Source organism: Bacillus rossius, chromosome 16, assembly GCF_032445375.1.
Source record: "Bacillus rossius redtenbacheri isolate Brsri chromosome 16, Brsri_v3, whole genome shotgun sequence".
Lineage (NCBI taxonomy): Eukaryota > Metazoa > Arthropoda > Insecta > Phasmatodea > Bacillidae > Bacillus > Bacillus rossius.
Window position 1 is genome coordinate 6,348,193 of NC_086343.1, and position 141,083 is coordinate 6,489,275.

A 141,083-nucleotide genomic window follows, 5' to 3' on the forward strand; every position below is an offset into this window, starting at 1 on the left:
AGTTTTTTTTCTAATTTCAGTTTTAAAGAAAGAAATATGTATCAAGTGTGAGAACTTATATAAGAGAATTAGTGATAATTTCAGGTTCGAAAAAAACACATAAATGAAAACCTCCAAAACTGACCATGAAACAATAAGTCAGGAAATATATTATGACCATAAATATTTGTCTGTCATGCAAAAGCAGACAACTTGTACAATATATTTAATGGTAGCCTAGATGGTTTAAATCTAGAAGTTAAAATAAAAAAATTAAATGCTTATTTTTGAATAGAATATCTTAATAAATTTTAGTGAAAGGCCTACTTTCACTCTACTAACAATATTTTGCTCATTAATGTTTCTTGTAATTTACAGAAATGAATAATTATGTACTAATCAAGATCTTATCAATTAAATTATCTGAATAAAATGTCAATTATATCCAGTGAAAATTAAATTAATTAGTAAATTGTAGTCAAAAGTGTAAAAAAGGGGAAATAAATTTATTATTTAAAAAAAAAAAATAGATTTTGTGGGACATCCCTGACGGTACTGTAAATTCCCTTTCTGTGGGAAACAGTCATTCATTGGAGAATCCTCTTCCTGTGGGGAAATACTCTTCGTGTGGTGAAGTTCCAGTCACATGTGCAGATTTGCCGAACTTCAGTTCTTTGATGTTATAACTTTTCTGGTTCAACATGGGTGGCAGAAAGCAGGATGTTGTATGGCTTTCATTTGAACATGCCGAGAACCAAATTAACTAATGTAATAAAAAAACTGGTTAAACAAAAAAAAATGGTTTAAACCAAAAACTATCATTTAAAAAAAATGTTCCACCCCCCCCCCCCCCAAACCATAATTATAAGTTATCACTACTGCTGTAACACCGCTATGATAAGTATATAAACCTACAGTTAACATACTTAAAACGCAAATATGTAAACGGAACATGTCTTGTGGTCATTCGAAATCCCATCCCGTTTAGCCTATTTTTATCTATTTTTTTTTATGATTTCCCAAAACCAAAGCAAGCTTACAACAGGCCACTAGCAATTTCTGTCTCTCATAAGGTTACCATGGTTGAATGTTACCAAATATAATAACATAATTACTATCAAAGTGACACCCAAAAATAAACGTACGATAGCAACTGAGTCTAGACTAAAAAAAAACTTTTAGTGCAGTTTATAGGCATTGATAGATTTTGAAGTACCTATTTCTTTAGAAATATTTTGAAACTTTGGAGCTGATGGTTTTGGAGTATATGGACCATAAAACAAAAAACTACAAAATAAAATTCGGAAGTCGCACCATGGTAATGGTTACAATAGGTAGCATTTCTTTGAAATCTACCTAAAAGATACATCATAAACTACTTTAAGGTAAATTTTTGTGGTTGATCGAACTTGAAAAGTCAATGCAGACAAAACTAGGAGAGCATTTGTCAAGTTTATAGAGATTATCTAGGAGTAGGGCTGCATCTAATAAAATAGAAAATAAATATAATAAAATAAGGTACACATTTAATTTTACTTCCTGAAAATTTTTCCAGTAGATTTTCTTGAGAGGATTTCCACCATGTTTAATACTTGGAACAAGACGTTCTAATGCCGCGACCAGTTGTAAGTCACAGCGGATGTGGGTTATTTAATGTTTCTTCAAATTTTGTAGTAAGTAGTGTTGATTGTTTGATTACATATTTAATATGTAATAAATACAATAAATAAATAAATAGAGCCTACATAATTTATGGACCTAACCTAACCAAATTGTTCTCACATATTACCTAACAGTATTTTTAATGTAGCTAACCTAAACTCATTTATGTATTTCTAACATTCATAACAATAACTTAATAATAACTTAATCACATGTTAAACCTGTTAACTATTTGAAGTATCACAAAGCCCAATTACAGAATGATTAGCAAATATGTCATGAAGTAATGTATTATTTATTATTATTATTATTATTATTATATATGTTACTCTGCTCCAGAATTACCTTGTTTTTCAAGTAAAGCCTGAAACAATGTATCCTTTATGGTAAATAAGAGCTTTTAAGATTAACTAATCAATTTTTAACATGCATATTGAATTGTGCTGGTTTTATATAGGCCTACATTTTTTTTATATCAACATATATGTCTACATATATCTACATATGTATAAGATATTGTCTATAATTCATGTATATATTGTATATGTTTTTAAGTGTTATTTACTTATTGTAATGTTTATCAAACTGACAAGCCCTATATTCTGTGAACATACTGTTCAAAAATTAATCAGTTGGGTGCAAATAAAATAAATAAATAAAAAATTATAAAACATTGGGAAGTAAAAAAACGCTTTTCGTTTGTCCTTTTTTTTTTCTTCAGATGCAGCACTCACCTAGATAAATAATAAGTATTTGTAAAACTGTATTAGCTGTTAAATTTGCTACAGTGCAGAGAAAAAATTTAATTTAAATCAATCTTACCCACTAATCAAAAAGTCGTGGGGGCCAATAAAGCGAGTTCTTTTTTTTTTCTGTCAAGAACACTCCCACTTGCTTACTTGCTAAATTAAGATGTCTAAATTCTCTTGACGTAAGAATTAAAACTTGTAGGGAAAAAAATCCTGACAACTGACATGCAAAAGTGTTTAAAAAAATTTTGTTCCTTGCGTTAAAGCACCAATGCTGTTTCTTATAATCGCCTCACAGAGAAAATAACAGATATCAATAGTTAAAAATTTTCCCAGCAAAGATTTTATTCAAACTAACAACACTATTGGAAAATAACGATCCGGGCGCCAATCAATTATCAGTTACTTTTGGCGCCACCGTGATACTGATCAATATAGTACTACCATTGACACATGTACCTAATAATTTGCTACCATATATTAAACAATCAATAAAAGTAAAGGAAGACTAATTTCTCACCACTTCTCTGCATCTTCTCAACCGGTAAACGTCAAAAATTCACATTACTACTTCGCTGCCTCGGAATCACCAACTTCACTTCGCACAATTCAACTGTTTTGTGTTTACACCGTTCGTGTTGACTTTTGCAGGCCTTCAGTCAGAAAGTTGAGTCGACAAACTACAAAAAAAAAAATAAAAAGATAGCAATACAAATTAGAGTACGAGTAAAAATTTTATCAGTAGCCAAGATTCAAGTATAAATTAAAATATTCTATTTCCTACAAAATAAATACCAGATTTAATATCTTTAAAGGACAAAGGTTCACATTAGTCAAGCACAGACTATTAACTCATGCAGAACATATTAAATATAAATAAAGACTCACAATAACACACTAGCAAAAGCAGCTGTGAAAAGTCATAGTATGCCAGATTATCAATTAGTTCTCTGTCAACAAAATAAGTGATTATTCTAAACAGTTTTAAGTTCAGAGTAAGGAAATATAATCCTTCGTACCAAATACCTTAACATTTTGAAAAGAAGACTATCGCAAGTCCGTTGAAAAAACCTGTGTTTATTCGAAATAACTGATCCAGTAGAAGTGTATTCCAATTTAAATTTAAACTAAAAAGACGACATCTTGGTTTCAACGGTTTACCCGTCGCGCTCAGGCCTAACCCCGGCTGTAAGTCATCAGGGATGCCGATCACAATATTAAATACTCACACAGGATTTTGGCAAGAAAATTATTCAGCCAATCACAACACACTCCTATATGCACTATTACAGTTCCTACCAAAGTTTTACGAAATAATTATAACAGATTTTAATTTATGCAAACAGTGATATTTTACATGTCTTTGCTTATGGCCTAAACGAACTAGATTTATAACTAAAACTAAAAATCCAAAGAAATAGCAGGACATGTTCGCTGCATTGCAAAAAATATACTGGAATGCACTGATATTGTGGAGCGATGTTCCATAGCTGCCTCAAAGAATATTGAATTGAATTTACATTTTTAATGTCATCGTTCTTCTTGAAATTTACACATAACCAAAGTGAGCAATCCTTATTTCTCACCATAATGATTCAGAAATTTATATACTTTCACTAAGCTCTATATGATGTCATCTTTCAGTATCTCGACCACCTTGTCATGGGTTGGTCGACTAGTCCCTGACAGTGCTGCTGTTCTGTCGGCTACTCAGGGTTCGGTAGGGGGGGGTTCGGGCCGCGTGGCCGAGGGACTTAGACTCCAGAGATGAAATGAGAACAACTCGAATAAAGTTTGATGGTCCTTTATACTCAAGACGCTGAACACTTTACATGGGGCTGCCACGTTTCCGCCTGTGACTATTTCTATGTGGGTCGAAACCCGGTTCCGCGCACTAATCTGGTTAAGAAAATTACGGGACGTCCCGCCCGTGACGACTATTACTCCCACAGTAAGGAATAGAATTCTTATGACCCGCATGCGATAGGATGTCTGTCTGACTGTACACCACCCTGGCCAGGAAGAGATGAGAAGCACAGAACCTATGACGGCGAATGACCAGTTTGCAAAAATGAACCGCGACTCGCCAGAATAGAGAGCAGAACACACATACGTGAAAATAATACGATAAGAGCTCGCGACTGAATAGCAAATTAACAAGCTCGACTGCAAAGTAAAAAAAAAACGTCTCCGCACGGCAAAGTCTAGAACCACTGTTAATACCGCGCCCGTTTTTCTCACCGTCCCGGAGCGGCGTCACTAACACGTCCATCGCCTCTCGTGCCGGGTCCACGACTGCCCTCCCACTAGCGCGGAGCGATGACACTCGCGTGACCGCTGTCTGCCGAGTCCTGGCGATGACTAACTCCCTCCCCCGCCTGGCGTGCCGGAGCGCCCGCGTCTCCCCCACTCTGCGAGCCCGCGAAACACGCTGATTGGTCACAGGCGGAAGCCATGGCCTTGGTGCCCGGTGAACAATTAAAACTTACAATACATAAAATTTCAATACAAAATTAATTATAATAAAATATAAGCAAAATATATACAAAAAACGTAAAACAAAAATATATTTACAATAAAATTATACGTCAAATCCTGTAAGGAAACAAAAGTCGCACGTCACCGTCACTTGCGTCGCACTACACACGCAAGAGATGGCGCTGGCGAGGCATAACGGCCTGAAGGAGCCGGGGAGACACTTGGGTCGACGTAAACCTTTGTACAGATCCACTCCTCCTTTGGCCAGATCCATGCGGTTTTTGATAAATGGGTTCATGGGAGATAGTGTCGATGTAAGTTCTGTCATTGTGATAGGGCATAAGTCTGCCACTGTAAACACTGAAGGTTGCTGCACCAGCACTGCCTCACCCTCCACCTGATGTGCCTGTGGAACATAATGTCTGAACTGGGCAAATTATACTCTCTTGTCTGGCACCTGTATTCGTGGGGAGCTTGGTTTGTACATTGTTCGTTTGCCATTGGTACCGACGTGCACCTTTTCTCCCTCGATGGTTGCATAATTCCAGCCCAGCCAGGGAAGTCTGAGGATCAGCTCGCATCTCAGTCGTAGTACTACAAACACAGTTGTGGTATTCACCAAGTCCTTTATCCAGATCGTCAACTTGGCCTGACCCTGACCTACTGCGGTGCCGACTGCCAGTTTTGGCCAGCTGCAAGGTCCCCTGGCTTTTTAATGTTTGTAAGTTTCCAGCCGGTGTAGGCTTGATATTAATAAAAATATCTAACCCCCTGGAATCGGCCTGACCTGTAAGTTCAGTATTCTGCAGTGCAGTTGGGTGGCAGAGTTAAGTTGATGTGGCAGGGTTGGGCACTACAATAAAAAAAATCGGCCCAGGGATGAATAGGTAATAAGGTTAAAAAAAACTATATGGGTAAAGTGACAGTAATAATTAGAAGTACCTACATTCAATGATGCCAAAGTTGAAGATTCCTGACGAAATTGTGCATCTGCCCTGGACCACGACGTTTGATAGTCTGTCGGGTGAAGCTGGTGTGGTGTACCAGGGGAGGAGGGAAAATCTTCTGCCAAATTACATGATTACTAAAAGTTCGACATTTTTAACTTACCTTACATAAAATAATGTATTGTCAGCATGTGACTAATGGCCAAAATTTATTTTTAATTTTAAAATAAATGATTAGGTAAAAATAATTACATAAATGAAAATCTTTTATATCTGTATATTTCAGGTTGGACACTGTTTGTTATTTGCTCGAACTACTGAATCTGTTTTGTTTGACATGATTATGGTTATGCGATACACTCAGCTGACTCTATGAATTAATTTAGGCCCATAGTAATAAGTACTACCCTTAAGGGGCCAGCATCAAGGTTAGTGGTTGCTGCCCGAGAATTAAACTGGACTTAAATGATGTCCGTTACATCCATCCGTCAACAAGCCGGGCGATTCACTTTGATCCGCACGTCCGTCATGATATTTTTACACTTTGTTGCTGCCAACCAACTGTTAAAGCTTATTTTTTTTTTTCCACAAAATTTCTCTTTGAATGTTTACCAGTCTGACTATCATGTACACTAAGCACTTATAAATCTTTAAACAAACTCTAAAATTTTATTTAAATATATTTTTTAATTAACATGCATTATTCATTATTTTTGTGTCTCAAAATTTTTGTATCAAATATCAAACTCATAATAGGTTTTCTTTGTATATATATATATATATATATATATATATATATATTTCATGTTGGCATTTATCAACCGCACAAAACGTTTAGTGGCCCCATACAGACTGTTCATTTGCGCCCCATGTTACAGCCACGCCTAGAACATTGTATCCGGACATACACTTGACTTGCTGGCAGTTAATACGGCCTTAACTCGTATATAAACCGTGCTTCAATTTTCAAAGTTTTTTTTCCCTCAAAATTGACTGACCTATGCGTTTATGATTTTAAGGGGTGAACACCCTAAAGGTATTTACCACAAATACACTGAGTCTCATCCTGAAGTGAATCCTCCAAGTAGTACACCCTCCCCAGGGGCGCAACAACTAAATTTTTTAAGGGGGGGGGGGCAATATACCTTTTTATAAAGAATCATCGATACCCCCTATTGAAGCAGGGGGGCGGAGGTCCTCCCCTGGGAAAATTTGTATTTCAAGGTGGAAAATAGTGCTATTTAAGCAGTTTTATTATCTCAAAATTGATTACACAGCACTTTATTTGCCCCCATTTGCCCCCGCTTCAAGGTTTAGGAGGGGGGGGGGCAAAATACCCTTGCTGCCCCTGTTGTTACGCCCCTGACCCTCCCCCCTCACAATTGCAAGTTCCTATAATTGTGTTATTCTGTCTTAGATTGTTTTTTTTTTTAATCTTGAAAAGAAGGGAACTTGCCCCTGGCTACACTGTCAGAAATTACAGTGAATCAACGGACTTTTAAACTCTAACCAAACGAAGACGTCTTCTTCGTAATTTCAAATAAAATGAATCTTTGATGGAAACCACTCCGTATGTTGTATGTTTCGTCCTCAACAAAGGCGGACACAAAAAAAAAAGAGCGTTCCTACTTTAGACTCCGCCAGTTTCTGAAAGTTTTGCTAACACGCCGAGAATATTCTTTTCGGACAAGCGTTCAAGTCAACTCGTGTCCGTAAATGCACGATGTTCCCTGGATAGTTTGCAGGCATTATTTTTTTTTTTTTTTGTAGGGTAATTGAAGGCGGGTGATTCCGAACAGCGCACGCGCAGTTTGGTTCGGTGGGTTGGGGGGGGGGGGAACATGTTGTGTGGGGGCGGGGCGTGGCGGTTGTTATCTGGGAGGGGCGTCGCTGCCCGGGGGATCCAGTCCACCAGCGCCGTCAGACATGGGCGTCCGACTCCTGCTGGCCTTGTGCGCGGTCCACGCGGTCCACCTGGTCCACCCGGCCGTCGGCGGTGAGTCCACTCCCCGTCTCCTCGGCGGGGCCTCGCGTCTGGCGACAAGAAAGTAGTCTCCCACTCTTCAAAACTCCTTTTTTGACAGACGTCTCTCGTACCTGGTGTCGCTGCAGGCCATGCCGAGTTGATGCCGTCACTCGACGTATCCCATCAATCTGGGGCAGTGGCGGATACAGTAAAATCTCAAGGGGGGGGGGGGGAGCAGGTCTACCTCTTCCACACACTCCCTTGTTAAGTCACCTTGGTTGCTTGGATGCAGCCATAGATCTTTTTTCCAAGCTCTAACCGTTTCATTTATGTTTCGCCCGAATATTTGCTGTTGTTGGTGCATAAGTGTGTGCTATATGTAGTTAAAATGGCCAATTGTGCAGTATACAAATGTCAAAATCACTACAGAAAAACTAAAGATTCTAGTCACACGCAAAGCTTGATAAAACTTTATTCAAACTGTTTTCAAGACATGAAGTCGTTAAAGGTAAGTGTATGAATGTGTATTGTATAACATCGGCGGCCGGGTGCGCGCCCTCCCCTTGCCAAGAAACATGCTTGGTGCTGGGCTGCCCTGGGTAAGGGGGGGGGGGCGCCCCCTGCGCCACCCCTATGAATCCGCCACTGATCTGGGGACACTACGATGCTTGCTCGTCCAAACGAAGCATAACCCAACCCCACCTCCAACCCATCCTCTTTTCATAAACCCACTCGAATTTTTATTTTTTGACGTGATAACGTCTTTATAAATCGATAAACGCCGGCTGCACGCACGAAAAAAAAAGCATGACTCATTGTCACGTTCCGCCTGAGCCGAGCGTGCAAGAACCGGCCAACCACCGTGCGAGAAAATCTTCTGTAATATCAAACACAGGTTAAGGCGGGCTTTTTAAAAGCAGCTGTTTAAAAAAAAAAATATTTTATTTGTCCAATTTCGTCATTTCAAATTAACAATTTATTGACATTGATTTTTATTTCAGTTTATTTGTATAACTGATTGTTCGTGATTATATTTAAACAAATTATTTAAATTAAATTGGCAAAAAACTGTAAATAATATTTGAAAATTAAGAAGTATGCAATTTTTCATCAATGTCTTTATATGACATTATCACGTAAAATTATCGCCCGTAAACCGACTTTACAGACAAACCCCCTTTTTTGTAATATGATGTAGATACAAGTAGATGCATGACTATTTTCAAAAGAATTCCTTTTTAAATAATAAAAAATAAAAGAGGTACATTAAGTGCCGACCTCCGTAGCGTCAGTACGAGTGTTCTGTGTTCGGGTACCGAGGAAGGTGGCGTTCGAATTCATAAACAAAATACAAATTCGAAAAAAAAATGTCCTGCCCAAAAAAAAAGTCCATTAATGTTAATAAAAAAAGTCATAAAGGAGTTGTGTTACCATAGAGCCTTTACATTGTAGAAGACAATTGACAAACCTCTGTAAGGACGTTATATGGGATCACCTTATTCGGAACTAAGCAATAGAACACGTCATCAGCAGTGGCGTACACAGAATTTTATTTTGGTGATTGGGGTCGGGAATGAAGTTAAGAGGGGGGGGGGGTTATTCCCGCCTCGAAGATTATTTTTTATCCCTTTTATATTTTAAATTTTCATTTTACTAGAGATATTCGACCACATTTTCCCGATGTTTTCCATGGCAACAACTATTGCATTGTTTATGCTTTATTAAATCCTTTCTTTGATAATCTCGCCCATAAAATTTGAAACCAGTATTGGTTAAATATATGTAAATTTTAAAGATTAATAAAAAAAAACGTTGAATACAATACGGCTGATATTGGTTTACATTTCTTCCTGTTATCTCAGGTCAAACAATTTTTTTTTTGTTCCATAAGTTGGAATTCGAAATTCCAATAAGATATCCCCTCCCCCTCCCCGCTTCCTGTACAATGCATGGCCGAGGCTTCCCCGGGGGGGGGGGACAGTGTTACCAACCACCTGCTAACAATCAATCGAATAATTTTTGACGTGACAACGTCTAATAAATCGATGAACGCCGGCTGCACGCACGAAAAATGTTTCCCGTAACGCACATTGTTCCGTTACGCTGTGTCCTGTTACGCTCATTGTACGCTTGCGCCGCATCGATCTCTCTTCCACTCGATTGGAACAACCATCGATTTGACTTTTTCGAGGCACATTAAACTTGAAACACTCCCATTCGTTTCCTACTTTTCCTATTATCGTCCTATCCTTAACAGAATAACACAGATTGGAAGAAGTTCAATAGCAAACATGTATAAAAGTTATAGTTGAAATAATCTCTTCGTTAAAGTAATAAACATATTTGAATAAATGAGTGCAAATAAAAGTAAATTTCTCAATTAAATTGTAGATTTCATTTCACTCCTTCTTTGTATCCATACAAAATAGTGATAATTTAATAAAAATGATTCAATTTTATTCATAAAAGTATGCAATCATTTCATTTATGTTTTGTTATGACGTCACGTTAAACTATCGTCCGTAAACCGACTTTACAGACAACCAATTTTTTGAAGTGAAAACTTCTATAGGAAGGTTTGGATAGGGAGTAAATCCATGTAAGTCGTCATCGATATGGTCACGTGACGTGTTAATTTTTTTTTATATTTCAAGGATAAAACTTAATTTATTCTATTTTTAAAGATACAAAATTTTATCTTTATTTTCCAAGGAAATTTTAACGTTATTTTGTGGTATTATATTGCGTGCATTGGATATTTTTTAGTAGGTAGTTAAGTTGAAGTTATTTTTTTCTTTTGTTTATTTACGATGTGAATTTCTTCAAATGTCAGGTTATTGATTTATTAGAGATAAAGATGATTATTTGTAGATTTAAGTTAATAATTTTTTATTCTTTCAATGAAAAAACTTCATTTCTTCTAGTTTTAAAGTTATTATTTGTAGGGGCAAAACTTATGAGTTCGCGTCACCGACATGCCAGTGATATACTAATACCAAAATAATTTTCTTGTGTACATTTGACGTAGAAATGATTTCATATTACACATTTAAAAACAAAATTTTTAAGTTTTCACTTCTGTCGACAGTCCCCATGACTGACTTTATTTTTCTTTTCAGCAGACTCGTGTGATTCAAAACTTCGCCCCAGATCGCCCCAGAACGAGTTGAGAGATCATCTGCTGTGCAACTACGATTTCAACAGAGCTGCTTTGTCAACTTACGAAAAGAACGTTACTTCTGCGTCTCAATTTGTAGTGCTCAATAGCATAGACTACGTGAGTGATTGAATTCTTCACATATCTGGTTATAAAATATCCTGAAAACAAATATATATATAGTATATAAGTACCACATATCATTTAGATAGGTACCACGAATATAATTCATATATATATACTTAAATACACTGGCTCGATTCAGATGCAAGAAATTGTGATTTTATACCCATACATTTTAAAACATGCTTCATTTTGATACGTCAACTTCATGATGAAATGAGAAACTCATATTTTACGAACAGATAATTAAAAAAAAAAAATCCAAATATATAACTAGCTATTAGTAATGTTATTAAGTCATTTGCAAAAATCTATGCTAATGCAAACATGTGGATTTTTTTTTTTAGCATAGTATATATTAAAAATTAAACAAAACGTTTTTTCCCCCCCAAATTTTAGATGGAGCTTAAAATATAGACTTAAAATTATTGAAATATATAAATGTTTGTTTCTTTTTATAGATTGAGTGGGGCAGTCGAAAAGAAGCGATAATAAATACGTTACAAAATTGGGTGAGTATAATTTTTAATGATTTTAATGCAATACTTTTACATACAAGCAATATATTTTTTTTAAAGTTTGAACCAAACGAATATAATTCATATTTCAAGTGGTGATCGAGATATGTGTACATTATCTTTGTGTTGAATTAGAGTACAAACGTTCTTGGAAAAATACAAACAACGAAACTTCATAAAAAAAATTTGTACTCGCTGATTTTCAAAACGTTAAAATAATTTTGTCACAATTCACATTAGGGGGCGTCCATTAATTACGTAAGGCGATTTTGGCGATTTTTCTACCCCCATTTGTGAGATTTCGCGAGATTTGGCTCCACCCCCTCCCTCCCTCCCATAATCTCACGAGAGATTTTTCAAAATGCGTATTTTTAGTGTGAATACGTTAATTTGTACTTTATTGGGTTGGATTTATTAAAAAAAAAAAAACATTATTTACTTAATTTTATTAAGATATAACGTAGTCTAGAATCACAGTGAGAAAATCTAACAATAAAATACTTAAAAAATTTGTCTGTAAAGTCGGTTTACGGACGATAGTTTAACGTGACAACGTCATATCAAAACATTGATGAAATGATTGCATACTTTTATGAATAAAATTGATTCATTTTTATTGAATTATCACTATTTTGTATGGATACAATGAAGGAGTGAAATGAAATCTACAATTTAATTGATAAATTTACTTTTATATGCACTCATTAATTCAAATATGTTTAATACTTTAACGAAGAGATTATTTTAACTATAACATTTATACATGTTTGCTATTTAACTTCTTCCAATCTGTGTTATTCTGTTAAGGATAGGACGATGATAGGAAAAGTAGGAAACGAATGGGAGTGTTTCAGGTTTAATGTGCCTCGAAAAAGTCAAATCGATGGTTGTTCCAATCGAGTGGAAGAGAGATAGATGCGGCGCAAGCGTACAATGAGCGTAACGGGACAATCAGTGTAACGGGACAGTTTTTCGTGCGTGCAACCGGCGTTCATCGATTTATTACACGTTGTCACGTCAAAAGGAACTACCTAAATTCGTAAAATAATATTCATTCTAATTCAGTCCACGGGGAGTCGAGAGTGTCGTCTCGAGAGTGACTTTCTGGCGTTGGCACAACCGCGATAGACATTATTGTGTAGGATTTAGCCATATTTCAGGGGAGAAATATGTTTTACTTAATTTAACACAGTTTTCTCGCAATTTTACACAGTTTCTTGCGGACAAAAAAAAAATTACGCGATAGTTCGACCTCCTATTACCCCCTCCCCCCCCCCCCCAAACCCCACACGTAATTTATGGACGTCCCCTTAATGTTTGTTATCGATATTTACACCCGAGGTTTTTTTTTTAAAATATACACACACACATATATATATGTATATATATATTTTTTTTAGACTTGGTATGACGTACGTCTGATTTGGAATCCCAACTCGTACCATGGAATCAGCTCTATCTGGTTGGACCCACAACGTATTTGGACGCCAGACGCCATGTTCGTCGACTTGTACGTATGGGGAAGTTAAACACTTTGGTTCTTGTTTAGGCTAGTACCACTTTACTTTGTTTTTTACCTTTAAAACAGCAATTTTTTAGTGGGGAATCCTTGATACGGCCGTTAAGCCGAAGCGATACTATATAATAATCATCATATATGTAATTATATTAATACAGTAAGAACTAAAATGTATCATTTTGAGCAAAAACCACGCAGTTAATCCATATAAATTTGGTATCATTACATAGATAGTTTTTTTTATCATGGAGTTAAAAATAGTTTGAATCAAAATATTTTATTAATGAATTATTTTTTATTGAATTTCTGTATTATTATTAAATATTTGTCTGTTTGTTTGTTTGTTCGTTCGAGTATCGCGCGAAAACTGCTGGAACAATTTTGATTTAACTTCTAACTTTTAAAAGATTAGTTTTTATATTTAAAAAACTGAAGTATATTTGATCGTTTTACGATGTCGAGAGCTGGAGACATAACAATAAAACCATGTAAACAAAACCTTAAAAATATATGGATAATAATGGAGTTAACAATGTAACTGTTTAGTCATCTTTTGGTAACAAAATTCTGACACGGATTTCCGTGACGCCGCCCTAGCGACGAGCCGGAAATAGGAAAACAAATTCTACTTGGAAATTCTGTCGCGTACGCAATATTGTTCGCGGTGACATCTTAAATGTGTCGAACGTGATTGGTTAGAAACAGGGATGGACAAATCAAATCCTTTTGTATTCGAAGGATTCGATATTCGAGGGGGGGGGGTGAGTTTTGAAGAAAAATATTAAAGGAAACAAAGAAAATTAAAAAAAAAAACACGTCCGGTTGTTTCAAACTGCCTATACCATTGGCGATTTTTTTTTTTGCCGCACGGGGGATCCACCGATTAAACTTTTAAACGAAACAACTCCCGTTGAACTGGAGTTACAGGTTCACTCTTGGCAAATTTCAGAATACTAAAACGCTTTACGCTCAGGGAGTCGCAATTTGGCGCTGCAAGAGCGAGAGAAAACGACAAAGCCAGTACTCACTCGTACATGCGCTCATCCAAAAACTGTTTTTTTTTTGGGTTACTCTTCGGTCGAGACTTTCGAACACAACAAACACTCCGCAACCCTTTGCAGTTGGTACCATTGCAGTTTACAACTGGGAGGGGGTTCTTCCGCGGATGTGATTGTATCGGCAACGGTGATGTCTCCTCCTCAGGAAGGAGTCCCTTGGAGGGGGGGTGGGGGAAGCCGGTTCTTACACGGACGCGATTGTATCGGCAACGGCGACATACCCCCCCTCTCCCAGGATGTAGTCCCTTTGGGGGGGGGGGGGGGAAGCCAGTTCTTACACGTACGCGATTGTATCGGCAACGGCCTACCCCCCCGCCCTCTAGATGGAGTCCCTTTGGTGGTGGGGGGTGGGAAGCCGGTTCTTACACGGACGCGATTGTATTGGCAAGGGCGACCCCCCCCCCCCTCTCCCAGGATGGAGTCCCTTTGGGGTGGGGGGGGAAATCCGGTTCTTCCACGGACGCGATTGTATCGGCAAGGGCGACCCCCCCCCCCCCTCAGGATGTAGTCCCTTGGGGGGGGGGGGTGGGAAGCCAATTCTTACACGGACGCGATTGTATCGGCAACGGCGACCTCCCTCCCCCAGGATGGAGTCCCTGGAATTCGCCGGCGGCAGGTGCCGGGTGACGTCGGCGGGCCACGTGACCTGCTCGGCGACGTCGGCGCCGCGGGTGGCCTGCGAGGCGCACCTCGCCTCCTGGCCGCATGACGGCGCCACGTGCACCCTGTACCAGGTGGCGGGCGACATGGCGCTGGAGAAGCTGGACCTCAACCTGGACTCGGAGGACGCCGCGTCCAAGGCAAGACACGCCTTCCCGCCGGGCATCCCCGACAAAACCGCAACGCTGCACACACATGAAACACGTTTTCGCGAACCAACACTCGCTATCCCTCACATAAAAAAAATTCGTGCGTAATTTTACGATTTTAATTTTATATTTCATTCGGTAATTTTTTTTGTTAAAGTGAAAAATATTATATTGAATAATTAAATAATTCGATTTTTTTTTTTTTGGTTTTGTTATCGTCCACACTTAAGGGGCCCGCCTCGCCAGGGTTGTATGTGTGTTAGTGAGGCGGGATGATAAGCGCGACGCTCGCTGGAATTTCTAGCGCGTTATCGCCTCTAAGCGCAAGGCTCTGAACTGACGCGCAGTCTTCTCGTCGTCAAAGGACAACTGTGAAATCTGAGCGGTGACCGTAACATTATATGGCCGAGAAATGAAGACAAAGGTGTAATGCAAGTCCCTAAAGTGCTTTCAAGAATCTGTGCTGGTTGTTTTACGCCTAAAAATTACTCTGAAAACATGCGTTTTAGCCATTATAACTCTTCTAAAAATACGGATTAGAAACTTAATCCGATATCAAAAGTACTTTTAGGCCCTCAGCGAACTCTTAAATGCTTTTCTGTTAGCAGACCTCACTCGGATATCTTGAGTAGTTTTGAAATCGCATGTGATTTGAAGTGACTTGATGCACTCACATACCTAGCTTGCTTTCGTGAGTGCTTAAATTTCCTGGTTTATTAGTAGAGACCAGAAAAAATTCGCAGATTCATTTCGCGATAGTCTGAAATTCATATACTTATACCTTTAAGCTGCTTTTCCTATGGTCTCACTGTTCGTTTGGGCAACTCTGAGCCAATAAGAAACCCTTTACCAAAAAAGTAACGAATCTCGGGGCAAACCAGTTGAGACGACTCACAAATCAGCAGCCAACGAACTGGCGTTATTTGCCCGAGTGTACAGATGACCGTGTAGACTATCCTGGAGGTCATCGAAACCGCGAATTTTTCAGGTCCCTATTATTTAGGTGAATATTGTTACCAAAGTGTAAAAAAAATTGGAAATAAATTATTATTGTTATTATTATTAGTTCAGCTCGGCGGGGTACAGGCCGAACCGCATGTGGAAGCTGCTGAAGGTGGACATCGAAGTCTTGGCGAGGGGCGACGACAGGCGGATATCATCGGTGTTGTTCCTCTTCAGGCTGCAGAGGCGGTCCGCTCTGTACGGCGTCATCTTTCTCCTCCCGGCACTGGGTGAGGCGCGAGCACTGTCCGCCATCCGGGCATCCGACACACCACCACTTGTCCAAACGTCTGAAATATCAATTTATTTGGTGTCAGATATAAAATAATATCCTCAGCGATAAACACGAGGTTTTATCCCTGCCCAATTAAAAAAAAAAAAAAATCTTAATTTTGACAAAAGATAAATTTGGAAACCAGTTGCCAAGAAATAATTTGTAATACTGAGTACATAAAGTTCCAAAGATTCTTCACGGATGGAAGATGTAGGGCTACCATGCCATGTAACACTCCCCAGTGGGGGTGAGAGGGTGTGTTGCGATGCTATATCGGCATGTGAGGACAAACCACGCTCACATTTGCCATAGTGTGTGTGTGTCAATGTGTGCATTCTTCTTCCCTTGGCAGTGCTCCCTGTTCTCACCCTGGCCACGTACTGGGTCGACCCGGGGAGCCCGGCGCGCATGCGCATCTGCTGCGTGGACATCTTCACCCACGTCTACCAGCTGCAGGCCCTGGGCTACGAGCTGCCGACCGGCGCGGAGTGCCCCAGGATAAGTACGAGGAAATTCCTCAAAGGGGGATTCCACCCCTCTAGAGTTCCACGAACTCGCCCGTGGTTTTCAAAAACAACCACACGAAATTGGCTAGGGACCGGAAAAAAAAATTCGCAGATTCATTTCGCGATAGTCTGAAATACATACACACTTGCTCTTGCTATTGGCTCGCTGTTCGTCTGGGCGACTCCGAGACAATGAGAAACCCCTCAACCAAAGAAGTGACGAATCTCGGGGCAAACACCAGTCGAGACGACTCACAAGTCAACAGCCAAACGAACTGGCGTTATTTGCCCGAGTGTACAGAGGACTGTGTAGACTATCGTGAAGGTCATCGAAACCGCGAATTTTTCAAGGTCCCTAGACATTTCCATCGGCGATTACTAGGGCCATGCAATTTTTCGCGGAAAGATTCCGCGATCAGAAGGCTTGTTGAACACCATCGTTACTCGTTAGAATTGGGTTTGAAAGGTTTTTTTGAAGTCAGCATCTAAAGGCTTGGTAATAACCATTGTAAGAATTGGGTTTGAAATTTTTTTTTTTGATGTGATAACATCTTATAAATCGATGAACACCTAGTGCGCGCACAAAAAAGCATGACTCCTTGTCACATTCCGTCTGAGCCGAGCGTGCAAGAACCGGCCAACCACCGTGCGAGAAAATCTTCTATAATAGCAAACAGGTTAAGGCGGACTTTTTAACTAATTGTTCGTGATTATATTTGTACAAATTATTTAAATTAAATTTGCAAAAACTGTAAATAATATTAGAAAATTAAAAAGTATCCAATTTTTCATCAATGTTTCCTTATGACGTTATCACGTAACATTATCGTCCGTAAACCGACTTTACAGACAACCTAATTTTTTAAATAGTCTGAATGTTAAGGCTTGTTAATGACCATTGCTTCGCAGTTCTGTACTACCGGGACTCGATGCTGGCGGCCGGGTTCACGATGCTTGTGGCGGTGGTGCTGCAGTGGCTTTCCTCCGAGGCGGGCGACCCGCCATCTTGGTGTGCGCGCGCCGCCTCGTGGCTCGCGGACAGGCGCTACATGCGGGCCCTGCTGCTGGTCTCGGTGAGTTGGTGAGCCTGACGGGCGACCCGCCATCTTGGTGTGTTCGCGCCGCCTCGTGGCTCGCGGACAGGCGCTACGTGCGGGCCCTGCTGCTGGTCTCGGTGAGTTGGTGAGCCTGACGGGCGACCCGCCATCTTGGTGTGCGCGCGCTGCCTCGTGGCTCGCGGACAGGCACTACGTCGGGCTCTGCTGCTGGTCTCGGTGAGTTGGTGAGCCTGACGGGCGACCCGCCATCTTGGTGTGTTCGCGCAGCCTCGTGGCTCGCGGACAGCCGCTACGTGCGGGCCCTGCTGCTGGTCTCGGTGAGTTGGTGAGCCTGACGGGCGACCCGCCATCTTGGTGTGTTCGCGCCGCCTCGTGGCTCGCGGACAGGCGCTACGTGCGGGCCCTGCTGCTGGTCTCGGTGAGTTGGCGAGCCTGACGGGCGAACCGCCATCTTGGTGTGTTCGCGCCGCCTCGTGGCTCGCGGACAGCCGCTACGTGCGGGCCCTGCTGCTGGTCTCGGTGAGTTGGTGAGCCTGACGGGCGACCCGCCATCTTGGTGTGCGCGCGCTGCCTCGTGGCTCGCGGACAGGCGCTACGTGCGGGCTCTGCTGCTGGTCTCGGTGAGTTGGTGAGCCTGACGGGCGACCCGCCATCTTGGTGTGCGCGCGCCGCCTCGTGGCTCGCGGACAGGCGCTACGTGCGGGCCCTGCTGCTGGTCTCGGTGAGTTGGTGAGCCTGACGGGCGACCCGCCATCTTGGTGTGCGCGCGCTGCCTCGTGGCTCGCGGACAGGCGCTACGTGCGGGCCCTGCTGCTGGTCTCGGTGAGTTGGTGAGCTTGACGGGCGACCCGCCATCTTGGTGTGCGCGCGCCGCCTCGTGGCTCGCGGACAGGCCCTACGTGCGGGCCCTGCTGCTGGTCTCGGTGAGTTGGCGAGCCTGACGGGCGACCCGCCATCTTGGTGTGCGCGCGCCGCCTCGTGGCTCGCGGACAGGCGCTACGTGCGGGCCCTGCTGCTGGTCTCGGTGAGTTGGTGAGCCTGACGGGCGACCCGCCATCTTGGTGTGCGCGCGCCGCCTCGTGGCTCGCGGACAGGCGCTACGTGCGGGCCCTGCTGCTGGTCTCGGTGAGTTGGCGAGCCTGAGTGGCATGGCAGAGCGTCTCCCTGAGTTCACAGCGTGATGCTGGTCTGGAGGCGAGGGAAGCTGTTGCACGGTATTAAAAAAAAGAACAATTATTGTGTTGTTTTTTTGCTTGTAAGAAATCATTAAAGGGAAATTATGACCACTATATTGGTGTGTCTTTCTTTTTTGATTTGCTTGGATTCCCTTTCGTTAGAATATTATCAATCTGGAATTTTACAATATCTTTCTGAGTTTGGATATGAAGTGGGCAGGAAGCGGGTTATATACACACACGTGTGTGTATATATTTATATATATATATATATATATATATATATATATATATATATATATATAAAATATGAAACCCACAAAGTATTTTGTGTAGCCAACAAAACGGGTTTATCAGCGAGTTGAGCTCCAACCAATGTGAAACATTACAAAGGCCATAGCTAAAATTTTTTTGGCGTATGACAATTGGCCAGGGCTTTGAAATAAAAATGATTATTTTTTTAAAATAATAAACTTAATTAGCTACACAGTATTTAAGTATAAAAATATAACTAAAGCAACTATTTTCAAGGGTAAATTTGCAATTCTTATGTAACAATAAATCACGGGTGTTCTTTTTTTTTTGCTTTGACTTCCTACGCAAAACGATGTTAAGAATTTTTTGACGTGACAACGTCTAATAAATCAATGAACGCCGGCTGCACGCACGAAAAAGTGTCCCGTAACGGAAATTGTCCCGTTACACTGTGTCCCGTTACGCTCATTGTACGCTTGCGCTGCACCTATCTCTCTTCCACTCGATTGGAACAACCATCGATTTGACTTTTTCGAGGCACATTAAACTTGAAACACTCCCATTCGTTTCCTACTTTTCCTATCATCGTCCTATTCTTAACAGAATAACACAGATTAGAAGAAGTTAAATAGCAAACATGTATAAAAGTTATAATTAAATTAATCTGTTCGTTAAAGTAATTAATATATTTGAATTTATGAGTGCAAATAAAAGTAAATTTATCAATTAAATTGTAGATTTCATTTCACTCCTTCTTTGTATCCATACAAAATAGTGATAATTCAATAAAAGTTATTCAATTTTATTCATAAAAATATGCAATAATTACATCAATGTTTTGTTATGACGTTGTCACGTTAAACTACCGTCCGTAAACCGAATTTACAGACAACCACTTTTTTTTTTTTTTTTTAACGACGTGATCTGATGCTGGTACTCATGGAAATGATCCTGTTGCGCGATAAAATGGTTCCCTGTGTTTTATCTCAGGGAGGGGATCGAAGCAGTCCACTCGAGGGTCGTGAAGACGTCTCGCCTGGAGAGATCGCCGCAGCAGACAGAAGCGCAGATGCAAATCCACACGCCTGGAAGCTCGTGATACACATCGCGGACCGAATATTGTTTCTCGCATTTGCTTCTGTATATTCCATTCTGCTGTTAGTTCGTGTTCTGTGACTAAGATGAAAATTTCTTGTACACAAATTTGGTCGTGCAAAAATGATGTTAAGATTACAATATGATTTTATTTCTTCAAGATTCATTTAAAAAAAATAATAATTACATTATTTTTAAAACATGTTTAAACGAATAAATTCTGAAACAAGTTACCATTAACTGAAATGTTTATATTTTTGTTTGTATATTAAAATGGAAATTTGAGCAGCTATGGCATAGTTTTTTTTTTTTTTTCTGTTTCAATATTTCGTTTGACAGTAAAATGTGGAGTGCTAAAAAAAAAAAAAAAAAAAAAAAGCGACAAGTGACTCGTTCGAGTGTTATGCCTCACCCTTCGTGTTGGATACGCCGATTTCGTAACGTTATAAACCAATTATTGCGATGTTCCAAAACATTCGAAGATATATAGCATATTCCCTCTACTTTACCATAACTACGCCGAAGAATTTAGATCTTTTTACTTCTACTTCTCGAAAATATGTTTTAGCATATGGGTTTTCATCAAAATATTTTGTAACAATACAAAAATTGTTTTTCTATAAAAAGAGAATTTAGTTTAATTTTCTCGCAACTAACGACGTTTCCTCTGCAGTTTGAAATCATAGGTTAGTACTCTGTTATACTGTAACTTTTTTTTTGTTGTAAATGGAAAATTAATGTTCTTTTAAAATTACAAATATTTTGTAAATCTGTACATATATAAATGCTAACAACTTTACAAATGAAAAAAAAGAAATTGTGTTCGCAGTAATACTGGGAATTATTCGCAGAAATTTTCCTTGAATAACTTCCTATTATTAACTGAGCACATTAATGCACATAAAAGTGCAATTATTAAATATTAAATTATCTTTTTCCGAGTTTTTTTTAAAAATTATGCTCTGATGAAACATGAACTAAAATATAACATTATGCTCCAATTTTCGTAAGAAAAGCTCAGTGTTATCTCGGGGAAAAAAAAAACGTTATTTCACGTAGCCGTGTGTTGTACAAGGAATCTTTTTGTAAAAGTACAAGGGAAAAAAAAAAACATGAAGCAGCTTGGCTTCCGGGGTTGTAGCAGCTTCCTCGGCGAGTAATTCACCGACGTTTCGGCCGACATTGCAGTCGCCGTCATCAAGGAGCAGTAATGATGGCGACTGCAATGTCGAACCCGAAACGTCGGTGAATTACTCGCCAAGGAAGCGGCTACAACGAAAAGCCTAAGGTGTCCATCAAGTTCTGTCCCTGCCCGAACACGCCCGAATATTCACCTCGGGATTTGTTTTATTTTTGCGCAGGAAAAATGAATTCAAATATTAAAAGTGGTCGGTTAGGTTAGCTACATTAAAACACTTTAAAAAACTATGGACGGTTAGTTAGGTTAGTACAGCTACATTAAAATAAACAGAGAAATATACATATATATATAAATAAACCCGAGATTGGCCGAAGGTGAATATTCGGGCGTGTTCGGGCAGAGACAGAAATTGATGCACATCTTAGGCTTCCCCGGCTACAACCCCGGAAGCCAAGCTACTTCAGACAATGGCCGTGAAAGCCTGCGAACTGTTTTTTGGCTGGGTTGGTGTCAAGCTAGCATGACACTGTTGGCGCTCGGGAGAGAGAGAGAGTGTGTGTAGGGGGGTGGGGAGGGAGGGAGGTGGGAGGGTCCTTGTTATCAGTGGTTATCCGCGCGCCGGCGGGCGTGTCCGGACATGTGTCGACGCCCTTCGGGTCCGGCACCAACCAGACACGTCTCCGTCGTCGAGCGAAGATGAGGCCCCGCGACCTGGCTTCTCTCCTCGCGCTCTTCGCGACGGGTCTCCGGGCTGCAGCCGGTGAGACCACTAATTAACTTACAACGTCGGGGACGCACCACAACGCCGAACGTACAATAACACCGAATGCCAAATTGACTACAACGCCGACAGCTAGAAAACTGCTGTGTACCACAACGCCGAATTACCACAACGCCGAAATACATTAACGCCGAAAAATGTCTTGCAGGACTGCCACAAAGGTTAGGTTAGGTAAGGTTAGCACATAAATTCATTCTGTTGTTTTTCATTTTGCTCCTTTGCCCCCCCCCCTCCCCCTCCCCGCAGCAACATTTTTCGGAGTTACTGTATTTCGGTGTTGTGGTACACAGAAGTTTTCTAACTGTCGGCGTTGCGGTCAATTTGGCATTCGACGTTATGATATTCGGCGTTATTGTACGTTCGGCGTTGTGGTATTTCGGCGTTGTGGTAACGACCCTGCACACATAACGTCCATATTGTTAGGTTTTGTGTCAGGACGGTTGCCTGTACCTGGCACAGATTGTTCCCACCTACGGCCGGCATCCTCATGTTCCCCTCCCACATATGCGCCCTATCAGGGTAGGGTGGGAGAAACTTCCAGTTCGTTTTATATACATTCCAGACCTTATTTAAAACAGAACTGCTAGGGATCACTCCCTGTTGTTTGATCGGGAAGGTATTACAGCTTCGGCAATGACCAGCGGCTGGGGCCACCAACCCAGCATAGTCACCGCCTCAGCCCCTCTACCGCGCTCAGCTGACCAGACAGTTGTCTGTGTCCTGAGCCCTAAGACTTTATCAGCACTGCTGGCACCTATCACACTGGGACCCCTCAAAACACCCCGTGAACCCGTGGTCCAGTGGAGGCCTGCTAGCTGTCCAGGCTAGTACCGGAGCTGTGTCGTCGCTCACCACGTCGACTCCGCACAGGGATAGGGAACGCTCGGAGCCTGCTCCAAGCGATCGGAGCACCACCACCAAGTACGAGTGCTACCCAATCAGAATCCAGGGCCTTGGAGGAAACATCAGCGGGACACCATTCAATCTTTCATGGATTCTTCCCGTACTACTACCAACTTGGCGTCGATTCGGCAGACCATTCGCCAACAAGCTATCCGACCGCCTCTCTTCAGGGTCACTCAACAGGATGTCCTCGTCTCCTCGGACTACCCTCCGACCTGACGTACCTCGGCCCGGCAGATTTACAGCCGGTTAAGACCCGGAGCTGGCCAGACAGATTATTCCGACCTTACGGCCGGCGTTCTCACGTTCTCCTCCCACATATGCACCCTAATAGGGTAGGGTGGGAGTAGCTTCCAGTTATTTCCAGACATGTAATTTAGGTTCACACCTCATAGAATTCACCAATACTCCCCCAGGCATATGATCCCGTTAGGGTGTGGTCCTGGTTAGGAGAAAGATGGGTCTTTTACATGCCTGACACTGTTACCAGTGCCAAACATGGGATCTAAGAACCGGGAAATAGATTCGCCATTTCCAATCGCGGCATGTTACAAGTGAGCGCACGGCTTGGTCGAGAGGTTGAGGAGACCCATCCCAACTTCGGCCCCACCGACCCGCCCCCAGCTCCGCCGTTAAACCCCCAAACCGCCTACAGAGCCAGCCCCCTCTGTGGAATATGAGTAGCACCGTCATGCAACCACACCTCTCACCTCTCTAGGACCCCTCGGTCACCCAGTTGCTCGTGATCCAGCCGAGGCCTATCCAACCTCTACTAGCTCAGCAGGCTAGTAGCTCAACACTTCCACTCGTCAGCAGGGCGGGGACCCCTCGGAGTGTTCTCCAAGCATAGGAGGACCACTACCACCACGTTTCCTTCTCCAATCCTGATCCTGAGCCATTAGAGGAAACCTCAGCAGGGAACTATCACAGTAAAGGATCAGTCCCATGGCACCCTTCATCTTCAGGTATAGTGCTTTCCCGGGCAGCCCCACGGCGGCAGAGCACCCCCGAATCAGGACATGGATGTCCTTGGGTACTTCAATATCAGCATATCTCCCGCCCGAAGGTTACAACTGTGCTAGAGCCCGGGTAGGTAAGGTAACACCAGACCAAAGACTGCCTTAATTACCGACCCTTAAACTATCCCCCGCCCAAGGGTTACAGCCTTGCCAGAGCCCGGGTGCCCGGACCGGGAGCGAACCCCCGCCGCGGAACCGCCCTTCGCTATTCCATATGCATTATGGATTCTTCACGTTTAATCCGATGCTTTGAGACACCACCTTGGGTTTGGGGGTCCAAAACCCCCCAGTGGATTTTCTGCAGGAGCAAGGCGTAGTCACCTACCCACAGCTTACTAATACAGAATTCCCATTCCGACATACCGAGGAAGTCTGAGGAGTGGGCACCTCCGGCATTTCCCATATTTGTTTAAACACTGGCGCCACGAGAAGGCTATGGGTTGCCGTAAGCGGGAGAGGCTATATATTCGCATCACACGCCCTTTTTGGATCTTGCTGAGAGCATCACTCAGATACTAGAGCCGACTACAGCTCCGACACGTCATATATCCGCTCTTCATCCCATAGGGTCGACGGGAAACCCTATGGGACGCAAGACCCTTAAGCCAGCAGTTAGTTCCAGACAGTTGGCTGTGTCCTGAGCCATAAGACTTCACCAGAACTGCCGGCGCCTTCCTCACAGGGACCGAGCAGTGTGACGGGCCGGCCCGCCAGCCGCAGCCGACGACGGTGCTCAGGAAGTCGCTGCTCTGCAACTACGACCGGCTCGAGAGGCCCGCCAAGGACCTCGCCAACGCCACCACCGTCGCCGTGCTGCTGTGGCTCAAGAGCTTCGACGTGGTGAGCGCCCCGGTCCACGAGGACTCTCCGCCGGTCCACAGTCCTCCGCAGAGCGTGGACCGGACACTGGAGCAGGCCGCGCTGGGACGGAACAGGAATATCCACGTCCGCAGTGATTCCCTTGGGGCATTCATGCTTTCCGTTGTCCCAGCACCTCCATCGACGTGATGAGCGCCCGGTCCACGAGGACTCTCCGCTGGTCCGCAGAGCGTGGACCAGTCACAGGAGCAGGCCGCACTGGGTCGGAACAGGAATATCCACGTCCGCAGTAATTTCCCCGGGGCATTCACGCTTTGCGTCGTGCCAGCACCTCCAATAGTTAAAAGTTACAGTAAACTCCCTATTATCCGCGCATGCTACGAAAAAAATACAGCACATATGTAAATCTGTATTTCATTAAAAGTGAGCAAATTTGAACTCTACTGACGATTGTATTGTGTGCAGTGTACAGTAAAATGCCGCATGCCTTCTCGGAACTCACGCAGTGTCTAATGAAGTCTCTGAGTACGTACAGTACTGTATCCTTGTTCCGAAGCAAGTACCGAGCACTCTTTATGTTTACATTAACTGAAATGTGTTGTATGTTAATAATTCAGTAAAATACTAAAATTTTAGCATCATTTAAACATTTTTACTGTTAATTGTAACTTTTACTGTACATACATTTTTAAATTTTTAAGTTGAAATATTAATGTTTCCTTTTTTTTGTTTCCCATTTTCGGCTCTTTTGCGGATTATCCGCGATTTTCACTATCCGCGGTGGCTCTGCCACTTAATTTCGCGGATAATCGGGAGTGTACTGTATTTGTAAACAGTTCCCTGAACAGCTTTCCAACATTAACTGTGCACGTTAATGGACACGATAAAACCAAATAAAAGTCAATATATATTTTTTTTAAATATTCGACTATCTTTTTCAATGTTTGAAAAAAAAATCCATGAATTGAGTTACATTTAAAATATAAAATTGCTCGTCAATTTATCGTAATAAATACTCAAAACATTGTCATATGTTTTGCATATTTATCGACATCTTTCTTGCGGTAGTACAAGCTATTTCTTGGCAACTGGTTTCATAAGGAATCTTTCTTAAAATGTTCAGAAATTCTTTTTTTCCCTGTGGAAAGGCAACTTAGTTAGAATTTCAGCCTGACACAATTTTTTTTTTTCACGGATTCACTGGGTATGAAAGTAGACTTGAAGCACATATACATCTCCTTAACGTTGATGATTGGATCACAGTGCTCTTGACATGCATTTGACGATCTTGGGCCAGTTTTAAAAAAAGCGAAGAAGTGTGTTACCCAATGACCTGCAATCCGCCAAAGATTTGTTACCTTCTTACCGACAAATGAGCACTCCAAAAATAAGCTTGATTATGAATAAGCCAATCGAATCTAGCATTAGAGCGCAAATTTTACAAAGGAAATAATCGTGGTACTATTTATCGAACTTCCGTTAACAAATAACAAATGAATATCGTGTAGTTTTGTATCTAAATGAGTAGGGACTGTAAAAAAAAATTCGTCCTGTGTATACTCGGAAAAAATAACGCCATTTCATTGGCTGCTGACTTGTGAGACGCCTTCAACTGGTTTTGCGTGTGATTCGATACTTCTTTCGCAGGCGTGTAAAGAAGACTGTGATCCAATCATCAACGTTAAGGAGATGTAGGTATATGTGCTTCAAGTCTACTTTTATACCCAGTGAATAGGTGGGGAAAAAAATCGTGTCAGGCTGAAATTCTAACTATGTTGCCTTTCCACAGGAAAAAAAATTTCTGAACATTCACGAAAGATTCCTTATGAAACCAGTTGCCAATAAATAGCCTGTACTAATGCAAGAAAGATATCGTACATATGCACAGCACATGACTATGGTTTGAGTATTTATTACGAAAAATTGACGCGTAATTTTATTTTTTAAATGATGCTTCATTCAAGGAATTTTTTTCCTTCAAACATTGGAAAAGATAGTCGAATATTAAAAAAATAATAATAACTTTATTTGGTTGTGCCATGTCTATTAATTGGTAGACGGTTTCTCATTGGCGCAAGGTCGTCCAGAGTAACAGTGAGCCAATAGCAAAAAAGAGCTTAAAGGTATACGCATTTGAATTTTGGTCCATCGCGAAATGAATCCGTGAATGTTTTTTTTTTCTTTCGGTCTCTATTAATGAGTGTTGTCCTTACTTTCAGAACGAGATGAGTCATGGACACAGCATCGATATCCACACTTGGACCGCTTGGGTAAGTCTCTTTGCCCATGGAGGTAAGAAGTCATGGAGTGGTTGCAAGCGATCTTCGCCATGTTGGTAAATGAAGTCGAAATGAGAACGAACCCTTTCGAACCTCTTTAATGTTTAGTTAGTTTTGATGGGTTTTTGACGGTGATAACGTCTTATAAATCGATGAACGCCGGCTGCACGCACGGAAAAGCAAGACTCATTTGTCACGTTCCACCTGAGCCGAGCGTGCAAGAACCGGCCAACCACCGTGCGAGAAAATCTTGTATAATATCAAACAAGTTAAGGCGGGGTTTTTAACTAGTTGTTCGTGATTATATTTAAACAAATTATTTAAATTAAATTTGCAAAAACTGTAAATAATATTTGAAAATTAAAAAGTATACAATTTTTCATCATGACGTTATCACGTAAAATATTCGACCGTAAACCGACTTTACAGACAACCCCCTTTTAAGCTGCTTTATTTTAAAAATACTCACTTCTTGATAGTATTTTTTTTGCGCTTATTCCTAGCGAGTTCTTTTTTAAACTATTAAGCAAAAAATAACATTAACTTCTAACCTTTTCACTACGGTTCATTTTTCAAATCAACTTCTACTCAGGATGACTTCAACACTAGAACTAACACCCATTCCAATGACTAATACCTCCATGTGATTTTAACTTGGGTTTTATTGACAGATGATTATAAGTATTACATGTTGGTTCCTCCGAGGACTGGTGTAGACAGAGGTACGAAGAGCCGACCGACATCAAATTTTGCTAAAAATTTGCCAAAAAAAAACTTAAAATATGCCAAAAATTAGCAAACATTTCCTGTTTATAAAAAAATCTACAAAAAATTATCAAAAAAAAAAAAAAATTTCATATAACAAGGTAGTCCTCAAAAAACGACAAAGACTTGAAAAGTCTGCTTTTAAAGTCCACATCTACAAGCCACACATAAGCCGCTAAAGTCATGACCTTGACAATTAGGATCCCATGGCCACCATTGCAGGGATACGATCTCATCGCCCGGATACTGTATTATACGATAAGCTGATACGACTGGTGGGTTACTACTGGTAGAATACGATATGTTACTACGAGAACTCAGCCTTAGTTAGAAATCAGATTAAAAGAAATAAAACAATAAAGTTTGTAATCCAAAAAAATTTATTTATTTTTTAATATTAAAGTAAAATAAGTGATTATTGTATGTAGCCAGCTTCCCTTAGTTCTTTAATTACGGAGACTACTTCATCGATGTGCGAGTAGTTTCCTCCACGAACCGATATCAACATTCTCAGACCTTCGACCAATATGCCCATCTTCGACCATGACTTGTAATCAATCTCTTCTGCTGCTGCTTCCATCTTCCATGCATGTTTATTATTTTTAAGATTTTTGAGGTCTTTGAAGACTAAAACGAGAAATTTTCACTCGAAACGGGAATTTTTCCCTCGAAACGGAAAAACTTCCCTTAATAGGGATTTTTTTTCTTCATATTTTTGAGATCTTTTAGTGGAATTTTTTTTCCCTAAAAGCTGGAAAATTTGCTTGAATTTTGGGCAATTTTTTTTTAGTATTTTTGGCAATTTTTGGTAATATTAAAGTTTAATGTCAAAGGTCAAGGTCATACAAGATGGCCGCTGTGACATCATAACCTAAGACAGTGGCCGGTTACTCGCTCCTCTGCCCAGCTCCAGTCCTCGAAGGAACCAATATATACCTACTATTGTAACATAAATCGTTAGATTTTCAAAGCAAAAAAAAATGCATTTTTAATTAATACAAAACAAATAAAAAAGAAGTTATTATTTGGAAAACAAGTGAATTTGACTATTATTGCAGACTCGGAGCCTGTAATTTTTAAATGAAATTTTCATTCGGCGAAAGTGAAAATACCCTTCTTACACTTAGCAAAACATTCCTAAACAGCAAAACATGCTGGCCTTACAATTGACATGATCTTTAAATGATTCATGCGATTGGGAATTTTAATTCTATACAATTTCTTGGACATACTCCATTGCAATTTTGCACTGTTTGTCATAAAAAAAATAATCAAGAACGCAAATTAAGAAATTAAAAAAAAACTCATAAAGAACAAGCCTAAATCAGCTAACGTCAAACAGATAAACCCAATGATGAACCTAGACAGGTGTTATGGACTACAAATCGACGACAGCACAGACAAACACATTAAAACTCAAACAGCAGACAGCACAAGAATTCCGTGAAGGGAATTTAGTCATGAAAAAAAGAATAACAACACAGAAGAACACAGTGGGCTAACAACGACTAGACAGTTTCAAAAATAACATTTTAAACGCAGGCAGACAACTAAACCTGAACAATGCAGCAAATATACGAACACAACGATGAAGATAAACAGATATTATGGACAACAAAACGACAACATTAACGAACACAATATGTTTCCTATGAGATGACAAAACAGTTGCGACGTTTCGGGAACTGGCATCTGATGACGGAATATATGTATAGAATAAACTTGTAAAAACAAAACCACTAAAATTTGAGTTCAAAACCCCGGGAATCGAATCAGTTTAGCCATGGTGGGAGGTAAGTGAGTTCACAGCTTTGTTTTAAATTAGATCATTGAATACCAACGTACCAACCATATTTCAACTATTGATTATCGAAGAGGTTCGTCTTCATGTTGATGATATAACTGACTGTGACAATAATCGAGTCGTATTTAGGGAAAATACAAATCTACACCCATGACGTACCTTTGCCGGGACTCGAAAGTCCTCCCATAGAGAGCTGACGCGCATCTGACTGCGTCACTCGACCATTATGAATCGAGTATAACTAAGCTGTTGTGTCATAGAACCTTGGAGATTAGATCTAAAATAACTATACCATGTTATACTATATAAACTATACCATTTTTAGGCTAGAATTAAAAAAAAAACTTTTTTTTTTTTTCACGGTACCGCCGATTGCGGCCAATTTTTGGGTCTTTTTTGAGATTCCTCGTAAAACAGAACTCCTCTTCTTCTTCTTCTTCTTCTTGATAATAAGAAGCGTCTAGTGTTGAGAAAACGGCCAATACTCCAATTTTTGGTCTTTTTTGAGATTCCGCGTAAACAGAACTCTTCTTCTCAATAAGAAGAAGCGTCTGGCGTCGAGAAAAACGGTCAAAACCCGAATCAGGTCATAATTAAGGTGAAACGAGTGATTCTGTCTGTGTCCGAACTACTGGGAATTCTGTGACCGACTGTTTTTGCTTCGCAGAGTTGGATGGACGATTATCTGACCTGGGACCCAAAACAACACAACGGCATAGAATTCTTGCACTTCAGAAGCTACGAAATCTGGATCCCTGAACTCGTTCTTCAGAGCCCGTAAGTCAAGTCGAAACTTAAGTTTTTATCTTCCTGCTTGCAGGAAACCAGTAACAGGAGCAGCAATGCTTCACTTCATACTTACCCTCTCTAGGCTAGAGTCAGCTTTTACATTCATGGCCTAACCCAAGACTCTTTATTGTGCTCATTGTGGACGATGCCAAGATCAGAGGCTGACATCTTGTGGGCTGGTAGCCACCTGTCCGAGTGTCAAACTACCTGGAATAAATTATTTTTGCAAAACCAATTATATAACTATATAGTTAACTTAAATATGTAAAATTTATTTACTGATAAACACACATAAAAATGTTTTCACTGTTCACATGGTGGGATTAATAACATTCAATGATGAGGACACTCTACCAGTGGATCACTCGAACAGTAGGATAATCAAACAGTTGTACCCACGAACAGTAACAGCGGGATGCTCGAACAGTTGGACGTTCGAACGGTTTTTTGGGCGTTTCTTCACGTATTTCAGTAGTAATGGGGTTTTGCACATTTTGATGAATTTTTATTCGCGTGTTTCACTAGTGATGGGCAGGGACTGTAAAACTTCCCAGATTCAAAGACCTCCAAGATAGATTCCACAATCCTGTGCATACTTGGGCAAACGTAGTCTGTTCATTGGCTGTTAATTTGTGAGGGTTCTCATCAGGGTAGCTTGTAATTCGACACTTATTTGATTGATTTTCTTGAATTGACGAAAAGTCCTCCTGATTAACAGAGTACCAATAGCAGAAGCAGCACGAAGATAATATTATTTACATTTTAGCATATTATTAAATTAACCCACGAATTCTTCCGGTGTCTAGTGATGGGGGTTTCTACTTAAAAAGTATGGTTTTCTTTGGGTGAGTGTTCAATTGTTTCACTAGTGATGGAGGTTTCCATTTAAAAAGTTGGGTTTACTTTGGGTGTTTGATGTGTTTCACTAGTGATGGGTGTTTCCACTTTACAAGTTGGGTTTACTTTGGGTGTTTAATCACGTGTTTCACTAGTGATGGGGGTTTCCACTTAAAAAGTTAGGTGTTTGATCACATGTTTCATAGTGATGGGGGATTCCACTTAAAAAGTTGGGTGTTTGATCATGTGTTTCACTAGTTATGGGGGTTTCCACCTTACAAGTTGGGTATTTGATCACGTGTTTCACTAGTGATGGGGGATTCCACTTAACAAGTTGGGTGTTTGAAAATATGTTTCACTAGTGAAGAGGGTTTCCACTTAACAAGTTTGGTGGTTTATCACGTGTTTCTTTAGTGAAGGGGGTTTCCATTTAACAAGTTTGGTATTTGATCACGTGTTTCATTAGTGATGGGGGTTTCCATTCAACAGGTTTGGTGTTTGATCACGTGTTCCACTAGTGATGGAAGTTTCCCACCTAACAAGTTGGGTTCACGTCGGATGTTGGTTGACGTGTTTCGGTTGCGCTGATGGATCTGTTTCCACCCCCGCGCAGCGCCGAGTTCCAGTCGCTGGCCAACTTCTTCTCGGACGGCAAGTGCGTGGTGCGCCACGTCGGCCACGTGGTGTGCATAGCCAGCAGTGCCTACCACGCGCAGTGCGACGGCGACCTCGCCTCGTGGCCCTTCGACTCGCACCGCTGCGAGCTGGTGCTCACTGCGCTCGAGGACAAGGAGAACAGCGTCAACCTCACCGTCATGGACACCGGCGTGAGTCCACCCGTCCTGCCCTGCCTCGACGCTCAGTTCGGGGTCCATTTCCTGGATAGGTAGGGACCTGAAAAATTTCGCGGTTTCGATGACCTTCAGGATAGTCTACACAGTCATCTGTATACTCGGGCAAATAACGCCAGTTCTTTGGCTGTTGACTTGTGAGTCGTCTCAACTGTTATTGCCCGAGATTCGTCACTTCTTTGGTTAAGGGTTTCTTATTGAGAGTTGCCCAGACTAACAGTGAGCCAATAGGAAAAGCAGCTTAAAGGTATAAGTATATGAATTTCAGACTATCGCGAGATGAATCTGCGAATTTTTCCGGTCTCTACTGATAGGTTTACCTCTTTGCTGCCTCGGTGATCGGACCACAGTCTGTCGCAGTTTTCCGGGCACATATTTGACGGTCGGACACGTTCAGTGGGTGGCATTACGCTACCAGTCAGTGGTCAGGCGTGTGTATTCAGTGATCAGACGTGTATTTAGCTTGCAGCCACATTCAGCAGAATGTTGGCTAGGCAGGTACAGTTGGTGATCAGGCGCTACCAGATTGAGGTCAGGTCAACACGATCAGTTAGTGTTGAGCCAGGGACGAATAGCCATGGAGGAGTCCTTTGGGGGTCCGGATCACTCCCTTCCAGGATTAAAATAATAATAATAATAAGCCAAGATGTAGCTTGGCTTCTGGGTTGTAGCCGCGTCGTTGGTGAATAATTCACCCGACGTTTTCGGTCGAAATTGCAGTCGCCATCATCAGTGAGCAGTTACCTACTAAAACTCATTTCATGTTTCTTGAGAATTTTGAAATTCCAGGTAAAATTAATTAATATTTTCTGGAAGAAATTCAAATCATTTCTTGAAGTAACCAGTGGCATTGCAGTTAATCATAAAAAGTTTCATTTCTGCAATAAATTAAATTCTGCCTTATTTGTACAACCCAAAAACGTTCAAAATGTAACTTTGGCAGATAATTGTGCAAAAAGTATGCGCTGTATATATATTTTTCATTTCGTGTAAGTTAAAAAATTGAAAAAAAAATGTCTACACATTTATCTGTAATTACTGTAAATATAAAATTAAATCTTGACCTGAAATGGGAGGCACCCCCTTAAGAGTTTACAGGTTTTTTTTTTTTTTTTTTTAGATTCTAATATGTAGTTTTGTATTCAAAGACGTGAAATGCATGCGTGTGTGTGGGAAAGCCTACGATTCATGCCGAGTATTCGACATGCCCGAACATTACCGAATACTTGCCTTCGGGTATCTTCGGTATTCTTTTTTTTTTAGGTGAAAAAACGTCTGTTTTAAATGCCGGAAATGTGAATGCTAACTTCTCCAATGCTAGCAATGAGAAAATCTAGTCAATGAGAGTGTTACATATACTGGAAAGTTATGTATGCATGAAAAAAGAAATAAAACACTATTTACGTTTGTTCTTCTGAAATAATAAATTTGTAATTATTAAGGTGAGTGATTTTTATAAAAGGGAAAATAATAATAATAACTACTTTTTGACAAGGTTTTTCTGACATTGTGATATAAGTAATAGTTCACCATTTTAACAAATGATTTCGTTAAGTTTATGTATTACAAATCTGTGATATAGAGAATGAAAAGGGTCAGTTGGGTTAGGTTGCGTGGACAGTGGGTTATGATAGGTTAGGTCCGTTTAATATCCGTTAAAATTAGGATGACTGGTTAGGATAAGTTAACTACATAGTTAGACGAAAGAATTCCAAAAAGTCACCCGAAGTCAGGCATTCGGTAATGTTCGGGCATGTCGAATACTCGGCGTGAATCGTAGGCTTCCCGTTTGTGTGTGTGTGTGTGTGTGCTATGAATATATATACTGTATAGAAGTCGCGAGTGGATAGGATTTACTCTACGTTTTTCAGAAGCGTATGATGAGCAGCTTGGGAACTTCGCCACTGCAGTGCGCTGCCGTAACGCCCTGTATCATCTTAGTTGTTATTTACCCGTTAGAGCGCAGCACTGTCGCCCGCTGTCATTCCCCGCACCCCTCAGCCATCATTCACTGCAGCTCAAGGTCGTTCAACGGGAGGGGGAAGGGGTGTTTGAAGAGTTCGAAACTTGTCCGCTAGGGACCACCACAAGTCGATGCCCTAGAGATGGTGGCGATTGCGGCGGTGAATTAACCAACTGCCTCAAAACCGTATTAGAAATTTTAACCTGGGCTGGCGACTTCTATACAGTATATATATATTCAAAGGTGTGTGTGATGGCGACGTTGCCAGATCTCCACGCTGGACCTGGTGCCGAACCGCGACTGGGAGCTGGTCGCGGTGAACGCCAGCGTGTCGACGGAGCACGCGCTGTTCGGCGGCCAAGAGCTCTCCGTGCTCTACGAGTTCACCATCAGGAGGCACTCGTCGCTCTACATGGCTGTGATCCTCGCACCGCTCCTGGGTGAGTGGGAAAACCTTCTTTTCACAGACGAGAGAGCCGAACGCCCGATAGTGCATCTTCGGTTGTTTTTTTTTTTTGACGTGACACCTAATAAATCGATGAACGCCTGCCTGCACGCACGAAAAAAAAGTGTCCCGTGTCGAACATCGTCCCGTTACGCACATTGTCCCGTTACGCTCGTTGTATGCTTGCGCCGCATCTATCTCTCTTCCGCTCGATTAGAACAACCATCGATTTGACTTTTTTCGAGCCACATTAAACTTGATGAAAAACTCCCATTCGTTTCCTACTTTTCCCATCATCGTCCTATCCTTGACAGAATAACACAGATTGGAAGAAGTTAAAATAGCAAACATGTATGAAAGTTATAGTTAAAATAATCTGTTCGTTAAAATAATAAACATATTTGAATTAATGAGTGCAAATAAAAAGTAAATTTATCAATTAAATTGTATATTTCATTTAACTCCATCTTTGTATCCATACAAAATAGTGATAATTCAATAAAAATGATTCAATTTTATTCATAAAAGTATGCAATCATTTCATCAATGTTTTTGTTATGACGTTACGTTAAACTATCGTCCGTAAACCGACTTTACAGACAACCAAATTTTTTTATTATTTCAGTTGTTTATTGTTGCAATTTTTATTATAATTTTGAGTTCATTGTTACATTATTGTTTAATTTAATCATCCAAGTGAATTATTGTTAGGGCCAAGTATTTTGCTCACTAGACTACCTGTGCCAGCAAGTTTACTCGTTGTGATTGGTCACGATTTATTCCACTCTGAATGGCTGGGATTTGTGCGTCAACTATTAAGGTGGTATCTGGAATGAACACAAAACCAATCACTAATCACAGACGATGCTACGGCGTCTCATACTCTCAGCTGGTCTCGAAACCATTTCGCGAAAAATGCATGGACCAGGTTATTAAACATTTTCAAATGAAACTTTTTACTGACGCTAATAATATTATTTTTTTGTGAGTAACATCTTAGCTCTCGGTATACGGCATTTTCGTAGGAGTAATTTAGTGAATGGAAGGGAAGTCACATAGAACGGAAATGTGTAACTACGGTGCTGCTATCTGTGGCGGATTGCGCAAACCAGATTTCACAAAGACAAAGGCAAACATTATAATATTAACTGGTTAGTGAATTTCAACAATATGGGCAGTATTTAAAAAAAATTACTGTCGAAAATCCGCTATGAACTGGGGTTTTTCATTCTTATGAAGCAAATACAAAAATTTTCAAGTGGTTGATGCTGTTTCATTTATTTATTTATTTATTTATTTATTTTCAGTGTTAGCGGTGATGACTGCGGTGTCGTTCTGGATAAGCCCCGACAACACGGCGCGAGTGACTCTGTGCTGCTTGAACCTGGTCATCCACTGCCTGTGCCTGCAGAATCTGATGTACGTCATCGGATCCAACGGGGAGACCTGTCCCAGAATAGGTATGAAACCTCTACTTGCTTTTTTGACGTAACAACGTCTAATAAATTGATGGACGCCGGCTGCACGCACGAAAAAGTGTCCCGTTACGCACATTGCTCCGTTACGCTGTGTCCCGTTACGCTCTTTGTTCCGTTACCTGTGTCCCCTTACGATCATTGTTCCGTTACGCTGTCGGCGAGTGCATAATAATAGGTTATGTTACAATTAACTAAAAGATTTAGTTATTCATATAATTGATGATAGATATTTGATTACAGTTAATTTATATGAAAACTTGTTCATAATTATATTTAAACTTTATAACTAAACGCCAGTTTTAAAAAATTAATTACAAGTCATCTACACGTGAACTGTTTCGTCGACTGTTTATAAAGTGAAGTGAAAAGTTAATGTGGTATTCATTGCTTATTACAACAACAATTTTGGCAATAAAGGTTAATTATTCTTGCATTTTAAAATCTGATTACTAATATAATTTAAAGTATTTATTCTTTTATTATTAAAAGAAAAATTATTCAATTTTATTCATAAAAGTATGCAATCATTACATCAATGTTTTGTTATGACGTTGTCACGTTAAACTATCGTTCGTAAACCGACTTTACAGACAACCAATTTTTTTTTTCAATTTTCCTTTATTCCCCTCGTTAGTCAAACTGGTTTTTTTTTATTTCGTATACGGAACAGAAATATTCATGTACTTATACTTTACAGATATTTTGTAAAAAATTTTAACATTCAAGTGAAAACAACTGTACCACTACAAATTAGTGCTCGCCGTAAACACTGGGTTCGGATTCCTACTCGGGTGTTTATTCTCTGTGTTGTCCGAGTACCTCCGATATTTAAAGTTGTTTGTAAGTCGTTCTCCGAATAGCTTTACAGTATTAACTGCGCACATTAATATGCACGATAAAACAAAATAAATTCAAATTGTTGAATTTTGGTTTATATTTTCTATGTTTTTTTTAAATATATATATATATATATGTAAGAATGAAACATCATTTAAAATATAAAATAAGGCAGCAATTTTCGTAGGAAAAAAATAAATCATCAAAATCGGTTCATAAACAAAAAGGTTATGCCCGAACATATATATAACAAACATATATACAGACGAATTTAGAACCTCCTTTTTTTTTAAAAACTGTTGAAAAAAAATTAGCATGTAAGATACACATGAGCTAACTAAAGTATAATATATTAAAGGCATACCTAATTTAAAAGGCTTTTTTTAGGTGAAAACTTCTTTAGCCGCGTTGAGCGAATTTTTGGTAGGGGCAAAACTTATGGGTTCACGCCACCGACATGCTAGTGACGTGTTGCGCCAGACTGGCGAATCGCAGTGGCCTGTGTACATATACACGCATATATACACTAATACATTGTATATACTCGACTGTATCATGTGCGTGATGGACTCTTTTTTTTTTTTGGATGGGTAAAATCTTGTGAGCTCGCATTACCGACATGCTGTAGTAGTAAGTGAAGTTAATTTGACCACGTGAATACATGACCCAGGTCTGACATCACTGGTAAGTCATTGCTAGGTAACGAATTTCTACGTAATTTTGACACACCACTGACATCTGTTGTAACTAAAATAAATGACGTAAGGATAAATGATGTCATGCTGACATCGTTCTTATATGATACCAAAATCATTTTCCTTACGTACGTTTGACGTAGAAATGATGTCATATTACACATTTAAAAACAAAATTTTAAGTTTTCACTTCTTTTGACAGTCCCCATGACTGGCTATTTTGTTTTTAAATTAATAACGTAAAGACATGCATGTTTCGCGAAAAGATTCCGAGACTAGCTGAAAGTTAAAACACTGTAGCACCGTCTGTGTTTCGTGAATGGGTGAAATTCTTTCAGGTGCATGACGATTGTTAAAACACCAATCACAGTGATTCAGTGCGGCAGCAAATGCGTCCTGAGTGGCTCAGCGAAATAAGGCAACTACTTCTCTCGCAGGCGGCCGCCAATCACAAGGAAGAAACCGCTGGTGCGTGTATACCTTGTTGCAGTCTACCAGGCGTTCAGATTTATTCGCGAAAAAAATGCCTGCCCCTACTGATAAGTAGAGACCTGCAAAAAAACGCGGATTGATTAACCTCTAGGATAGACTTCACAGTCCTTTAAATACTCGCGGAAATGACACCTGTTCATTGGCTACTGACGCGTGAGACGTCTCAACTAGGCTGTCCGAAATTCGGCACTTTCCTTGGTTTAGTGTTTCCAGGGGCGCCACAACAGGGGGGGGGGGCAAGGGTACTTTGCCCCCCTCCCCCCTTCTAAACCTTGAAGTGGGGACAAACGGGGGCAAAGAAAGTGCTGTGCAATCAATTTTTAGATAATAAAACTGCTTAAATAGCACCATTTTCCACCTTAAAATACAAATTTTACCGGGGGAGGACCCCCAGACCCCCCGCTTCAATAGGGGGATCGATGATTCTTTATAAAAAGGTATATTGCCCCCCCTTTGGAAATTTAGTTGTTGCGCCCCTGAGTGTTTCCCATTGGCTCACAGTTCCCCCGGATGAAATGCGGGCCAATCGCAAGAAGCGGTACGAAGGTATTGACGCTAGCCTATGTCGCGAGATGAATCCGCGAATGTAGCGTGTTTCTACTGACGAGTGATGTAAGAGCTGCTGTGTGTGTGTGCAGTGCTGCTGTACCGGGACTCGCTGGTGCTGGTGCTGGCGGCGCTGGGGACGGCGGTGCTCGCCATGAGGGCGTCCCGCCCCCGGGCCGCCGCCGCCGCCCCGCCGCCACCCTGGCTCGGCGCCGCCGCACTGCTGCTGGTGGACAACCCCCTGGGCAGACCGCTGCTCGCCGGCAGACTCGGACCCCAGGTCTGCGCTCCTTCCCCCCTTTCCCCTCGACCGACACCCCGCACCCTCGCTTCTGACTAGCCTAGTCGCACAGCCTCTGGCAGTTTAGTTTAGTTTGAAGTACTGCCTCTCTCTCTATCCCTCTCTCTCTCATTCTCTATCTCTCTTTCATTCTCTATACCTCTCTAATTCTCTATCTCTCTATCTCTCTCTAATTGTCTATATTTTTCTAATTGTCTCTCTCTCTCTCTCTCTAATTATCTACCTTTCGAATTCTCTATCTCTCTACCTCTCTAGAATAATCTATCACACTCTATTTATCTCTCTATCTCTCTCTAATTCTCTATCTCTCTACCTCTCTCAAATTTTCTATCACTCTCTATGTCTCTCTCTATCTCTCTATAATTCTATATTTCTCTCTAATTCTCTATATCTCTCTAATTATATATATATATCTAATTCCCTATCTCTCTCTAATTCTATATATCTATATATTCCTATCTATCTCTCTATGTCTATATATACCTATATACATCTCTATATATGTCACTATATAGCAATTAATATATTTAAAATTTACGTTTTTTTCTATCTATGTTATAATATGTATTTTTTATACCAGTCACAGGTGTGACACAGGCATATGAAAACACGCGCGTATTGTTTGCGTACATTTGACGTAGAAATGATGTCATATTACAAATTTAAAAACAAAAATTTTAAGTTTTCACTTCTGTCGATAGTCCCCATGACTGACTTTTAGTTTTTTTTTTTTTTCCAACCGCAGGTTTTTCCGAGGAAGCAGTCTGGTGACGAGGAGGCCGCTGACATCATCGAGAACTCAGAGGACATTGGTCCGTCCAAGCTCCCGCTCGACCAATGGGCGTTCTTGGTCGACGTGCTGGACAGAGCCATGTTCTACGTGTATCTGATCGTGTTCCACATCCTCCTGATTGCACGGGTCTCGTAACCCGCCTCTACACACGAGTCAACACTTTTTGTTTCCGAAGATAATGGGACATGTGCTGGTAGACTGCCTATTTTTTTCCCCCCCGTGACAGTTGAGTTTGGCTTTTCTAACGATATTGGTATTCATGTTAAAGGATAGCTATTCTACGAGGACAATGCTCTTTGGACTTTTGTTAAAAGCGTCTCACAACGGGAGACCTAAGATGCACATAAAGTTCTGCCATTCCAGATTACACCCGAACAATTCACCTTCGGCCAACTTCGGGATTGGTTTTATTTTTGCACAGGAAAAATTAATTCAAATATTAAAAGTGGTCGGTTAGGTTAGCTACATTAAAACACTTTAAAACACTATAGACGGTTAGTTAGGTTAGTATAGCTACATTAAAATAAACAGAGAAATATAAATATATATAAATAAACCCGAGGTTGGCAGAAGGTAAATATTCGGGCGTGTTCGGGCAGGGACAGAACTTGATATACATCTTAGGCTTCCCCCTCTACACGATTCAACACTTTTTTTTTCCGAAGATAATGGGACATGTGCTAGTAGACTGCCTATTTCTCTCTCCCCCCCCCCCCCCCCCCCCGTGACAGTTGAGTTTGGCTCTTTTAACGATATTGGTATTCATGTTAAAGGATAGCTATTCTACGAGGACAATACTCTTTGGACTTTTGTTAAAAGTGTCTCACAACATCTTCATTCAATATAAATAATAATATAAATAGTGTAATGTATCGTAAGAGATTAAAATATTTTGTTGATGACTTTCAGCGAAGATGATGTTGAAAATTAAATCACATCAAAAATTGAATAAAATAATGTCGATTTTAAAATGTCAACTATTAAAGAAAATAAAAATTATATTATTTTATCCATCGAAGAATACCGAATAATTTAGACTTGCGTTGGTTACTTCATGACTTTTTTCTGCAACAAATAAATTTATTGTTACTTCTAAGAATTTGCTTGTTTCGTAAATTATGTTATTGTCAAATACTCTTTTTTTTAAATTTTAAACTGCTGTTCAATACTTGAAGGATAAAAAGTATTATTAAATGCATAATCTCAATCATGTTTACTGACATTATGTATTATAAGTTGTAGTAATTATTAGAAATGTTTTTTTTAATTTTGAACCCTTGATGATTTCACAGATAACAGGAAATACTATTAGTTACTGATAATAATTGATACCTTTAGGTATTTCACAAAATTATGTAGCAACTCTAGCTTAACGAGGCCAAATTCTTAATAATAAACTTACATGAATCGTTACGGAAAAAAATTAATGTTTAATTCAATATGGTGTCTTTCCGGATTTCATCTCTTTACACCCACCCCCAATCCTTCCCATTTTAGGGCAGAGTATCACACGTCATTTTAATTTTTTTTCCTTTTCTCATTATTACTGCTATTCAAGGGATATTTCTGTAAATTTTTCCTTTTTTTACACATTACCTCCCTTGCATTCGTTGTTGTGTCACAAATATTACTAAAAGATTTTTACTAAGTGTAATACAATGGGTTTAAAAAGTCCCGCAAGTGATAATAATTACATAAAATAGCGTGACATTTTACACCCATTATGTTATAATAAGTTGATATACATTGAAAATATTAGTAAATGTATATTGTAAATATTCGTGACAGAACAAATAATGCAAGGAACGTATCGCTTTACATTTACTGAAATAGCCCTAAAACAAAACTAATTAAAAAAAACAAAATGAATGAATATTGTATGTGATACCGTAACTTGAGACTCGTTGTGAGTTACATTCGTTTTCCCCAATCACAATTTTTTTAAAGATGTTTTTTAATAAATTCAATTTTCTATGTGGAAACTCATAAAATAAACATCCCGTGAGTAATTACGTCGCAATAAGACCGGTAAAGATATTATTCAATAATGTTTGTGTAACACAGAACACATTTGGTGCACATTTGCTACTAAACATAAAATGCAATAATTTTATGCAGTTGAATAAACGTTTCCTACAATGTAAAAAAATCGTAAAATTACTTATAAAATGTTTAGTAATTTTCCATTTTGGTCGTATGTAATTTTACACAGACATTTCTAAACACACAAATAGCTACAGACTTCGGTTAAAATACACCGGTTATTATAATAACTAATGTGTTAAATTACACATTCGGATTTGCAGATGAAATTACACTTACAACTGTTAAATTAAAAAGTTCATTGTTGTTTTTTTCGTCAGTGTACTGTTCGCACATACGTCATTGTAAAAGTGCAAAATATTTGTCAAATTTTATTTTTAAATACCAGGGAACTGCAAAAAGAACAATGTAATTAGTAATTTATACTGACAAAGCCCCGTTTAAAATTTATATTAGGTTACGAAAGTGGTATTCCCATTAATTAGAAATTTGTTAGTCCAAAGGTTTAAACGCTAGACTAACATTTATAGTCATGGATTCGGTACTCCGCTAGATCACCCAGATAGAAGAGTGTTTACTTGGACAGTTAGAGTGATAAAATGAAAAATCTATCTGAAGTTCACATTGTTCATTATCAGCTCTGAGCTACAAAAGATAAAATAATTGTCGAAGAAGCGCAAAAATAGTATGTTCACTGTCATTGTAAAATCACTCAACGATGCAGTAAAATTACCTGAAATGTGTGGTATATGTAAATTTATGTATCACAGAGTAAACATACACCAATAACTATGACATGTTGGCCGAACCATAGCAATTGTACTTCGGCACTTCAGATAGTATTTTTAAATGAACACTAGAGTAAAAATACACTAACACATGTGGGTGTAAAAGTACACTAACATCGGTGGAGACTGCTGCCGCATAGCCTACATTTCATCGCCTGAGAATTGGAGTGTTCTATGTCCATTGAAGTCGGAAATTAGATATGAGCATTTGAAAGTTCAAATAACTATGGATATCATAACATAGAACAAAATAATATTGGTCTTAAATTAAGAACAAACGGTTTTATGTGCGTAGACGTGTGTGGATATAGTACAAATGAATACTAATATTAATTTCGTGTCCATAGCATAAAAAAACCTAAAAAGTGGACATAGAACACCACACAGATCGCCACTCAGGCGGCGATTTGGTGTGATATTACACATATTTCTTTGCCGAGGGGACTACAATTTTCGAGCGTTACGAAAATTCCGATCGCACGACAAAAATATTTAGGTACGTGGTGGGGGAACCGGTAGAGGAGGAGAAGGCATGTGAGAGGTAGAAATGACGTAGCATTCTTGCATACTTGCACACTCGCATACTTGCATACTTACACACTTTTTTCACTTGCATACTTACGCAATAGCATATTTAAGTGCTCGCATACTTGCATATATATTTTTTTATTTGCGACTTCAGCCAAAAATAATTTTTATAATTTTTACATAATACTATAATAAGCAAGGCATGAAGTTTCACTTCTGTCGCAAGTGGACTCCACGCTCACATTTGTAAAGTGTATACATAGAGACCGGAAAAATTATTCGCAGATTCATTTCGCGATAGTCTGAAATTCATACACGTATATACCTTTAAGCTGCTCTCGCTATTGGTTCACTGTTCGTCTGGGCGACTCTGGGCCAATGAGAAACTCCTCAACCAAAGAAGTGACGAATCTCGGGCAAACCAGTTGAGACGACTCACAAGTCAGCAGCCAAACGAACTGGCCATTATTTGCCCGAGTGAACAGATGATTGCGTAGACTGTCCTGGAGGTCATCGAAACCGCGAATTTTTCAGGTCCCTATGTATAGGCCTATAAGAGAAATGACGTCATGAAAATGGAATGATCTACCGCGAGGGGTTGGAAGCAGCAAAAGCCTCGCGTCTGGCAGTCCAGGAGGACTAGAGGCAGTAACCAGGTCCGTTGGGAGGCTGCGCGCCCACGCCTCTCCTCTTCATGCGGCAGTAGTGCTCCTCCAGACGACGGGCCGCTCCGTCCTCCGTGTCGGCGTCAGCGCTGGACCACAGCTTCTCTGCGGCGAGCGAGCTGTAGGGCCACACGCGGGACACCACGTTGCTCTCGTCCACCATCTCGCCCCACATGCACGCCTCGCCGCCCATCACCAGCGCCTTCTGGTCCTCCGTGCCGGAGAAGTCTGTCGGCTCGCAGTCGTAGAACTGACTCCAGCTGCCGCCGGGCTCCAGGCTGTCCAGGTACCAGCAGGAGGAGAGGAGGGCCTGGTGCCCCGCCGCCGTCACCTGTAAGGCGGGCTTTTTAACTAATTATTCGTGATTATACTTAAACAAATTATTTAAATAAAATTTTGCAAAAAAAACTGTAAATAATATGTGATAATTAAAAAAAAAGTATGCAAAATTTTCATCAATTTTTTTTCGTATGACGTTATCACGTAAAATTATCGTCCGTAAACCGACTTTACAGACAACCCCAATTTTTTAGTTGACGTTCACGACGCTCAAGTTGCATGCATGTTCCATGCGCTCTGCCCACCTGGGCCAGTTCCTCGTACGGGATGCCATTCCACACGTGAACGATGGTGTCCCGCGGCAGGCTCACGCCGTTGTCGAACACGTCCTGCCACACCACGGCGCTGACGTTCAGGCCGCTCGTGATGTTGAGCAGCCTGCTCATGTAGTACTGCTCCAGCTGCGTGGAGTTGCCTATGCCGTGCTCGCTCATGAAGTCCGTCACGTCCGGGTTGCTTTCCCTGCAGCACGCGGAGCACGATGGTAAAACACGAGCCGTTAGTATTATCTTTGAAAGATTTGTGCAATGGGAGTGCATGACTTTATGTAAGCTTTTGGACATACGCCATTGCTAAGCACACGTATGTCTGTAGAAGAAAAATACAAAAAAACCAAAAGACAAAAAACACAACTTAAGAAAAAAGCTTTTTTTTCTCTGCATAGCCGCAGAGACGGGTGGGGGTGGATGGGTAGGGCAGAGCGCAGAGACGGGTGGGTGGGAGGATGGGTAGGGCGGAGTGCAGAGACGGGTGGAGGGTGGGATGGGTAGGGCGGAGCGCAGAGACGGGTGGAGGGTGGGATGGGTAGGGCGGAGTGCAGAGACGGGTGGAGGGTGGGATGGGTAGGGCAGAGCGCAGAGACGGGTGGAGGGTGGGATGGGTAGGGCGGAGCGCAGAGACGGGTGGGGAGATGGGTAGGGCGGAGTGCAGAGACGGGTGGGTGGTGGGATGGGTAGGACAGAGCGCAGAGTCGGGTGGGGGGGATGGATAGGGCGGAGTGCAGAGACGGGTGGTGGGATGGGTAGGGCAGAGCGCAGAGACGGGTGGAGGGATGGGTAGGACAGAGCGCAGAGACGGGTGGAGGGTGGGATGGGTAGGGCGGAGCGCAGAGACGGGTGGAGGGTGGGATGGGTAGGGCAGAGCGCAGAGACGGGTGGAGGGTGGGATGGGTAGGGCGGAGCGCAGAGACGGGTGGAGAATGGGATGGGTAGGGCGGAGTGCAGAGACGGGTGGAGGGTGGGATGGGTAGGGCGGAGCGCAGAGATGGGTGGAGGGTGGGATGGGTAGGGCGGAGTGCAGAGACGGGTGGGTGGGAGGATGGGTAGGACAGAGCGCAGAGACGGGTGGGGGTGATGGGTAGGGCGGAGCGCAGAGACGGGTGGAGGGTGGGATGGGTAGGGCGGAGCGCAGAGACGGGTGGAGGGTGGGATGGGTAGGGCGGAGCGCAGAGACGGGTGGAGGGTGGGATGGGTAGGGCGGAGCGCAGAGACGGGTGGAGGGTGGGATGGGTAGGGCGGAGCGCAGAGATGGGTGGAGGGTGGGATGGGTAGGGCGGAGTGCAGAGACGGGTGGGTGGGAGGATGGGTAGGACAGAGCGCAGAGACGGGTGGAGGGTGGGATGGGTAGGGCGGAGCGCAGAGACGGGTGGTGGGATGGGTAGGGCAGAGCGCAGAGACGGGTGGTGGGATGGGTAGGGCAGAGCGCAGAGACGGGTGGAGGGTGGGATGGGTAGGGCAGAGCGCAGAGACGGGTGGTGGAATGGGTAGGGCAGAGCGCAGAGTCGGGTGGGGGGGATGGATAGGGCGGAGTGCAGAGACGGGTGGAGGGTGGGATGGGTAGGGCGGAGCGCAGAGACGGGTGGTGGGATGGGTAGGGCGGAGCGCAGAGACGGGTGGTGGAATGGGTAGGGCAGAGCGCAGAGACGGGTGGAGGGTGGGATGGGTAGGGCAGAGCGCAGAGACGGGTGGTGGAATGGATAGGGCGGAGTGCAGAGACGGGTGGAGGGTGGGATGGGTAGGGCGGAGCGCAGAGACGGGTGGTGGGATGGGTAGGGCGGAGCGCAGAGACGGGTGGTGGAATGGGTAGGGCAGAGCGCAGAGACGGGTGGAGGGTGGGATGGGTAGGGCAGAGCGCAGAGACGGGTGGAGGGTGGGATGGGTAGGGCAGAGCGCAGAGACGGGTGGTGGGATGGGTAGGACAGAGCGCACAGACGGGTGGAGGGTGGGATGGGTAGGGCGGAGTGCAGAGACGGGTGGGTGGGAGGATGGGTAGGACAGAGCGCAGAGTCGGGTGGGGGGGATGGATAGGGCGGAGCGCAGAGACGGGTGGAGGGTGGGATGGGTAGGGCAGAGCGCAGAGACGGGTGGTGGGATGGGTAGGGCAGAGCGCAGAGACGGGTGGTGGGATGGGTAGGGCAGAGCGCAGAGACGGGTGGAGGGTGGGATGGGTAGGGCGGAGCGCAGAGACGGGTGGTGGGATGGGTAGGGCAGAGCGCAGAGACGGGTGGTGGAATGGGTAGGGCAGAGCGCAGAGACGGGTGGTGGGATGGGTAGGGCAGAGCGCAGAGACGGGTGGTGGGATGGGTAGGGCAGAGCGCAGAGACGGGTGGTGGGATGGGTAGGGCAGAGCGCAGAGACGGGTGGAGGGTGGGATGGGTAGGGCGGAGCGCAGAGACGGATGGTGGGATGGGTAGGGCAGAGCGCAGAGACGGGTGGTGGGATGGGTAGGGCAGAGCGCAGAGACGGGTGGTGGGATGGGTAGGGCAGAGCGCAGAGACGGGTGGAGGGTGGGATGGGTAGGGCAGAGCGCAGAGACGGGTGGAGGGTGGGATGGGTAGGACAGAGCGCAGAGACGGGTGGTGGGATGGGTAGGGCAGAGCACAGAGACGGGTGGAGGGATGGGTAGGGCAGAGCGCAGAGACGGGTGGTGGGATGGGTAGGGCAGAGCGCAGAGACGGGTGGAGGGTGGGATGGGTAGGGCAGAGCGCAGAGACGGGTGGTGGGATGGGTAGGGCAGAGCGCAGAGACGGGTGGTGGGATGGGTAGGGCAGAGCGCAGAGACGGGTGGTGGGATGGGTAGGGCAGAGCGCAGAGACGGGTGGAGGGTGGGATGGGTAGGGCAGAGCGCAGAGACGGGTGGAGGGATGGGTAGGGCAGAGCGCAGAGACGGGTGGAGGGTGGGATGGGTAGGGCGGAGCGCAGAGACGGGTGGTGGGATGGGTAGGGCAGAGCGCAGAGACGGGTGGTGGGATGGGTAGGGCAGAGCGCAGAGACGGGTGGTGGGATGGGTAGGGCAGAGCGCAGAGACGGGTGGAGGGTGGGATGGGTAGGGCAGAGCGCAGAGACGGGTGGAGGGTGGGATGGGTAGGACAGAGCGCAGAGACGGGTGGTGGGATGGGTAGGGCAGAGCGCAGAGACGGGTGGAGGGATGGGTAGGGCAGAGCGCAGAGACGGGTGGTGGGATGGGTAGGGCAGAGCGCAGAGACGGGTGGAGGGTGGGATGGGTAGGGCAGAGCGCAGAGACGGGTGGTGGGATGGGTAGGGCAGAGCGCAGAGACGGGTGGTGGGATGGGTAGGGCAGAGCGCAGAGACGGGTGGTGGGATGGGTAGGGCAGAGCGCAGAGACGGGTGGAGGGTGGGATGGGTAGGGCGGAGCGCAGAGACGGGTGGTGGGATGGGTAGGGCAGAGCGCAGAGACGGGTGGTGGGATGGGTAGGGCAGAGCGCAGAGACGGGTGGTGGGATGGGTAGGGCAGAGCGCAGAGACGGGTGGAGGGTGGGATGGGTAGGGCAGAGCGCAGAGACGGGTGGAGGGTGGGATGGGTAGGACAGAGCGCAGAGACGGGTGGAGGGTGGGATGGGTAGGGCGGAGTGCAGAGACGGGTGGGTGGGAGGATGGGTAGGACAGAGCGCAGAGTCGGGTGGGGGGGATGGATAGGGCGGAGCGCAGAGACGGGTGGAGGGTGGGATGGGTAGGGCGGAGTGCAGAGACGGGTGGGTGGGAGGATGGGTAGGACAGAGCGCAGAGTCGGGTGGGGGGGATGGATAGGGCGGAGTGCAGAGACGGGTGGAGGGTGGGATGGGTAGGGCAGAGCGCAGAGACGGGTGGAGGGTGGGATGGGTAGGACAGAGCGCAGAGACGGGTGGTGGGATGGGTAGGGCAGAGCGCAGAGACGGGTGGAGGGATGGGTAGGGCAGAGCGCAGAGACGGGTGGTGGGATGGGTAGGGCAGAGCGCAGAGACGGGTGGAGGGTGGGATGGGTAGGGCAGAGCGCAGAGACGGGTGGAGGGTGGGATGGGTAGGACAGAGCGCAGAGACGGGTGGAGGGTGGGATGGGTAGGGCGGAGTGCAGAGACGGGTGGGTGGGAGGATGGGTAGGACAGAGTGCAGAGTCGGGTGGGGGGGATGGATAGGGCGGAGCGCAGAGACGGGTGGAGGGTGGGATGGGTAGGGCGGAGTGCAGAGACGGGTGGGTGGGAGGATGGGTAGGACAGAGCGCAGAGTCGGGTGGGGGGGATGGATAGGGCGGAGTGCAGAGACGGGTGGAGGGTGGGATGGGTAGGGCAGAGCGCAGAGACGGGTGGAGGGTGGGATGGGTAGGGCGGAGCGCAGAGACGGGTGGAGGGTGGGATGGGTAGGGTGGAGCGCAGAGACGGGTGGTGGGATGGGTAGGGCAGAGCGCAGAGACGGGTGGAGGGTGGGATGGGTAGGGCGGAGCGCAGAGACGGGTGGAGGGTGGGATGGGTAGGGTGGAGTGCAGAGACGGGTGGTGGGATGGGTAGGGCAGAGCGCAGAGACGGGTGGGTGGTGGGATGGGTAGGGCGGAGTGCAGAGACGGGTGGAGGGTGGGATGGGTATGGCAGAGCGCAGAGACGGGTGGTGGAATGGGTAGGGCAGAGCGCAGAGACGGGTGGAGGGTGGGATGGGTAGGGTGGAGCGCCGAGACGAACCAGCACTCGAAGGTGACCTCGTCGCCGCCGAGGTGCAGGAAGCGGTCGCCGAACACGCCCGCCGCCTCGCGCAGCAGCGCCGCCATGAAGGAGTAGGTGGACTCCAGGACCGGGTTGACGGGGCCGTACGTGCCGTCGGGCAGGTCGCCGGCCCCCAGGTGGCAGGGCGTCAGCAGGCCGGGCTGCCCGCGGCCCCACGAGGAGGCGTGGCCTGCCCCCCCGGTGCTCGTCGTACACCCTCCCTCCACTGGCCTCAAGTCGCAGACACACTCATGCAAGACGAACCGACCTCAACTGGGCTCATGTTGCAAACACACTCATACAACACGGAACTTAACCCACAGTTATTTCAAATAATTTCGAACCTGAGAAACACACGCAAATATACAACTACTTTACTCGACGCGAATCGCACGTAGTTTCCTTACCCGCCGCTAGAATTCTCTGCCGGAGTAGCCACGTCGACTGTCGTAACATTCCGCTTGCAGACAGAAATTTTAAACTATGTAATGAAAATGCTCCGATAAAAGCAAAAAAAAAAAATAGACTTGAAAAAAAAACTAAACTACCAATATTGTTAAAAATTTATTAAACCGTTAGTGCTATAAATTTGACCTTTGAGTTTGTGAATTTTGGTTCGCGCCATCCACCACAGATGCTAGCAACGTAGTTGTTACACTTTTCCGTTCATTACGACTTCCGTTTCATTCACGAAATGACTCCTACCAAATTCCGTATACCGAGAGCTAAGATGTACCTACACTTCAATAAACTACATTACAATAAAAAAACTACTTAAATACATAAAAATAACGAGGATTAACAAACAAATAGCACGTTTGAAAATAATTTAAATATAAATGGAAAATAAAAAACATATTTATAAGAATAAATTAAGTAAACTCCTAAACACAAGAAAAAAATCCAGAAGTAATATACAAATATAAAAATATTAAATAATACAAATGAAAATTATCAATAGTAAATAAAATAAAATTTAATGCTTACATAATAATACTTCAAAAGAGTAAACACGTTAGTTTAAATTAAAAGAATGGTACAGTAAATAACTGTATGTTAAAATAATTATATAAATTGTTTTTTTTTTTTAAGTTTTGATAAAATACAATAAATTAAATAATACATCAATAATACGAAATTATTGTGTAAGTAACAAAAATATAATGTTTTATTAAATTATTAAATAAACTTGTTAGGTTCAAATGGTGAGAATAAGTGGAATAAGAATTATTTAAGAAGTAACGTTTTTAAACTATCGATGGTGCAGCGCCTACAAACTAGCCGGCCAAACCGACTAGGTTCGATAAAAAGCAAAGAAGCAACAACCTTACCGGGGGTAACGCAGTACGTGAACACCACATAACTTAGAAAGTCACAACTTAGTACTGTCATAACTTAGAAAACTTGGAAAAATCCACGTAACTAAAAACACACAACTTAGAAATATCATAACTTAGAAACAAACGACTTAGAAAGATCATAACTTAGAAACACGCAACTTAGAAAGATCATAACTTAGAAACACACGACTTAGAAACACACAACACAGAATCAAACAACTTAGAAAGTCATAACGTAGAAAGTCATAACTTGGAACTGTCATAAATTAGAAAATTCTAAGTTATGTGTTTCTAAGTTGTGTTTTTCTAAGTTATGACAGCACCCCACGCAGTACCGGGGACAGCGGGATAAGTACCTGGAGTATCGAACTCCGGGACGACCCTGATACCTCGGAGACGAGCGTACTCCGTGATGTTCCTCACGTCCTGCTGCGAGTATACGAGCTTAGCCGAGTTGTAGGCGCCTTTCTTGCTGGAGATAGAAACAGCAGTCGGACTTCCTTGGTGCGGTGCGCGCTCAGTTCATAACACTCATGCACTGCATACACTAGTATTTATATGTAGAGACCTGTGAAATTCGCGGTATCATTTCGCGATAGGATAGAGTCCAAATACTTTTGACATTATTTTTGCTTCAGTGATTGGGCCACAGTTTATCTGAAGGACTCTGGGCCAATGAAAAATCTTTAACAGAAGAATTAGCGAATCACGATCATTCCAGTCAACAGGTGTTACGAGTAGGTAACCAATCAGCAGTTGTAATTTGCACGAGTGCATGGAGGATCATGGAGTCTATCCATTGGGGATTTGAAATCACGAATTTTTCCGGTCTCTATTTATATGCATGTGGTTAACTATATGTATCGTATATAGCATATATGTACGTATTGCATGCATATATTGTGTTAATGTATATATGTATATATAAAATAGGATATATATGTTTTTACATATCTTGTATGTTTATACATTTATTGTCTATATATTATATATAATGAATGTATATGTTTTGAATATTTATGTAGATGTTACATACATATTGTGTGTATGAATTTAATTCATACGGTTTTTTTATTGTATTTATTTATTTATTTCATATCGCTGGACCCCATTTCAGAGTATGATACGTGTCAATGTTACATACACATAATATATAAAAGCAATAAATAAAAACAATAAATAAGATACATATTGATACATATAAAAATATTTAAACAAATTGCAATTATCTTTTGTGATTCAATTACAAATAACACTTATTTTGTGACACTATAAAGCAATTAATAGCAACACAACAATTATGCGCAATATTCTATACAACCATGATGATTCGCATGAATTCTTATTTCGATAAAGTCATATTACATCATTTTTATTACAGTTTTTTATTTTAATATAATTTACAATGTTCTTAAAAGAATAAAAGATCAATTTTTTTTGGGCAAGGTTGTGTAATTCTATTGCAAAACTTTTGTTGTTGTTGATAGTTTATATATTGTGTATATATAATGTATTTAAGTACTGCATACGTATATGTATGTTATATATAAGGACTGGAAAAATTCGCGGTTTCAATGACCACTAGGATAGACTCCATGATTCTCTATGTACTCGGGCAACTATCACATGGTCATTGGCTACCGACTCGGGACACCTGTTTACTGCGATTCTTATGATTCGATACTTCTTTTGTTGAGTGCTTGCCATTGGATCAGAGTCCTTCAGGTAAATTACGGTCCAATCAATGACGCAGCATTAAGCTAAACGAGTTTGGATTCCAGCCTGTCTCGAAAGGAATCCGCGAATTTTTCCGGTCTCTAGTTTTATATATATATATATGTGTGTGTATATATATAGGTGTGTGTGTGTGTGTGTGTGTGAACTAAGCCACTGAACCTAAGACACGGATAACTGTGCTTCGCTCGCCCCACTCTAGTCCACTAGAGACTAGACGGACATGATGACGGGTCCACATGAGCGTTGTGTGCGATGTTGCCAAGTGAGGTAGCGGCAAAAAGTTACGCAAGTGTGACACTTTACAGCTCACCAATAAGGTTTTGGAAGGTATCCTGTTAAGAAATTTGCGAACGGACAACAACAAAAGAGCTATTGTGGTGACTTTGCAAGAGCATCTCTTAGATTAAAGTGTACACTTTACCCTTTTTTAAAAATTCAAATTGAACAGAAGTATTCATGTAAAATTACAGATATTTGTAATTTTGTACATTTTCGTAAAAACTACCGTATCACTACAAAATAGTGTACTGAGTTGTACTGGGTTTGGATTCTTACCCGGAAATTTACGCTTTTTGTTGTCCCAGTACCTACATTAGTTAAAGTTATCTGTAAAGCGTTACCTGAATAGCTTAACTGCACACATTAATAAGCATAATAAAAAATAATAAAACCCATTTATTGAACATTGATTATATTTTCTAATGTTTTAAAAATAAACATTATGCTTGAACGAAACATCAATTAAAATTTTAAACTATGCACCAATTTTCATAATAAATTCTCAGTGTTATATCGAAAAACGTATGCCGTACAAAGTTGAATTATCCTTCGTGTAATATTGCAAACTGTTTCTTGGGGCAAAAATGTTTCCGGCGGAATCTTTTCTAAAGTACGGCTTTTTTGACGTGACAACGTCTAATAAATCGATGAACGCCGGCTGCACGCACGAAAAAGTGTCCCGTTACGCATATTGTTCAGTTACTCTGTGTCCCGTTACGCTCGAGTGCAGTAATAAAAGGTTATGTTAAGTACAATTGACTAAAAAATTATGGTGCTTCATATAATTTATGATAGATATTTCATAACAGGTTATTTATATGAAAACTTGTTCATAATTATATTTAAACTTTATAGCTAAACGCCAGTTATTAAAATTATTTTCAAGTCATCTACACGTGAACTGTTTCTTCGACTGTTTGTAAAGTGAAGCGAAAAGTTAATGTGGTTTTCATTGCTTATTACAACAAAAATTTCGGCAATAAAGGTTAATTATTCTTGCATTTTAAAAAATCTGATTACTGGTATAATTTCAAGTATTCATTCTTTTATTATTAAAATTAAAAATGATCCAATTTTATTCATAAAAGTATGCAATCGTTTCATCAATTTTTTTTTGTTATGACGTTGTCGCGTTAAACTATCGTCCGTAAACCGACTTTACAGACAACCAAATTTATTTTTGGTGGGTGTGTGTGTTGTTCCTGAATAGAGCAGACGTAGGAACTCACCTGAGATTAGGGAACGCCTCGCTCTGGTAGGGGAAGCTCTGGCTGTCGACGATGTGCCAGTGGAAGACATTCATCTTGTTCATCTCCATGCCGTCCAGCACTGTCCTGATGGTGGCCGTGGGCAGGAAGTGTCGGGAGGTGTCCAGCAGCAGTCCACGGTGGGTGAACCGGGGGAAGTCCATTATTGCGGTGCTGTTCGCCCTCAGCTGTGAACGAGAAACACTGGCTGTTTATGTTCGCGCTCGCTTCTTCCAGTGGATTTTTGATGCGATATCCGCCATCGTTCCTTGACGCTTATTAAATCTGAATGACGCCACATTGATAGACCGCATCCGGTGCGAATACGGGGTGGGTCGCTAGTATGTGTGTATGTATGTATGTATGTATGTGTGTGTACGTATATAAATAAAGGCACTAGTAAATGGTATCCAAACCTTGGTCGCGGGCCATTTGTGACCCTCCACTACTTGACTGCTGAATCAAACAAGATAGTACATTATTGAAAAATTCAAAAATTTTAAATCATGCACAGATTTAAACACGTAAAAAATTTAATAATTTTTAGAAATATTTTTGGTGAATTTCAAAGTTTTTGAAGATGGCGGCCACGATTGCCGACAGTACATTCGGTGTGTTAGAGTTTACAGGTGATTGGAACCAGTGCACTCTAGCTAATGAGCAGTGAATCAATAGGGCGAGCGAGACAAGTGCACTCTAGCTTACGAAAAGAGGATTCAAGATTGCGACAACCTGTAACAACTTCCTGTGAGATTCATTTTGCTGAATTCAAATCGTAGCTCGTGAGCTGTGGTGAATCCAGGTACTCACGAGGTTCAGGTTTCTGTCCGCGTGGAGAAGCTGAGAGAACGTCTCCAGCCCCCTCAGGATGCCCCAGATGGACTGACTGGTCAGAAGAGCCGCTTTCTCCGAGCCCGGGCTGTTTATTCTCAGCTCGTCTAAAGCAATCGTGAGCACAGAGTGGCGTGGGAATACGTTCTCTTCCCTTGATACCCCATCCATCCTTCCTCTTCCAAGAGAAAAAAAAAATTGGTTGTCTGTAAAGTCGGTTTACGGACGACAGTTTAACGTGACAACGTCATAACAAAACATTTATGAAATGATTGCATACTTTTATGAATAAAATTGAATCATATTTATTGAATTATCACTATTTTGTGTGGATACGACGAAGGAGTGAAATGAAATCTACAATTTAATCGATAAATTTACTTTTATTTGCCCTCGTTAATTCAAATATGTTTATTACTTTAACTAAGAGATTATTTTAACTATAACTTTTATACATGTTTGCTATTTAACTTCTTCCAATCTGTGTTATTCTTATAAGGATAGGACGATGATAGGAAAAGTAGGAAACGAATGGGAGTGTTTCAAGTTTAATGTGCCTCTAAAAAGTAAAATCGATGGTTGTTCCAATCGAGTGGAAGAGAGATAGATGCGGCGCAAGCGTACAATGAGCGTAACGGGACACAGCGTAACGGGACAATGTGCGTTACGGGACACGTTTTCGTGCGTGCAGCGGCGTTCGTCGATTTATTAGACGTTGTCACGTCAATAAGCAATGCAATCAATTATAATTAGGGCATGGAAACATTCGCGGGGATCAAGAAGTTCTTGAAAAACTACATTGTGTGTTGATTATCTCTGGTCATTCATTAATCTTCTTGCTGTGGATTAGATTCACTATACACCAGGATGGCAACCATATTGGCAGTGCGATTAGTATGAAGGCGCTCAACTGAACAGAGTTCGCAACAACATTAGCTTGCTACAATTCAAATGTACCTTAACATCTATTCGCGATCAATTCATTACCATCATTAGCGCTGGAAAATTGACACAACAGTGGTTGGTAGATTCACATTTGCAAGCGGAGGCCAACAAAACAGATATACGCCACCAAAACCTGGCAAACTAATCCACGGCTCGCTACTTTATCACTGAAATATGCTGAAACTATCGGACTCATCAGCATATGACGCTATGCCCCCCCCCCCCCCCCGTGCAAATTATATTTGTGCCATGGACTCGGCAGCAACGTTAAGGAGGAACAGGTTAGCAAAATTAAATGAAAATGTTACATTCTAGAGCGCATGAAAAGAGAATTCACAACAGCGTCACAGTCAGACAGTGCGTCAGTAAGAAGCGTAGATATATTATTTATAAAGCGAAAGAAATGAAAATATTAGGAAAGACTATCAAAGTTTCTTAAGTAAAATCATCGTCGAAAGTTAATTTCCGGGTTGGGATAAAACGTGGTTTTATAGGAGTTTTTTTTTTTACGATTTCCCAGGGGAGTTCCACCCCCTAAACCATTTTATTCTCTGGGGGGGGGATATTACATACATACACTCAGGCCCTTCTATTAAGACCCTCAGCAGCAGAAGTCAATGACCCAGGGCCCCACAAGGTGTAAGACGGCCACTACTTGGCCCAGTGTTTCGGGTGTCCCTCAAACACGGCACGGACCACCAGCGGATAAACTCAAGCAGTGCCCGTGTAGTGATGGCTGATGGCTAGGGGCGTGCAGATTTCGCGAAAATATTTCGAGACTAGCTGAAAGTTAAAACACCGTAGCATCGTCTGTGTTTTCGTGATTGGGTGAGTTCCTTTCAGGTGCACGTATTTTTCGTAACAACACAAATCACGATAATCCAGTGCGGAAGCAAACGCGTCCTGAGTGGCTCGGTCAAATAAGGCAACTACTTCTCTCGCCAGACGGCCGCCAATCACAAGGAAGAAACCGCAGGTGCGGGTATACCTTGTTGCAGTCTAATAAGTGTTCGGATCTTTTCGCGAAAAATGCATGCCCCTACTGATGGCCAGTGACGTAGCTAAGGTGACTGGCGCCACTGGCCAGAATTGAAAATGGCGCCCCCTCTTGGATAAAAGAAGAGGAGGGGGGTTTCAGTAACGCGAAACCGTCGCTTTGGCGCCCCCTCCTGCTCCGGCGCCCCTGGCGGGGGCCATCCCTGCCACCCGCTTGCTACGCCACTGCTGATGGCCTGCCGCTGGTCGAGGGAACCCGAGGGTGGCGGACGTACAGTGCTCGTCCATGCCGAGGTAGGGTCTCTCCTCGCAGGGAGACATCAGCTGCACCTCCAGAGAAGAGAGCAGCAGCAGTTGGCCTTCTTCCAGGGAGACGTCTCCTCCCCGAGCCGAGCAGCACGAGGTCCAGTGGCTGTGCATCTCCTCCGAGTATCTCCCCAGGGCCTCTTGCAGGATGCCGCAAGTCCTCTTCGTCACCTGCCGATGAGAGACGGCGAGCGAACCATGGCTTAACGGTCGCCAATCGCACGCGATGGAAAACACAGGCTGTCCATAAGAGAATGTCCTAGTTTCAATTGTATTTTACAGTAGTTTAATTTAGAGTATTCACATCAAATCATCAGCCAGATTGAAGGTAAACTAACCTAGCATTACTTAAAAATGTTCAATAAGTGCACCTTTAGTTATACGGCACACATACAGCCTAAAGTTCAATTCTTCCCTCATTTTGGTCAACACGTCCGGAGTTATGGAAGCAATAGCCTCTTAAACTCTGTGTCTCAACTCTGGCAAATCGTTAGGTAGGGAAGGAACGTAGACACGATCTTCTATAAAGCCCCAAAGGACAAAAAAAATCGCATGGCTTTATGCCAAGTGAACGTGGAGGCCGGGGAAAAGAGCTATGTCGTTTCGATCATTACGACCAATCCAACGGTCAGTGACTTCGACGTTCAAAAACTCTCGTACAAAAGAGATTCTAATGGGGAGGGGCTCCATCCTGTTGCCAAAAAAAACATTATAAGTTAATCCTCTACTAATTGTGGAAAGAGTCATTCTTTCAACATATGTGGTGCTGAAAGTGAGTAAACAACAAATCAGTTATTGCACATACTCATGTCTACAACTCTTTAATTGTGACCTTGAACCAACTCTCTACAATGCTTACAGTTGATACTATTAAAATGTATAACTGGGATATTGTTTTATGGACATTGACAAACATGCTTTTCTTAAATTAGAAGTGAACTATGAAATCTAATTAAAAGTATAATATTTCTCAAAAGTATTTGAACCTCAATTTTGATGAATTACCAAGAAGCTGATAAAATTGACTTTTATTTATATACAAAAGCCTAAACACTAATTTCCATATCATTAAGTTCAGTAATGATGAACTTCCATACAAACAAGGTCCCATATTAAAACCTGTTAGAGGGTGAATTTTCAAAAATATTTTCTTAGTGCTCACTTACGTTACATAAAAAAAACAATTAGACCATAAAAAATTCTCTTTTCGAGGGAAAAATTCCCGTTTTGACTTTAAACTTACGTTGAAGGAAAACTTGGACGGCAAGACGCCCACGAAGCCCTCGTGCTCGACTTGCAGCTGGGGTTTGGGCCACGCCTCCCCTTGGGTCGCCGTCACCAGCGGGCCGAAGTCGTCGCAGGCGCTCCTGGTGGCTGCGGCCAGCACCAGGCAGACCAGGTCCAGCACTCCCACTCTGCCCGCCATCTCTCTGTCTCTCCTGAGGACGCTGTCCCTCAGCAGACGAGTCCAACACCTTCTCCGTATCTTCTCTGTGTCCCAACATCACTTGAGATAGACGACCGATAAGATTCCGTCACGTTGATGTGCTTTTATCTTTCGGACTCCCATCAAAAAGAGGCACTTTTCAACTCAACCAACAATAAAATTAAAAAATTGCCTTTTTTCCCCAAATCTTTCAATTTGCTCTTTTTTTGTTGTGATAAGTAACTACACCAACGAAAAAAAATACAGGAAAGATTATGTTACTGTTTTTGTGAAGCACAATTGTTGTCATGATTTATCATTTAAAATTATCTTTTTTCTTTCACAATATAGACGCAAAACACGCATCTCTAAAAATGTTTCCGAAACAGATGACAGGTTTTTAGCATCATGTGATCCATTAAATGTGTAGTGCCTGGTTAACGTGGAGCCGGGGCTTATGTGGGTTCGAGCGCTGGGCGATGCAATAGCTGTCAGCCAAACTTAAGGGATAGGTACCTCCAAGAAGGAACTCCAGGCATGGGTTGCATTAGCTGATTTACTACTGCCTTCGACTGTACACTTGTTTCTCACAAGCACGGCGACAAGCATGTTAACAGCCCAGCCTTCTGCATGGTACGAGTGCCTATTATAAATATTGTGCCCCAAAATAATGAGAATTTTGAGAAGTGAACCATGATATCCAGTGAAAGATAAACTTTTGTCGTAACTCCCGTGTTTGTTTAAAGTGAACATAACTTGACATATGTGTACAGAGTAGAACCAGAGTGTACTGTAAAGCCTCTATTAAAACAATAATTAATTAATTTTTTTACTCATAGTGTTCTTTCTTTGATGTAAAACATTATTAGGTACGATCGAGTATTTCCTGTGCTACGTTCTGTTGTCATGGTCCAATGTTATGTGTGTTTCGAGATACTCATGTAGGAGTTATCTTGTACAGCAGTGTAGTGTTAGACGCATTCCCGGTGCACCACGACACTTTACAGTACTACTCGTTTAATGTTAGGAAATCCATCATTTTCTCACTGTAGTACAGTGTCACGTCCCCTCTTCTTCGATTCTGGAATCTCATTAACGTTCAATGCAGGTGATGAAGATGTCCAAGTGTGACGTTTTATCAACAGTTCCATACACATTCGTTCTAACAATGACTTTTTTTCACTTAGCAAGAAAAAGTTCATTCGCAGGATTTTATGTTTTTTTTTAAATCATCACTTCGTACATACTGACTACCACAATTACTATTTACTACAAAGTACTCGTCGTTAAAGATGTTGTTTTGTTTAATTATCATAAGAAAAAAAAACTGGTCAGAGGAGAAAAGTGATAGCACACACACACCTAATCACCTACACATGTCCTCACACACCCATCCAACACAACATCATTTGCAAGTATATATGACACACTCTTACACTAGTACTTACTAAAGGAGTGTTAACTATTAAGAAGTGTTTGCTTACAAGTAATGTATCGCGACCAGCAGGTATTAATATCATACAATTATTGCAAATGTACTTAATAGATTAGTCCAGTCCTTTGGAAGGCAATGCATTTATATCGTGATACGAAAGTAGACACACTTAGAATGATCACACTATCGGCAATTAACAGGTCCATTGAGAGACATGCTTTATATTGTGCTGAGAGAGTAGAGACAAAACATTGAGAATGATCACATTATCGGCAGTAACCAGGTTCATTGGGAAGCAGTGCCTTTATTTCAGGATAAGAGATTAGAGACACCGAGACTGATCACATTATCGGCAGTAACCAGGTTCATTCGGAAGCAGAGCTTTTATTTCAGGATAAGAGAGAAGAGACACCGATACTGATCACATTATCGGTAGTAACCAGGTTCATTGGGAAGCAGTGCCTTTATTTCAGGATAAGAGAGTAGAGACACCGATACTGATCACATTATCGGCAGTAACCAGGTTCATTGGGAAGCAGTGCCTTTATTTCAGGATAAGAGAGTAGAGACACCGATACTGATCACATTATCGGCAGTAACCAGGTCCATTTGGAAGCAGTGCCTTTATTTCAGGATAAGAGAGTAGAGACACCGATACTGATCACATTATCGGCAGTAACCAGGTCCATTGGGAGGCTGCGCGCCCACGCCTCTCCTCTTCATGCGGCAGTAGTGCTCTTCCAGACGACGGGCCACGCCGTCCTCCGAGTCGGCGTCAGCGCTGGACCACAGCTTCTCTGCCGTGGCCGAGGCCCGGGGCCACACGCGGGACACCACGTTGCTCTCGTCCACCACCTCCCCCCACATGCACGCCTCGCCGCCCATCACCAGCCGCTTCTGGTCCACCGTGCCGGAGAAGTCTGTCGGCTCGCACTCGTAGAACTTCTTCCAGTCGCCGCCAGACTCCAGGCGGCCCAGGTACCAGCACGCGGACAGAAGAGCTGGGTGTCCCGCCGCAGTGACCTGCAAGACATGCCAAAAGAAAAAATCCTTTGAGATGTATTTCTTGGCGATGAACAAATTGTCTTTAACTTTATCGACATCGAAGTCAATAGAAATGACGAAGGGAGATGATATGCGAATGGAGATTGACAGAACATCTGGATGGGAAATTGGAGTACCCCAAGAAAATTTCCTGTCTCACAACCCCACATTTAGAACTTGTGTTGACTTGGATTGGTGACAAGTGATCTGTCCACACAACGACCAAGACCAGTGATTCTAGGAGATTTTCACCATCAACTCTTACACAAAATGTTTCCACGGGACTCTCATAATTTTATTCTTGAACAATGACTTCTAACTCGAATTCTAAAGATGATTTATAGATATAATAATAAGTAATAAGAAGTAGGATAGATAATTTAAAAAAAATAGTGATTAATGCTTGAGAGTCTCAATAAAAGAATCGTTTACAATAATAACAAAAATCTCTAATTGACTGTGTGTCCATTTGGTCACTATTAAAAATGTTGTGCACCTCTGATCACCAATAAGAGGTTCGTGTTGGTAAGTTCTCTTCAACATCTAATTATCCGAGAGATTAGTCGGAAAGGGGATATTAAATAATTCGCGCTATTGAAGGAAGATTGGAAAGCCTGCCTTTCCTATGAAAAGTGGCGTTGTTGGAGTTGAGAAACCTTCTGTTATTTTCATAGACAAACTGCATAATAATGGACACTTCTTTGTACGCACTAGAAGAGTGGCTATTGACTGAAATAATCAGAGAGACCATAGTTCCTCAGAAGTGTTATATGGTAGCTTATTATTTTTTATATGAAATAGTTATTAAGCTAAAGCTACATTTCATTTAATGAAATTACCCAAATAATTCACCTGAGAGTGAGTTACATTCAGTGCTCTTTTGGAGCCTATGCTGGGCATGGGTATTTTATGAGTCAATGATGAATAAAAATAACTCCATTTGAAGTCATTGTTAAGAAAAGATAATAAACATCTGATGAAAGAAAACTAAAAATTGGTCAATGATTGTTCAGTTCTGCTCATCTTCACCATTTGTAGCTAAGGTAAGTGCTACGAATTAGTTTAACATTTAATGACATTATGTGGTCCAATTGATAATCATTCTTACACTCTTACATTTTATTGACCAATTTCACTATGTTAAGAGTGAGGTATAATAATATTCTGCAAAAATGTGTATTTTGTGTAGATACGTATACAAAATATTGCAATTCATTCTTACTCCTTTAGTTATCAGAAACACAATTTTACAAGGATTTGTAGTTTCTAGATTTCTTGACAAATTACCGGACTACTTGACCGCATTTTCTTTGGATGAGGAATGACCAATAAAAGAACAAACATTGCAAACATGAACACAGAAGTTGAAAGTCTTACGAAAATTTAAATTCTCCCGTGAATACAAAAATTATCTCCTGTTGAGACCAATTAGAATCATACACAGCATTGCACCCTTGTAAGCAGTGCGTCAATGATGAGTGTTTAAAGCTAGACACGTGACTGCAATTTCACGGTGCTATTAAAGACTTTATTGTACATATCCAGATACCAGCATCTTTTTTGGGGTGAAGGCCCAAAGCACGCAGTGATTATGTGTCATAATGTTTAGTTGTAGAATGCTCACCTTTCCTACCCTTGCATGTTATGTGTTCCCAGGGGTTCGTAGGAGCGGCTCGCACAGCTTTACACTACACGCCACACCCGAGTTTAACTAGGTCACTTGAAATAACAGCTCACCGACAAGCCTCTATTGCACACCAACACGACACTACATCACGCCAGTTAGCCGATATAACTGGTGGGGAGCTTCACTCCCCCGCCGAATTAGGTACACGTTACTTTTATAGCATTACACAACCTACCAGCGCACACACAGGCTCGTGTGCCAAACTCTATCCCACAAGACACGCACCCCCGCCGTCGATTCAAATGATTCTTCACCAGTGTGGGGTATGCACCTGAATTACTATGCACTTGGCGAGTTGTAGAAACTTCGGTTTCTGGCCTCGCCCACGCTTACTGCGCCCCGGATGGCAATATGATGAATCGGCGGCGGCTCACCTTCCGAAGTTCCTCAGCCTGACTGCCCGTCCAGACGTGCACCACGGTACCAGCCGGGAGGTCGACGCCGTTGTCGAAGACCTCCTGCCACACCACGGAGCTGGCGTTCAGGTCGCCGGTGATGTTGACCACCCTCTGCATGTAGTACTGCTCCAGCTCGGCGTAACCTTCGATGCCGTTCTCGGACATGAACGAGGTAATGCTCGGGTTCGACCTCCTGCGAAGAGGAACCGTCAAAGGATCTCATAGGTACTTGATTTATTGACGTGATAATGTCCTTATAAAATCGACGGACGCCGGCTGCGCGCACGAAAAAAAAGCACGTCTCGTTGTCACGATTCCGCCTGAGCCGAGCGTGCAAGAACCGGCCAACCACCGTGCGAGAAAATCTTCTATAATATCAAGCACAAGTCAAGGCGGGCTTTTTAAAAGCAGCAAATTTTAAAAAAAAAATTGATTTATTTGTCCAATTTCGTCATTTCAAATTAACAATTTATTGACATTGAATCGATTTCTGTTTAGTTCTATAACTAATTCTTCGCGATTATATTTAAACAAATTATTTAAATTAAATTTGCCCAAACTGTAAATAATATTTGAAAATTAAAAAGGATGCAATTTTTCATCAATGTTTTCTTATGACGTTATCACGTAAAATTATCGTCGGTAAACCTACTTTACAGACAACCCCCCCCCCCCCCCTATTTTTTTGTTTGGTTACTTGTGGGTTCAACCTTAAAGGAAAATTCTCATGATCATGTATGGTTGATCTCTTCAATTTTTATTGGGGAGGATATGAAGTTGGTCTTAAGTTGGTGTGTGCGCGTTAGGTTCCGTCGTTGCCAACATCGATGTGCCAAATCTCACTTTCCACTTTGTCATCAATAGAGACCGTAAAAATTCGCAGATTCATTTCTCGATGGTCTGAAATTCATACACACACATACCTTTAAGCTGCTCTTGCTATTGGCTCACTGTTGGTCTGGGCGACTCTGGGAAACCCTCAGTCAAAGAAGGGACGAATCTCGGGGGGCAATACCAGTTGAGACGACTCGCAAGTCAGCAGCCAAACGAACTGGCGTTTATTTGCACCGAGTGTTCAGAGGGCCGTGTAGACTATCCTGGAGGTCATCGAAACCGCGAATTTTCCAGGTCCCTAGTCATCAGGGGCGCAACAACTAAATTTCCAAAGGGGGGCAATATACCTTTTTAAAAAGAATCATCGATCCCCCCTATTGAAGTGGGGGGTCGGGGGATCCTTCCCCGGGAAAATTTATATTTCAAGGTGGAAAATGGTGCTATTTAAGCAGTTTTATTATCTAAAAATTGATTACACAGCACTTTCTTTTCCCCCGTTTGCCACCACTTCAAGGTTTCAGAAGGAGGGGGGGGGGGGCAAAATACCCTTCCCCCTCCCTGTTTTTGCGCCCCTGCTAGTCATTAATCCAGAGGCATCGCTGTCTTCTGCGATTTGTTCGTCAAGGTGTTTGCTGGGCAGTGACACCATTTGCGTTTGTACCGTCGGTAGGGATGACGAGACGAAGACTCACCAGCAGGAGAAATCCACCTCGTCGCCGCCGAGGTGCATGTACTCGTCGGGAAACAGCTCTGCGACCTCCCGGAACAGCTTCCGGACGAAGGCGTAAGTGGAGTCGAGGGTCGGGTTTATCGGGCCGTAGGTGCCGTCCAGCTCGCCGAAGGAGTAGCACGGGGTCAAGAGGTCGGGCTCGCCTGGGCCCCACGATAGGGTGTGACCTGCGATTGGAACACGGCCACTATACATACCAGCCACTAAGGACGGCGGCATTCCAAGAGCTCCGGGTAGGGTACCGAATAAGCACTGCCTTTTTTTTGGGATACAACAGTAACCTAACTCTCTCTCTCTCTCTCTCTCTCTATATATATATATATATATATATGTATAAAGAGAGATAATTTATATATAGCCAGGGGCGCAACAACTAAATTTCCAAAGGGGGGGGGGGCAATATACCTTTTTATAAAGAATCATCGATCCCCCCTATTGAAGTGGGGGGTCGGGGGATCCTTCCCCGGGAAAATTTATATTTCAAGGTGGAAAATGGTGCTATTTAAGCAGTTTTATTATCTAAAAATTGATTACACGGCACTTTCTTTGCCCCCGTTTGCCCCCACTTCAAGGTTTCAGGGGGGGGGGGAAATACCCTTGCCCCCCCCCTTTGTTGTTGCGCCCCTGTATATAGCTATATATATAGAGAAAGTGCTTTATTCTATATATAAAGAGAGAGAGATAGCTATATTCCAGAGCAACTGTTACTGCAAAAATACAATGAATAGCAGCAACATCGCACAAAAATAGAAACAACTTTCTCAAGTGCTTTTTAAGTTGCTATTATTTCTTGTTATGAACATTAAAGTGTTCAGAATGTATTCCAGGATAGTTTCGCTAACATAAAGTTTCATTTGGCACACCAACACTCTTGGTACGTCTCCCGTTGATCATAAAAAAAAAAAGACTATGTACGAGTTAATGGCGACAGACGCGGATCAACGAAAAAGTGAGCTCTGCGCATGCGCGGAATTTGGTGAACGTATATCGGCAACTGATATGACTAGGAGTACGTTTAGCGCACAGGTGTAGCGTATTCAACGCCTAAACCCTTATGTTAGTGGTCTTGGAATACCGGCCTGAATGCCCATAATGTTGGTATGGCGATTGGTAGATTCTATGGCTGTTTCCAAGCACGTTCTTACCAAGTCAAAACATTTTTTTTTCTTCTCTCACCTGGAGTATCGAACTCTGGCACAACACGTATCCCTCTCACACGGGCGTATTCTATAACATTCTTCACGTCTTCCTGTGTGTAAATTAGTTCCTGGTCGTACGCGCCCTTCTTGCTGCAAAAATAAAAAAATTAAAAAAAAACAGCACATTTAAATTCTTTCAAAATCTTTTAGTTAAAAAAAAAAATAATAAACAGTTAAATATTTAAAAAAAAATTTCATATGCAAAAAAAAAGTGTCATTGCCATTTACATAAGATGATTTGCGGTGATAGCTTCGTACCTCAAAATTAATTGTTGTTACTAGGGCTAACCTCCATGACACAGTTGGTTGAAGCTCTAAGTTTGGTGCAAGACGCTTTGGGCTAGAATTCCGTTTAGCGCACGGATGTGAATAGTGTTTTTAAACAACTAAATTCTGGTATAATTAAGCTCACAGGCCGTCTTCAAATCAGCCTAACTGCATGAAATTGGTGTCTATACTAAGATCTTACCTATCATTGTTGAAAATAAATAAAATAAAATAATTCAAAATCAAACAATTTTTTTAAAATTAAGTATCAGTATTATCTATGCTTTCTTTTGAAATATCCCATGACCAAACTTCAAATAGTGGAACTTCGAAAACTACGGTTTAGCATGAGGTTTTTTGGTTTGCGTGTTTTGGTCATGTCAAAAATGAAAAATCCACCAACGTTTCGGTCAAAATAGTAGTCACCATCATCAGTGTAGCAGTCTCCTACTGAGAGCATTGGATTATTTTACTAACCTAAGTTTAAAACTAAGAGTGTTTGGAAGGGATCTAGGAGGAAACACTCTAAGAGCGTCTAAGACCGAAGTCTATACGCTCTAATCGTGCAGGGTTTAAACCATGCAGGAGGGGTAACATGCATCATGTGCAAAAATTTGTCTATAGAGCTAGCGAGACCGTATATGCACCTATCAAGAGCTTGTATTACAAAATATGAAATGGTATCCATAAAGTATCGCTAGTTTACTATACATTTTAATTTATATTTAAACCTGCAAATACATGTCTCTGTTTTTTTACAATGTAAAAACAATTAATCTTTCATGTAAACAAATTTTTTTAATGTTTTCATTTTTCAAAATGATTTACACATCTTAAAAAAAAAAGATAAAAAATTGATACTGAAATCAACCAAATGGTTTAGTATTGAACACATTTTTTATACTTAAAAATGTAGGTTTTTATAGTAAGTATAGAAAATTAAAAAAAAAAAAATTGTATCTTAAAACCAAATGTCGTATCGCAAAGGTTTTTTATAGATAGCCAACAATCTCATGATCTGCACTATTCACAAAATATTCATGAACTGATAACTAGAAAAATTAAAAATAGGGTGATTTTATTTTTAAATTAGCTTGTGATCTTAAACTTTTGTTTGGTACTGTGCGTGAATATTTCTGTTCCGTAAAAAAAAAAAAAAAAAAAGAGAAGCAGTGCACCTGAGATTGGGGAACGCCTCGCTCTGGTAGGGGAAGCTCTGGCTGTCGACGATGTGCCAGTGGAAGACGTTCATCTTGTTCATCTCCATGCCGTCCAGCACTGTCCTGATGGTGGCCGTGGGCAGGAAGTGTCGGGAGGTGTCTAGCATCAGTCCACGGTGGGTGAACCGTGGCTCGTCTATCACGCGCGTGCTGTTCACTATCAGCTGCGGAGAGTATACACAAGATACACCTCGAGAGCCGAGGGGTCGTTACCACAACGCCGAAATACCACAACGCCGAATGTCAGAATTGACCACAACGCCGACAGCTAGAAAACTGCTGTGTACCGCAACGCCGAATTAACAACTGAATGAATTTGTGTGTGTTTCTTAAATGTACCTTAACGCCGAAATACCACAATCAAACCTAACCGTACCTAACCTAGCGTAATATAACCTAACCTAACTTAACCTAGCCTATCCTAGCCTAGCCTAACCTAACCTAGTCTAACCTAACCTAGTCTAACCTAACGTAGTCTAACTTAACCTAGTCTAACCTAACCTAACCTTTGTGGCAGTCCTGCAATGACATTTTTCGGCGTTAGTGTATTTCGGCGTTGTGGTGCGTTCCCGAGCCGAGCACTTCTTGACAATTTTTTTTTTCGATGTGCAACATTTAACCCTCAGTGCACGACATTTGGCGGGAGTAATTTCACGAATGGAACCACGGTGCTGCCATCTGTGGCGGATGGTGCGAAACAAGGTTCGCAAAGCCAAAGGGATGCTTTATAGTATTAACTGTTAAACGAATTTTATCAAGATGGGCAGTATTTTAATTAAATTATTATTTTTTTCTTTCAAAAATCAGGTCCAAAGCCGGGGTTTGGTATTTTTTTCAAGTCTTTTCCACTTTATTGGAGTAGCTCTGCAAATAGAATGATTCGATAGTTGACGTAGCTGCTCTGGCAGCGAATTCTAACGGTGGGGATGGAAAATTACGCGTGATTCGCGTCCACAAATGTAATTTTAAAAAAATCCGTATATTTATCACGCTCGGCATTATTTTAAAAAAAATTATACGTTAAATTTTGTATCCGAGTTTCGTATTATAAGTGTAACATGAGAACACATGAATTTGCTTGTTCCGTAGGTTAGATGTTACACATTCTGGCGAGTATTGAAAGACTCTCTAACATTTTATTTTTTTAATTGCATGTGAAATACATTTCTAATCTTTTAAAATTACGGAGATGTAAAATCTTACCTCAGTTCCATTTCCACCTATGTACAGAAGCTGTGAGAAAGTTTCAAGGCCTCTCAATATCCCCCATATCGTGCTGCTACTCAGAGCAGCTGATCCAGTTTTCCCAGTGCTGTTCACTATTAACTCATCTGAAAACATAATACAAAATTCTTCAGAGCATGCAGTCAATGAACATGTTGTGACTTTCACCCAAGAATACAAGGGACTGTGGCTTCTGTCCTAGAGGTCATTGAAACAACAAATTTTTCGAGTTCGTAGTTGTGAAATACGTAAAAAAAATGTGTTTTCACAATAAATTAAAATTTATAGAAAAGTGATAGTGAAAACTGATAGAAAAGTGATAGTGAAAAGTGATAGAAAAGCGATGGTGTTTAAATATTGAAATATTTTTTATTGCAAATCAAAACACCCTTAAGTGAAATGTTTAAAATATTCCTGGGGTAAACAGAATCCATATCACTATAAACCCATTCGTCCGTAACTCTTTATATTGTATAAAGTACATCACTCAAAAAAAATTTCCAACACCTGGATTTCTGTGAAAAGAATGTGGCCAACAGTTCGCTGCGAACTGTGAATTCAAGTGCATGCTTTATGAAATCATAAAGAAAACTTTCTAGCAGAAACCTAAATGAAACAAAGCCAGAAATCTGTAAATTGTGTGTATCATGCTTGCTGGGTTATTAAGTGGTGCAAAATGTTTTGTGGGAAGCATCTTTATCATTGGGTGTGTGTAAGCTTCCACAGGGTACTTGCAGTATCCGGACTCACAGCTCTCTAGCATGCGGAGGTGCGGGTACTCCTCGCAGGAGCCGTTCAGCCGCACGTCCAGGTACCCGAGGTACCCGACATACCGCGGGTCGCTCTCCTTGTCCAGCCCGACGTGGCTGCCACGAGACTTCGACGCGTGATGCGAGACATGCCTAGCGAGGTAGCCTTCGTAGCGCTTCACAGCTGCTTCCAGGAGGCTGCACGTCGACTGTGACACCTGCCACACAACAACCCCACAAATCAAACCTATTTACTATACACGAGAAAAATACAACTATTTCAGACAAATACGTGTGTTTTGGTAGCAGAGCGTGGTTGAAATTCTCATATTTATTGGCACATATAATTATTTCCAACACATTCAAATGTTTGGTAACAGAGTTGAGTTAGTAAGATCCCAGGAAATATACACAGTCGATTGACTCACAACTTTATTTCAATTTATTATTTAAATATGAAAAAAAATACTCTTGTAAAGGCATTTTAAATATGATGATGAGTCCTGATGCTGAGATGAGAATAGAGTGTCGATGGGATGAATGGGTGGGGAGAAACTGGATGAAACTCACTGGCTTGAATGTAACATCCTCCGTGTTATCCCACTTGCGAAAAAAAATCATGGTTTTCATCGCCACTGGTGATAGGACCCGGAAAAGTCCCGGAGGGAGGTTTATTTATCTAAATGCTGCTTCTACAGCTGCTGCTACTGCTATAGCTACTGCTGCTACAGATGTTATACCAGCTGCTACTACTATTGCAGCTACATTTTTTCTGGTACTGCTGTTGCTACTGCTAAAAAAACTGCTGGTACTTCTACTACTGGTTATAACTGCAGATACTGCTAGTGCTTCTCCTGATTCCTCTCCTACTGTTGCTACGACTACTGCTGCTGCTGCTTCTTCTTAAATTACTGCTGCCTATTTGTGGCTACTTCTTGTGACACTACTGTTGCTGTTACTACTGCTAAAACTGCTGCTACTTCTGCTACTGTTATAACTGCAGCTACCGCTAGTGCTTCTGCTGATTCCTCTGCTACTGTTGCTGCTGCTACTGCTGCTGCTTCTTGTGATATTACTGCTGCCTATTTGCGGCTACTTCTTGTGATACTACTGTTGCTGTTACTACTGATAAAAAATATGCTGCTGCTACTTCTGCTACTGTCATAAATGCAGCTACCGCTAGTGCTTCTCCTCATTCATCTACTACTTTTGCTGCTACTACTGCTGCTGCTTCTTCTGATGTCACTGCTGCCTATTTGCGGCTACTTCTTCTGGTACTACTGCTGCTGTTACTACTGCTAAAAAATGCTGCTGCTACTTCTACTACTGTCATAACTGCAGCTACCGCTAGTGCTTCTCCTGATTCCTCTGCTACTGTTGCTGCTTCTTCTGATGTTACTGCTGCCTAGTTCTGAGGGTGTGTCCGCCATGCTCGCCCTGCGTGGTTCTGGCGACACTCACCTTGAAGGTAAAGTTCGACGGCCGGACGACCGTGTAGGTGTCGTGCTTGATCTCTTTTTGGGGCTTGGGCCAGACTTCTCCCTCGGAGGCCCTCACGAGCGGGCCGAAAGTGTCCACGGCGCCGACGAGGTGAATCCCGAAGAGCAGGACCGCCCACCGGGCAGCGCCGGCCATCGCACCCTCTGGACGTCCCATAGCTCCAAACAGCCCCTCGGGAGGAATCAGCCTCGCGTTTATAAACTGATTGGTGGTGTTTTGCGGAGGTGTGGGTGTACCACTTGACGATCCTCAAGCGTCCAATGGGAGTTCTTGAGAGGATTCAGGGAGATTCCGAAATGCGACGGGGGAGGGGGGGATCACGGTCGGGAAAACACAACACTCGAACGATAATCTTATCGTCCCATTTTTTTTTTTTTTTTTTTTTCGTTCGATGAGTGGTGAAGGTGGTTCACACCAAAGTCGTGGATTTGAATCTTTAGAACGTTTTCGTCGATGGCAAGACCAAGGACAATATATTTACAGATAACAATTATTTTTTTTAAGTGAATGGGTTACCTTCCAGCTTATATTCTCGTAATTATATTCGTGATATAATTTCAGAGTGTCTTGTAGCGGGAAAAAAAAAATTGGACTCTTTTGAGGATGAGCAGGTGGCTAATGTCGCATTCCCATCCGGATTCGTCAAGTACGTCACAAGGGCGAGTGAAGTACGCAAGGTCGCAAGTGTACAACTGCGTGTGTTCGAATTCGGACACTTACCTTAGTCAATGTCTCAACGTTGATGTCCGTAAATTCTTTATGGTATACACTTAGGTACACGAGGAAAGTAGCGCTACTATTTGTTATAGAACAGTTTTCTTTCGATACCGTTACTTTTATACTCGATACTTTTCAATCGATACATTTTTCCATTAGAGTTTTTTTTTTTTAGGCAGGTATCGTATCGAATAATTCTAGATAATTTTTTATATATAATTTGTTTATTAAAATACACGAAACAGGTTACTAGTTAAACGGTTAGTTGATTTTTGAAGTGAAACTTCTTTGGGCTCGATGGGAGTAAAATTTCAAAGCCGTATTTTAATCCAACGTTTTCGTGAATTATTTATTTTCCTAACCTAACTAAAAACTAAGTGTATTTGGGAGGGGTCCGGGTTAGGGAGGAGACTAAGTGTGTCTCAGGCCGAAGCCTATACGCTCTACACATACAGGGCATTAGCCACGCAGGAAGGGTAGCATGCATCGTGTGCTAGGAGGTGATTGGCCAGCCATGGCAGCGATTGGCGCCATGACTAACTCCCCTCACTCTTAACTCTAGACTAAAACTAGGTAAGTTGGGCCCAGGTAAAATTTGCATAGACACAAGGAATAATCAAGGGTTGGAAGACAAAATAATAACTCCCTTCGTAGTCACAACATCGAATTAAAACATTCAAAATATTTTCGCTGCGTGGATCATTAAAACAATTTTAAATCGATATTTTTTGAATATTAGCGAACATATAGGATGTCATTAAGTTCTTAAAATGTTCCAGGAGTTTACAGAAATTACCAAAATATATTTTAGAAGAAATAGGTCCTTCGAAATCTACCTACGCCTATACGCTGTGCCAAAAGTTTTTTTTTTCTTTACCGAAAAAGAGTGGGACGTTTCAAGATATTTCCTTTCAAGATAAAATTTTCTTTATTTCCTTTCAAGATAAGATTTTCTTTATTTCCATTCAGGTTATGTACTTTCCAATCGTTTCACAGTTTCACTGATTATCTTTTTAATTTTCTGTTGAGTTTCTTTTTTTTTTTTTTTTAAGTTAGTTTGAAATACTTATTTATAATAAAAATACATACTGATTATTTTCAAAATTTTAAATTTTTTTATTCAATGTGACAAATCAACACTATGTATTTAAAGAAAAATTTCGATAACATTCTATACATTAATGATTACGATAAATTTCTTTCGAAATTACTCATGAGTACTTTCATGAAGTTAGGTATTTTCAGGACAAGGCATTCTGTGACGTATTTGAAGTCGCCATCGCTGTATTGTTCCGCTTAAAACATTGCGATAATTGTACTTGACCCCGTATGGTGATGGTTGGTAAAGTAGGAATTCGATTCTCCGTCGTTACACAGTCCTTCCATAATTTAAAAAAAAAAAAGTCATTTAAAACTGTTTCCGCAATACAAGCACTTCACTTCAGACAATGTTTTGGGCATCTAACAAATATGACGCAGCAATATAGCTGAAGGGGAGGAAAAAAAAACCTGCTTCACCCAATTACCATGTATCATGCAGGCGTGGGCAGAATCGATGCTTTTCATTTCGTGGATTTTTCGGACTTATTTTCCCCATGCTACTATGTCTATTTTGTCGTGTATTGTTTTTCATGTATGCTATATTGTATTTTGTATTTTATTCGTGTCATGGAGTGCAAGAAGAGACAATGACCGTCTGGCAGGAGAGTGTGTGTAAATGGTTTTTTGGCATGTATATATTGTTGTAATTCTTGGCTTCGCCGCCATATGTAATCTCTCTCATTAAAAAAATAATAATAATTTTTGAAAACGAAACGACGCTCTTCATTCGAATAACGCGTCTCCGGGCAACTTGCCTGACGTTGAGGTACGTTGTTCTCTCGCGGGACGAGGTTGGCAGCACTGCCGGTGGCGTGTCGCCCGGTGACGTCACTCTGCTCCGGGATCCCAGCTGCTGTGTGCGCATGCGCAGATGCGCGCTCGGGCCGGCCGGCGGCGGCGTGGTCCCGTCTCGCTTACGCTAGTCGATAAGAGATGGCGCGCGGTGTCGGAGCTTCTCTAGCCGGCTGGCTGCTCCTGCTGTCTTGCGCGCGGCTGGGGGCGTCCGCCTCCACGGAGTTCGGGCCCCAGGTCGCCGCCACGAAGGGCGAGGTGTGGCCCAAGCCCAGCCGACAGGTCTACTACGACGGCTACCTGGTCGTCAGGCCGTCCGTGTTCACGTTCAAGGTATGTACGTGCAATCAACGCGCCGCGCCAACTTCGAGGGGAGGGGTTATAACCACATTGTTAAGGCCCCCCGCCTACCCGGGCACACACACGGAGTGCAGAGCTTCAGAAAAAAAAAAAAACAACGCGAATTGATAACTACTCAAGATATCCGAGCGGGGTCTGCTTACGAAAAGCACTTTAAGAGTTCGCCGAGGGCCGAAAAGTACTTTTGATTTCGAATTAAGTTTTTTTAACTGTAGTTTTAGAAGAGTTAAAATGGCTAAAACGCATGTTTTTAAAGTAATTTTTAGGTGTAAAAAAAACCGGTACTGATTCTTGAAAGCACTTAAGGGACTTGCGTGACCCCTTTGTCATAATTTCTCAGCCATCTAATGTTACGGTCACCGCTCAGATCTCACAGTTGTCCTGTGCACGACTAGAAGACTGCGCGCCAGTCCAGAGGAGACACCGCGCTAGAAGCACCAGCGAGCGTCGCGCTTATCATCCCGCCTCGCTAGCACACATACACCCCTGACGAGGCGGGCGGAATTACAATACCCTGTCGCTTCCGTCCGTCAACGCCACGCATCTAGCCAAGCGATTTTTAACTTGACTTCATCCTACCGTCAGAATATTTTCCCAAATAAGTGCTGACAACAATCCATGTTTTTGTCTCGGATGTTTATATATATTTTGTTTGCTATTTATATACGTATTGTTGTAGAATTTGCTCGAAAAAATTCAGAGTCATGATTAAAATAAGAACAGGAATGTCATTATATAAAACATCTGAACGACCTACACAAACACCACAAGGCATGTGTGCTGTAACAATAGACTGCAGCGGCCAAAACCATAGATATAATCAAATATAAATAATCCATCCGTCCCTGCGTCAAGTTAGAGCTTACCGAGTTTTTGACGGACGGTGTGCCACTTTTAGATAATTTATGGCACTTTTAAAATTATTATTTTTATATTTAAGTTATTATTTTAGAATAATTAAAGATAATTTTTATTTAAAATATATTTTTACATATAGTTTTCTCTGGCCTTTCTGCCTGGTATCTCCAAAATACTGTCGCCAAGCGGCAGTATTTTTTTTTTTAAAAAAAAGTGCTGTTTACAGCATTTCCTGTATCCCGTGCAAAAACGCATCACGCCACTCTTAATTTTCGATATAGTTTTAATAATTTGGTTTTACATTAAATTTCTATTTTTCACTAAACATTAATAATGTATTTTTTGTTAACACTTTTGTCAGTTAATTGATTAATATTTGCCTAAATTTTTCGAGTCTAAAGTCAATTTTGTTTTCAGAACTTCAGGTACTGTAACGAACATATATTTTGACATTGTATTTTGTAGACCTAGGTACTCAGAATTTTACCGTGTGTGTATATATACATACCTATATTAATTTTTCCAACCACTTTCATAGAAATGTTAATAAGTAGTTTTAAAGCATTGTAAGTATACGAATTTTGCATTGTTTGAGTAAGTGACTTTCAGACGATATTAGGTTTTTATTCTTTGTTTTGTTGGCTTTGGTCTATTTAGCCAGTGAGCTAACTTAGTAAATTTAATAGCAGTGAGTTGCATTTTGCAATCATCGAGCTAGCGAGTCATTAGCATTTCACAAGTGTTTCAGTTTCACCTGCACGTGACCTTTTGCGACCTCTGTCATTATCCTTATCAAATTTAATCTCCGCCACTGAAGATCCGATTGCTCATTTAATAATAGTTTCATTTTAAGTTAACAATCAGTTTATGATTTTATATATTTAAAAAAAAAATCATGATTGAGTGCTAATATTGAGTAATAATAATGCTAATAGTGTTACAATTTAGTGTTTCCAAATTATTACACTATTGTGACCAGTGGCGTAGCCAGGATTTGTGTATGGGGGGTGTTAAGAAGCATGGTCCCCCCCCCCCCCCCGTATTAAAGCGGGGGGTCCGGTGATCCCCACCCCCCCCCCCCCCGGGAAAATTTGGATTTTAAGGTGTAAAATAGTGCTATTTTAGCAGTTTTCGGTACTTAAATTTAGATATTGTAATGGTAAAAATTGTATTAATTTTAATATGAAATTTGTTTGAGTGATGAATAAGAAATTAATTATAGATTTGGTGCTAGAGGGGGGGGGGGTTATCCCTAACCCCCCCCCCCCCCTGATTACGCCCCTGATTCTGACTATCACAACGGACTGATAGAATTTTTCGGGCCAGCCCATTGGCGGCATGTCGCGTGAGCGGCAGACGGATGTCTGACGGAAGCGACGGGCTGTTTATTATTATTATTATTATTATTATTATTATTATTATTATTGCTACGAATGGGTAAAAAAAAAAACTGCGGTAAGCATTACCCCTACTGTCCTCTCACTCTTCTCCAGAAATGAGCCACACTACTAGCCAATACACACTCCTCATGTAACACATTCCAATCCCGTATCGTTCTTAAAACAATAGCATGTTTACCCCTTTCCGCATTTCTTCGTTCCTATTCTTTTAATAAACTGCTTCCTCCCCTAAGTACTGTTCCCAGCATGCCCAGGGCCTATCTACACTTGTATTGGAAATATTTATTTTCAATTTAATTAAGTAGATCAAAGGCTAATATATTTATTTTGCAGTATATAGTTGAGAAAGTAAAACCAACTCCGTTAGAAAATCAGACTAAATATTTGCTTAGTTAAAAAAAAAAAAAGTATGGATGTAAATATAAATTTTCAAACATGTTGAGATTACTACGGGGGTTTTTTTTTTCAGAAAACAATAAAACATTTATACTATGTAGGTACCTAGCACGTCCTATGACAAAAAAATAGTAATTAACTAAACCTAATTAAGTGTTATTTGTGACATTGCAAATAATGGACATTTCGAAGAATGTATGATTGTTCGTATGAACCTTGTTAACTTCGGACTGGGCTGTAAGCATGAGCATTGACAATGTTGGCAAGCGTGGGTAAGTCACTACGGGAATTGTGGCATTCTCGTGTTTGACGCCCTGGCTGTCATGTTGGTTACAGTCGCGCCGTTCAAAGAAATTTGTTTTCTTGCGAATATGTGTGCGGGCTTCATTATAATTGGATTTATAGCAGTAGATGCAGCAACGTTATTTTGATTGTTTTTAATTTTATCTTAAAAGGTACCTATATGAAAGGCACTGACTGATAAAATCAGAAAGAGAAAACTGATAAGAAGTGCTTTTCACAGAAACGTTTATCTCGCCAAAGATAAGCTTATTGTGGACGTTAAGTATTTATGTACTATCTGATTCTTCTAATGTTAGCCTGTGTCCGATTGCAAGTATCGCGACCCCACAGAAGAAGAAAAAAACTATGTACTTTTGCAAAAGATTTCTTTGGACACCAGTTGTCAAGAAATAGTTTGTAATACTACAAGAAATATATTGTAGCTTTGTATTTCACGTGGCTATGGTTATTTTTGCATATATGAAATACGTTTTTTGGAGATAATATTGAGTATTTCTTACGAAAAATTGGCTCATAATTTTATATCAACAAAGAAAGAAAAACAAAAAAAAATGGACTAAGAGAACGAAAAAACCCCACAAATGATGACAGCACAAAAATATTGAACCCAAAAAAATTCAGCACAACAGTTGAAACGAGACAAAAACACGACAAAACGAAAAGACGAAACAAAACACATTGTTTTCCAAAACACATTGTCTCATGCCTCCGACGTACAGAAATATGTTAAGTATGTGCTCTCAAGATTCGGTACTGCAAATTAAAATTTTGGAAGTATTTCAAACGCACCCCGTGACAAGACCTGATGGTTGAAATAAATTAAATGTGTAACGTTTCTACCTGTATACCATTGGCGTAGCTGTGTTCATAAAGTTGGGGGGGACAAATAATGATTTTGATGACACGTAAACCCATTCCCCTCTTACTAAGACGGGGGGTCCGGGGTCCTCCACCGGAAAATTTTGATTTTAAAAGTGCAAAATAGCGCTTTTTAAGCAGTTATTGTTTCTAACCATTGGATACATCGATGTTAAAATTATTATTGTTTCCTTAAGATAAAATTTGAGAGTGAAGAAATTACAAATAAAGTTGGGCAGAATAATATTATAAAATAATAATATCACGGTCTAGAAAGTTGGGGGGGGGGGGTTTACAGTCCCCTCCACCCAAAAAGTTCAGGGGGACACGTCCCCCCTGTCCCCCCCCTGTTCCTACGCCCCTGCTGTATACCCTACTGTATACTTACACGCACGGTTAAACTTTGTCCGGTGGACGAAGCACTTTGCGTGGTGCGCGTGTGTCGGCAGTTTTCCTTCGCGCCGCGACTGTTGGTAGCAGTGCGGACGCGGACACCGCGTCAGCGTCGACGGAGCGATGTGACAAGGGGAGACCTAAGATGCACATAAAGTTCTGCCATTCCCGATTACACCCGAACAATTCACCTTCGGCCAACTTCGGAATTTGTTTTATTTTTGCGCAGGAAAAATTAATTCAAATATTAAAAGTGGTCGGTAAGGTTAGCTACATTAAAACACTTTAAAACACTATGGACGGTTAGTTAGGTTAGTATAGCTAGAGACCGGAAAAATTCGCGAATTCATTTCGCGATAGGCTAAAATACAAATAGTTATACCTCAGTCCTGCCTCTGCTATTGGCTCGCAACTCACCTGGATGACTCTGGGCCAATTAGAAACACCAAACCAAAGCTTTATCGAATCACAGGCTGCTACGTTGGGACGTCTCACAAGACAGCAGCCAATGAGTGGGTGACATTTGACCGAGTGTACGTATAACTATGGAGTTGATCCTGCAGGTTATTGAACCCGCGAATTTTTCCGGTCCCTAAGTATAGCTACATTAAAATAAACAGAGAACTATAAATATATATAAATAAACCCGAGGTTGGCCGAAGGTGAATATTCGGAGCGTGTTCGGGCAGGGACAGAACTTGATGGACATCTTAGGCTTCCCTGTGACAAGCCGTCCGACTGCGTCACCCTCCCTGACGCAGACGAAACAGAGAAGTCCCGCATCCGTCGACCCGGGCCATTACCAACCTTCACAGCCCAAATAATCTGCATTCGTGCACATTCAGATTTTTTTTTTTATGTGTAAACATTTTTGCTCTCGATATGCGGCATTTGGTGGGAGTGATTTCGTGAATGGAACGGAAATGTGTAACCACGGTGCTGCCATCTGTGGCGGATGGCGAGAACAAAAGTTCATAAACACACACGGGGAAACTTTAACGAGATGGGTAGAGACCGGAAAAATTCGCGGATTCAATGACCTCTAGGATAGCCTCCATTATCCTCTGCATTTCTCAAGCAAACACGCGTGTTCATTGGGTGCTAACTTGTGAGGCGTCTCCACTGGGTAGCTTGTGATTCGAGGCTTCTTGGTCAATAGTCTGTCATTTGCCCAGAGAGATCCAGTTAACTTGCGAGCCAATAGCAGAACCAGCAGAATTGTTCACATGTTTGAATTTTAGCCTATCACGAATTGAATCCGCGAATTTTTCCGGTCTCTAGAGATGGACAATATTTTAATAAAATTACTTTTCGAAAATCGGGTCTTAAGCCGATGTTTAGTATTTTCTCAAGACTTTTCTCTCTCTTTAATCAGGGCAATTTCATTATATAATTTAATTCGATAGTCGACGTAGCTGCTCCGGTAGCGAATTGTCATAAATTCACTTGGTCTAAAGTCACCTGTAGTACTCATATGGTGTAAAATCAAATTGAATATAGCCACTGGATCAAAAATCAACTGTTCTAAAGTCACTTGGCCTGAAGTCATCTGATCTAAAGTCATATTTCCTAATGCCACGTGGCCTAAAGTCTTCTGGTCTAAAATCACTGGGCCTAAATGGTCTAATATAAATTGGCCTAAAGTCACCTGATCTAAAGCCAGTTTGCCTAATGCCACTTGGCCTAAAGCCATGTGATCAAAAGCCATTTTTTCCTAATGCCACGTGGCCTGAAATCGTCTGGTCTAAAGTCACTGGGCCTAAAGGGTCTAATATAACTTGGCCTAAAGTCACCTGATCTAAATCCAGTTTGCCTAATGCCACTTGGTCTGAAGACATTTTCCTAATGCCACTTGGCATAAAGTCATCTGATCTAAAGCCATTTTTTCTTAATGCCACTTGGTCTAAAGTCACTTGGTCTATTCATATGGTCTAAAATCATTTTGAATAATGCCACCTGGATATAAAGTCAACTGTTCTAAAGTCACTTGGCATAAAGTCATCTGATCTAAAGTCATATTTCCTAATGCCACGTGGCCTAAAGTCTTCTGGTCTAAAATCACTGGGCCTAAATGGTCTAATATAAATTGGCCTAAAGTCACCTGATCTAAAGCCAGTTTGCCTAATGCCACTTGGCCTAAAGCCATGTGATCTAAAGCCATTTTTTCCTAATGCCACGTGGCCTGAAATCGTCTGGTCTAAAGTCACTGGGCCTAAAGGGTCTAATATAACTTGGCCTAAAGTCATCTGATCTAAAGCCATTTTTCTTAATGCCACTTGGTCTAAAGTCACTTGGTCTATTCATATGGTCTAAAATCATTTTGAATAATGCCACCTGGATATAAAGTCAACTGTTCTAAAGTCACTTGGCATAAAGTCACCTGATCTAAAGCCAGTTTGCCTAGTGGCACTCGGCCTGAAGTGTTGCACCTGAACGAGCGTGCCCGAGCTGACGGGGCTCCCTGGTTGTCGCGCAGGTGACGGGCCACACGTGCGCGCTGCTGCAAGAGGCGCTGCAGCGCTACTCGGCGGTGCTGCGCGCCCACGTGGCCTCCGGGGGCGGCGCCCCGGGCAGGTCCTCCTGGCGGCACCAGCCCCGGGTCCAGTCCCTGGGCCAACTGCAGGTCCGACTGATGGCGGCCTGCGCCTCCGAGCCCAGCCTCCACATGGACGAGCACTGTGCGTCCCCTTCATCTCACAGACGCAGTTCCCCCAACTTCATGCTCGCTTCTTTTCTTTCCCCCCGGTCTATCTCATTGTACAAACCGGTGTGGCATTACATTTTGCGGTCCATTAAGACTTTGAATATATATACTGTATAGAAGTCGCCAGCCCAGGTTAAAATTTCTAATACGGTTTTGAGGTAGTTGGTTAATTCACCGCCGCAATCGCCACCATCTCTAGGGCATCGACTTGTGGTGGTCCCTAGCGGACAAGTGTCGAACTCTTCAAACACCCCTTCCCCCTCCCGTTGAACGACGTTGAGCCGCAGTGAATGATGGATGAGGGGAGCGGGGAATGACAGCGGGCGACAGCACTGCGCTCTAACGTGTAAATAACAACTAAGACGATACAGGGCGTTACGGCAGCGCACTGCAGCGGTGAAGTTCCCAAGCTGCTCATCATAAGCTTCTGAAAAACGTAGAGTAAATCCTATCCACTCGCGACTTCTATACAGTAGCTACATTATAAACACTTTAAAAACATTGTGGATGGTTGGTTATATCAGGTAAGTACCTATAGCTACATTAAAAAAAAAAACTGTGGTTGCTTAGCAAATAACTTTTTTAATATGGTGGCTATATCCAGGGCTAGGGAAACCCGTTTACGTGATGATCTCACAGTATCTTTAATGTAGCTTGTCCTAAACCAAATCAACCGTCCACAATGTTTTAAAGTATTTATAATGTAGCTAACCTAACCCAAATTGACCATTAGTTATCATGAGTTACAATGAACAGAAAAAAAAATAACCCGAAGATGCACGATCGGGCGTTTGGCTCTCTCGTCTGTGAAAAGTAGACTTCCCACCCCTGCACATGATACCAGCCCGTGCACTCGGCTTGCTGGTGTTCTCAATACGTTAAAAAAAAGTGAGAGGGGTGGTTGTCTGTAAAGTCGGTTTACGGACGATAAATTTTACGTGAATACGTCACAAAAAAACATTCATGAATAATTACATACTTTTTTTATTTTCAAATATTATTTACAGTTGTTTTTTGCAAAATTTAATTTAAACAATTTTGTTTAAATATAATCACGAACAATTAGTTATAGAAGTAAATCTGAAATCAAATCAATGTCGACAAATTGTTAATTTGAAATGACGAAATTGGACAAATAAATGAAATTGTTTAAATTGCTGCTTTTTAAAAAGTCCGCCTTAACCTGTGTTTGATAATACAGAAGATTTTCTCGCACGGTGGTTGGCCGGTTCTTGCACGCTCGTCTCAGGCGGAACGTGACAATTTTTCGTGCGTGCAGCCGGCGTTCATCGATTTACAAGACGTTATCGCGTCAAAATTGTTTCAAGAACAAGGATATCTATGGAGTAGCTTGGCTTCTGGGTTGTAGCCGTGTCCTCGGCGGAATAATTCACCGACGGTTTCGGTCGACATTGCAGTCGCCATCATCAGGGAGCAGTTACCTACTGAGGAGGTTCTCACCAGTTACGTGTAAAGGCAGGAAAACTGGTAAGAACCCCAGTAGGTAACTACTCCCTGATGATGGCGACTGCAATGTCGACCGAAACCGTCGGTGTATTATTCGCCGAGGACGCGGCTCAAACCCAGAAGCCAAGCTTACTTCAGACAATGGCCGCGAACGCCTGCGAACATTATTAAGGATATCTATGTTTCTATTTTTACTTTACTGGGTTTTTTATATGTAAATTCTGTGATTTTGAAGCATCTGTATATATATATATATATATATATATATATATATTTAATTAAAATAATTTTTCGTTACTTTGAAATGCTATCTCATTGGTTTTCATTTATTACGTTTCCGTGCCATTGTAGAACGGTCCTTACTGTTCACTCACAAAACACACACCCCCACCTTTTCCCAAGTCACACGCCCGAATAATCCGCGTGCCTGCATACCCGGCATTTTAGGCAGATTTCAAAGAAATAACTACCAATTGTAGCCCCTTACCGTGGTGTGACTTCCGGAATTTAGTTTCATGATCCATTGACCCCAAAATCATCGTCAACTCAAAAAATTTAATTTTATTTATTTATTTCACAATTCTGTGGACACGATAACTGCCGAAATTTTTTTCAGAAATCACTTCCATGCTGATACATAAAATTTAGTAGTGATAAATCGCGGTATATTTATCTAAGTATTTCGTTAATGGGCAATATCCGACCAAAGGGGTAAAAATGTTTTTTTTTAAACAAACAGAAAAATCGTTGTAAGTCCCATAATATGAAAAAAATATCACATTTATTTGAAAGTATTATAACTAATAGGAGAAATACTGAAATCTTTTTTTTTTTCTGAATGTTTTTGATACGACTTATCATAACTGCAACGGGTTGAAAAACAAGGGTTGGGGGACAAGAAAAAAATCATAACTCCCTTCATAGGCACAATATCAAACTCGTTCAAATTGTTTGTAAATATTGTAATCTTTATATAAATATTTTGTCTGAAACAATTTTTGATAATACAAACCATTACTGCAAGGGGTTGAAAAAACCTGCGGTTGAAAATAAGAAAGTTAATTAAAGTTCCCTACCATGTACTGTATCGAAATAACGTTAATTTTTTTTCTTCAAATTTTTAAATAATGTTGAAAACTTTTGTCTAAAGTAATTCTATATATTATGTATTTTATTTTAAAAAAGCGTGGGGTGCTTTTTAAGATATTATCAAAATGATAATTCTTCTACTGATATCTGTCAGTAAAATAATTATTACTATTGACACCATGCACCCCACGGTTTTTTTTTTAAATAAAATACTTTTTTTTTATTTCACACTATTTTTAAATTAAATTTATTAAAATTTATTTTCTATTTTTTAGTTGGATTTTCTATGAAAGCGTGTTTTTTTAGTTTTTTTAAACACTTATTTATTTTTAATATAGATATATTTTCAAAGCCATTATAATTCGTTGTTGAACTCCGGTGGAACAGTTGTGCCGGCGGACTTGTTGTGCAGACGAGCTGCGCGTGAACAGCCCGGACCTGCCTGGAAGCGGCCTGCTGACCAGCCAATCAGTGTGGGGGATCCTCAGGGGCCTCGAGACGTTCTCCCAGATCCTGCACCGGGACGAGTCCGGCAAGGCGGTGAGCGACCAGCGAGCAGACACTTTCAACACGCATGCAGTGCTCTGGCGCGATGACACGGCACGGGAAATTTAAACAACCCCACGTGTCTGGAACGTTCACGGGTAGAGACCTGAAAAATTCGCGGGTTTCGACGACCTCCAGGTTAGTCTACACGGTCCTCTGTACACTCGGGGCAAACAACGCCAGTTAGTTGGCTGCTGACTTGTGAGTCGTCTCAACTGGTTTTGCCCCCGAGATTCGTCACTTCTTCGGTTGAGGAGTTTCTCATTGGCCCAGAGTCGCCCAGACGAACAGTGAGCCAATAGCAAGAGCAGCTTAAAGGTATACTTGTATGAATTTCAGACTATCGCGAAATGAATTTGCGAATTTTTCCGGTCTCTAATAATAACACGGCACAGGAAATTTAAACAAACCGACGTGTCTGGAACGTTTATGGGTTAAAAGTGTCCTTGGTAACCTTCAATGTCACCAGCGTAGGTTATATGGGACTCATAATCTCTGACCGCGCGCGTCAAAAGTGACACTTCGCTGACGGGAAGTCAGTTTTTCACAGATGAGAGAGCCAAAACCCGAAGTTCCCCGAAGTTCATCCTTTTTTCCGTATCTTTTATGTAGCTGTCCTAACCAAATCAACCGTCCACAATGTTTTAAAGTATTTATAATGTAGCTAACCTAACCTACCCAAATTGACCATAAGTATCATTTTATCAGCACCGCCATATATATTTACAATGAACCAAAAAAAAAAAAAACCGAAAATGCACGATCAGGCGTTTGGCTCTCTCGCCTGTGAAAAGAAGGATTCCCTTCGCTGACGGGTCGTAGTTAGACGTCAGCCGACCATCATGCGCTGCAGCTGGCGCCATCTGTGTTTCCGGCGAGTAACTTGGTACTCAAGTATAACCCCACGTAAATCTGCGATTTGAGGCACTTGAATGTTAATGCTAGTACGATACTGTCACATTTTAAGCGTAAGTTATGTTTTTTTATATATATTTATATTAAAATGAAAATTGGTAGTCCAGTAGAGGCTTCAGAATAATGGGCAATTGACGTAACCGCAGACACAAAGCCTCGTCTCATCCAATTGCTTGGTGCCACTGTAGAAATTCAAGTGGAATCCAAACATTATGCTATTACATATTTTTAATGCACAATTATCATAGTAATCATAACATCATAATTATCATCGTTGTCAAGTTCATCATCTTATTTAAACATTTGTTTATACATTTTCTTTCATCATTATCTTCAATCGTTTTTTTTCTCACCTTTTCATCACTTTCACCAACAATGTCATCATTTTCTTCATCGTTCATCACCTCCTCCATTGTCTTCATTATCATTAATTATCTATCATTATTATCATAATCATAGTCCTTGACATCATTGCCATTAATATTTGTAGGGACCGGAAAAATTCGCGGATTCATTTCGCGATATGCTGAAATGCAAATAGTTGTACCTTTATGCAACTTCTGCCATTGGTTCACTGTTAACCTGGAGGACTGTGGGCCAATATTATAGACCCTCAGTCGAAGCAGTATCGAATCACGAGTCTCCCAGTTGAGACGCCTCACTAGTCGGCAGCCAATGAACAGGTGAAGTTTGCCCGAGTGTGCACGGGATCGTGGAGTCTATCCTGGAGGTCGTTGAATACGCGAATTTTTCCAGTCCCTATAATTATTGATCATCTTTAAGCAGACAGTGGTGTACGCCTTATAGTCTGATTGGTCAAATGGTTTTTCCAGCTGAGGGTGAACAGCACCGCAATAATGGACTTCCCCCGGTTCACCCACCGTGGTCTGCTGCTGGACACTTCCCGACACTTTCTGCCCACGGCCACCATCAGGACCATCCTGGACGGCATGGAGATGAACAAGATGAATGTCTTCCACTGGCACATCGTCGACGACCAGAGCTTCCCCTACCAGAGCGACATCTTCCCCCTGCTGAGGTGACGTTGTCAGATCTCGGGCATCGACTCATCTAACGGTGCTTTTGCCTTCACCAGCTCTGCCCAAAACTTTACCGCTTCTGTGCTCTATAAACCCAGGGGCGTAGCCAGGGGGGGGGTTTAGGGGTTCAACCCCCCCCCCCCTTCCCTTAGCACCAAATCTTTAATTAATTTCTTGTTCATCACTCAAACAAATTTCATATTAAAATTAATAAAATTTTTACCATCACAATTTTTGGTTTGAATTTAAGAACCGAAAACTGCTAAAATAGCACTATTTTACACCTTAAAATCCAATTTTTTCCCGGGGGAGGACCCCCGGACCACCTGCTTTAATACGGGGGTGCCATGCTTCTAACACCCCCATACACAAATCCTGGCTATGCCACTGTAATAAACCCACCAAGTTTTCCAGCATTCTTCATAGCTTTCGCCATGAAATATTCTGTGCCCGAGTTGTACAGCAAGAAAATAATCATTGATCACTATTTCTTCCCCCCCCCCTCCCCCCCCCCTCCCCGTTTTACACAATGTCCTCCAGATAATATTTTTAGGATCTTTTAACTTCAGAACAATATATTTGCCCCTTTTTTTTATTTTCACTCTTATGTTGCAACAAATAGTGCATTTTAAATTCGCTTGAGAGGTAAACAATGCATTAATTTTTTAAGCATTAGATGAAGTACGGACTTTAATAATATCATTAACATTCACTCTCTAACAGTCCTAGAAAATCCATTCAGTGTGTACGTGTCGTGATTCTTAACAATGCAAATGTTCAAATTCTTTGGGTAAAAATATTATTATTACCACAAATGCATGAATTAAAAACCCTATTTAGTTGTTTTTTTATTATCAATTAACCATTAGTTGTGTCGTTACTTATTTTCATTTGCTGTCAACTGGTATTGATTCGAGGTTGGCTATTTTTAAATAAACCTTTCATGAATCAACAAGTGTGGGATGTTTTTAAATAGTTTATATCAAATTTTCATATCAACACAAATTATGCATTTGTATAAGTTAAATCGTTTGACCACCAGTTCTATGAAGCTCAGGAATTCCCCTTGGCGGAATCAACAAAATACAGTAAATTTAAAATTTATATTTGAGATTTCCGTTATTTCAAAGGGGTCCACTGTAAGTAATATATCACTCAAATTTTCACTGATTTGGAGGAACAATTATTTTTTCAGCTTGGTTAAAGCTTTGTAAAAAATTTTAAGGTTATCAAAGTTCGTGAGATTTCCAACAGTCCATCTGTGTTTCTAAAGGATTAATTTTCATTCGCGTATTATTGTGACTAATAACTCTTTGGTATGTTATGTTTTCCAGTAAGAAAGGTGCTTATCATCCAAAACTCATCTACACCCAGAGTGACATCAAGAACATCACGGAGTACGCTCGCCTCAGGGGCATAAGAGTCCTACCGGAATTCGACTCTCCAGGTGTGTGAATGTTGTAAGAATCCATACAGGCTCAGGCTCACATTCTATGTTTCATTGCTTTTTTTTTTTCCTGTGAATTTATCATGCAAAAAAATCTTATGTTCTCTCTCAACTTTTCTGAACAGATCTTTACTAAAAATCATCCAATAGCGTTTCACCCACACAATTCACAACTATGTGATCCAAAAACAAAAGTAAGATATATGCTGATACAAAATAACAGTAAATTTCCATTAATAATAAATGACCAAATAATTCACTAATTATATCGGCGTGTGAAACAGAGCCCAAAGTCTCAGAGATCACGGATTCAAAAATGTATACGTATTATTCTCGTCTGAAGCTGTCACCCTAATACCAGTTCTAACATTGGTACTTCTTAACACATCTCCTTTCTGAAATATTCAACACTAAAGGCTGCTCTCGTCATACAAATTAAATTCTCTCTGAAAGACAATGTTAAAATCTACATTTTAACCAATAAAAAATTAATTAAACTGACAGTGTGCATAAACAATCAATACAAGTTGACTTGTGAAAATTAAAAAAAAAAAAATCATCTAAATATTGTTAATGTATTACAATATAGTGTGAGGCATCTTTTTTCGCTCAAAATTGTGGGATTAAGGGGACACCTCAAAACTTATATTAGTAAAAAAAAAATTATTTGAGCATGTATAGAAAATTACACGTAAGTACCTTGTTTAATACTCGTATATGCATTTTAAATCCTCAGGTTAAAGACTTAGAAGAATTTTATTAACTGCCTCAGCATGGCATACACACTACATTACAATACATTTTTTTTTAATGAATCATGCAATGGAGAATTTTGATTTAATGCAATTTTTTGGACATACATCATTGCAGTTTTGCACTTTTTGTCATGGAAAAAGTTCAAGATTGCAAAATAAAAATTAAAAATGAAAACATAAACCCACAGAAAATAAGCCTAAATGAGCTTATATCAAACAGATGGACCAAATGAAACCAAACAAATATTATGGCAGGGGTGCCCACAAGGGGGGGGTAACGACGCAGACTGCGTCATTAAAATTTCGGGGGGGGGGGGGGGGGGGGGGGTGGTGGTTAAAAGACGAGAAAAAAATATATATTATTTACATAATTGTAGCTTCTAAAGTGAAAATACGTTTCTGGTGCTTTGATAATTGAAAGGGATCTTGTAAATCAAATTGGCAACCCCGCACTTTCCTCAACAAAAGCAGTTTGGCATCTGTCGGTTCAGGATGGAAATATTACCTGATATGACCAAAATTATTATTATTATTATTAGAAAATCAGTTTTAATTAATGCAAAGTGTGATAAAATATAATACTAAAGAAGTATAATATTATAAAATAATTGAATAAATAATTGATAAAATAGCATAAAAATTTCTGGGGGGGGGGGAAAGGCACATCATTAGGTTGGAGGGAGGGGGGGTAAGTCATAGTGTTTGAGGGGGGTGGGCACCTCTGATTATGGACAATATAACGACGTCAGCAAATATGAACACATTCAAACTTTAAATATTAGACAGCATAAGAATTCAATGGAAGGAATTTAGTCATGAAAAACTAACAACACAGACGAACACTGTGGGCTAACAACGACGATACAATTTTAACAAGAAAAGTGAAGGCAGACAGACGACAAACTTGGATAATGTAGCAAACATGCGAACACAACAATGAAAATAAGCAAGTATTATTATGGAAAACAAAACGACGACAGCACCGACAAACATAGTAGGTTTCCTACGACAAAACAGTTGCGACGTTTCGGGAACTGACATCTGTATCCGTCATTGGGCACGAACAGATTGTCTGTTTGATTTATGCATGTTCTCCGTGGGTTTATGATTTCATTTTATATTTCTTATTTAGCATTCTTAATTTTTTTTTTTCCACGACAAAACTGCAAAACTACAATGGTAATTGTCTAAAAATGAGAACCGTGTACCTCAGTACACGTGATAGAAGTTAAACTGTTCTTGCAATTCAAACCTCGACTCATAAGTATATCGTAAGTGGTAAAACGGCAGAGAGAGAGAAAGAGAAAGAAGGTAATTTTCTAAATAAATATTACTCACTGTTGAAATACAACACATCATAAAGAAAAAAAAAACTGTGCTTGTTACTGTTCCTTCAAACATTTCTGCCATTTGGAACATGCCAAATCTCTGAACGAAATAACAGTTAGCGCAATCTATGCGGGGAAATTCAGGGACTGTCTCAACAGCGCTCTCTACGCTGGTGGTTGTGCAAGGAGGAACGCGAGCGCGCTGGTAGCAAATATAAAACTCAAGGTACCTATATCTATTTTCTGAAACAAGCCCATGTGCACACTCTCTGCCTTATTCTTTCGTTCATCCATCTCTCTCGGTTCATTTTTTTTTTTTTTTTGGGTGAGGGACAAATCATCGCACAAAGAGGAGAACAAAAACAATCCCAGCAACGTATATAGCATTATGATATCTTTATATCTCTTTTATGTTCTTTTCTTTTGCATCAGAAATGTTTCACAGCAATGATTCACGAAAAACTTTGCGTTTAAAATTCAGCCTTTGAAATTTTACTCCTATCGTGCCCAAAGATGTTTCACTTCAATTGTTAGATTTAATATATAAATTCAAAAAAATTGTATTAAATTTAGATTACAGTGTTTCGTTTTTTTGGGAATCCCAGGCCACACCCTTTCCTGGGGCCAAGGCCAGCCCGAGCTCTTGACGTCGTGCTACAAGGACGATGAGCCAGACGGGACGTACGGCCCGATAAACCCGATCCTCAACTCCACGTACAAGTTCGTCCGCACGCTGTTCAAGGAAGTGGTCACCCTGTTCCCCGATGACTACCTGCACCTCGGTGGGGACGAGGTCAGCTTCGACTGCTGGTAAGCCTGAACGGAGTTCCGCCACTGAGAAAAAGGCTTGTTTGAATCAACAAAATATTTGTTTGCATATGGCGAAACAAATTTTTACTTGGCGGGACAAAATATTTTGTTAGTTTAACCAAACTCGGTAGGTAACAAAAATAATTCGTCACGCCTAACCAAGTATACATTTGAGTTGACAAAATCATTTTTTTTGGGTCAACAGAATCATTCCTACTACAAAATATTTGTTTGAATTAACAAAATATATTTATTTCACCATATATAAACAAATATTTTGTTGAGTCAAACAAACCTTTCTCTCAGTGAGCACCTCAACAGAAGGTACTTGACCAGTCTTCTCTGGAAAAATGCAAGATTCGAATTTGGACCAGAAAACCTTATTAACTCGAAGCTTGTGAAGGAACTCCACCAGTTGCTACGCGATGAAACTGCTGTATTTACAGAGTTTTACTATCTAATAATAATCGAGATCATTATAAATGGAGGAAGGGTGAATCAGTGAGCTGGAGCAACAACACGATTGGAATGTTTTGGAGAAAAGCGGGAGAAATTTTAGCACCCTAAAAAAAAACTCAATGTGACAACATCCGCCACATTTTACAATTTCGAAAAATCTCAAACGGGTTGCCGTAGTGGGAGGCATGTGATCCGACAATTCGACCTCCGTAGCTCCTAGTAAACTTTATGTCTTAAGCAAGAGCTTACACAGAATTTCATTTTAGGAATTGGGGGATATAACCTCTTTGCCTGTTCTTTGATTTCAAATTCTTTCCTTTGTTGGTGGGGATGATGATATGTTTTTTAGGATTTCTAAGGATTTCGGTGTGAGTAATTATATACCCTCAAACTCCCTCACCCCTTGCATCTCCCTGATATTAAGGTAGCCTCTCTGAATAGTGGTGTATTGGTGTGAGTGAAAGGGAAGGTGAAAAATCATCTGCCTTTTCATACTTACCACAAGCACACTTGGGTTCAGGGACAAAATGTACTCATGTCATGGAAACAGGAATGACATTTTACTGCGCAACAAAATTGAAGATCATCTTTTTGTTGCTTGATGAAAACGTAACAGCACAGTAGAAGTTAGGTTTAATTGAAAACACTTTCAAGAATTTTTTTAAAATATTTAACAACCTGTTGTCACTAATATGTCATCACTTGGAACAAGCTAAGTTTAAGTTTGATTTTGTGTAGTTGTTGACAGACTCCAACAATTTGATACCATCTGTAATGAACTATGAAAAACCATATTCGAAGGGTTTTTTTTTCAATAAGGTTTTTTCATCAGTAATTGTAAGTACTTCATACATGTATTTTTGAACATGGCCTAGAAGTACTGTTTCTCAGAATTTTTTTTTCGTTCCTGCTATAATTTTACCCTAAATTCATCCTGTTTACTGTTTTATTTTTTTGACCTGATAACGTCTTATAAATCGATGAACGCCGGCTGGCACGCACGAAAAATTGGTCACGTTCCGCCTGAGCCCGAGCGTGCAACAAGAACCGTGCCAACCGCCGTACGAGAAAATCTTTCTATGATATCAAAGAGGTTAAAGGCGGGCTTTTTTAACTAATTGTTCATGATTATATTCAAACAAATTATTTAAAAATTAAATTTTGCAAAAAAAAACTGCAAATAATATTTGAAAATTAAAAAAGTATGCAATATTTTCATCAATATTATGTTATCACGTAAAATTATCGTCCGCAAACCGACTTTACGGACAACCCCCCCTTTTTTTTTTCTTTATTCCGGATGTGTCTGCAGGCAGAGCAACCCGAACATCACCGACTTCATGAGCTCGAACGGCATCGGCAACTACTCGGAGCTGGAGCAGTACTACATGCAGCGGGTGGTGAACATCACCAGCGGCCTGGGGGCCAGGTCCATAGTCTGGCAGGAGGTGTTCGACAACGGCGTGGTCATCCCGGACAGAACCGTGGTCCACATCTGGACCGGCGACCAGGAAGAGCACCTGGAGAAGGTGAGCGCGTCCGGTTCCGAGGGCAGATTGCAGCCTGTACGTAAACTATTGTAACATCATGCACTGTCATTTTTTTTTTTGAAATGGAACAAAAAAAATTCACGGGTAAAAAATATTATTATTGCCACAACTGCGTGAATTAAAAACCCTACTACTTAGTTTTTTTTTTATCATCAACTAACCATTAGTTGTGTCGTTACTTATTTTTCATTTTGCTGTCAACTGGTATTGATTCGGGGTTGGATATTTTCAAATAAACCTTTCACGAATCAACAAGTGGGGGATGGTTTTTAAAAAAAGTTGATATCTAAATTTTTCATACCAACACAAATTATGCATTTGTATAAGTTAAATCGTTTGACCACCAGTGCTATGAAGCTCAGGAATTCCCCTTGCGGAATCAACAAAATACAGTATAAATTTAAAATGTATATTTGAGATTTCCGTTTTTTCATTAAAATGACGAATATTTTTTGTAAATTTTTTTTTTACATTTACATGAAAACAATGGTATCACTACAGAATACTGTTTGGCAGTATAACTTGGTTAAGATTCGTACCCGGACATTTATGCTCTATGTTGACCCGGTACCTGTTCAGGTCAGTGGCGGATTTACCAGCAGGCTGAGGCCTAGGGCAGCAGATTATTGGGGCGGCAAATTTGGAGTTCGAATTTTTTTTTTTTTTTTTTTGCTTCCTCATAGAAATGAAACTGCATGACGGTTTTACAGATAGAAATCTGCAACAAATTTTACGATGACTTTTCCCTCTCCTTTGTCATTGTACGTTCCATGAATCTGTGTAGCAGACTTGCATATTCTGGAGTAAAACGGCTAGTTCGCCCCCTCCCCCCCCCTTCCCCCCCAACCTGTAATCTGCCTCTGTGCCCTCTGCCCACACTTTGAATGAGTGAAAAGAGCGAAATTATAGAAAATGCATTTCTCTCTTCCCACTATCAACCCATACATGCCAGTCCTACTGCTGGTTGGAGTATGCGAACTGGATGGTTTGTATATAATGAACAAGATTACTTACGACGATATCATCGATGATTTTACCAACAAAAAATCGCGCAAAAAGGTATTTTAACGGACTTTTATAACTTGACTGAGTTGATTATTTTTAACTGTAAGCGCAATAAATATTATTCTTTCACGTTTACCAAATGTACATTATTGTGTAAGTAGCATGCATTACCCCGCCTTATTAATCGTACATGATTGAGCTTTAATTAGCTCAAAAATATACCCAAAAATTATTTTAAGTGCAATTTCAACGAAATTGTTGGATTGTGAAAATAATCTAGGACATGAAAATTGTAGAGGCAAGAGCGGAAAAAACTTAACAGCCTATACCTTGATAATTTGTAAATCCGCCACTGGTTCAGGTACATCCGCTGGGTTCATCTGTTCGACATCAGCCGATTTAGGCTCGTTCCCTGTGGGTTTATGTTTTCATATTTACTTCTCATTTTGCAGTCTTGAATATTTTTTTCCATGACAAACACAGTGCAAAACTGTTATGGCGTTTATGTCCAAGAAATTATAATGAATTTTCAATTGCCGTTGAAGATGGCCGCAGCGAGCCACATTAGGAACATCAACTTTTTCACAGACGTGGCTTCAATACGAGTATCAAAATTTTGCTTGTTTTGGAAAAAAAAAAAGAAAGTTTTATACCCACACTAATTTATGACTATGATTATGATCAAGGCTGTTGTATTTGTTTTAGAAATTATTTGCAGACTTGAATATTTACCAGGTGTGATAAGTAGCATTGTGTCTTTGATGTTGCAGGCTATGGTTAGCACAGCTTAATTTTAAAAATTAAACTTTTATTTCATTTCACTTTATTTTAAAAGTAAAACTACTATATTATAAGGGCCTATGCAGTCTTATCGGGATTTATGTGATATAAATCTCTCTCTCTCTCTCTCTCTCTCTCTCTCTCTCTCTCTCTCTCTCTCTCTATATATATATATATATATATATATATATATATATATGTGTGTGTGTGTGTGTGTGTGTGTGTGTGTGTGTGTGTGTGTGTATGTATGTATGTGTGTATATATATGTGTGTATATATATATATGTATATATATACACACATATATATACACACATACATACACACACACATATATATATATATATATATATATATATATATATATATATATAGAGAGAGAGAGAGAGAGAGCTTGATGCAGCTAACCATGGGCGTCGCAACCTGGGGGGGGGGTGGAAGGGGGGGACACGTCACCCCCAATAATAAAAGTCTTCAATTTCGTCCCCTCCAATAATATATTTAGTTTCGTAGTTATATTAAAAATATGATTTCTGTGATACAACCCATATGTTGCACATGGTGCATTTAGTCCGATCGTGGTAATGTGAGCACTGTGTTTTTACAAATTTGTTCTCTGAAAATATTTTTTTGTAAAAAATTAATAATATACCTATTGCAACCAACTATAATTAGAATATTTAGGAAAGAAAAATGCCTTAAAACCACCTTTTTGCACCTTCAAACCCCGAATTTTCCCAGGGGAGGACCCCCGGGCCCCCCGGTTTTTTTTTTTTTTTTTTCCCCCAGGGGATGGACATTCCTCAACAACTAAATCAATTGTAGTCCCTCCCAAAAAATATATCCTTGCGACGGCCATGCAGCTAACAATCGATGGCAAAGGATGAAAATGATACCCCCTGGTCTCTTCAGGGGTTCGGTCGGGACTGTGCCGTGTGTCTGCTCGCCGGGGCAGGTGACGGCGGCCGGACACCCAGCTCTTCTGTCCACCTGCTGGTACCTGGACCACCTTCTGTCGGGCGGCGACTGGAGGAAGTTCTACGAGTGCGAGCCGACCAGCTTCAACGGGACCGAGGCCCAGAAGCGGCTGGTGATGGGCGGCGAGGCGTGCATGTGGGGGGAGGTGGTGGACGAGAGCAACGCGGTGTCCCGGGTCTGGCCCAGGGCCTCGGCCACGGCAGAGAAGCTGTGGTCCAGCGCTGACGCCGACTCGGAGGAGGGAGCGGCCCGTCGTCTGGAAGAGCACTACTGCCGCATGAAGAGGAGGGGCGTGGGCGCGCAGCCTCCCAACGGACCCGGCTACTGCCTCTAGTCCGCTCCGATCGCAGCGTCTCGCACTGGCTAGGGACCGGGGAAATTTTCGAGACTTGTTCTTTGATTCAGCACGAACCGCAAAAATCAGAGGTGTATGGTAAAATATTTGTGATATTAGTCATAAGCGGGACAAGGGTCAACAGCGTTTTTGTATTCAAATTTTTTTTTTTTTATTTAAGATCTACAAATCATGACAGCACTGAAAACTGGATCCTAACATGTTTTGTTAAGGCTTGGTCGTAACATGCATTCTCATTCCATCTCTGTCAAAATGTATGTTTGTGCTGCTTCTAGGCTGTACCACAAAATAAGAGATGACTTACTCTCCTCCCCTAAATATTAATAATAATAATAAAAGCCCATTGCATACAGCACACAGTTTTTTTTTATTTAGAAAAGTTTCAGTATGTAACCTTATTTTAGTGAAAAATAAATTGTATGAATGTGAAACATTACAGAATTGTGTGAAATAATCGTGCTCTGTGTACTATTATATACGTCATACAATGTATGACCACATTAATTGCTGATAATAAGATGTTTTAAAGGCTGCAAAAGTTTGAATTTTAGTTTTCTGAATACGGAAGCCGAAAATGGAATCAAACAATAGTCATAGTTGAAAGTCGTGCTACCATTGGAGAAGACCAACCCCAAAATTAAATTCTTACCACGGCACTCACAGAGATGATTTAATGCCTATCAAAAATGAGTTCCAGAGAGAGTGCTTTTCACTTGGCATTTGGACATCAGCTGATGTCGTCGAACCACGAAATTTTCTTGTCCTTATTCATTGCTTATGTTGACAGGTACCCTGGTGAAGGTATATTTTGCTATAAACTTCCCTAAAAATGTTTAAGGAACTGGTACATAATATTGAGCATTAATATGTAAACTGTATCAATGTTATGGTAATCATGATTGTAACCAGGGGTGCAACAACAGGGGGGGGGGGGGGGGGCAAGTGTATTATGCCCCCTCTCTGGAACCTTGAAGTGGGGGCAAACGGGGGCAAAGAAAGTGCTGTGTAATCAATTTTTAGATAATTAAACTGCTTAAATAACACCATTTTCCACCTTAAAATACAAATTTTCCCGGGGGAGGACCCCCCACTTAATAGGGGGGATCGATGATTCTTTATAAAAAGGTATATTGCCCCCCCTTTGGAAATTTAGTTGTTGCGCCCCTGACTGTAACCATCATAACATAGCTTTCTCAAGGAAGCCAAAAACTCATATCAAAGCGCAATTTGAATATGTATGTCATATTTTATGATGAGTTGGATACTTTTTTTTTTAAAGATATGTAAAATTTCTGGGGAAAAATAATTATGTATAAACAATTTGTAAAATTTTTCTGTTGCTTGTGAAAAGTGATAAGATTTGTCATAATATTGTTAGTAGATGTTACTTTTACCTATTAAATTTTATAGCAATACCAATTTACTTTTTTTTTTTCAAGAGAGTTGTAATGAATGTATGTATTCCATTGTTTTTTAAGTTTTGTTGTGTTGGAAATTTCCATGTTCTACACTTTTGAATGGCATGATCTCGATTGCCTTACCTCTCTAACATCAAACAGTTTTGAAAATCTGTCCTATATGCGATAGTTTTTAGGGTCACTAAGCCTTGTGATATTTAAATTTTAAGAAAAACTAGATTGCATCTACATGTACAATTAAATTCATCTTATGAACAAGTTCTACATAGCATCTTAATATTAAATAATTTCTTATATAGAACATTTTAAAATCAGCAATAATTTTGTTAATTGTAGTTTTTACACCACAAGGTTTATACACTTCGCAAACATCTCGCATTCCCACAAATGTGTAACAGACTGTAGGTAATTATAAAACTTGGTTTTTTTTTTTTTTACTTCCAGTCCTCCACTGAGTAATCCAAATCTCATCCTGAATCCTGGATTTGTAATGATGACCCTTTAGTTTTAATAAACCACTTCTAAGTTTCCAATTATAAACTAATGGTCGTAAATGAGCAATAACATAGTATACGCAAACTCATTAGTTGCAGTTTGTTCCATTCTTGTGCATCGTGGTAAGCAGCAGAAACGATATTGAAATGTTCTGGGAGATCCATCTCCCTTTCCGTGCCACTGCAGAATGGGTCTGAAAGCCCCTATTCTACTAGCGTCTTGTAAGTGTCGAGCTACCCGATGCAGAGAGCGGGCCAGGCAGTGGCATAGCCAGGATTTGTGTATGGGGGGGTGTTAAGAAGCATGCCCCCCCCCCCATATTAATTCGGGGGGTCGGGGGGTCATCCCCCGGGAAAATTTGGATTTTAAGGTGTAAAATAGTGCTATTTTAGCAGTTTTCGGTTCTTAAATTTAAATATTGTAATGGTAAAAATTTTATTAATTTTAATATGAAATTTGTTTGAGTGATGAGTAAGAAATTAATTAAAGATTTGGTGCTAAGGGGATGGGGGGGTTGAACCCCTAAACCTCCCCCCCCCGGCTACGCCCCTGGGGCCAGGTCAAAGGTCGTGCTGGTGACTGCCGCTAGGCAGATGCGAGGCACGCTTCCACGCGGGCAGAGTCAGTCAGTCCTGAGGAAATTCCCCACTGGGACCATGTTCCCTGAACACAGCGGCCGCCTTTAACTGCATCACCATCAGCAAGCAAAACTCCCCCCGGACCAAGTGAAACCGTTTACTTTATTTCTATTTCGGTTACAATATCAATACTGGTAGTAAGCCCAATACAGTTATATCAGCTTTTTTGTTCATAGCGCCAACTTGGTTTTTTTTTTTTTTTTACTTTCTTCATCATTTGCAGTACAGTAAACTCCCTATCATCCGCGCATGCTACGAAAAAATACAGCACATATGTAAATCCGTATTTTATTACAAGTGAGCAAATTTGAACTCCACTGGCGAGTGTATTGCGTGCAGTGTACAGTAAAACGCCACAGGCCCTCTCGGAACTCACGCAGTATGCTGGCCTGCGTTGCTATTTTTGTCTCCGTCGCACTTTGTTGCTAGTCGTATGGTCGAGCACTTTTATGTTTACATTACTGAAATGTGTTGTATGTTAATTATTCAGTAAAATACTAAAATTTGGGCATCGTTTAAAAATTTTTACTGTTGATTGTAACTTTTACTGTACATAAATTTTTAGGTTTTTAATTTGAAATTAACGTTTCCCTTTTTTTTTTTTGTTTCCCATTTTCAGCTCTTTTTTGCGGATTATCCGTGATTATCACTATCCGCGGTGGCCCTGCCACTTAATTTCGCAGATAATCGGGAGTGTACTGTTCTACCTAAGTGCATGATACATGTTCTCCTCTACATGCAAGGATCGCTGTTGGTAGTCGGCCAGCCGCTGCACTCGCCGTCGTACAGGATAGTGAAATCTGCGGAACAAAAAAAAATATATATATATAAATTCACAAATACAAGTTAGAGTTCCTGTTAAGTAACTTATATTCCTTCTTCTGAAAACATCAATGAAAGATTAACAGTGTCAGTGTTGATACACATTTATGAAGGTGAAATAGCACACTCTACTAGTCTCCATTTACAATCCTATGTGTGACAATTTGAGTTAAAAAGAAGATATACAAATATAACACACAATATTAAAATTGCACATTACAAAAAAAAATACCATGTAAGATAATTACTTTCTTTTTATAGCGAGTATGAATTATTTTTAGCTATGTTAACCAAATTTGCATCAAATTGAAGGACTTAAATGCAGTAAATAATTGTCTATAAACCATTTTGTGAACAATTCATTTTAAAAGTCATCTATGAAAGATAGCAGTAATCTTATTACTTAATATTGGAGCATAAAAAACAGTTAGGTATTTGTCAAGCAAGTATAATGGAAAAGTTTTCTTTAAACTTTTTTTTCTGTGCTGTTATAACCATTTTTTTTTACATAGTCTGTGGGTTTTTAATTTATGTTATTGCCTTGTCCAGTACTAATGTAATAGAAGAAATTCATAAAACAACATTTAAAAAAAAAATGCTTAGTGGCAGCCGTGCACATTTGAAGTGAAACTTCAATCTACAATAATCTGTGAGAATGATAAAAACAAAAAAAAAATCTATGATTACCTAAAATGATAGAACCAAGCTATAAATTCAACATTGGAAGTTCACACAGTGGGAATACTTTTCACAGACGAATGAGCCAAACGCCTGATTGTGCATCTTCTGAGTTTTTTTTTTTTTGGGTCATTGTAAATAAATATGGCGGTGTTGATAAAAGGATACTAATGGTCCATTAAGTTAGGTTAGCTACATTATAAATACCTACTTTAAAACATTGTGGTCGGTTGATTTGGTTAGAATAGCTACATAAAAGATACGGAAAAAAGCAGGAATTTAGGGTTTTTGCTCTCTTGTCTGTGAAAAGAAGGTTTCCCTTCACACAGTGGTCTGACTACTTTATTTATTCATTATTCGCCATACCCCTTCCCCTCTCCGACCCTGGAGCGCCCTGCTCCTGAGCGTTGCACATTTCGTTACGCTCCGATGAGCCACAGCTGAGAGCGTCCCTGCCCGCCCGAGGAGAAGTTTCACCTGAACAGCCGCGTGGATGCAGAAACTCAGGTCACCGCTCCCTCGCGCGCTCGGCGGTGTGACGGCGACACCAGGAACTGTTGTGTGCCCATGAGTCTTTGCACGGAGTCCCAGCACGAGGTTGCGACCCCCTCGCTTCGTTGGAACCACTGGATACGACAGTGCAGCGCGAGCGTGCTGATTTTAAGGTTAAGGGTGGCTCACGAGTCCAGAAAGAAGTAGCGTAGCTGTCGCTTGTTGCTATACCCTGGTTCCAGTAGCGTAGATGTCGCTTGTTGCTATACCCTGGTTCCAGTAGCGTAGATGTCGCTTGTTGCTATACCCTGGTTCCAGTAGCGTAGATGTCGCTTGTTGCTATACCCTGGTTCCAGTTGCGTAGCTGTCGCTTGTTGCTAGACCCTGTTTCCAGTTGCGTAGCTGTCGCTTGTTGCTAGACCCTGATTCCATTTGCGTAGCTGTAGCTTGTTGCTAGACCCTGGTTCCAGTAGTTTAGCTGTCGCTTGTTGCTAGACCCTGTTTCCAGTTGCGTAGCTGTCGCTTGTTGCTAGACCCTGATTCCATTTGCGTAGCTGTAGCTTGTTGCTAGACCCTGGTTCCAGTAGTTTAGCTGTCGCTTGTTGCTAGACCCTGTTTCCAGTTGCGTAGCTGTCGCTTGTTGCTAGACCCTGATTCCATTTGCGTAGCTGTAGCTTGTTGCTAGACCCTGGTTCCAGTTGCGTAGCTGTCGCTTGTTGCTAGACCCTGATTCCAGTAGCGTAGCTGTCGCTTGTTGTTAGACCCTGGTTCTAGTAGTTTAGCTGTCGCTTGTTGCTAGACCTGATTCCAGTAGTGTAGCTGTCGCTTGTTACTAGACCCTGATTCCATTTGCGTATAGCTGTCGCTTGTTGCTGGACCCTGTTTCCAGTAGCGTAGATGTGGGCTGGGGGAGGTCATTTAACTGGCTAACTGGTGCATGGATGTAAGTGTCGTGATGTCTGCATTTAGAGGCTTGTAGGGTAAGGCGGTGTATTTCTGTGTAAGGTGGCCTATTTAAATTCGTTGTGAGTGTACTGGGGGGTGCGGAATACTACCATATCGGAAAACTATCATATTGAAGTATTCCGCCTGGCCTCTTCGAAAAAGACGGAAAAGTACCATAACGGAATCTGCCATATTTCCTTATACACTCCATGGAATGAATACAGCTGCTTTGCTCTTGAAGAGGTGGCAATTCAATTGATTTTTTTTATGTAATGCCTATCAAAAGGAAAATAAAATAAACTTAAGCATTAATGATTTCACAAAAAAAATATATTTTTAAGTTACTACATCATTAATAATACCCACATTATGTTTCTGATGGGCTATTGGGGTTCACTTTTCGTGGGCTAACTTCACTACTACCTTACTTCATAATGACTGTGGTGTTGTTTTTGTCATGTTGGAGATGTTACAGGGCATAGGCGTACCCAGGAATTTTTTTCGGGGGGTGTTCTTCCAGATTTTTAAGAAAAACTGCATAAACACCAAAAATTAATTATTTCTTTAGTAAATAAATAGAATAGTCTCAAATTTCATATTTTAACCTGGGCTATTGTTGATATGTAATTTGTACGTAATTTTTCTTTCAATTAACTTAAGTAAGTTGACATTACGATATTAAAATACCTACAAAACCCCCGAAAAGATATATATATATATATATATATATATATAATATAAAAATAATTAGTTAACTTAACGAATTTACGTACGCACTTTACAAACTTATTCCTAATCAGTTGACGGCATGACAATAGAATAATAAATTGCTGTATAATTTGATTGTAAGGGTGTTGGCAACTAAGGCCGTCTGTCAATTACGTGATCTGCACCCAATAAGAAGGACCGAAAAATGTCATCCACTCATCCGTCTAAAGCTTGATAACTTTATAATTGACGGGTGAACGGATGAAACTATAACCTCCTAGTGTCTTCTAGGTGTTTGCAGATAAAATATATTAAAATGTATTAAAGTTTGTTTAATTGTTTAGCTGATTCCAAAAATATTTCTTAGCTTACGTTTAGACACATATCGAAAGCTCTTTTTTGAAACAAAAATGGTGTAAGTCACGGAAGTATTATAATTACGTATGGTAACTCTGGAAATGTGAAAATACATACCGAAAAAAAAAAAACCTCTGAGTTTAATGAGTTTCAAGTACTTACTTTACATAATTGTTTAAGTAATATAATTACATATGATAATTTTTTTCCCACCAAATTGTTAATTTTTCTCAACAGTTGTCAGCATTGACATGGAGAAATATTATGACGGACGAGCGGAGTGTTGTAAATCGCCAGCCGACCTCCGTAGCGTAGTCGGATGCACACCGGCTTATGGTGGGAGAGGTTCTGGATTCAAGTCCCGGGTAAGGCATGGGAGTAAAATTGAGACTTATTCAAAATATACACTTGCGGTAAAAGATGATGAAAAAGAATAATGAAATTGATATTTCTGGCTAAACGGATACCGCTCAAGGCCAAAATCCAAGCAGTGACGTGAAGTGAAGTTGTATATCGCTTGGCGGCTGACGGACGGACGGATGCGACGGGCTGTTGTAATTCAGGATTTACAATTCAAGTGTAGCAAAACATAATTAAATCTTTATATATAAAAATCTCGTGTCACAATGTTTGTCCGCGCTAGTTTCCGAAACTACTGCATTGATTTTAATGAAATTTCACACAAATATTTGTAACTTTGTCCAACTTTATATATAGGACACTTTTTATTTCGATTAATGACAGCGTTTCCGAAAATCAGCTCCCAAGGGTGGTTAAGCACTGGCAACAGTGGGTACTCCATCTCCATGACAACGGGATTTTGCATTGTTTATGCCTTCTGCGTCTTCATGGCAACGGGCATCGCTTAGATCGATTTTTTTTTTTTCAATTCGAGGCATATTTCTGTATAGATTTAATTATTATTTTATGTAAAATTATTTAAATTTAAAAATATATTTGTGCGAAATACTACTGACTGACTCATTACGATTGACTTGAAATCTTTCAACCGATTGAAACTTAGCATAGTTACTCATTTTGTGGTGTAGGTATGTAGACGCTCACTAAGATATGATTTTCCTAAAATCAGCTCCCAAAGGGAGTTTTGGGGGTGTAAAATATCAAAATTCCAGTTTTTGGTAGAAAATCACCATGGCAACGGCTGTTACTTTGTTGATGCTTCATTCGTCTCTATGGCAACAACTAATTGACTGTTAGTGCAGTCCTCATCACCGTTGAAATTTTACGGGGACTTTAAATATCAAAAATTGCCCCTTTTTTCAATTTTATATCCTACAGACTTGAACTTAGCATTAATGTTCCTCATTTTATGCTGGATGACGTTTTCCGAAAATCAACTCCCAAGGGTGGTTAAGCCCGGCCAACAGTGGGACAGCGGGATTTTGCATTGTTTATGCCTTCTACATCTCCATGGCAACGAGCATTGCTTTGATTTTTTTTCCATTCGAAGTGCGGCAGTGGCGTACCCACAAGGAGGGGCATGTATAATGAGCGGCGCAAGTGTTCTGCCTGTAGACTGCCGTAGCGAAGTGCGGGTACATCAGTTGTACGTTGCGTGCTCGAGAATCGGGAAACCATCGGTGCTACTCGTTTTCTCTCCGGTACATTACAAAGCATTGTAATAAAATTTTGTCGAAATTAATTACATTTTATTTTATTTATTATTACTGTAAATGGGATATTTAGTCTCAATTTTTCCCCATTAGTATAGCCGTGCGAAGCTGGGTCGGGCAGCTAGTATATATATATATATATATATATATATATATATATATATATATATATATATATATATATATTATATTGTTCTATTACAATATTCGCTAAAAACACCTACATATTGAGTTGAGGCCATTAAGCTACTGACTCAAACACAACTTCACACCACGTTGCACTCAACGAGGTCCCTTTCATTTGAGGCGAGAAATTTACAATTCAGCTTTTCAATGTTTGTAACAGTCGTTTAAAATTACGCACCTTGTGATAATCAAACTTTTTTCTTCGTGTTAAACGTACAGATGTACAGTATTTAAATTAAAGTACCTGACTTGACAAAACGACCAAAAAACGTCCCATCCCCCCCCCCCCCCCACGTTTTAATAGTTTTATAGAGTTTTGTATGAAATTAGGTCGCAATCACTACTGTTAATCAATGCCCAATTCTACTAAGCAAATCTAAAAAATAATCAAAGTAGAGTTGAACTGATTATTCCATAGACCAATCACCGCGATTTGAGAATTTAGACTGACCTATCATGAACCAACCACTGCAATTCAAATTTTTTTACGTTTACTTACCAATTGGGCTGCTTGGTGACGTTATTTCTCTCGTTGCTCTGTGTTTAGAAATTGAGCTCGAATGACATGAGTGTTTATAATTTTCTTGTCTTATTTCGGGGGGGGGGGGTTTGAACCCCCAAAACACCCCCCCTGGGTACCTACGCCTATGTTACAGGGTATTGTGATTCCAGCATTATGTTTTTAGCATGTGCTGTGAAAACCATTAGAAGAGTATTTTAACATATAAGATGTACCTACACAAAAAAAATTGCCATTAAGAATAGATAAAAACAATCACAGCATTTCCAACCTGTGAACTGTGAATACGGACTAATTGTTATACGTTACTTGAGAACGATTTACGTTTGCTGTTTAAATTTTATTGATGAAGTAGTAGTGAAATTATACCTATATTTTAACTGCCTCAATGACTAAGAAATCATTTAGAAATACTGTAATGAGCTGGTTAAGTGAAAACATTTCAGAACATTAATTTATGAAAGCCTTGAAATCATTTTTACGTATGTTTACCAGGGGAATAGCCTGTTTCCGATATTATTTTTCTTCTTATTCTGAAATGCTTGCTTGTCCGTAAACATATAAATAGCGAGGTCAATGCAGACAGCAAAACACAACGCCACAGTAGAGCGACAATGTGAAAGGAATTAGCTATGACCTACAGTACGGAACCATCATACATATTTTATAGAAAAAATCGGTGGGACTGTATCGAGTCTCACGGCCGTTGGTTTCACGTGAAACTTCTGTGTCAGCGAGTCGCTTTTAGTATAATGGTTTAAAATAAAAACAACAAAAACGAGAAATTGACTCCGTACTAAAATTTTTAATTCAAAACAGGCACTAAATGGTAGCTTACTATTCATTTCAATTAATATTCTATGAAAATTCTGTTCAACATTGGCCTGTGATATGATAAATGAGATACCTCAGGCATAATATAAAAATTAATGTTTTTTGATGAACGTACAATCTGTATTTCCCAGTGTTGTCAGTTCTCTAAACACAATCACACGAATCACCACGCTATCACATCTGACTCATGAGCTACACTGAAAAGAAATTTTTTTTCCGAACCTAAATTAAAACTAAGTGTATTTGGGAGGTCTAGGTAAGGAAGACTTAAGTGCGTCTCAGGTCGAAGCTTTAATAAGCAAGATGATACAGACCTTTTCGTCAGACGTTTTCTGGTACCCATATGTTTCGCTGTGATTTTTAAGAAGTTTCACGTCAAAATGATATGACAATTACCAGTCGGGATTTGAACCTATGTTCTCTGGAATACGAATATAGTGTCTTACGACTCGGTCCATAAACTTCGATCTTCAGATTGCCTTCTAGTGATTCCTTATGCTACAGGCGTTAGTGTACAATTATTGCATAACAGTACAAATACATAGTTTCAGACTATAGTACTCCATGTAGGCTATCATCACATGTATTGAAAAATTATTGGCATCTAATATTATAAATCCAACTATCAAAATTACTGTCTCCAAAATTTTAATTCACGTCTTTTGAGTATATCGTGTACTAGTGAGTGTAACTACGTGTGATTTTGTTTACACATTTACCATGGGTGTAGCCAATATTTGTGGAAGGGGAGGGCAGAAGCCAGTCGCTCCTTCGGAAACTCTTTTACAAAGATAATGCTTGAAAATACATTTTTAGGTTATTTGACGATCCCTTAAGTACTTTTTGAAATTCCTGCCATTGTAATTTTTGTAAAATAAAATTCTTTGTCTAAATAAATCTGTAAAACCTAATTTCCCCTCCCCCCCCCCCCCTTTTTTTTACTATGCTCTTGACACTTATTGTTACATAAACAGGTTCTCTGCACTAATACCTGTGCCTTGTTAACAGAAGTGTAAACAAATATACACATAAAGCAAAATAAAACACAAATCTGTTTAAAGAAAGTCAGTATCTATGAAAATATCAACAAATTCAGTGTAGTTCATTAAATCAAATTTCCACTGACAAACAACATTTTAAATAATAGGTAAACTAATTCAAGATGTAGTTTTGGACATACGCCTTTACTAAATAAACTGTATGTCATTACAAACCTCATTCTGTTTGTGCCTTTCCCGAAACGACGCAACTGTTCCTTAGGAATCATATACTGTGTTAGTCTCGCTATCATCGTTGTGGTTTTCAAAATATCTGTTTGTTTTTTTCGCTCAACTGTTCCTTACAGTGATCGTCTGTGCTGTCGTCACTGTTTATTCACATCACTGGGTTCACCTGTGCGTCTCTGTATAGTCGTTGTTTTTATCTGTTAAGTTTTATAGTTGAGTTATTCTGTTTGCCGTTGTGCACCGTAAATTTTCTTTGTTAATGGAACAGAAATATTGATGTAAACTTACATGTTTGTTAATATATACATTTACATGAAAATAACTGTATCACTACAAAATAGTGTTACCATTTACGCTTCATGTTGCGCCAGTACCTCCAATATTTAGTTATTTGTAAACAGTTGTTTCAATAGCTTTCCTGTATTAGCTGCGAATGTTAAGCACCGTAAAACAAACGAAAGCCAAAAGTTAACTTTTCTGTGGCTTTAACACCATATAAATAAAATGTTTATACAATAACTTCATGCTTGTAAGCACACTTTTCATATCTAATATTTATTTCAAAATAACTTTACCATCAACAGTGCACGCTCTTACATATTTTTTTACTAGTCTATATTTCAATATAATTATTGTACAGCGGGACTGTAAGTTTTTTGCAGAAAAGCAACTAAAAAATTGCCAGACTAGTTATAAAACTTATATTTCACTGTTATGAAATTACATAATTCATGCTGAACGAACAACGTTAGAACACATAAATTTGTTCGTTACCGAGGTTAGATGTTACTGCACGTGTTAATGACGTAAGTAAGCATATCAGTGCTAAGAAGACTGCCGATCGTCGCTCTACCACTCTGGTTCTGGGGTAGAGCGCCTGCCTTGTGACTTGTAGGACCCGGGTTCGCGCCCCGGCTCCTTCAAGGTGGATTGCCCAGACAAAATGGTGGCATTTTCTCTGGTAGGAATACAATCCCTTGTAACAAGTCAGGCTACCAAAGAAACGGTGGGTGGAACAGAAAAAAACCTTCCAGGTGGCTTCCAAAGGGGGAGCCCGTTTCTTTTCTTGGGCTCCCCATGCGGTGGCCATTCCGGGGGAACGGAGTTTTGCAAACGATTTTTTTTTAGTAACTGTAGCATTATCATTCCAACATGTTATAAATAAAGCTCAAACATGCATTTAAAAAAAATTGCTATTGAACATAAAATATATGAATTAAGTGTGTATCAGTCAGTTAGTGGTATTTTACCGATGTGTGTTCAACCATTTCTCGGTATATATTTTCTTGAAGTATTATTGACGGTTAAATTTTAGTCAGAAACCTTTGTTTTGTAGTATATTAGGAGTTTTTGACGAAGAAAATTTTATTCCGAAAAATATTATTTCTGTAAAACCACATAGTTTTCAATCACGCTTTCATACACGCTTTTTTTATACTGTGTGTGTACCAGTATGAATCCAGATGTAAATAAAATATTCTATTTATTTCAACATGAGCAAAGCCTTTGATACTTTCCAACCCAATCTTATTATTAAAAAATTATCAATTTTAGGCCTCGTCAAGCAATGCGTGGTATATATTTGTTTTAATTATCTTACAAATAGACGCTTTTCAGTCAAATATTCAAATGCAGTTTCATGGTATTAGGTGTTCCGCAAAGTAATGGTTTAACTCAAATATCTTTAAAAATTTAATAAATGATATTCCAACTGTAAACAGAATTGGTCAAGAAAAGATGCTGATAAAAAAAATATATAATTGGGAAATATGTTTGTGAAACTATTCAGCAAAGATATTTAATCTGTCCGGATCTGATTTTCAAGTTAACAAACGTCTCTGAATTACAATAGCATTTATTGTATAACCTTTAATCAAAAAACTAATTTAAGTAATCAGAATTACCACATAGTAATTAATGACATTAAACGTGGTGTCCTCTTTTATTGGATCTCCTGGATAGCTACATATTAAAAAGTTATTTGCTAAGCAACCATAAAATGATTTTAGAGTATTTTTAATGTAGCTATACTTACCTAATGTAACCAACCGTCCACAATGATTTAAAGTATATTTATAATGTAGCTAACCTATCCTAATTGACCGCAAAATTTAATGCCACGCCGGTTTATACAATGAGATAGAACGGAACAAAATTGCTTGTTTGTAAAGTCGGTTTACGGACGATAGTTTAACGTGACAACGTCATAACAAAACATTGATGAAATGATTGCTTACTTTTATGGATAAAATTGAATCATTTTTATTGAATTATCACTATTTTGTACGGATACAAAGAAGGAGTGAAATGAAATCTACAATTTAATTGATAAATTTACTTATATTTGCACTCATTAAATTAATTCAAATATGTTTATTACTTTAACGAAGTAACTTTTATACATGTTTGCTATTTAACTTCTTCCAAACTGTGATACGATGGTAGGAAACGAATGGGAGTGTTTCAAGTTTAATGCGCCTCGAAAAAGTCAAATCGATGGTTGTTCCAATCGAGTGGAAGAGAGATAGATGCGGCGCAAGCGTACAAAGAGCGTAACGGGACACTTTTTCGTGCGTGCAGCCGGCGTTCATCGATTTATTAGACGTTGTCAAGTCAAAAAAAAAAGCGAGCATGAACTTCGGGGAACTGCGGGTGTGGCTCTCTCGTCTGTGAAATCCACCTACAGGAGCCCCGACTGGGAACTCACTGGTGTTGTGGTTGCAGTTGTAGCCGGCGAGGTAGCAGGCGTTGGAGCACGTGATGACGTAGCTGCCGGAGGAGTTTGTGGCGCACACCGGGGTCCAGTCGTCGATGCAGGCGAAGCCGCAGTCGTTCCGCTGTTCGCCGACAGGTACCGCCAGCGCGCCGGACAGCAGGGCTGGGAAACAAACAAGTCCTCTCTACCAACCTCGGCTCTGCAGCGACACAAGGGCGGAGACGGATCACGTAAACGTAGACGGATCTCATGGAATGGCGTGTCAGAGACGCACCACAACGCCGAACGTACAACAACGCCGAATGCCAAATTGGCTACAACGCCGACAGCTAGAAAACTGCTGTGTACCACGACGCCGAAATACATTAACGCCGAAAAATGTCATTGCAGGACTGCCACGAAGGTTAGGTTCGGTAAGGTTAGGTTATGTTAGGCTAGCCTAGGTTAGGTTAGGTTGTGGTACATTTTTCGGCGTTGTGGTACACAGCAGTTTTCTAGCTGTCGGCGTTGCGGTCAATTTGGCTTTCGGCGTTGTGGTATTTCGGCGTTGTGGTAACGACCTAGGCGTGTCGACAATGGCACGCATACGGACACGGACCCGTACGGGATTACGCTACTCCGCAACAACCTTGCTCTTCCATTTTCGTTACTCCGTGCTACAAATAGAAGCCGAGTATTTGGCAGCAGTGGTGGCAATATTTGCTACATTTAAATACAAATGTTAAAAATTATTTCAAATACAAGCATATCTAGTGCTTTTATCATTACTTTGTAGGGTTTTTTCTCTCGGTATATATGTAAATTCTAACCATGTAGGCTAATGTTAGGTATCGTATCTCAATTTTTTTTTTTAATGTGGAACAGTGAAAGCATACCTGGAAATGTTTATTGGGTTTTATGCGAAGCTTCTTACTCGAAAATTATGGGAAAGTCAACCCCACAGATGGGTGGTTACAGGTAAATTAATAAAATCGATCCGTTAACTTAAGTTCACAATTTTTTACACATTATTTAGTTCTTTCATCACCAGATTTGGTACGTTTATTACAGTTGGATGTGCCAATAGCCTACCAATTATAGTGGTATTAGCTGTCCCAAATATATATATTGGGGACGAAGGGAGTATGTTTATAACACCGTAATACTTATTTTATTTTAATATGGCCAAGACAGCAGCGACTTCTTATTGCCTACTTGATCTTCATCGAAAATAGATATTGATAAATTTTACTGCTTCTAAACTTTTGATGTAATACTTACCAGTGAGACACAGACCAATAACGTAGTAACCCATCTTGGCGAGCAAGTCAAACTAACAGAAAACAAATAGTTGAGACATTGATATGGACTGATAGGCCGTGTAATTTTGAATGTTATCTTCTTTTGAAGGCTAAAGATTAGATATTTTAATTTTAGCAGTTTGGTTACTACCTGAAAAGTAGCTAATATCGGTAATTTTTTTTTCTCGCCTAGTAATTAGCAGCAAAACAATACAGGTTTTCAAAAAATGGTGTTCGAAGAATGTCACATTAGCTGTATCTCTTGAAAGACTTAGTACGAATCTTGATGTGAAAAATATTTAAAATAATCCCTATTTCCTTGTCGTACAAGTAAGTAAATCATGGATTAACTGCATGTTTATATTGAAAGTCTAACGATAGAAACTTCACTATAATATCTGTGTTGACTGACATAATGAGTAATGACTTAAAGCGTCTGTGGCACAGGAACCAATAGACTTCATATAGGTTTCATCAGTTTTTATGCTGTAACAATATTTTTTTTTTGTGTTTAATAGTGAAAATTTAAAAGATTTTTAAAGACCCAGACATAGGGCCTATTAACAGTAGTGTTACAATTGCAGTCATTTACAAAAAATTATTTCAATAACGATTGCCAATGACTTCACAGAAGTATCGATTGTAGCAGCCAGTTGCTACTAACTTTCGGCATTACATTAATATAATAATATGCTTTGAAGAAGGCAAATTTTTCAAATGAAGTGACAGAAAATGGTTATAAGTAGTATATACATAATAGTAGGTCCGGTAACAGGGTCCGTAAGGTTTCGACCGCCATTTTGGATTGTGAAGTCCCGGCGGCCATTTTTGTGTCAAATTTCCTCAAATTCCTCAAAAATGACTAAACATTCCTAGGAATTTCTCTATCTTCGAGGGAGAATAGCTAAGCCCTACTTTTCTTGCTATCGTGAGTGAGCATCCCGCATCCCACATGAAATTACTGCCTGAACAACACAGCATGTGGCGCCAGCTGTTGGAAGAATCGGGGACGCACCACAACGCCGAAAAGTACAATAACGCCGAATGCCAAATTGACTACAACGCCGACAGCTAGAAAACTGCAGTGTACCACAACGCCGAAATACATTAACCCCGAAAAATGTCATTGCAGGACTGTCATAAAGGTTAGGTTATGTTAGGCTAGCCTAGGTTAGGTTAGGTTGTGGTATTTCGGCGTTAAGATACATTTAAGAAACACACACAAATTCATTCAGTTGTTTTTCATTTTGCTCCTGTGCCCCCCCCCCCCCCCCCTCTCCCCGCAGCAACATTTTTCGGCGTTACTGTATTTCGGCATTGTGGTACACAGCAATTTTTCTAGCTGTCGGCGTTGCGGTCAATTTGGCATTCGGCGTTATGGTATTCGGCGTTATTGTACGTTCGGCGTTGTGGTATTGACCCGGAAGAATCGGGACTACTTGCAATAAGTTATTTGTATGAGATAAATTAATTCTCGCTGCTGAATGGAGCTATTGTAGCCAGTTGCAGCCTTGTAGACTCGTATCCTCGTAGCCTCGTGGTCTTGTAACCTCGTAGCCATGTAGCCTCGTAGTCTTGTAGACATGTAGCTTCGTAGCCACGTTGCTGCTGGAGCAGTTAGGCCTAAGACAGATGAAGCCGATGGCTTTTGAAGCCAGTAACTTTTGGAGCCCAAGACTGTTGGAGCCAAAGACTTTTGTAGACGATGACTTTTGGAGGCAAATACTTTTTGGACAAAGACAGTTGGAGTCAAATACAATTGGAATCATTGTAGCATACCGTAAATCGTCGATCGCATCGTACTGATTTGAACATTCGTGGAAATAAATGCCCTAGGGCAATTTTCATAAAAAGAGTATTTTAATAGTTATTTAAATGTTTAAAAGATTAAAACATACAAAAAATAGCGTGCCTCTGCTTTAAATTAGTTACAAAGACACTACCGAGCATTTGAGCATTTCCATGATAACATGTTGAGTTGGTAGGGTACATATGTTCTGAAATTAAAGATAGGATAAGATAGTTATATTATCTGTTAAACACTTCAGTGTGGAAAATACGCACACCGACAGCCATTAAAGTAATATTTATACTGCTGGGAGCAGAAGAAATTTTTTTATCTGTGTATAATTCAGTTAATAGATTGGAAAATAACATTGATTTACAATAAACTGGTGGTTCATCGCTAATGAAAGTTTCAGAGCATCTTAACTCGATATTTTCAACCCTATCGTGCGAGAGGCATGCGTTAGAGACAACATTCTTGGAAAAATGGCAAGAATCAACTGTGGTAAGGAGACAACTTCAAAATTACGAGTAGAAATGTGAGATGATGAATTTATTTATAAACAGTTTTTTTTGTAGCAATGTACTTACTGCTCTCCCAATTTTTGTTTTTTTTTACCGCGAATGCAAGTAAGTTATGTTATTTTGTGATTAATATATTAATGAAAGAGATTTCAGAATTACTATATATATTTTATTTATTTTAGGTGACAAGAGTTTATTAATATGTGTGCTATTATGTTAAGTCACCTGTACAAAAAAAAATTTTTTAACGCTGAATTGGAAGGTAGCAATTACATACATAGTAATCTAGTAATAAAGTAGTGATGGTCGTTTAAATTTATGATTTTTTGTGAAACGTTAATCAGAATTTCAAATTATGCGTCAATTTCCGTAAGAAATCTCAGTGTTATCATTTAAAAAAAGGGGGAAGGGGGGTTATCTGTTATGTCGGTTTACGGACGATAATTTTACGTGATAACGTAATAAGAAAACATTGATGAAAAATTGCATACTTTTTAATTTTTCAAATTTTTATTTACAGTTTTTTGTAAATTTAATTTAAATAATTTGTTTAAAAATAATCACGAACAATTAGTTATAGAAATAAACTGAAATCAAATCAATTTCAATAAATTGTTAATTTGAAATGACGAAATTGGAAAATAAATCAATTTTTTTTAATTGCTGCTTTTAAAAAGCCCGCCTTAACCTGTTTGATATATTATAGAAGATTTTCTCGCACGGTGGTTGGCCGGTTCTTGCACGCTCGGCTCGGGCGGAACGTGACAATGAGTCATGCTTTAACGTGCGTGCAGCCGGCGTTCATAGATTTATAAGACGTTATCACGTTTAAAAAAAAGTATTTCGTACGTGCATAGATAACCGTGACTTGATGTAAGCTTTTTGACATACGCCATTGCTAAGCACATGTATGTCTGTAGAAGAAAACTACAAAAACCCCAAAAGACAAAAACACAAATTAAGCAAAAAATTGCTTTTTTCAACAGGATATAAACACCACATAATATTCCATAACAGGAATATGGTCAACAAACAAAGAAAAACAAAGAAAAAAAATTCAGCACAACAGTTGAAACGAAACACGACAAAACGAAAAGACGAAACAAAATGGCGTATGTCTAAAAGCTTACATCAAGTCATTCACTCCCATTGCACAAATCTTTCAAATATAATATAGATAACCGTGACCATGTGTCGTGGAAAGTATGCAGTGTGTTTGTCTCCGGAGGACTGCTGTGACGTGTTGTTGCAGGCGGGCCGCACGTGCCGGCGCGCTACGTGTTCGTGGGCGTGAAGGTGCTGAACAGCTTCGCCTACGCCCTCATGTCCAACAGCATGGCGCTGGCCACCGCCAGCATGGCCAAGGGCTCCTCCTCCGCCGCGGGCAACGGGACTGCGGGCGGTCACGTGACGGCCATCGAGGCGTGCCCGGCCTCCGCGGACCAATCAGGCGTCTCCAGCGCCAGGCAGAAGGTGCGCGGCCACAGCTGGGTGCCAGTCCTTGAGTTTCTGCCATATCTTAGAAACACACAACTTTGGAAACACGAAACTTCGAAACACACAACTTTAGAAACACTAAACTTAGAAATGCACAACTTAGAAACACGAAACTTAGGAACACACAACTTATAAACACGAAACTTAGAAACACACAACTTTATAAACACTAAACTTAGAAATACACAACTTAGAAACACGAAACTTAGGAACACACAACTTAGAAACACGAAAATTAGGAACACACAATATAGAATTTGCTAGTTTATGCCTGTTTCTAAGTTGCGTTTTTTTCTAAGTTATGACAGTTCTAAGTTATGCGGTTCAGCGTTGTGTGTTTTTAAAGTTATGATCGTTCTAACTCATAACGGTTCAAAGTTGTGTGGATTTTATTGTTTCGAGAATTATAAGTTACGACTGTTCTAAGTTGTGTGTTTCTATGTTATGTATGGATACCGCAGTCCTTTTCAAGGTCACCACCATTCTCTCCGTCGAAGCAATCCGGGTTACCGAGTTCAACATCTGGCCTGGTTGTTCACACCAGACATAACTATTGGCTAGAGTGGGTTTTTTTTATGTGTAACCATCTTAGTTCTCAATATTTGATAGATTTAATTTGAAGCTGTAGAACCTACGCAGATCTTCCATCCGATGGGGAAAAAAATGCATTTTACGTTCTATTTGAACAAAAATATTTTAAGCTTTTAAATATCACCGTCTGAAATATGAAGGCCAGCGTGTTAAATAATCTTTATAAGCCAGACACGGGGCAATACCAGTTGAGACGACTCACAAGTCAGCAGCCAACGAACTGGCGTTATATGCCCGAGTGTACAGAGGACTGTGTGGACTATCTTGGAGGTCATCGAACCTGAAAAATTCGCTGTTTCGCTGACCTCCAGGATAGTCTAGACAGTCCTCTGTACACTCGGGGCAAATAACGGCCAGTTCGTTGGCTGCCGACTTGTGAGTCGTCTCAACTGGTGTTTGCCCGAGATTCGTCACTTCTTTGGTTTGAGGAGTTTCTCATTGGCCCAGAGTCACCCAGACGAACAGCGAGCCAATAGCGAGAGCAGCTTAAGGGGCCTCCCTAGTAGCATCAGAAGTTAGCGGAACACTATGTTTTTAAAATAATGATGGGACTTTATTAATCGACACTACGAATCTGAAAATTTTTCACCCACGAGAAGATAATACACGAACTGTCTGTATACTTTTACATTTTTGTTTTTTTCTATCAAAATATGAAATAAAAAATCACCAACTTGTCCAACTTTGGGGCCATTTTATACTGCTTAGGAGAATGACAGAAAAAAAGTACAAGTCTAGAAAAAAAGATAATTTTTTTCTGAAGAAATTCATGTATTTAAAACATATAGTCATCGCTTTGAATTCCGAGATATCTTTTCCACAATTTCTGCAAATCCTGAAAGTTTTCCACCGTCTCGTGCTGCCGCTCGGCGAAGCCAGCTAGCAGCCCACAGCTAGGTAGCGTGGTGGGGGTCCCCGGCCCGGAGGGGAGGCAGGCTACCTGTGTGTGCGTGCGTGCGTGAGAGGGAGACAACCCACAAAGGTAAGATAATCCCGTGACCGAAAGAAATTCTCAAAATTGCTTTCAGTGTGCCTCGCCACAGTACCATGTGCTCGACTTACTCTGTGACTATATTCGTGTATCTCTAAAACATTTATTTTGTTTAAACTACAAATATCCTAAAGCTTACCATACTAGATCATGTATTACGAAATAAAGTATTGAAACTAATCAATCAACACATTGAAAGTTGTCCTACAAACTATTTATTGGTGGCTTTACAGTCTCGCTAGCTAATTCGACAAAATTTATATTTAATTCTTAACATGAAAATACACTTCATTGTTTTTCCTTTTATTTTTAATAAAAATTCAAGAAACAATTATTATACTACCCAATATTTTTTAAAATTATTTTAGTTTTCCAAAATGATTTTACACATCTTACAACGCCGGGGAAAAATTTTATACTGGTATTAACCAAATGGTTAACTATTTACAAAAGTTTTGATACTTAAAAATGTAGGTTTTATATAAAATGTATTTTAAATTAAAAGAAAAATCGTATTTTGAAAACTAAATGTCATTTTGCTATGCTTTTTGGTTAGATCTGATTGTCTGCACTGTTTTAAAAATGTTCATGGAATGATAAATAAAAAATAAAAACTAGGGAAGTTCTATATTAAATAAGCTAGTCAGAATTATGTAAATGTTCCTCCTGGCGCAGGAATCACGAGGAGGATTGAAGATGAGGTCAGTGACCGATTGCACACATATGTAGTTATGGATGGTACGTTATTAATTACAAAATTCAAAAACCATTTTGAAGTTAAAAAGTATAATTAGTGGCAATGTTTAATAAAGATGACGTAAATTTTCAGATAAACTTATTTCTACAGCTCAATTAATTAATAAGGGCAGGAAATAAATTTTTTACAGCAATTATACAAAATTATTAAAAAAATTTAAACCACAATTAATTTATCCAAAAACCAAAATTAAGTAAATATTGCCCACACATTACAACATCCACGAAAGAACCTTGCAAATTATTTTTGTTGGATGCATTATTTTGCATTCAAGTTCTTTATTTTTTTATACTTCACCTACTTATAATTGTTACATATTTGGCACATGGTCCGTCACGCCCAATTAAAGGGCCTGAATAAGTAGAACGCGTTTCTGATCAAATTGCACGCCTGTTACTTTACCTGCAACCCGGAGCGGTGTGAAATAAATTATTGTACATTCGTGACGTTGGCAATCAACTTAAATATTTATGAGTTAAAACCAAACATAATTATAACGGATAATCAAAGAAATTTTGAAATTTTGAAAGCTTGTTCTGTTTTTATATAGTACACAAATCAGTTAAACCATAAATTATTTGTTGTTGAAAAAAAATAATCCTTAACCTTTCATGCTTTTTTTCATTTATTTTTATTACCAGATATTTCCGTTGAAGTAATACTTATATATATATATATATATATATATATATATATATAACAATATAGCAATTTAGAAAAAAAAATTAAGGTAGCCTTATTCCAAATATGTTATGATAGACGTTAGTTAACTAAGAATATAAATTCGCTTTACAACCACAGCTTGTACACAAGTAAAAAAAACATGGTTCTACTTACAGGCCGTATTGAACGTAGGGTAGGTTAATGACAAATACAACAGCAATAAACATATGGCTGAGTCTGCTTTCATGTACACTTTTTTTTTAAGTTATCACTTTTTAAGCGGGTAAAGGGTACCTATCAAGTAGCTTACCCAAAGTGAATGTCGTGCTCCAGAAAATGTTCGAACTATGTAATATTTGTATCACTGTTGCGTTACAGACCTGCAACTTTTTTCAGTGCGCGATGTCACTCTCATGTAAAAATATGTCGTGTTTAGCGCAAACGTGTTCGAATGAATCCACATCGAGCTGCCAAAGAATACCTATCGATGTCGGCAACATACATAAGTATACAAACCAACGTTTACAAGTGTATTCATACGTAAGTATAAAACTGGCGGCGGGCCATGATGCAGTTGGTTCTTCGCGTACAGTCCACTGACGGGATAAGAAGCGTCAAAGATCTTATATGGCTATTCTGTAAACTTGTATGTCATTTCACTGCCTGCTTTAGACAAACAACATCCATTACTTTTAGCTTTGGCTTGAAAAGAATTACTCCGGCCGGCTTTCTTATACGACTTATTTCAGCTCCTCGTGCGACCAGTGTGTATAATTTGTCCGCGGCCTTATCTTTGGGTGAAAGTTATTTGTAAGGGAAGTTGTATCGGTAATGTTCATCATGTATTACATAACAATTCGACTTAGATACGCACATGTGTTTTTAAAATATATGTTTAATAACTTGCAATACAAAGTATGTGTTGAATTTCATGTATTGAATTTTTTTTACATTATGTACGAACATAATAATCACAATATTTCATGAGAAATTTTTAAAACATTTTACAAAGCAATCTCTAATTTCTTCCACACCTCATGGTTAACCTTACTATTTTATTTCATGTTTCATTTGATTTAAACTGTTTGGAATCATAATATGACGGACAATGAAGAATATTAGTTTCAGTAAATTTTATGAGAGAATTTACTTATTACATTAAATATACCTCAATTTTTACCTCAAAGGAAAATAGTTGCATATCATTAAATGATAAATATTTGTTTCCCATTAATATAGTTTATGAACATAACTTATTGTTATAATACCTACATTAGTTAAATTGTGTTTTTGTAATGCTCTCCTATTTCAGTAAAATTTTTGGGCAAATTGAATAGCATATAGTCGATCTTTAACGTAAGCTTTTGGAATACATAAATATAATAAATTATGTTCTCGTGATTTTAACAATTAAATATTTCTTCGCATGAAAAAATTAATTAACTAAAAAATATTTCAGTAATTTATACTTAAGGACTTAAAAATTTTATTTTTATAATATAATAATATTGTATGTATGTATACTTTTCTGAAAAAAGTAGATTCAAGAAAACAAATTTTCTTTTTTTTAATTTTGTTCTTGAACTTACTTGACAAGCGATATTGAACTTCAACTTTATACTTTCGGTATAGCACTTTTCGATTTATTTTCTCCCAACGGGAATTAAAAGTAAAGAATAAATGACATTTTCCTCTATAATTATTGCAGCCGTATACTGAAAAGTTTAACTTTCCTTTATTTGCATGACGCGGAGCTCCTAACTACACAAAATTTTTGTTATTTATTTTGAACGTTGTATTTATGTTTCCTTATAAACTTAAATGAACCTCTTAACATTGAATTTCATCAAAAGTTTTACAATATAAGTATCAAGTTAAAATATTTTTAAGTGTAGTTGTGGCTATTTTGTTGTTGAAAATGACACTCATAAGTTTGAATGAAAGTGAGATATGATATATTTGTAGTTAAAAACAGATCATTCATTTCAAATTCAATCTTTTGTTACATGCATATTTCCAAATAAATTTGACAATATATTAAATTCTATGCATTTGAATCTATTCGTATATTCTGCAGCATTAATTCCTATAAGCAAATACTTATTACGTACAATGTACTTTTAGTCCTGTCGTATAGTTATGCAAAAAAATTGTATCAAAAGTATTGTTTCTTCTATGCGGTTATGGTTTAAAAAGAAAAAAAAGTAATTTAATTTATTTTTAAATTCTGTTGTCAGTAAGAACACGTATTTAGTGTAATACGACATATATTATTCTGTTTATTAAAACATTACTATCGATAACTCTATTTTAGAGTTATCTGTCTATGTTATATTTCAAATTGATTCTTTTTCTTCGGCTTATGACAGCAGCAAATTTAGTTTTATCGCATATGTAATGTTTTTATGTTTTGCATATTATAATTAATGAGTTAGTATTGTTGGCGGGTGAGGCTTTTTCACAAATGGACGCGTTCTTGGCGGCTAGCAGGTAGGACGCGTGTATTACGCAGGCTGGATAGGGAAGTACGACTGCGGGCGAGCTCCATGATAGAAGCAACGGGAGAAGTAGCACTCGGCTATTTGTATAGGTTGGGATAGCTGTGCGAATGGTAGAACAGACCACGGGTCTATGGTGAGGAAAAAGGTCCCAAGCTCGACATCCCGACGATGAGACCGTTTACGAACTGTCGATGGATCATCAGGAAAGTTAACAACTTCTTCAGAAACTTGAGTCCCTCTTTCAAAATTCAGTTTAATACCTGGATATGACTATATTCGCTGTTCTACCAAGCGAAGCATACTCTTAATTCATTACTAGTTGATGTTTAATATTTTGACGCAAAATAAAATTGTGAATCAGCTTACTTTGCTCATGCCAGGTTTTACAAGTTTTGTCAAAGTTAATTAAATGAATAAAAATTGTGTCCCTTTGTTGCTGGCTACCCGCAAGAAATTATCATGGTGAATAATAATAATTTTAAGTCGACATGTAATATTATGATTTTTATGGGATTGTGTTTTGGTAATGGTGTGTGTAACTGTCTTGTGTATTTTATTACATTCACTTCACGTAATGAATTGTCTGAACGTAATGTTATTGTTTGTTTTAATATTTCGTTTTATTGAACAAAGATACATAGTTTGCCACTTCGAGCGACTACAGAAATGACAATACAATTAGTTTACAGTGTTCCAAACATTTTAGTTTCCTCTACTGTACATGGGGCGAATATTTTTTATGTTATGTTTACTGAAACCATTTTACGCGCTAAGTGAGATGTTGCGATTGAGTAGAAGGGAAAATATGTCTTAAAACCCTGCGTAATGTTATGAATTCCATTCATTCGTTTACTCTGTGATCCGGAGGGTCTAATGTTAAGAGTGAATACATGTGCACTTCCTCTATGTAGAGTGGCTTCATTGAGATGAAAGCAAAGCTCACGTTGATGAAGTACTTATTAATTAAAAAATAAAAATGTTGTTTTATGCTTCAATTTCTGTTAGTGTCGTACACAGATTAAAAATGTAATGCAGAGTTCCTCAGTTTTATGTATATTGAAATTTGCTCATGTGTAGAGTAGTTATTAAAAGCATAAAAAACATATATGACGAATTGTTGTGTATTATTTCCATTAGGCGTGACCATGAAAATAGATAAGATTTTTTATCATTATGTGAAATCTACATTTTAAATGTTGGCGTTTAAATATTTATGAAAGCGTGTGATCTTAAAGCACTATTTATCTATTTAGGAAGTAGGTAGTTTCTTTGATTTTAGAAGGGTTTTTTAAACAAACAACTAAATTAATTCAAAAATTTGAACTACTGCAAGCAAAAAATACTTTATTCCATTTTTATTTTAAAATTAGCCATTGTATTCTACCTTGCTTACACTCTATTATCGAAAAAGATTTTTTTTTTTGACAGAGATGAATACCGTAAATTAATACACAAAACATACATGTTTTCGTATGATACAATAACAGCTAGTGACAGTGACGAAACCAAAATTATTTTGATAGTTTGTATAGAAAATCCCCAACAGTAGTGGTGGTATATTTAGGGATTTCTTTGTAGATGGGTACTATTCCACAATAAAAAGGAGTTATCGTCAATTATCAAAGCAGCCATATTTCGTATCTTCTTTGACAGCCTAAATACAGCACCAAATGACGTACTTGGCTAAAAATTAATTCCAGCTGCATGCGTAGATTCCGGGAGGAGGGGAGAATCTCAGGGTGGCCCGAACCTCCCTGAAATAAAAAAGTCCGTCTGAGGGGGCCCGCTTGCATTTGCAAAATCTTCACGTTATCCCGTGGTCCTCATGGGAATCCTACAAATTTTCGCCCGTGATTCCAGCTATACATTTCACTGACACCTTGAGCACAACAGTCAGTGCACACTGAGTTCTTCCAAACCACCCGCACTTGTCTTCGATAAAATCTGAACTGCGGTGGATTCAGCGTGACTGACTAAGCCTGCAGTCTGAATCCACCTGTAGGCCACTGTTGCAACAGCTAATAAATTTACACTGCTCGTAGTGAACAGTCTGTATGTAACTCGAAACGGGATTCCAGTTCATTCGTGTATACTTATTCATCATATTATGCAACGTTAAAGTCATTAAAAAAATATGCAAAAATAAAATAAAATGCTAAACATGTAATAAGAGCCAGAAAATAATAATATGCAGTAATATTTAGTGTAACTAAATACGACGTGAACCCTAGAATACAAAGTTGACGATGTGTCGTTGGTGGGAACACTTGTTTGTTCCTGACATTTTTTTTCTTTACAGAATTTAAAAGTAAGTTTGACATGCACTTTTTCTTCAGGAAGTAAGTTAAAAATTTATTTGTCGTTATTGCGATTTAAAAAGTTGATTTGTGTCTAAGAGTAAAAATAATTAATATTATTTTCATCATTTTATTCCCAGTTTTATTACTCAATTATTAGTAGAACGTGATTTCTCGTCGCGGTGCGGAATACTTTTATGAATGAAAGCATTACTGTTCGTGCAAAACCATTCATCACACAAATGTCAGTTCGAAAGTATAATGTTGGAAATTTTTGCATTTCCCCCCCCCCCCTGAAAACACAAGCTAACACATCGATTGTTGGTGACAGCATTTTTTGTAATGTATGTAAATCTCTTAATTATGTAGAACGTTAATTAAAAAATAAAAATACATGTTTTAAACAGAATTGACGATTGTTTGCATTTCATGGATATGGACTGGATCGCAACACTAATTACAAACACTGTCAGGAAGCAAGCAAGGCAATGCGAGAACATTATCCTTTTGATTGAATGTAGCGAAAGGGAAAAACAGTCACCTTTCTTGCCACGATCTTGTTCGCAGATAACGCAGGTATAAGTAGTAAATGGACTCCACACAATGACAACCCTCCCATTTTTCCGCCCCCCTCGCTGAAACGCCCTCTCCCCCCTCCACCATGGCGCAGGCGACAGGCTCAGGTATATCGCCCCGCCCAACCACTGGCCGTAGCACGTGGCCAGTGGCCCACCGCGCTAAAAATTTTTACTAGGGAGGCCCGTTAAAGGTATACGTGTGTATGAATTTCGGACTGTCGCGAAATGAATCTGCGTGGAGGAGGACCAAGTCACGGCGTGGTGTCTCCTGGTTGTCGCAGGAGGGCGAGTTCGCCTGGGACGAGCTGACGCAGTCGCTGGTGAACAGCGCCGCCACGTACGGCACCCTGCTGACCATCATGGTGGGCGCGCGCCTGGCCGACCGGTGGAGTCCCAGGAGCCTGCTGGCGCTCATCTCAGTGCTGTACACCGCGGTGTACATGCTCACCCCGGTGCTGGCCCGGTGGAGCGTGCAGGCTCTCATCGTGTCCAGGGCGCTCTACGGCCTGCTGATGGTGAGTCAGGTCCAGCGTGCGCGCTCTCCTCGTGTCCAGGGCGCTCTACGGCCTGCTGATGGTGAGTCGAGTCCAGCGAGCACGCTCTCCTCGTGTCCAGGGCGCTCTACGGTCTGCTCATGGTGAGTCAGGTCCAGCGTGCGCGCTCTCCTCGTGTCCAGGGCGCTCTACGGCCTGCTGATGGTGAGTCAAGTCCAGCGTGCGCGCTCTCCTCGTGTCCAGGGCGCTCTACGGCCTGCTGATGGTGAGTCAGGTCCAGCGAGCACGCTCTCCTCGTGTCCAGGGCGCTCTACGGCCTGCTGATGGTGAGTCAGGTCCAGCGAGCACGCTCTCCTCGTGTCCAGGGCGCTCTACGGCCTGCTGATGGTGAGTCAGGTCCAGCGAGCACGCTCTCCTCGTGTCCAGGGCGCTCTACGGCCTGCTGATGGTGAGTCAGGTCCAGCGAGCACGCTCTCCTCGTGTCCAGACCGCTCTACGGCCTGCTGATGGTGAGTCAGGTCCAGCGTGCGCGCTCTCCTCGTGTCCAGGGCGCTCTACGGCCTGCTCATGGTGAGTCGAGTCCAGCGAGCACGCTCTCCTCGTGTCCAGGGCGCTCTACGGCCTGCTGATGGTGAGTCGAGTCCAGCGTGCGCGCTCTCCTCGTGTCCAGGGCGCTCTACGGCCTGCTCATGGTGAGTCGAGTCCAGCGAGCACGCTCTCCTCGTGTCCAGGGCGCTCTACGGCCTGCTGATGGTGAGTCGAGTCCAGCGTGCGCGCTCTCCTCGTGTCCAGGGCGCTCTACGGCCTGCTGATGGTGAGTCAGGTCCAGCGTGCGCGCTCTCCTCGTGTCCAGGGCGCTCTACGGCCTGCTCATGGTGAGTCGAGTCCAGCGAGCACGCTCTCCTCGTGTCCAGGGCGCTCTACGGCCTGCTGATGGTGAGTCAGGTCCAGCGAGCACGCTCTCCTCGTGTCCAGGGCGCTCTACGGCCTGCTCATGGTGAGTCAGGTCCAGCGAGCACGCTCTCATCGTGTCCAGGGCGCTCTACGGCCTGCTGATGGTGAGTCAGGTCCAGCGTGCGCGCTCTCCTCGTGTCCAGGGCGCTCTACGGCCTGCTCATGGTGAGTCGAGTCCAGCGAGCACGCTCTCCTCGTGTCCAGGGCGCTCTACGGCCTGCTGATGGTGAGTCAGGTCCAGCGAGCACGCTCTCCTCGTGTCCAGGGCGCTCTACGGCCTGCTCATGGTGAGTCAGGTCCAGCGAGCACGCTCTCATCGTGTCCAGGGCGCTCTACGGCCTGCTGATGGTGAGTCAGGTCCAGCGTGCGCGCTCTCCTCGTGTCCAGGGCGCTCTACGGCCTGCTCATGGTGAGTCGAGTCCAGCGAGCACGCTCTCCTCGTGTCCAGGGCGCTCTACGGCCTGCTGATGGTGAGTCAGGTCCAGCGAGCACGCTCTCCTCGTGTCCAGGGCGCTCTACGGCCTGCTCATGGTGAGTCAGGTCCAGCGAGCACGCTCTCATCGTGTCCAGGGCGCTCTACGGCCTGCTGATGGTGAGTCAGGTCCAGCGAGCACGCTCTCCTCGTGTCCAGGGCGCTCTACGGCCTGCTGATGGTGAGTCAGGTCCAGCGAGCACGCTCTCCTCGTGTCCAGGGCGCTCTACGGCCTGCTCATGGTGAGTCAGGTCCAGCGAGCACGCTCTCCTCGTGTCCAGGGCGCTCTACGGCCTGCTGATGGTGAGTCAGGTCCAGCGAGCACGCTCTCCTCGTGTCCAGGGCGCTCTACGGCCTGCTGATGGTGAGTCAGGTCCAGCGTGCGCGCTCTCCTCGTGTCCAGGGCGCTCTACGGCCTGCTCATGGTGAGTCGAGTCCAGCGAGCACGCTCTCCTCGTGTCCAGGGCGCTCTACGGCCTGCTGATGGTGAGTCAGGTCCAGCGAGCACGCTCTCATCGTGTCCAGGGCGCTCTACGGCCTGCTGATGGTGAGTCAGGTCCAGCGTGCGCGCTCTCCTCGTGTCCAGGGCGCTCTACGGCCTGCTCATGGTGAGTCGAGTCCAGCGAGCACGCTCTCCTCGTGTCCAGGGCGCTCTACGGCCTGCTGATGGTGAGTCAGGTCCAGCGTGCGCGCTCTCCTCGTGTCCAGGGCGCTCTACGGCCTGCTGATGGTGAGTCGGGTCCAGCGAGCACGCTCTCCTCGTGTCCAGGGCGCTCTACGGCCTGCTGATGGTGAGTCAGGTCCAGCGTGCGCGCTCTCCTCGTGTCCAGGGCGCTCTACGGCCTGCTCATGGTGAGTCGAGTCCAGCGAGCACGCTCTCCTCGTGTCCAGGGCGCTCTACGGCCTGCTGATGGTGAGTCAGGTCAAGCGTGCGCGCTCTCCTCGTGTCCAGGGCGCTCTACGGTCTGCTCATGGTGAGTCGGGTCCAGCGAGCACGCTCTCCTCGTGTCCAGGGCGCTCTACGGCCTGCTGATGGTGAGTCAGGTCCAGCGAGCACGCTCTCCTCGTGTCCAGGGCGCTCTACGGCCTGCTCATGGTGAGTCGAGTCCAGCGAGCACGCTCTCCTCGTGTCCAGGGCGCTCTACGGCCTGCTGATGGTGAGTCGGGTCCAGCGAGCACGCTCTCCTCGTGTCCAGGGCGCTCTACGGCCTGCTCATGGTGAGTCAGGTCCAGCGTGCGCGCTCTCCTCATGTCCAGGGCGCTCTACGGCCTGCTGATAGTGAGTCAGGTCCAGCGTGCGCGCTCTCCTCGTGTCCAGGGCGCTCTACGGCCTGCTGATGGTGAGTCAGGTCCAGCGTGCGCGCTCTCCTCGTGTCCAGGGCGCTCTACGGCCTGCTCATGGTGAGTCAGGTCCAGCGTGCGCGCTCTCCTCATGTCCAGGGCGCTCTACGGCCTGCTCATGGTGAGTCTGGTCCAGCGTGCGCGCTCTCCTCGTGTCCAGGGCGCTCTACGGCCTGCTGATGGTGAGTCAGGTCCAGCGTGCGCGCTCTCCTCGTGTCCAGGGCGCTCTACGGCCTGCTCATGGTGAGTCAGGTCCAGCGTGCGCGCTCTCCTCGTGTCCAGGGCGCTCTACGGCCTGCTGATGGTGAGTCAGGTCCAGCGTGCGCGCTCTCCTCGTGTCCAGGGCGCTCTACGGTCTGCTCCTGGTGAGTCAGGTCCAGCGTGCAAGCTCTCCTCGTGTCCAGGGCGCTCTACGGCCTGCTGATGGTGAGTCAAGGTCCAGCGTGCGCGCTCTCCTCATGTCCAGGGCGCTCTACGGCCTGCTGATGGTGAGTCAGGTCCAGCGTGCGCGCTCTCCTCGTGTCCAGGGCGCTCTACGGCCTGCTGATGGTGAGTCAGGTCCAGCGTGCGCGCTCTCCTCGTGTCCAGGGCGCTCTACGGCCTGCTGATGGTGAGTCAGGTCCAGCGTGCGCGCTCTCCTCGTGTCCAGGGCGCTCTACGGCCTGCTGATGGTGAGTCAGGTCCAGCGTGCGCGCTCTCCTCGTGTCCAGGGCGCTCTACGGCCTGCTGATGGTGAGTCAGGTCCAGCGTGCGCGCTCTCCTCGTGTCCAGGGCGCTCTACGGCCTGCTGATGGTGAGTCAGGTCCAGCGTGCGCGTTCTCCTCGTGTCCAGGGCGCTCTACGGCCTGCTGATGGTGAGTCAGGTCCAGCGTGCGCGCTCTCCTCGTGTCCAGGGCGCTCTACGGCCTGCTGATGGTGAGTCAGGTCCAGCGTGCGCGTTCTCCTCGTGTCCAGGGCGCTCTACGGCCTGCTGATGGTGAGTCAGGTCCAGCGTGCGCGCTCTCCTCGTGTCCAGGGCGCTCTACGGCCTGCTGATGGTGAGTCAGGTCCAGCGTGCGCGCTCTCCTCGTGTCCAGGGCGCTCTACGGCCTGCTGATGGTGAGTCAGGTCCAGCGTGCGCGCTCTCCTCGTGTCCAGGGCGCTCTACGGCCTGCTGATGGTGAGTCAGGTCCAGCGTGCGCGCTCTCCTCGTGTCCAGGGCGCTCTACGGCCTGCTGATGGTGAGTCAGGTCCAGCGTGCGCGCTCTCCTCGTGTCCAGGGCGCTCTACGGCCTGCTGATGGTGAGTCAGGTCCAGCGTGCGCGCTCTCCTCGTGTCCAGGGCGCTCTACGGCCTGCTCATGGTGAGTCAGGTCCAGCGTGCGCGCTCTCATCGTGTCCAGGGCGCTTTACGGCCTGCTCATGGTGAGTCAGGTCCAGCGTGCGCGCTCTCCTCGTGTCCAGGGCGCTCTACGGCCTGCTCATGGTGAGTCGGGTCCAGCGTGCGCGCTCTCCTCGTGTCCAGGGCGCTCTACGGCCTGCTGATGGTGAGTCAGGTCCAGCGAGCACGCTCTCCTCGTGTCCAGGGCGCTCTACGGCCTGCTGATGGTGAGTCGAGTCCAGCGAGCACGCTCTCCTCGTGTCCAGGGCGCTCTACGGCCTGCTGATGGTGAGTCGGGTCCAGCGAGCACGCTCTCCTCGTGTCCAGGGCGCTCTACTGTCTGCTCATGGTGAGTCGGGTCCAGCGTGCGCGCTCTCCTCGTGTCCAGGGCGCTCCACTGTCTGCTGATGGTGAGTCTTCAAGTCCAGCGCGAGCACTTCTGAGAACTGTCAAATATGATACAAGTTACATGACTCAGATAATCTGGTCAGCTTCACTGAGATAAAATATATATATTGTTACGATCGGGTTCGTAAAGGATAGCCCTTTTAAAGGTTTTATCACTACCACTCAGTTTTATTTATTGTCACTATTTACTTCACAAATAATCTAAAAATACCAACTAATCAATTGTGCTTAAAAAATTGGTTGTCTGTAAAGTCGGTTTACGGACGATAGTTTAACGTTATCACGTCAAAAAATATATATTTGGCCCCTCCCTGGGCCTCATTCTGGTTCCGCCCTTGGTCCAAGACAAAGTCTCAACGACCAACGGTTCCAGTCACTGACGCGCGACACGCTGGCTTGTGTTCACAGGGCCCCAGCAGGCCCGCCACCAACTGCCTGGACGCAGCCTGGTACCCTCCGGTCGAGAGGCAGATGCTGACGGGCATCGTGGTGGCCGGTGAGTGTGGCGCATCGCCGAGAACAAAACATTCAGGGGAAGCCTTCTTTCCACAGACGAGAGAGCCATGCTCGCTTTTCTTTTCCCGTGTCTTTGATGTAGCTATCCTAACCATATCAACCGTCCACGATGTTTTAAAGTATTTATAATGTAGCTAACCTAACCTTATTGACCATTAGTATCCTTTTATCAACACATTTACAATGAAAAAAAAAAAAACGCCGAAGATGCACGATCGGGGGTTTAGCTCTCTCGTCTGTGAAAAAGTTTCCCAACATTCAGAAAATTGGTGCAACTTGTGTGTGGTTTCTGATAGCCGTGTATTACAAAGGCCACACATTTTAAGTTCATAATGTAGGCACTAAATATGGTGATTGAAAATGAAAAATTGTACGCAGACTTGTAACGATAATAAATAAACCTTTGTGGACACGCAAGGTGCATTAAAGTTGTTTTACGTTCTCTATTTTTTTTTTAACTTTAATTGGCTTTTTAATGTTTTTTTTTCATTTTAACTCATTGATATTTCGAGAGTTATTATTTTATGTTTGTTATACCTATAGATGCCCAAAATTCACTATTCACGATAATTGAATAAGTGTTGCCAATAAATTTGATAGTTCAAGGTTATTATGATGTACCATACATAACACTATACTGTATTTAGAGTGCGAACCATCGTACAGTTTTATCCAGGGGCTCTTAAAGCACCGAATGTGTGATTTTCATGGTCTCTGTCACATAATTTTTTTTTTTTAACCCACTTTGAGAATTTTCTCCAATATATAAGGTACGTAACGGGACACTTTTTTCGTGCGTGCAGCCGGCGCTCATCGATTTATTAGACGTTGTCACGTCAATAAAAATAAAATGTTCTGTTCTGTGACGACTGACTGCCGGCAGCTCTGAACGTGGGCGCGATAGTGTCGACCAGTCTGTCGGGCTACCTGATCGAGCAGCACGGCTGGGAGGTGGTATTCTACCTGTACGGCGGGCTGCACCTCTGGACCTCGGTGCTGTACGTCTTCCTGGTGTACGACTCGCCTCAGCACCACCCGCGCATCTCCGAGCAGGAGAGACGCTACATCCTGACCACCACCCGCAAGGACACCAAGGTCCGCATACCAGTCAGTCACTGCAGTCGATTCATCTTCTGACGTCAACACGTCTTCGGAATTGCTGCTTCCACAGCGGGAGGCAATTAAAAAAATTAACGTAGTCTGTAAAGTCGGTTGACGGAACATAATTTTACTTATTATCTTTTAAAGATTTGTGCAATGGGAGTGCATGACTTTATGTAGGCTTTTGGACATACGCCATTGCTAAGAACGTGCATGTATGTAGAAGAAAACTACAAAAAAAACACTAAAGACAAAAAACACAAATTAAGCAAAAAAATTGCTGTTGTCAACAGGATATAAATATTCCATAACAGGAATATGGTCAACAAACAAATTATCGAATATTATGTGATGTTATATCCTTTTGACACCAGCAATTTTTTGCTTAATTTGTGTTTTTTTGTCTTTAGTGTTTTTTTGTAGTTTTCTTCTGCAGACTTAGCAATGTCCAAAAGCTTACATCAAGTCATAATTTTACGTGGTCATAAGAAAACATTGATGAAAAATTGCATACTTTTTGATTTTCAAATATTATTTACAGTTTTTTTGCAAATTTTATTTAAATATAATCACGAACAATTAGTTAAAAATCCCGCCTTAACCTGTTTGATAATATAGAATATTTTCTCGCACGCTCGGCTCAGGCGGAAAGTGACAATTTTTCGTGCGTGCAGCCTGTGTTCGTCGATTTATAAGTAGAGACCGGAAAAATTCGCAGGTTCAATGACGTTCAAGATAGACTCCAATATCCTCTACACACTCGGGCAAATGCCAACTGTTCATTGGCTGCGGACTTGTGAGTCGTCTCGACTGGGTGGCCTGTGATTCGACACTTCTATGAGTGAGGGTCTCTAATTGGCCCTCAGTCCTCCAGATTAACAGTGAACCAATGTCAGAAGCAGCACTAAGGTATAATTATTAGAATTTTAGCATAACACGAAATGAATCCGCGAATTTTTCAGGTCTCTATTTATAAGACGTTATCACGTCAAAAAAAATGATAACAAAATCGGGAGGATACAGTTTGGTTTTGCAGTTACATATCTATCATCTCCGTCCAAAAATTTAAATACACCACCGGATATCTAAAGGATTCAAAGAATTCGTTACGCCAAGTGAAGGACTGTGACGCATCGCGCGCGGTGGAGAGGGCTAGCGCCGCCATTTTGGCTGCGTTTCGAGATTTCCATTCGAGTATAACTTTTGACTTTCGTTTAAGTTTCAATCGTCAGCTCTCGTTGAAATCTATTTCACATATAAAACATTAGTTTAAAATAGTGTTAAAATAAAAAATATATATTTGCTATCATAAACAAAACATGGAAATCCGAAGGACTTCTTACTGTTCAAACATGATTATAACATTCAAAAAATAGCGTATTTTGTATAGAAAATATCACCTGTTACGTACACGTATTCACGTACAACACACGGTCGTGTCCATGACACAGCCACACCCCATTATTTAAATCTATGAATGAAATAGTTTTGATTTTTTTTAAGCGGAATTTCTTTGGGCGCGAAGAGAGTAAAATTTCAAGGCCGACCTTTAATGCAACGCTTACGTGAAGCATTGTTTTTGTTTCCTAACCTAACTTAAAGCAACGTGTCTGGGTAGGTAAGACTCTTAAGTGCGTCTCAGGTCGAAGCTTGGAGTCTTTCAAAAATAAATTTAAGATTTTTATATTAGATAATAAAAAATATATTACTATGCGTAGCATATTATCCTGCTTCATTCAAACTGTCAGATTAAATTGAAATTCAGTTTTATGTGCCTTACAGCTCCTATATAAACACATAAAATAACAACAAAAACACATTAACACAAGACATACACTGATACACATCAATGCGACAAAACATGAAACAACACAACACGCAGATAGATAAAGTTCATGTTAACCAATTGGTTACTTTGGTTTTCACAAAAATCTTAAACCGAAACTAAAATGGTGTATACAAAATAAATATTTAGATTACAAAAGTTTTACCTTATGAATATTAATAGATTATTCAAAAAGAAGTTATAATTTTTTTACACATTTTATAGTTACTAATGGTTTTAAAAGTTTTACTAATTCGGTAATTGCAAGTTGGAATTCTTAATCCAAACCGAGATGTTATGTCTAAACCAACAAAATGGTAATATTATATATATATAATATTACCATTTTGTTGGTTTAGACATAACATCTCGGTTTGGATTAAGAATTCCAACTTGCAATTACCGAATTAGTGACACTTTTAAAACCATTAGTAACTATAAAATGTGTAAAAAAATTATAATATATATATATGCACTATATATATATATATAATAAGAAGTACATCACTGATCGAACGTCTAACATACATAAAATGCAGATAGGTTATATAGAAATGTAGCATATTCAAAACAATTTAAATGCCTGAAATTTTTAAATATTAATAAAAGAACTTTTTCTGCATACTTTCAATTCTTTTATAATTAAAATCAGTTGATGCAGTGAAATTTTTATATTTAATAAGACCATAAGATCTTCATGTGTTGCTAATAGTATGATCTACATGTTGGTGAAAAAAGGTTGGCATCCAATATAACTCGAAGGTCTTAAAAGAGGACACCACGTTTAATGTCATTACTTACTATATTATAACTCTGATTAATAAAATTAGTTTTTTGACTAAAGGTTATTCAATAAATGCTATCGTAATTCAGAGACGTTTGTTAACTTGAAAATCAGATCCGGACAAGTGAAATATCTTGCTGAATAGTTTCACAAACTTATTTCTCAATTATATATTTTTTCCAACAGCACCTTTTCTTTATCAATTCTGATTACAGTTGGAATATCATCTATTAAATATTAAAGAGTACTTGAGATATACTACTACTTTGCGGAACACCTAAAACCATGAAATTCCATTTGAAAATTTGTAAAATAATTAAAATATATATACCACAAATTGCTTGACGAGGCCTAAAATGGATAAGTTTTTAATCATAAGATTGGGTTGGAAAGAATCAAAGGCTTTGCTCATGTTGAAATAAATAGAATATTTTATTTACATCTGGATTTATACTGGTACACACACATATACAGTATAAAAAATAGCGTGTGTTAAAGACGATATTCCTGATTGAAAACTATGTGGTTTTACAGAAATAATATTTTTAGGAATAAATTTAATGTGTCTATAATTAGAATTTAACCGTCAATAATACTTCAAGAAAATATATACCGATCAATGGTTGAACACACACCACTCACTGACTGATACACACTTAATACAAATATTTTATGTTCAATAGCAAATTTTTTAAAATGCTTGTTTGAGCTTTATTTATAACATGTTGGAATAATAATGCTACAGTTACTAAAAACTAAAAAGCTACAAAACTAAAAAAAAATATTTTTGCAAAACTCCGTTCCCCCGGAGAAACCCCCGGAATGGCCACCGCATGGGGAGCCCAAGAAAAGAAACGGGCTCCCCATTTGGAAGCCACCTGGAAGGTTTTTTTCTGTTCCACCCACCGTTTCTTTGGTAGCCTGACTTGTTGCAAGGGATTGTATTCCTACCAGAGAAAATGCCGCCATTCTCTCTGGGCAATCCGCCTTGGAGGAGCCGGGGCGCGAACCCGGGTCCTACAAGTCACAAGGCAGGCGCTCTACCCCAGAACCAGAGTGGTAGAGCGGCGATCGGCAGTGTTATTAGCACTGACATGTTTACTGTAGTTTCGTGTGTCATTAACACGTGCAGTACTTGCAGTAACATCTAACCTCGGTAACGAACAAATTTATGTGTTCTTACGTTGTTCGTTCAGCATGAATTATGTAATTTCATAACAGTGAAATATAATTTGTATAACTAGTCTGGCAATTTTTTAGTTGGTTTCCTGCAAACAAATCTGCAGTCCCGCTGTACAATAATTATATAGAAATTTAGACTAGTAAAAACAGATGTAAGAGCTTGCACTGTTGATGGTAAAGTTATTTTGAAATAAATGTTGGATATTAAAAGAGTGTGTTTAGGCAAAATATTTTTGTGCTTACAAGCATGAAGTTATTGTATAAATATTTTAATTGTTTGGTTTTAATGCCACAGAAAAGTTAACGTTTGACTTTCGTTTGTTTTACCGTGCTTAATATGCACAGCTATTCAAACAACTGTTTGCAAATAACTAAATATTGGAGGTACTGGGGCCACACGAAGCATAAATGATAACACTATTTTGTAGTGATACAGTTATTTTCATGTACATGTACAAATTAACAAATATGTAAGTTTACACGAATATTTCTGTTCCATTTACAAAGAAAATTTACGGTGCACAACGGCAAACAGAATAACTCAACGATGAAACTTAACAGATAAAAATTAAAACAACAACGACTATACAGAGACGCACGGGTGAACCCACTTATTACAGCACAGACGATTACAGTAAGGAAAAGTTGAGCGAAAAAAAAACAACAGATATTTTGAAAACAACAACGATGATAGCGCAGACTAACACAGTATATGATTCCTAAGAGAACAGTTGCGGCGTTTCGGGAAAGATATATATTCCCTTCTTAAGGCACAAAGAGACTGAGGTTTGTCATGACATACAGTTTATTTAGTAATGGCGTATGTCTTAAACTACATCTTGAATTAATTTACCTATTATTTAAAATGTTGTTTGTCTGTGGAAATTTTATTTAATGAACTACACCGGATTTTTTAATATTCACGTAGATACTGACGTTCTTTAAACATATTTGTGTTTAATTTTGTTTTATGTGTATATTTGTTTCTGTTTCTGTAATAATAAGAGTCAATAGCGTAGTAGAAAAAAGGGGGGAAAGTAAGGTTGCCAGATTTATTTAGACAAAGAATTTTATTTTACAAAAATTACAATGGCAGGACTATCGAAAAGTACTTAAGTGAATGTCAACTAAACTAAAAATGTATTTTCAAGCATTATCTTTGTAAAAGAGTTTCCGGAGGAGGGACTGGATTCTGTCCTCCCCTTCCACAAATACTGTCTACACCCATGGTAAATGTGTAAAATATTACATGCAGTTACAAGCACTAGTACGCGATTTACTCAAAACACGTGAATTAAAATTTTGGTAACTGTAATTTTGAAGAAAAAAAGTAGTTGGATTTATAATATTAGATGTCAATAATTTTTCAAGACATGTGATGATAGTCTACATGGAGTACTCTAGTCTGAAACTATGTATTGTTACTGTAATGCAATGATCGTACACTCACGCCTGTAGCATAGGGCATTAATAACAGGCAATCTGAAGATGAGAAAAGATACACTATCGAAGTTTATGGACCGAGTCGTAATACACTAGATTCATATTCCAGAGAACACAGGTTCAAATCCCGGCTGGCCATTGTTATAACGTCTTAAAGTCTTAAAATTAATAGTGTAACATATAAGTACCAGAACAGACGAAAAGGCCCGTATAATATTGCTTTAATATTTTCCTAACTACACAGGCTTCGGCCTGAGACTCACTTAAGAGTCTTTCCTACCTATACCTCCCAAAAAGGCACACTTAGATTTAATTTAGGTTACGAAAAATATTCTGTTCAGTGTAGCTCACGACTCAGACATGATAGCCCGGTGATTCGTGTGTTTGTGTATAGAGAACCGACAACACTGGAGTGTATAAGTAAATATGGTATAATTCCGCCTCGTTCTTTGAACTTATGGCAGATTTCCGTTGTGGTACTTTTCCGCCTTTTTCGAAGAGGCCAGGCAAAATGCTGTCATTATGGTAGTCTTCCAGTATGGTAGTCTTCCGCGCCCCCAACACAACGGGGTTTGATCTTATTTTGAAGTGAGTAATAATTTTGTTCATTCATTTTATTTAGAAAATTGGCTTATTTCTCTCTCTCTCTCTCTATATATATATATATATATATATATATATATATATATATATATATATATATATATATATATATATAAGTATGTTCTCACAAGTTTCATACTAAAAAAAAAGTACAAAGTTGTTAATACTTAAAAAAATTATAAAGTTGTCTTTGGTAAATCAAATATAGACTCGTAAATATATCGTAAGTGTGTGTGTGTGTGTGTGTGTGTGTGTGTGTGTGCTGTTTTGCCTCTTACAATATATTTACGAGTCTATATTTGATTTACCAAAGACAACTTTATAATTTTTTTAAGTATTAACAACTTTGTACTTTTTTATTTTGACTTTTTTTTAGTATGAAACTTGTGAGAACATACTTAATATGAACAACTTAAAAATACATGTAAGTAGTTTCCTTGCTGAAGATTAAGTACCTATAGACCTATATAGGACACTACGCTTATAGTGCATTATCATAAGACTGAAGCCTTTAAATCAACTTGTAAAAAATCTTGCCTGTCCGTAATTGCCTTACTAACACAGTACTTAATAGATAAGGAAATATGTTACACATGCAGGACTTTATCAGAGGTTCATTTAACTACAGACAGAATATAGAGTTCTAATAATATGAAACCCTCTGCCTGACGAATGAACCCAATTTCTGATCGTGCATTCAACTCAACAAACTAAATGTTTTTTTTTTGCTGGAATTGTTGGTTGTATTCGAAGTACGAGCGTTCTAATTGTTTTGAGGTTATACTTCTTTACGGGTGTTTTCAGTTTGCAACGGAAATGCAACGAAATGCGTCACACAACGAAAATTTAATAGTTTTGAAAGTCAAATGCGCATGCGCGTTTCCTCTGTAGCCACGAGCTGAAGACTTCAAGATGGCGAACCCTAATGTGGCAGCATGGACCCGTATATATTCTTTTTCGTGAACATCGAAGGATGTACTAAGCGTTTTGGTTTGTCAAATGAGTCTTTATGATATTGAAACTATTGTAAATTTTTAACAATCATAACAAGTAATGAACGCAGTTTTTAAAATACCTATCATTTACTAGCCAAGAAATGTGTGTTGCAACAACGATATATTAACATTTTGTATGGTTCTCTACAATGAAGAACGTCGCGCTTTATTTTTAACTAGTTTTATAACTCAAAGTTGCAGTCAAATAGATAAATTATAACATATAGCTTCTAACGCGTGTACATAAGTACACTCAATGTTCTTATTATTATTTTTTATTCCAGGTGCGAAGGTCTGTACCTTGGCTGCAGATACTCAAATCCCGACCCTTCTGGGCTCACAATGCGGTCATCATCGGCGTCAACTGGCTGACCTTCATGTTCAACACCGAACTTCCACTCTACCTCAGCAAAGTGCTGCACTTCAAAACTAGCAACGTAAGTTACGTTGATATGCAATCTTTCAACTATTCAAGAACGCTGGTGTTACTCAGTTTCTTGCTAAAAAAAAAAAAATATTCATGCTAGTACGTTTTTACTTGAAGTAGCTTGGCTTCTGGGTATTGTAGCCGTGTCCTTGGCGAATAATTCAACCGACGTTTCGGTTGACATTGCAGTCTCCATCATCAGGGAGCAAGTTACCTGCCAGTAGGTAACTGCTCCAAGGACGCGGCTACAACCCAGAAGCCAAGCTACTTCAGACAATGGCCGTGAAAGCCTACCGTTTACTTATTAGTAAAATTTTCTTTATAACAACACCTCTTCATCCCCAGTGTAAAACCTGTGGGCCAAAAACGTTTTGTACTCTATGCTATTTGAAAATAGGGGAAAAATATTTTGTATTTGGAACATTTCCATATCATAGTATTGCAGAGATATACCTATATTATTCACTTGGCAATCTAAGTACTTAGCAGTTTTAGGTTCTTAACAATAATATCGTTCAAAAGTCATCAATATTTTTAAAATACTTTTTATGTGTAACATCTTAGCTCTCAGTATACTGCTTTTTGGTAGGAGTAACATCGCGAATGGAACGGAAAAGTGTAACAACCACGGTGCTGTCATATGTGGCGGATGGAACGAACCAAAGTTCACAGAGACACAGGGAAACATTGATTGTATTAACTGTTTATTGAATTTTTACAAGAAGGGCAATTTTTCAATAAATTTATGTAATCCGGTCCAAAGCCAGGTTCTAGTATATTTTCAAATCGTTTTCGCTTTTCAACAGAGCCGTTTCATTATACAGTTTAAAATCCTGTCTGCTGATCAAATGATCCAATAGGAACCAACGAAGGTACAAACATTAAAGATGCAAAATAATTTAGAAAGCTACCCTCTTAAGCGCGAACCTACTGTGTATAAGTGCCTGTTTGAATATCTTGTTTTCTTCGTTGCAGATGTGCCTGTTTGAATATCTTGTTTCCTTCGTTGCAGATTGGTTACTTTTCTTCTCTGCCCCATGCGGCCACCTGGTTCGGCCAACTTTTCTTCGGCTTCCTGGCACGGTGGATCAGGAAGAATAGACTCATGTCGCAGCTCACCCAGTACAGAATATTCAACGCCATTGGTAAGGCAACTAACATATTTACTGATGTGTAACATCTTATCTCTCGGTATACGGCATTTGGTAGGAGTAACTTCGTGAATGGAACGTAAGACAAATTAAACGGAAATGAGAACAACGGTGCTGCCATCTGGGGCGGATGACAAAAGGAAACTTTATAGTATGAACTCTTTAATGAATATTAACAAAATTGGCGGTATTTTAATAAAATTGGTGGTTCTCAAGTCTTATCTCGCTTTTATCGGAGCCGTTTTATTGTTGTTTTTTTTTTAAATTTCGCTCTGCAAATCGAATGATTCAGTAGTCGGACGTAGCTGCATCGTCAGGGAATTCTAGCGACGGGTGAGGTAACTACTAGTGATTCGCGTACAGAAATGTGGTTGAAAACATTATTTGCGTTTTATCACGCTCTGTAATATATTTTTTAAAGAATTTTACATTAAATTTTGTCCTAGATTCGGGTTATATGTGGAATTTTTTTTAACATGAGAACACATGAATTTGCTCGTTACCGAGGTTCGATGTTGCACATCTTTGGCGAGTACTGAAATACTCGCTCACATTTTTTATTATTATTTTAGAGGAATTAAATACGTCAATAAATTTTCACACGAACCAACGAAAATTACAACAGAGAAAAAATGGGGTGTGGCAGTGTCATGGACACGGCCGTGTGTTGTACGTGAATAGGTGTACGTAACAGGTAATATTTTCTATACAAAATATAAAATATGCTATTTTATGTATGTTATAATCATGTTTGAACACTAAGAAGTCGCGTATAGGACGTTATTATATATATTATTTTTAATTTTAACAAAATATATATATATTCACTGTATCTATTTTACGCTAATGTTTTATATATGCAATCGATAGATTTTGACGAGAGCTGACGATTGGAACTCAAACGATCGTCGTAGCTTCACCGAGTCAAAAATTATAATAAATGGAAGTTTCGAAACGCAGCAAAAACACCTCAAAATGGCGGCGCTTATCCATTCAACCGCGCGCGATGCGTCACAGTCCTTCACTTGGCGTGACGAATTTTTTTGATCCTTTAGCTATCCAGTGGTGTAATTGAATTTTGTATGGAGATGACGGATATGTAGCTGCAACACCAAAATGTGTCCCCGAGTTATGTTGTCATTCGTTTTTTGACGTGATAACGTCTTATAATTCGATGAACGCTGGCTGCACGCACGAAAAATTGTCATGTACCGCCTGAGCCGAGCGTGCAAGAACCGGCCAAACCACCGTGCGAGAAAATCTTCTATAATATCAAACAGGTAAAGGCAGGGCCTTTTTAACTAATTGTTCGTGATTATATTTAAACAAATTATTTAAATTAAATTTGCAAAAACTGTAAATAATATTTGAAAAAATTTTCATCAATGTTTTCTTATGACGTTAGCACGTAAAATTATCGTCCGTAAACCGACTTTACAGACAACCCCCTTTATTGAATGGTCTACCGCCATGGAAGCAGTTCGAAAGACGGGTTCACGTCTGCCTGCAGCCATGTTCGGGCCGGCGGCGGCGCTGGTGGCGCTGGCGCTGTCCGGCTGCGACCCGGGGCTCGCCGCGGGGCTGCTCGTGCTCACGACCTTCCTGCAGGCCGCGCACCTGGCGGGCAGCCTGCTCAACCACATGGACCTGGCCGTGAACCACGTGGCCAGCCTCTCGGGCGTGTCCGAGACGCTGGCGGGGCTGGCGGGCGCCGTGTCGCCCCTGGTCGCCGGGGCGATCCTCGACCGCCAGGCGAGCCTCCTCCCACCCTGCTTCCCCTCCCACTCCTGGCGAGTCTTGCCGCTTCCCTTCTGCTACCCTTGGCGAGTCTTGCCGCTTCCCTTCTGCTACCCTTGGCGAGTCTTGCCGCTTCCCCTCCCACTCCTGGCGAGTCTTGCCGCTTCCCCTCCCTCTCCTGGCGAGTCTTGTCGCTTCCCCTCCCACTCCTGGCGAGTCTTGCCGCTTCCCCTCCCACTCCTGGCGAGTCTTGTCGCTTCCCCTCCCACTCCTGGCGAGTCTTGCTGCTTCCCCTCCCTCTCCTGGCGAGTCTTGCTGCTTCCCCTCCTACTCCTGGCGAGTCTTGTCGCTTCCCCTCCCACTCCTGGCGAGTCTTGCTGCTTCCCCTCCCTCTCCTGGCGAGTCTTGCTGCTTCCCCTCCCTCTCCTGGCGAGTCTTGCCGCTTCCCCTCCCACTCCTGGCGAGTCTTGCTGCTTCCCCTCCCTCTCCTGGCGAGTCTTGCCGCTTCCCCTCCCACTCCTGGCGAGTCTTGCTGCTTCCCCTCCCTCTCCTGGCGAGTCTTGCCGCTTCCCCTCCCTCTCCTGGCGAGTCTTGTCGCTTCCCCTCCCACTCCTGGCGAGTCTTGCTGCTTCCCCTCCCTCTCCTGGCGAGTCTTGCCGCTTCCCCTCCCTCTCCTGGCGAGTCTTGTCGCTTCCCCTCCCACTCCTGGCGAGTCTTGCTGCTTCCCCTCCCACTCCTGGCGAGTCTTGCTGCTTCCCCTCCCTCTCCTGGCGAGTCTTGCCGCTTCCCCTCCCACTCCTGGCGAGTCTTGCTGCTTCCCCTCCCACTCCTGGCGAGTCTTGCTGCTTCCCCTCCCACTCCTGGCGAGTCTTGCTGCTTCCCCTCCCTCTCCTGGCGAGTCTTGCCGCTTCCCCTCCCTCTCCTGGCGAGTCTTGTCGCTTCCCCTCCCACTCCTGGCGAGTTATGCTGCTTCCCCTCCCTCTCCTGGCGAGTCTTGCCGCTTCCCCTCCCTCTCCTGGCGAGTCTTGCCGCTTCCCCTCCCACTCCTGGCGAGTCTTGCTGCTTCCCCTCCCTCTCCTGGCGAGTCTTGCTGCTTCCCCTCCCTCTCCTGGCGAGTCTTGCCGCTTCCCCTCCCTCTCCTGGCGAGTCTTGTCGCTTCCCCTCCCACTCCTGGCGAGTCTTGCTGCTTCCCCTCCCTCTCCTGGCGAGTCTTGTCGCTTCCCCTCCCACTCCTGGCGAGTCTTGCTGCTTCCCCTCCCACTACCCCTGCCGAGCCTCCTCCCACTCCTGGCGAGTCTTGCCGCTTCCCTTCTACTACCCTTGGCGAGTCTTGTCGCTTCCCCTCCCACTCCTGGCGAGTCTTGCTGCTTCCCCTCCCTCTCCTGGCGAGTCTTGCCGCTTCCCCCTCCACTACCCCTGCCGAGCCTCCTCCCACTCCTGGCGAGTCTTGCCGCTTCCCTTCTACTACCCTTGGCGAGTCTTGTCGCTTCCCCTCCCACTCCTGGCGAGCCTTGTCGCTTCCCCTCCCACTCCTGGCGAGTCTTGCTGCTTCCCCTCCCACTCCTGGCGAGTCTTGCTGCTTCCCCTCCCACTCCTGGCGAGTCTTGCTGCTTCCCCTCCCTCTCCTGGCGAGTCTTGCCGCTTCCCCTCCCTCTCCTGGCGAGTCTTGTCGCTTCCCCTCCCACTCCTGGCGAGTCTTGCTGCTTCCCCTCCCTCTCCTGGCGAGTCTTGCCGCTTCCCCTCCCTCTCCTGGCAAGTCTTGCCGCTTCCCCTCCCACTCCTGGCGAGTCTTGCTGCTTCCCCTCCCTCTCCTGGCGAGTCTTGCTGCTTCCCCTCCCTCTCCTGGCGAGTCTTGCCGCTTCCCCTCCCTCTCCTGGCGAGTCTTGTCGCTTCCCCTCCCACTCCTGGCGAGTCTTGCTGCTTCCCCTCCCTCTCCTGGAGAGTCTTGTCGCTTCCCCTCCCACTCCTGGCGAGTCTTGCTGCTTCCCCTCCCTCTCCTGGCGAGTCTTGTCGCTTCCCCTCCCACTCCTGGCGAGTCTTGCCGCTTCCCTTCTACTACCCTTGGCGAGTCTTGTCGCTTCCCCTCCCACTCCTGGCGAGTCTTGCTGTTTCCCCTCCCTCTCCTGGCGAGTCTTGCCGCTTCCCCCTCCACTACCC

At 41.3% G+C, this 141,083-nt stretch overlaps 6 protein-coding genes across 14 annotated transcripts; 3 read left to right on the forward strand and 3 right to left on the reverse strand.

The window, feature by feature from the left end:
* The first annotated feature begins 7,726 nt into the window (after positions 1–7,726).
* LOC134540477 (neuronal acetylcholine receptor subunit beta-2-like) lies at positions 7,727–20,622 on the forward strand. Of its 5 annotated transcripts, none has more exons than XM_063383253.1 (9): positions 7,727–7,811; positions 10,901–11,058; positions 11,523–11,573; positions 12,980–13,089; positions 14,743–14,956; positions 16,032–16,197; positions 16,594–16,743; positions 17,657–17,820; positions 20,226–20,622. In XM_063383253.1, exons 1-9 carry the CDS (start codon positions 7,742–7,744, stop codon positions 20,409–20,411), a joined length of 1,269 nt encoding a protein of 422 aa, XP_063239323.1. In that variant the 5' UTR covers positions 7,727–7,741; the 3' UTR covers positions 20,412–20,622. The 5 variants fall into 5 exon arrangements, with proteins under 5 accessions (XP_063239323.1, XP_063239327.1, XP_063239324.1 ...); XM_063383257.1 differs by having other exon boundaries at positions 16,037–16,197; XM_063383254.1 differs by having other exon boundaries at positions 10,904–11,058.
* Positions 20,623–22,135: 1,513 nt separating this feature from the next.
* On the forward strand, positions 22,136–40,868 carry LOC134540074 (neuronal acetylcholine receptor subunit alpha-10-like). Its single transcript, XM_063382532.1, has 9 exons — positions 22,136–22,231; positions 24,857–25,014; positions 27,213–27,263; positions 30,509–30,618; positions 32,081–32,294; positions 34,550–34,721; positions 36,034–36,186; positions 38,867–39,054; positions 39,821–40,868. The coding sequence occupies exons 1-9, from the start codon at positions 22,168–22,170 to the stop codon at positions 40,001–40,003; spliced, it is 1,293 nt and encodes a 430-aa protein (XP_063238602.1). The 5' UTR covers positions 22,136–22,167; the 3' UTR covers positions 40,004–40,868.
* A 2,480-nt stretch (positions 40,869–43,348) lies between these two features.
* LOC134540474 (beta-hexosaminidase subunit alpha-like) lies at positions 43,349–59,553 on the reverse strand. 4 transcript variants are annotated; one of them, XM_063383251.1, is made up of 8 exons: positions 58,125–59,553; positions 56,851–57,052; positions 54,614–54,741; positions 53,786–53,991; positions 50,897–51,012; positions 49,180–49,390; positions 44,477–44,693; positions 43,349–44,223 (listed from the first exon to the last, which is right to left on the reverse strand). In XM_063383251.1, the coding sequence occupies exons 1-8, from the start codon at positions 58,305–58,307 to the stop codon at positions 43,867–43,869; spliced, it is 1,620 nt and encodes a 539-aa protein (XP_063239321.1). In that variant the 5' UTR covers positions 58,308–59,553; the 3' UTR covers positions 43,349–43,866. The 4 variants fall into 4 exon arrangements, with proteins under 4 accessions (XP_063239321.1, XP_063239319.1, XP_063239318.1 ...); XM_063383249.1 differs by having other exon boundaries at positions 49,180–49,426; positions 58,125–58,345; XM_063383248.1 differs by having other exon boundaries at positions 43,378–44,235; positions 49,180–49,426.
* A 797-nt stretch (positions 59,554–60,350) lies between these two features.
* On the reverse strand, positions 60,351–70,856 carry LOC134540476 (beta-hexosaminidase subunit alpha-like). The gene is made up of 8 exons (XM_063383252.1): positions 70,556–70,856; positions 69,096–69,312; positions 68,325–68,452; positions 67,080–67,285; positions 65,612–65,724; positions 64,398–64,602; positions 62,848–63,064; positions 60,351–60,765 (listed from the first exon to the last, which is right to left on the reverse strand). The coding sequence occupies exons 1-8, from the start codon at positions 70,748–70,750 to the stop codon at positions 60,409–60,411; spliced, it is 1,638 nt and encodes a 545-aa protein (XP_063239322.1). The 5' UTR covers positions 70,751–70,856; the 3' UTR covers positions 60,351–60,408.
* Positions 70,857–73,272: 2,416 nt separating this feature from the next.
* On the forward strand, positions 73,273–96,419 carry LOC134540478 (beta-hexosaminidase subunit beta-like). Of its 2 annotated transcripts, none has more exons than XM_063383259.1 (8): positions 73,273–73,537; positions 80,249–80,450; positions 83,445–83,572; positions 85,327–85,532; positions 86,868–86,980; positions 89,669–89,873; positions 91,645–91,861; positions 94,623–96,419. In XM_063383259.1, the coding sequence occupies exons 1-8, from the start codon at positions 73,346–73,348 to the stop codon at positions 94,977–94,979; spliced, it is 1,620 nt and encodes a 539-aa protein (XP_063239329.1). In that variant the 5' UTR covers positions 73,273–73,345; the 3' UTR covers positions 94,980–96,419. The 2 variants fall into 2 exon arrangements, with proteins under 2 accessions (XP_063239329.1, XP_063239330.1); XM_063383260.1 differs by having other exon boundaries at positions 73,297–73,537; positions 94,580–96,419.
* Positions 96,420–97,634: 1,215 nt separating this feature from the next.
* Positions 97,635–110,009, reverse strand: LOC134540479 (turripeptide Pal9.2-like). Its single transcript, XM_063383261.1, has 3 exons — positions 109,930–110,009; positions 108,661–108,831; positions 97,635–98,351 (listed from the first exon to the last, which is right to left on the reverse strand). The coding sequence occupies exons 1-3, from the start codon at positions 109,961–109,963 to the stop codon at positions 98,284–98,286; spliced, it is 273 nt and encodes a 90-aa protein (XP_063239331.1). The 5' UTR covers positions 109,964–110,009; the 3' UTR covers positions 97,635–98,283.
* Between the last annotated feature and the right edge of the window lie 31,074 nt (positions 110,010–141,083).

Coding starts and splice junctions, on each gene's coding strand:
- LOC134540477 (XM_063383253.1), top strand. CDS start 7,742: ATGGGCGTCCGACTCCTGCTGGCCTTGTGCGCGGTCCACGCGGTCCAC. Junction 7,812..10,900: donor GGTCCACCCGGCCGTCGGCG/GTGAGTCCACTC, acceptor TTTTCTTTTCAG/CAGACTCGTGTGATTCAAAA. Junction 16,198..16,593: donor CTTTCTCCTCCCGGCACTGG/GTGAGGCGCGAG, acceptor TTCCCTTGGCAG/TGCTCCCTGTTCTCACCCTG.
- LOC134540074 (XM_063382532.1), top strand. CDS start 22,168: ATGAGGCCCCGCGACCTGGCTTCTCTCCTCGCGCTCTTCGCGACGGGT. Junction 36,187..38,866: donor GGAGACCTGTCCCAGAATAG/GTATGAAACCTC, acceptor GTGTGTGTGCAG/TGCTGCTGTACCGGGACTCG. Junction 39,055..39,820: donor CCGGCAGACTCGGACCCCAG/GTCTGCGCTCCT, acceptor TTCCAACCGCAG/GTTTTTCCGAGGAAGCAGTC.
- LOC134540474 (XM_063383248.1), bottom strand. CDS start 58,307: ATGGCGGGCAGAGTGGGAGTGCTGGACCTGGTCTGCCTGGTGCTGGCC. Junction 49,427..50,896: donor CCCGGAGTTCGATACTCCAG/GTACTTATCCCG, acceptor ACTTGAGGCCAG/TGGAGGGAGGGTGTACGACG. Junction 44,694..49,179: donor GAGGTCACCTTCGAGTGCTG/GTTCGTCTCGGC, acceptor CGCGTGCTGCAG/GGAAAGCAACCCGGACGTGA.
- LOC134540476 (XM_063383252.1), bottom strand. CDS start 70,750: ATGGGACGTCCAGAGGGTGCGATGGCCGGCGCTGCCCGGTGGGCGGTC. Junction 67,286..68,324: donor TAGGTGGAAATGGAACTGAG/GTAAGATTTTAC, acceptor TACTCTCCGCAG/CTGATAGTGAACAGCACGCG. Junction 60,766..62,847: donor AGGCTGAGGAACTTCGGAAG/GTGAGCCGCCGC, acceptor CATGTCTTGCAG/GTCACTGCGGCGGGACACCC.
- LOC134540478 (XM_063383259.1), top strand. CDS start 73,346: ATGGCGCGCGGTGTCGGAGCTTCTCTAGCCGGCTGGCTGCTCCTGCTG. Junction 86,981..89,668: donor ACCGGAATTCGACTCTCCAG/GTGTGTGAATGT, acceptor TGGGAATCCCAG/GCCACACCCTTTCCTGGGGC. Junction 89,874..91,644: donor GAGGTCAGCTTCGACTGCTG/GTAAGCCTGAAC, acceptor ATGTGTCTGCAG/GCAGAGCAACCCGAACATCA.
- LOC134540479 (XM_063383261.1), bottom strand. CDS start 109,963: ATGGGTTACTACGTTATTGGTCTGTGTCTCACTG. Junction 108,832..109,929: donor TATTGGTCTGTGTCTCACTG/GTAAGTATTACA, acceptor TTTGTTTCCCAG/CCCTGCTGTCCGGCGCGCTG. Junction 98,352..108,660: donor CAACTGCAACCACAACACCA/GTGAGTTCCCAG, acceptor TTTGTTCCGCAG/ATTTCACTATCCTGTACGAC.